The 144,179-nt window shown below is 35.0% G+C and overlaps 1 pseudogene; it reads left to right on the plus strand.

Moving 5' to 3' along the window:
* The first annotated feature begins 39,293 nt into the window (after positions 1-39,293).
* Positions 39,294-81,488, plus strand: LOC149264647 (L-ascorbate oxidase homolog; annotated as a pseudogene).
* Positions 81,489-144,179: the final 62,691 nt, after the last annotated feature.

Genomic DNA, 144,179 nt, shown 5'->3' on the forward strand with positions numbered 1-144,179 from the left:
CCATAATGGATTTCACCAAATTATCAGATGCAATTTGAGTCCAATTCATTATTGTTGTGTTCACAACTACTTCTATTAATGACAACCACTCCGGTAAAATTTGATACTATCATCCTTACTGAACAATCTACATAGCGTGGTTGCTGCAAAACTATAATGGAGTGAAATAGATGTCGTAGAAAAAATACCTGTCTTATCCCATTTGGTCTTGCTTTCATTTTCTGTCTAGGCCTGTGTAAAATCTACTGGGTCTTCATTCTTCTTAGAAAATTTCTCGAGGAACTGTTTATTGTAGAGATTTTGTTGCTCTGGTAGATTGTACATAAGCGGTAGGTTGTCTGCTAAAAAATATCCCATAACCTCCTGCTTGCTATAATTGAATTCTCTGTATGAGACGTCCTACATATCAATTATCCACTTGACCATATCTGTGTATGGGATTATCTTTGGCCTTGCAGATATGCGGTGTAGAAACGAACATGTTGTCTCGAAGTAAGAGATGTCCAAGGAAACATGAGAATTGGCTGTGGCCTTTGCTACCAGTGGCCTTGGTTTCTGTTCTTCTAAAAATTCATACATGGCTACCCATGTTGAAGTTCCTCCATCTCTACTGCACGTAGTATCAGAGAATAGAGGGATCATTTTTTACTTTTCAGACGTGGCTGCCTTTCCCTTATTTGCCTTTTCTCCTAACAATTCTTGCTGCAGATTTTTCCTAAAATGGAGAAAAGTGGAAGCTATTGGATAGACACAAGCGAGAATGAAAATAAGAATGAATGATACAGATAACCTTGAAAAGGTGATAATAAATGAGTTTTAGTTAAATGCAGATGAAAAGATATAGTATCACGTCAACCCGCTTTTCAAACACAAATGCTATTAACCCATAGTAAATTCCCACTAATGGTTTGTTATGACTACCTTTATTGCTCATTAATGTTATACATCATAAAACAGGAAGAAATTTTTTTGAGGTTATGAGCTTTGATTTGCGAAAATTTCGATTTTGTGATTGCGATGCAATATCGCAAATCGCATTATCATGTATTGATTGTGCACTTTCTTTAAAGTTCCTTAGTTATTTGCGGGATGCAAGATGCAGGACGTTCTTTATTTTTTCTTAAAGCATAGCTTCTTTAATGGGATTTTATCCTATAAGGCCTTTTTCATTTGCATAGCGAACTTAAGTGTTACTTTATAACATAGGCTCCACTCGGGTCTCGACTTTTATCACATTTCGCAACATCACGTGGTTTGTAAGATTTCAAACCTTTCTAAAGTATTTTTGACATGATGCGATAATGTTCACCGTCACATCACAATGTCGCATTTTGCTTGATTCAACATACTTCGTAAGGGTGTGCCCTTTCTAAAATGTGATATGAGATACGAGATTTATTCAAAAGGAAATGCCTTAGGAGCTAGTTTTTAATGAAAAATCCTAATGATATCTAAGTTAAGTGCAATGACTCCTTTAGATCACATTTCACATGTACTTCTTGTTAATAAGGCTTTTGACACACTAGGTTCAGCGATATGCGAAAAGGCGAGTATTTCTAGCTTTCACAAAGGGTTTTGACTTGATATCTTGTTTTGTTCCAAAAATTTAAAATAAAGTGTCTAAATGGTAAAGTTTTTTTTTGGAAGGATTTTTTAAGGGTCCACATTTATTGATAGAATATTATCTATTATATTAATAAATGGGGGGGGGGTTGTTGAATAGCACAACATAAACCAAGTGGTGTTATGCGTTATTTGGGGATCCACCACCCTACCTAACTTTCCTCCTCCATTGAGTGCTTGCACCACCAAGACACCAATAGATGGGAATGGCTCACATGCAAATAATTCCCTCTCTCCTGAACATTCTCCACCCCTAATAGACCTCTCCTTCATGACCCTTCGGGTGCACATAGATTCTAACAACAATATGACACTAACTATAATCAAGAATTTTTCCAAAACCTTTTCCCTCTCGACGCCATGTGATTCTTTTCTAATATGTTTATGCACCATAATTATGCAAGGAGTGAACATTAATGCCCATGTTCTGGGCATTCATCTGGGATGATGACACCCCCATTAGGGAATTCTGTAACCATATTTATATTTAATTAATAAGCACATAAAAACTAATACTTACAATAAACATACAAAATAACTATATTCTTAACCATCTATATTCACCCCCACTTTACCATGGATGTTATTAATTTGTAAATAAACTTTGTTACAATACCAAGGGCCAATACCATGCTTTATCAATATCACATGTCCAAAAACCACAACTCATTTCACAATCAAAATATTTAATTTTAATCTTATTTTATAACATTTTTTTAATTAAATCTTAAAGAAAATAGCTATATTTACTTTTGATATATATCTAAACCCTATATCCTCACTGCTAATGCAAGTATTCTATGGATATTATGTAGAGATTAAGTCAAGATTCTATTAAAATTAAAAATGAGAATGATTTATATAGAGAGATGTGAAATTTAGAAAATATAAATAATATCATTAAGAATTATCATTAATTAATCTTAGCTAAGGATCTTTCATCCAATTAGAGGAATCAAATCTCTCTAGGTGCAAATCTATCCTTAAGTTTTGCAGTCAAAAAGAAATTTTCATCTTGAGACATTTGATCCCTCTTGTCTCTTGGTAGATATGGAGTTAAGATGGATCTATATGTTGGTTTATATATTTTCTTGTTATATTGTTGTATTATAATTGATAATAGTGTATGGTTTCATGTATGGAATTAAGTATGTTATTGAAAATGAAATAACTTTACTAAAGGTAGCATTAAAAATGACCACAATGGAGACTAGCCATTTTTAGGATACAAAACCATAACCTTATATGAGTTCCATTATCCAACATTTATGCCATAAACCAATAGTAAAAGTAATAAAATACCATGAGATATGAATAGAATGTATGTTCGAACGGATACTAGAACTAGAGATAAATTAGGTTATGATGCATGCTTGAGATAAAAGTATAGTGTTAATTCATGTGGGTAATTTGGGTTATAAATCCCATCAGGGATATTTTGGTAAGAGTATATTTATATACATATCAAGAAAGAATACATTAAATAAGGACAAAGTATTGTTAGAAAGGGAAAAACAAATTTACATCAAAGAAATGTTTTTACAACAGGAAGTGGCAAAAGATTTAAGTATGTTACAAATTGTTAGGTATGTTCTAGATGGTATCATAGTTGTAGGTTTCAAATTTAGGCCTAAGGACCACAAATAGAGAATACAATACTTATGTCATGATATATTATTGAATGTATAAAAAAAACTAATGGGTTTTGTATGATGATAATAACATATAGAAGTACGACAACATACAAGATGGCAGAAGCCTCAAGTTAGTCTCTTGCAGAAGGAGGAGAAGTGTATGTGGAGTTGCGAGGAGAAGAGACCTCTAGCCACTCAGTTCTTGGAAATAGTAAGATATTTACACCAAGAATTGGGAAACATCAAAGTTGTTCAAGAACGGTTGTTGAAGGAAAGAGAAGAATAAGAAAATTTGATAAAGGATTTGGCTAAAAAGTCAAGTCCCAAACCTATGGATACAGAGTAAGATGGGGATAAGGAAAATTCCTTGAAGAGAAAAACTATTGATTTAGAGAAAAAAAAATCTAAGAGAGGAAAGGAATCTGAAAAAATTTCTCCAAAATCACAAATATCAAATAAGAAAAGGAAAATTGACCTACAGGGAGAATTTAAAAAGATAATACCTTCTATCATTGACGGTGAAAAAGAGGTGGATGCAAAATCTTGGTTGTTAAACATTACCAAGTATTTTTAGGTTTATGAGTATGATAGTAATTAAAAATCTAGACTAGAAATCTATCAGTTGCAAGGGAATGCTTCCTTGTGGTGGGAGGAGTTCAAAGCAGTGCATAACTTATAAAAAAATTAAATCAAAGTGCTTAACTAAAAGGTACTATGATGATAGTGAAAAGGAGTTTCATGACCTAAGGTTGGGATAGCCCATAATTTATGAATTTGTTGCAAAATTCACAAATTGATTATGATATGTTCCTTACATCAAAGAAGAGAAAGGAAATGTATCTTTTTCTTGAACTGCTTACCACTTCCTTATAAATAAAGGATTGAATTTGACAATCCTATGACGATAGATGGAGCAACAAAGAAGGTAAGACGATGTTGTCAACAATTTAAAAAGAAAAATGAAGGTTCAAAATCATGGTAGACTAAGGATAAAAACAAGTTTCAGGCTACAATAAAGAAACAAAAATCCTCTCTTTTGAAAAATTCTGGGAGAGATCATCACTGAAAGAGGTTTAACCAAAACAATTAGCCATAATTTGCTCAATCACAAACTGGTTAAAAGCCAATGGAAATAAATAATAAAATAAAAGTGACTACAAAAGAGTGAGAACCTTTAAAGTGTTGGGGATGTGCAGAACCCCATTTGTTAAGAAATTTCCCACAGAATAAGAGATTTGGACAAAATGTACAAGTTATTCATCAAGCCACCACATTTAATGATATTGCAAGGAACATCCCGTGAATTAATGTTGCTCTAGAGGATAGGAAAGTGGAGCACCATTCTACGATGATAGAAATCAAAGGTAAAATATAGAACTAAAATGTCTTTTTTTAATTGATCCAAGAGTTAGTCTCAGCTATATTAATCCACAAGTGGTGGAAAAATGTAATCTGAAAACAGAAAATTTTTAAAAGGCCTAGTTAGTATAGTTGGCAAAGGGAACAAAGAGGAGGGTAACCAGTTATGTAAAACATTGTCTTGTAAACTTAAAAATCTACAAAATTGATTTGAGTCTAAATGTAATTCCTCTAGGCTCGTATGACTTGTTGATACGCATGGTCTAGTTAGAGAAGGACAAAGTTGTAATAAATTGTATAAAGAAAATTGTGACTTGTATTAACGAGGAGGGAGTTGAACAAATAATAGAAGGAATATCAAGACACATTTCTATTAGAAAATTTTTAGCATTATAATTGAAAACAAGTGCATGAAAAGGATGTAAATTATTTGTTCTCCAAGTTGAAGAAAATAACTAGAAAATAAAAAATAAAAGATTAGATGAATTACTTGTAATCAGGGAATTTAGAGATGTATTCCAAGAAGAAATTTCAGGACTACCTCCCATGAGAGATATATATTTTTCCATTGACTTAGTAGCAAGAGCTACCGTAGTGTCTAAGACACCTTATCAAATGAGTATTCCATAATTGCTAGAACTAAAAATGCAATTGTTGGAATTACTTGATAGATCTTATGTCAGACCCAATGTTTCATCATGTGGAGCCCCAGTGTTGTTTGTGAAAATGAAAGATGGTACGTTCATAATGTGCAAAGATTACAAACAATTGAATAAATTGGCTCTCAAAAACAAAAATTGTTGCCCCACATTGATGATTTGTTTGATCAAGTGAGAAGAGCAATGGTATTCTCAAAAATTTATTTGAGAAAATGATATCATCAATCGAGAATAAAGGATGAAGACCTCCATAAAACAACTTTTAGAACCAGATATGAAAACTACGAATTTGTAGTTTTACCTAGGGAAACTTTTAGGGGCTAATATTCGAAACATGGCTAATTTTCCATGATTTTTCCAAAAAAATGATATACTAATTTCCATGTTTTCCTAAAAATGATTTGGAAAATTTTACAATAAAAAATTATTTTACCTTAACACTTGTCAAAATTTTATATAGAATGATATAAAAGCATTGGAAACATATATATTTCTACAAAATATCACCAAACATTTTACTCTTTGCATATTAGGGACTAGTAAGATTCGTCAAGGTTTCAAAACTTTATGATAAACTTTTGTCCTTAAGTTTTTCCCTATCCAAGCCTCAATGGCCTTCCTTAACCCTTTAGACTTGTGTCCTACACCCTCCTTTGAGCATCCTCTCTCCCGAATGAGCGCAAAATGCATCCTTAAGCCTTAGGCACTTATTCTTTCCTCCTTGGCAGTACGCCCTTCATCCCGAAACCTCCTTGTTCTTCGCGATCATACTAATAAGTCATGAACATAATGTTTACATGAAACATGTTATAATATGATACTTTTTAGATTGATGTTCACTTTCCATGAGTGATCTCAGTTGCAAGAATTCTAGAATAGCATGAGAGAGATGCATGAAGAGATTTGACAAAGAGGAAAGTCAGAGGAAGCATTCAAGAATGAAGAACATGTGATGTGAAAAATATAAGAACATTGAAATCATAATGAATGAAGCACCCCAAAATAATCCCTATGATTAAAAACACTTTTTACGGTGAAGACATCAACAACATGGAACCTGTATGCAAGTTCAAAGATAAAATTGGTAGCATAATCACCTATCAAGAAATTCAATGTCATCAGTCACTATGAGTCCAAGTAATTAATATTCTTGACTTGTCATGTTTGCACCACATGACGATGTGGAAATGATGATGTAATTGTGTAATTATTGTAAAGACAAAGAAGTTGAAGTCCAAGAGTCATGTATGGACAAAAGAGCCATATGAAGAACTCCAAAATACATGTAATTCCAAAAGTCATTTAGAAGTCCAAGAGTTATATAGAAGTCCAAAGGCCATTAGAAGTTGAAAAGTCATAAGATAAACTAAAGATTTATGGGGATATGAAAGATCACACCTCATGTTATAAAAGGAGCCTCATTACTAAAGCAAAATACTTTTCACCTTGCTTCTCCCACAAGGCATTAGAGAGATATATATAGTACTTTTGGGGAGTAAGTAGTGGCTCTAATGCTCCACTATTGGAACTAGTGATGTTCGTCGTACTCATGTACCTTGGAACTTTTGCTTAATACTTGAAGCCATTCGACTAGCACATTTTCATGCATGGGTCATGGATTATTTTAGACTATTCTTCTAATGTTTGTGATTTATGTTGGCTTTCACATGTACTAAAGTAATCAAGCTATTTCGATGACTTTTGTGCTAAACTTGTTGGAAATGTATTGGGATTATTTTATTAATCGTTGCATCTATGTGAACTATTTTACTTTATGTCTAACGATTCTTCATTGTTTATTTGCATGCTTATTTACTAGATTAGTACTATTAATTCTTTTTTAAACACTCACTTTTCTTCCTCGCAGTGAAATAACCTTGATATATTTACAGACAAACATTCCACAAAGCACACTTTTTTTCTCATTCAAAAGCACATGCACACTACTATTTCATGGTAATTGCTTAAGCCAAGACAAATAGCTAAGTTATTTGTAGTCAGGCCATGTTTCCATATGGGATACCTACACCAAGAATTGTGAGGTCTAATTGGGACCTCATACTTGGGAGATCCTTTGTATGTTGGTGGGATCTAGCACCATCATCATGGTGAAAACGTCATCTTTTCTTGCATTAATTAATATTTTCCTAAAGAGTTACCTCTCCAGCGTTCTTGCAGTGATAGATCAAGGATAACTAAATAAATGTAAAGAGCAAATGCAGGAGCAAAGATGACAACTAAATAAAAAAGAATAAGGGTCATAGAGATGTATGGAAAGGTTCTCTTCCTTAAAATGACATCCATTTTCACAGTAATTTATGAGGGGATCTGCACCCTCCCACTAAATGTTTTCTATTGGTAACGTGCTTAAAAAAAAAATCATGTGGGATCCAGTGGGATAAAATTAGTTGAAGGATAGAGGGAAAAGATGAGGAAAAGGGGAATTGAAAAATATACCCACCACCCTAAACTGCTCAATCGCTCAATCCTAGCAATCTCTCAATGCATACCAAATCTTTACATGGGATTGTATATATTACGTTAATCCATTGTAAGCATAAAAAAACAACTAGTTTTCCTCACCTTGTTCCGTTGTTAGGGCCTTGAATGAAGAATGCACTGCCAGATCCACATATGTTTTCCATATCTAACACCCTCCACTCATAAACCATGGCCTATTCATTTCAAAGACATTGAGTGTTGCCAGGACGAAGAAAAAACCCAATGCACTCCCTTTAACTAATTTATCAGATGCCATGATTAAATAAAAGTCAGTCGTTGAGGTTTAAGTAGAGGGGATACTATGTATTCCTAGCCCTGCACTCTGTACCAAAAGGAAACCCAAAACAACACAAATTTCCTAATTGATGAATGAGTCTCATGCCATTGGTATTGGGCTAGGTTGTCTAGCAGATATATTAGGAAGAATGCACCAAAACATATGTTATCATCTCATGAAACCCACTAGTTGTCACCTCAGCCTTTGACTATGGGAGCAGAGCATGATCACATAAAAGGAGCCATCTAGGGCGTTAAAGGGCACCACCAATATTTGGCTCATAGAAAAAACTACTTAATGATAAAACTTGACCCCACCCATGCTTCATGGGGACACAGAAACTGTGGATGGGAAATACCTTGATTGCACACCCATTGATGGCACTGGAGAAAATTGTGTAATGGTAAATTCCCTAGTTATGCATCCATTGATGAAAATCGAGGAAATTATGGAAATGTGTCGGGTGTGCACCCATTGAGGGCATCTGAAGAACAAGTGGAATGGGAAATGGAAATGCACCGGTGGTAAAATATAAAAAATAAAAGTGTTATCCCGCTATAGAGACTGAATAAAATAAATAAAGCAATATGTCACTATAGAGACTAAAGAAAATAAATATTCATTAATTAAAATAAATAAGAATAGAAAAGAAGGAAAATTGAGATGAAATTTGTATTTCATCTCAAATTAGTGTCTTAAAACCCCCTTTTGTGTAGGAGTGTAAGTTGGGAAAGTGCACGAAAGTTGAGACATCTCATTAAAGAAAAGGGGGTCCCAACTTTTTTTTACATTATATTTTATTTAAATTTAATTTGGATGTAAAATTTAAAATATTCTCAAAATATAAATTGAAGTGTACTTTTAATATTTTATAAATATAATATGGATGAATGAAGTTAAATAATTAGTGAATTATTTGTTGGCCAATTAAATTTAAACAACATTAAAACTAGATGCAAAAATATTATAACATTGTATAAATTTGACTATGCTTTTACTTTCTATTTGCATGAAAATCCATTTTTATTTTTACCCATCATTTAAATATGATAGATGTGTATTTTTATAATTTTATTTTTACCCATCATTCAAATATAATATATGTATATCTTTTATGTTTTTATTTTTACCCATCATTTAAATATCATAGATGTATATGTTTTATATTACTTTAAAAATCTAAAACACATTGCTCCATGTCCATTCCTAATGCCAAAATAGCTAATGTTTTGGTTCAATTATGTAAAATAACTATTTACATACTTTCAAATATTTTACAAATTATGCTAAAACCATTCTTGAAAAGTTTTCACATAGATTGGTCAAACCCATTTACTATAATGTATTTTTTAAGAGGAAAAATTGATCTTAACTTTCAATTTGATGAGTTGGATTTTAAGAGGACCTTATTAATAATAAAACAAGTTTTAAGCCACATTTATATAAGTATTTGGGAGGATTTCACATTGCAAACAATAATAATATGCAAGCATGGATTTTGGATAAATTCATAAGGTTGGAACAAGAAAGAAGAATAGAAAACATAGATTTGTGATTTCTATATCCAACAACAAAATATATTTGTTTTCTAATCAAACCAATAAATAGACCCATTTTATAAAAACTAATACTATAGAATGTATATAAACTCTCAAAATCAAACAAAAAACAAGTATTTCAGCTACACAAACAAAAAATTCCAATGACTGTTTTATATAGAATACCAATGGCCCATGGTGTGTACATGTAGTATGAGTCTCAACCTGTTGGAATATTAATTCCTACTTGCCTCAGTTGTGACTTTCTATGTAAAGAGTCTATTCCTATTCTATAGGAGTGGTTTCCCTAGTTTCCCTAGAAGAAGTTGATTGTGGAAGTGGACATTAGTTGGTTGAAGCAGGAATATATGGACAAACAAGGTAAAATATTGTGTGTTTAAATAAAGAAGACTCATAGTATATGTTACATACATTACAAAGACCATTAGAACACATCCTAGAATTTCTTACTAATGTATGTGACATATACTATGAGTCTACTTTATTTCAACACACAATATTTTACCTTCTTTGTCCATCTATTACTACTTCAACCAACTAATGTCCGCTACCACAATCAACTTCTTCTAAAATCATATCCAAGCTTGCTCTCTTCATCTTGAATATTTCCAAATTCAATTCGTTGTTGTTAGAGTGATGAATTCTAACAAATAGCATTTACATGTTAAGCTGATCAGGCTCAACATGTTTTAGTTATAAAAGCCAAAAAAAATTCAAGAAAACAATTCATTTTACCAAGCATATACTAATTCATGACATAGTGGCATTGGAAACGGTGAAGCAAGGCTCACACAAAGACACTCCCCACACTCACACTTCACCCTTCAGTCGATCGAAACAAAGTGTGTATCATTCCTTGTGTCCATAGATCATGCTCTTGTTACCATAAACATTACAGCTAAATCAAATTCTACTTAGTAATCATGGTGGTGGACAGAAGCGAGAAAGACATATAGTTGGCATATACTATGCACTATTCAAGGTGTTGATTTCCATGGATGATGAAGTAGGAGAAGATGCAAAGAGTTTCAAAGACTCTAAGGATAAATGGAGGAATATTTCAGAAAATTCATCCATGCCATGGAGGTCATTACAATTAGTAATGGGATACCATAGTTCCCACAAAACTATATAATTTTGAAAACCTTTGGCATCAAAAGTAAGGCCCTGTATATGAGCATTCACTGTAATTTTGTTGGAATTCAATTCAGCTATAATGTTTATCGCAACGGGAGCACGATCTATGAATTCAAGGAATGATACACACCCTGTTTTTATCCACTGAAGAGTGAAGAGTAAGTATGGGCAACGTCTTTGTGTGATCCTTTCTTCACCATTTCCACTTTCACTATGTCGCGAATTAGTATATGCTTGGTAAAATGAATTGTTTTCTTGAATTATTTTTTGGTTTTATAACTGAAACATGTTGAGCCTGATCAAATTAACATGTAAATGCTATTTGTTAGAATTGATCACTCTAACAACGACGAATTGAATTTGGAAAGATTCAAGATGAAGAGACCAAGTTTGGATATGATTTTAGAAGAAGTTGATTGTGGCAGTGGATATTAGTTGGTTGAAGCAGCAATAGATGGACAAACAAGGTAAAATATTGTGTGTTGAAATAAAGCAGACTCATAGTATATGTCACATACATTAGTAAGCAAGTCTAGGATGTTTTGTAGTGGTCTTTGTAATGTATGTACCTGGTAACTCCAAAAAGATGGAGTTGTGTTGTAAGCCTTGTAAGGCATGTGTATCCCCATACGGTTCATGGTAATCTAAAAACCACTTTGTATTTGCAATGTCAATTTGTGGTAAGCTAGAAACCACATGTAATATTGAAGGGGGACAAAGATTCCCGTTGGCATGGTTTAGGGTTAGCCGAGAAAACCCTTGGCCTTGTTGAGTCGGGTCTTTGGTGAGCCTTAGTGGCTGGAGTGTCCTAGTGGCAGGTTTGTAGCCCAGAGTGGCTAGAGTGCCCTACTATGAAGGTTGTGGCCTAGTTTAAGGTCCTTATAATACTAGTGATTACCCCATTACTATTGTAGTTATATCCCTTATAAATATTGTTGTGCCCCTATTGTCCCCATATTATTATTACTGTGCCCCATAGAATCCCTCTATTGTTATTTTTGTGTCTTTATATTATTATTGTTAGGTCGGCTGGGTTATATTGTGACTCCTTAGACTCCTATATATAGAAAGGAGGTTTTGTCATTTGAATCATCCAAGAATTGTTCATTTATGTAATGTAAAGGAGGTTGCCCCCTCGAAGAGGCTGAATTCTAAGGTATTGATCTATCTTTTCTATCTTTTTGTGAGCTAGTTTCATAACATTTGGTATGAGAGCCTTTGGATTCTAGGGTTTTGCTACTCCCAATAGGTCATCGTGGCATTTTCACTATAACTTTTTTTATGTGAAATTTCAAAAGCAAAAAAAAAAACCCATTTGAGATGAAATCACACTGAACCTCGGGTCCGAATTTCAGAACTTTTCGCACTATATCTGTGGAGATATGATCTGAGGAAGTTGGTATTTCTGCAGACCCCTTAATTACATTCCAAACAGGTGACCTGGGGAAAATCGTCATTATTAACTTTCTCTCTGAGCATCGGATCGAAATTTTGTAAGAAGACTGTAGTTTCTTATGTATAATTTTCAAAGCCAAAGGTCGAAATAGGGACACGTGGCATGTCATACAAGTTCACCCTACTGAACTAGTCTATAATCAGTTCACTGTGGGAGATTTGGCATAACTCTTCCTTGGAGAATCCAATTTGGATGAGACCGGTGGTATTGGAAAGATGACAGAGGGATACTGCAATCCGCAATTTCAAAACTGGATGACCCAAAATTATAGAGATACATCAGAGGCAATATCAAGCTCCTACAGAGTAAAAAAAGGTGTGTAGATTTTTTTTAATTCTTGCTTAAGCTTGGTTTGAAAAATAATTTTGAAGGAATTCAAAGGGCATAGTAGAGCATTATTATCGGTAATTGATGCTCCGAGGAAAGAAAATGAAAACACCTAGTAAGAAACCTGAAAGCTCTAGCATGACTCATGAAGAAGAGGAAGAAAGGCTACATGATATATCAAAATTACAAGACCAAGTGCAACAAATGTCACTCTCACAAAATCTAACAGAAGCTAAGATAAATGGTGTGGAAGCTAAGATGAATGGCATGCAAGTTAAGATGGACAATTTGAAGATAGATTTGAACACAAATTTGAAGACAGGCATGTCATATTTGAAGACAGATTTGACAAATTTTCTACAAGAAATACTTACTAATGGTGAAAGGGTAGTAAAGAAAAGTCATGATGTGAACAAACGAAATTTTAATCATGATTTCATAGACTCTAATATTGGATTGAAGACCCACCACATTCCAAAAATCGATATGAGGAAGTTTGATGGCAAGGATCCCACAACATGGATGTTACAAATGGAGCAATTTTTCGATCTCAATAATGTGAAAAACACACAAAAGGTACATATTGCAGCTTTATATTTAGAACCAAATCAGTTTGCATGGTATCAATGGCTTTGCTCTTGTAAACAAAATATCACTTGGGCAATTTTTACAGAAGAATTGACAATACATTATGAGGATACAAAAAGTAACACTTTTTTTAGCCAATTGATAAGTCTCAAACAAAAGGGTTCAATAATGGAGCACATTGAGGAGTTCCAAAAATTGAACATAAGGGTAAAAAATATCCCAGAGCAGCATAGGATTGATGTGTTCATAGGGACTTTAAAGGATAATATCCAACATGATGTTCGCCTTTGGGAACCTGATTCATTAGAGAAGGCATTCAAGTTAGCAGAAAAAATGGAAAGCAAAATTATGGCAACCAGGAAGCATACCACTCACAATTATAAAGATGGAACTGTTGTTTCCCCTAGTCTTCCACAACCTATAAGGTTGACACCACACCAATTGGAAGAAAAAAGAGCAAAATGGCTTTGTTACAGTTGTGATAGCAAATACACTAAAGGTCATAAGTGTGCTGAAAAAAATTATTCTATATAGATTGTGAAGAGGAAGAAGAAAAGGAGCAAGAAAGGTCAAAAGAAGAGGATATACTCCAGGAACAAAGCCTAGAGAAAGAAGAAATGAATCTGACCATATCTTGTAATGCATTGGCTGGAATTACCACTCCCCAAACCATCAAGATAGAAGGACAAACCAAGAAGAAAAAGGTAATAGTGTTGATTGATTCAGGAGGTACCGACAATTTTATTCATTGTAAGGTAGCAAAAGAATTTAATTGCTTCCTATATCAAGCACCAGAGTGTCAAGTGATGGTTGCAAATGGAGGAACAATATATTGCTATGGAAAGTGCCATAATATCAAGCTATCCGTGGGAGAATATGTATTGACTAGCCCAATGCTTTTCATTCCAATGGGAGGTGCTGATGTTGTACTAGGAGTCCAACTTTTCATGAAACTTTCTATGGAAGGAAAGGAAGTTGAATTAAGGGGTATTGTAGGGAAACCAAGAAAGATAATCAACTCTAACGGTATGACAAAACTTCTAAAAAAGGAACAAAGAGGTGTAATTTCACAATTATGTTCACTAGATGTTTCCACATCGAAATCATCTATTTCTCCAAGTCTCCAAAAAGTCTTGGACAATCATTCCAAGGTATTTGAGACTCCCAATGGTCTCCCACCTATTCGTGATCATGATCATGCTATTCATCTGATTTCAGGAAGTGTTCCTCTAAACATCAGGCTGTACAGATATCCCTATGCCCAAAAGAGTGAAATTGAATGTATGATTGCAAAAATGTTAGAGGCTGGTATAATTCAACCTAGTCAAAGTTCTTTCTCTACTCTAGTAGTATTGGTGCACAAGAAGGATGGATCATGGTGCATGTGTCTGGATTATAGGGAGCTCGACAAGCTCACTATTAAAGATAAGTTTCCCATTCCTGTCATTGATGAATTATTGCATGAACTGCATGGATCAATTTACTTCACCAAGTTGGATCTTCGTTCAAGATATCATCAAATTAGAATGAAGACTGAAGACATTCCAAAAACAACATTTAGAACTCATGAGGGTCATTATGAATTTTTGGTCATGCCTTTTGGCCTTACCAATGCACCTTCTACATTTCAAGGTTTGATGAATTCCATTTTCAAACCCTTCCATAGAAAATTTGTGTTATTATTTTTTGATGATATACTAATCTACAACAAGTCTTGGAAGGATCATGTCGAACATGTTGACAGGGTGCTACAACTATTGGAGGAGAAACAATTATATGCAAAAAGATCCAAATGTTTTTTTGGAGTACAAGATGTGGAATATCTGGGTCATATTGTATCTCATGAAGGAGTTAAGGTAGACCCTAGCAAAATTAAAGCCATTAAGGAATGGAAAATCTCCACATCCATAAAGCATCTGCGAGGATTTCTTAGGTTGACAAGGTATTATCGCAAGTTTGTTAAGAATTATGGGAGAATAGCAGCACCTCTAACAAGATTATTGAATAAAGATGCATTTTCATGGACTCCAGAAGCAACAAAGGCCTTCGAACCTCTTAAAGAAGCAATGTGCCAAGCACCGGTCTTAGCTACACCAGACTTCACAAAAACCTTTATTGTGGAATGTGATGCTTCAGGAAATGGAATTGGTGCTGTTTTAATGCAAGATGAAAGACCCATTGCTTTTGAAAGTTGTCCAATCAAAGGAATGTTTTTACACAAAGCTATTTATGAGAAGCAAGTGTTGGCAATACTACATGCACTTAAGAAATGGCGACCCTACCTAATGGGAGGACACTTCAAGGTAAAATAAAATCATGATAGCCTTAAATACTTTTTAGAACAAAGATTATCCTCTGAAGAGCAAAAAAAGTGGGTCACAAAGATGTTGGGTTATGACTTTGAAATCATCTACAAGAAAGGGAAGCAAAATTTGGTGGCAGATGCACTCTCAAGAAAGGATGAGGATGTGGAAGCATTGTTGTGTGCCATTTCTATTATCCAACCAGATTCGATAAACGAAGCAAGGGAGGAATGGAGGAATGATGAAGAAGTGTGGGCACTTATTCGAAAGTTACAACAAGATTCTAATACATCTGATACATTTAGCTAACAAAATGATTCGTTATGGTACAAATATCACTTATACCTCTGTAAGAATTCCCAACTCAAGCAAAAGATTCTTATGGAATTGCACACTTCTCCTTTAGGATGGCACTCAGGATTTTTAAAAACTTACCACAGGGTTAAGAAGAACTTTCTTGGGCTGGCCTTAAATCAGATATTCAAAAGTTTGTGGTGGAATGTTTGGTTTGCCAAAAAAATAAAGTTGAAACAATTAAGACCCTGGGTCTATTACAACCTTTATCCATTCCAAGCCAACATTGGGAGGAGGTTTCAATGGATTTTATCACAGGTTTACCCAAGTCTGAGGGAAAGAGTGTCATCATGGTGGTAGTTGACAGACTTACCAAGTATTCACACTTTTGTGCATTATCACATCCATTTAAAGCCAGTACAGTTTCTACTGCATTTATGGAAACAATTCGAAAGCTACATGGAAACCCAAGGATTATTGTAAGTGATAGAGATCCCATTTTCACTGGAAATTTTTCGAAAAAATTATTTTCTTGTCTTGGTACTCAGTTAGCTCATAGCTCGTCTTATCATCATCAATCTGATGGGGAAACTGAGATAGTAAACAAATGTTTAGAATGATATCTTCGTTGCTTTGTATCTGATAAACAGACACAATCGGTCAAATGCTTGCCTCTGGCTAAATGGTGGTATAACACGTCCTTCCATACAACAACAAAAATGACCCCATTTATGGCACTTTATGGATATCGGCCACCATCCATCACATAAAATTTAAAAGAAAATTATAAGGTTCAAGCAGTGGAACATCACATCGAGCATCAACAACAAGTCTTGTAACTCTTAAAGGATAACCTCATGTTGGTGTAGAATAGAATGAAACAACAGGCATATCAACATCGTAGCGAAAGAAGTTTTGATGTAGGTGATTGGGTATTCATATGGCTACAACTATATAAACAAATGTCCCTGAAGCAAGCTAAGAAGGATAATAAATTATCACCAAAGTATTATGGTCCGTACAAGGTGTTGCAAAAGATTGGTACTATGGCATATAAATTAGAGCTTCCCGCAGCTTCTCGAGTGCACCTAGTTTTCCATGTTTCATGTTTAAATAATGTTATAGGTGACAAGCTCCTAGTTCGAATAATATTGCTAGAACTTGACAAGGAAGGAAAAATTATATTGGAACCGGAAGCAGTCACAGAAGCAAGAACTTGACAGCTACAAAATTGATCAATTTGGGAGTATCTCATCAAGTGGAAGAACTTATCCATTAAAGATTCCACATGGGAGGATGAGAATTTTATACAGAAGCATCTAGAACTACTCAAGCGTTGAGGACAACACTTTTTTGAAGGAGAGGGGCATGTTAGGGGCATGTCTGGTATGGACTTGTAAGAAACTCTGTCTTTCAAATTTGAGGGTACATGGATGTGATGCATATGTACATGTTCCAAAGGAGAAAAGAACCAAGTTGGATAGTAAATCTGAAAAGTGCATCTTTATTGGGTATAAAGATTGTTTAAAGGGTTATAAACTTTGGAACCCAATAACAAGGAAGGTTGTGTAAAACTAAGATGTGGTGTTAAAATAGGTGAAATATGTTATTAAACATGAATTCCAACCAAAAGAACCTGAAAAGATAGAGTTTGAGCTAAAGGAGGAAGAATCAGATTCTACAGCAGAAGAGGAATCAAAAGATGAAGAGCCACAAACTCTGGTTGGGAGAAGATCAGTTTGACAGAGAAGATGGCCAGAAAGGTATATTCCATCTATTTTCTGTTCAAATTTTTCTTTATCTATTAGTGATAATAATCCCAGAAATGTGAAGGAAGCAGTAGATTCAGAGGATGGAAAAATTTGGAAGGAGGCCATGGTTGATGAAATAACATCTTTGCACAATAATGAAGCTTGGGATCTGGTGGAGTTGTCGGTTGGAAGGAAACCCATTGGCAACAAATGGGTGTTAAAGAAGAAGACAAATGCATAAGGAAAGGTGGAGAAATACAAAGCTCGGTTGGTAGAAAAAGGTTATTCCTAAGTGTCAGGAATTGATTTTGGTGATATTTTTTCTCATGTTGTCAAGGTAGCTTCTATTAGATTACTTTTATTTGTTATTGCTGATTTTGATTTTGATGTAGAACAGATGGATGTGAAGATAAAATTTCTTCACGAGGGCCTGGAAGAGGAGATATACATGAAGCAACCTGAAGGCTTTGCGGTGAAGGGTAAGAAATAACTAATATGCAAGTTAAAAAAGTCTTTGTATGGGTTAAAATAGTGACCAAGGATGTGGTATCAAAATTTTGATACATTTATATGGGGACTTGGCTTCAGAAGAAGAAAAGAAAATCATTTTGTGTATTTTAAATTAATTGGTCATCATATTATTTATATGTTGTTGGTTGGAAATGATAAATAAATTATCAAGGACTTGAAGACCCAATTGTCCTCCAAATTCAACATGAAAGATCTTGGTGTTGTAAACTATATTTTGGGCATGGAAATTAAAAGAGATCACACAAAGAGGAAGCTCTAGTTAAACCAGAGAAACTATGTCAAGACAATACTACAGAGGTTTAATATGAAGTATAGTAAACCGATGAAGGTTCCTATTCCTCTAGGTGTGAAGTTATCTACTGAACAGTGTCCCAAGATACAAGAACAGGAAGAGGACATGTCCCATGTTCCATATGCAAGTGCAGTCGGTAACCTAATGCATGTGATGGTCTGTACTAGACCAGACATTGCAAATGCAGCAGGAGTATTGAGCATGTTTATGTCAAAACCAGGGAAGGAGCATTGGACAGTAGTTAAGCGGGTTTTCAGGTATTTATGTGGCACTAATGATTATGGTTTGTGCTACCAAGGAAGACTAGGATTGGACAGAGTTTTGGATATTTTTGGCTTTGTTGATGCAGACTAGGTTGGATATCTAAATAAGAGAATATCTATAAGTTGGTATGTGTTTAACCTATTTGGAGGTGCAGTTAGTTGGATGAGTGAGAAACAATTTGTAGTGGCACTATCAACTACAGAGGTAGAATACATGGCAGCCACTCATGCAAGAAAGGAAGCAGTTTAGTTGGAGAGATTGTGTTCAAGTATGGGGTTAGTATAGGGAGCTATAAGGATAGATTGTGATAGCCAAAGTGCAATTTTCTTAGCAAAGAACCCTGCTTTCCATTCAAATACAAAGCACATTAATGTTCAGTATCACTTTGTGAGCGATATGATAGAAGAAAAAAAGGTGTTGCTAATAAAGGTAGACACTTTAAAGAATACTACAGATGCATTGACAAAATCTGTGAGCTCTGAGAAGTTCTCTTGGTGTAGAGAAACAATGGTTTTTATAGGGCTAGATAAATGACTAAGCTCCCCTATGGCCCCCTGTGGAAAGAAAACAACAAGTGGGAGAATGTTGGGTTGTGTTATATGCTTTCCACGACTAGCTTCCCTAGTTAGCCAAGGGGTTAGAGGGGGGGGGAGAAGCCACCCCTTCGTTGCACCGATTGTGCAATAGGGGGCTCATAGGGGCTTCGAGGGGGGGCAATTAGCCCCCCTCTATAGGGTGCGGGGCAGCACCGCAGAGAAATTTTTTTTTGGACCCTATATTAGGTGGGTGGACCTACCTACGGATTTATGCATGGTTTTTAGACATGGTTTTGGGTGCGATGGTTTTCTGTCCATGGTATTGGATGATTCAACATGTATATATATGTATTGTAACATTGAAAGGAACATAATGAAAAAATCAAGCTGATAGTCCTGGTTTTAGGATCCAGGGGAAAATCTCTGTGTATATGTGTTTTATGTGTTATGCTCTTGCTATTGTTTATTTTCAGTGTTTTATAATTCTTATGGAGGTAATTTCTGTATGGCGTTAAAACCTAAAAATATTGAGAGGAGATATATGTTGTGAAGTTTATAGAATCTATAAATTTGGCATAATGTACGTAATTTCTCTTTATCTTCTATATTTGAATGACATTTTGTTTATTCATTTTTATATTCAGTGATCTTCTATATCTCAAGATTCTTCTTGAATTTATGCCTTACGATGTTTCCTTTGCAACATCTGGCGCTATTGCTACTTTAAATTTTCTTTTAGATTTGGAAGTGCACAATAAACAATAATAAATCATTTGTGCATTTGTTACTTTATCAAGTAGCATGTAAATATAAAATACCATGTAAATAAAAAAATATAAATGAAATGTTTTCAAATTTGTAGTAGTATCATAACAATATAGTAATGGCTATATATATGTGCAGAATACATTTGGATGTAGTATTTTATTATGTACACCACTATCTTAGTTTGTTAAAAAAAAAATCATAATGTCTACATTCATGATTTTTGGTTTTTTGAAGGAAAATAGTTTATTTTATTATAGTAAGTGCAATGGTAGCTCATTCCAACAAGAATATGAAGCACTTGGAAGCATAATATTCTTATATTATGCTTGAGAGGAAGGTGAAAATCCTCAAATGAATTCCAATAGATATGCCAAGCCCAAGAGACCTCTTGAAAGATGCAAACCAAGGATCAATAAAATTATATTGATATGTATATCTTGTGAATATAAAACATGATATAATTTAGAAAATATATCTTTTACTTTTCTGTGTATTCAACATGGTATAAGAGTACATGTATTCCTTCCCTACTCAAATTTGAGCCACTGTTATATGGCCTTATTAGAAATCAAATTGATTTGTGAGCCATAGGTGTGTGGAATTTTCTCAACCAAAAGTGTGTGGTATAATCAACCTAGACGATCTTAATGGGCAATTTGGAAGCCTAAGAAGTTCTAAGAATTTATTCTCTATTTAGTGTACATTCTGAATAATAATGTTAAAAAAAAGGTAATGCCTTTGCACCTAGGGGTTGTGCCACTTTCAGCCTGCCTCATTCTCAATTATTAATACATCCTTTATATCGTCTCAGGGTCCATTCCCTACACATGTGAGCTTCAATTCCTCATCGTAGAGGCTTGACCTTGGAATCTACTATTAGTAAAATATTAGTTCTTGAGAAAGAAAAGAATGAATTTATCAATGGAACTACCATGAATATATCTCTGATTGAGATTTTTTTGGTGTGTTGAATTTGGAATTGGTAGCATTGCACTGTTTGCATTCAAGCAGAATGAGTATTTCTATTGTGAATTTGGTGTTACAAATATTCTAGGCACTTTTTTGCATCATGCCTTACAGTCTACAAACATTCTCAATCATTCCTCTAGATTTGCATGCCCAATATGCCCCAGCACCCATTCTTCTGCTCAAGTGCTTTTTCCCATCAATACCCAATGAAAATTTCTAAATTCTTATGTTTGTGTCCCATCTATGGTCAAAAGGTTAGGAGATCACATATATCCCATGCACAATAATGATCCTAGGTTTTTTCTTGCACAAGGGTATCCATTTCTCTGGCCCTGTAAAAATGTAGTAGTGACACTCCATGCCCATGGAGAAACTATACACATGAAAAATTCTTGCTATATTCATGTGTTTAAAATTACACCAACCATCATGTCAAAGAGAACATGAATCTATAGATTTCTGAATAACCAATCATTGGTTTGGCCATGTGATTTGAGGGAAAGATTTTGAATTACATTGAGCATCCATCATGTAGTAATGTGTACGCAAATACAATAGTTACTTTATCTTAGTCGATGCATATATAGCGAGAGGTTTGATCCATTTCTACCATGTCTCCATTGGGAAGGAAACATAATATACTAGTGACTAAGGGACCAGATATGTTACGTTGATTCTCATTCTATAGCCATGGTATTTCCCTTTCATGTCTTGGAAATGCCTACTTGTTCAATTTGATTCAAATTTAGGTTGATCTATACAACCGGTATGGTATAATGGATTTGTAATTCTTCTTTTCCACGGGGAATCTTTGGGGGCATACTTAGTCTTACCAAAGGTATTGGCCTATCATGTAGTGATAGTGGGCAACCATCCCAATCTCTTCAATTTTTTTAAATCTCATGATCACAAGCGTATAATTATTGGCATTATTGTTTATGTCTTGAAATTGACCCATCAAGTGGAATGAATATATCATAGTGAAATAGAATTAAAACATAGGAGGTTCAGGAGTATTTTAATTATAGCTAGTGATGGGAAACTTTGAATTTATAGTCCCAGCTAAGAAATTCTCCATAGCAGAACAATGATTTAATTGAATATTATATTTTTCTTATTTTCCTTCACTACATAAATTTTCTCACCAAATATTGATTGTAAGTGCTAGATGTTGCACACACATTGATATTCAGTAGAGTCAATTTGTTAGACAACATTTACTAGCATATGTTGTTTGTAAAACCATTTCGTTTCCTCCTTGCATCAAGTGATCACCAAAATACCATTTGCATTCTTTGATTATTTCCATCTAGAAAATGGTTGGCATTCCTTTCTATCGGGTATCAAAAGTATCATTGGATAATAACGAGTTTTATGCAAAAAATAATATTAGTTTCATTCAAAGATCCTTTTTATTGTTGGTACATGTTTTGTATTTGTTATTGTCACATTATATGATCACATACTTTTGATCAATACATTTTCGGCTGAGGTTGACAACCTCCATTTGCTCATCCACGCTATTAACAAAAGTGCTACTACCCTTGTATATTTTACTATTAGGGAATGTAGATTTGATGTTTCTTTTCTTAATATTGGCACAACATACTGCATTATTGTTACTTTTTGTCATTAGTTTTTCACCTTCAACACTATGAATATTGTACTTTCAATATTTGGAAAGCAAAGGAATCAAATAATTGACTACATCCATTCTTTTGTTTGTATTGAGTTGTTGATAAAATAACAAGATTTAATAAGGTAGTAAAGTTGCTAAATACATTGATACACTATATTTTTCATGATAAGATAAAAAACAACAAAACCATTCTCACAGATATTCAATTTTGTTTACAAGATGCACATGACAAGATTGAGTTTCAGCATCTCAAATATTAGCTTCAACTAGATGAACTAGAACATAAGAGTCATCATTTTGAACTTGTTCTTGTTCACAACAATTCTCTTTCTGAGTTAGAGAAAGACTCTCATAAACATCCAACACCTCATCAGATGAGTGAGGCCATTTCAAGAGAAGCTTTACATGAAGATGCACGGGCTCATCTTATAATTACTAAGGCCATTATAAAACCTTGGGAAGATCTTATTAGAAACAAGAATAGAAGTAGTCTTGGATATGAAAATGATGAGACCTTTCACACTCTAGGTTATTCTAAACCAATATAGTTTTAGAGTGTTGGATTCCATCAAGACAACTCATTTTCACATGCTTCACATTTAATCCACTTCCACATCAGATTTTCATATGCCAGTATTGTGACCAAGTTGGTGACATGTAATATTAGGCTTTTGACCTTCACCATTGTGATAATTATCGAAAATATATTAATCATTAAAAAATATGTTACAGACATAATATTCCTGCAAGAGAAAAAATTCACCCTGGATGGATTACTCCTTAGCAGTGGTATTTAACTACTAAGAATATATATTGGTCACACGTCATTACTCATTCTCGAGTATTGACACATCTTGCAATGCATAACTTCTCATATGCTCAGCTTGTATCTAATAAAGGGGGGATTAATTGCCATCTACTAGCTTCTATTATGTATTAATCAATCCTAAGCCACAATGAGAACAAGAGCTTGGAGCCAGAGTCATATTTATATAAAAATACAAAGTGATGTTTCATGAGTATGATTTGGTTGGTGGTTAACCTTAAACAACCATTGGGAAAAGATGTTGGTTCCTGCTACCCAGTTTATTAGTTTGTTGTCATATTCAAACCATCATTAGGAAGCACTTCCACTTCACATAATACTTTAGCTTCTGGCCATATTAAGAATTATTCCAATAACTTCTTCAAGCCAAGTTATGAAGTTGAACATCAACCTTAAACCACCACTAATAGAAGACTTTGGCTTTTTCTATGGTGGTCTCCCTTAAACCACCATTTTGAGAGCACATAATGCCATTGAATGTTATCAACAATTTTATTCCAACTCTCTTCCTTGACTTATATGCATGCCTTGGGATTATGGGGCAAACGTTGGAAGCATAATCATCTTGAGTTATGTAAACTTTCCTTATTCACTTGAGAGGAAGGAGAAAAGCCACTTGAGAATGGAAACAATATGAGAAGTTCAAGAGACCTCTTGGAGGATGAAAATCAAGGGCCAATACCTTTTTATTAATATGTATATCTTGTGAATAGAATGCATAACACAATTTATCAAATATGTTTATCACTTTTGTGTCTGCTCACCAGATGTGAGTTTTTTAGTTTTTTAGGATTTATAAAAAAATTTATATATTTGAATTATCCATAGGTTTAAATTAATGATGTGTAATAGTCAAAGCATGTCAGGCAGAATAAAAACTTGAAGAAAATTGATAAGACTGTTCATAACTTGAGTGCAAAATAATATAAAATCTTTATGGAAATATCGCAAAGAGAGGAATTAGGTGGATAAAAATTGTAATTAAAATAATTTATTTTTGACATTTTAGTAAAAATTAATTTCTTAGCATTAGTTTCTAACATGTCTTGAATACTCACTTTCACATATTTTTTATATTCTATCAGCACTAATAGCCACATAACAAAAAATTATCCTAAGAAAATAAAATTGTCATGATGTAAATGACGTACATGATGTAAATTTTGTAAATGATGGAATGGCATTGGAAGTTAATGACAGGGGGGATATTTTACAAAAATATGAGGAATATAGTGGAAATAATGTACAGACATACTTTCGATCTATATTATAAAAATGGGTCCAATGACTCCAAAAATTAGGTTATACATAAAATTTGTGAAGCATTTTAAAGTAATGGTCAATTATACTTGCGAGACTTGCAACAGTTAAAAAATCACATTGAAAAACATGAACCATCTAAAAAAGTGTTATTTCGAAATATATTTTTCTATAATATGTTGCAAACACAAACAAATTAAAATTTTCGCTACATTTATTTTGTTATTAATTAAATATCTTTTTATTATGCATTTTATTTTTCATGAAAAATGTAAAATGTCCAAAGGAAAAATAAGGGAAGATACAAATATATGATGGTAAGGATATCTAAATATATGTAGAAGGAGATGGTAAAATAAATGAGCATAATTGCATGGCAATAGGACACAATCCAATAACAATATGCATCAATGATATGCCATCATTGATTTATTCTTTTATGTACATAAAAATTAATTATTGTATGAAGTATCAATTTTCATTTATTTTGTTTCAAACAAGATAACAAAATGGAATCCACTGGGGACATAAAATGATGACAACAAGTAAAAGGCTTGTTGCAAAGTTTGTGAGTGCTTATCCTTTTCACTTTTCTTGAGATTTCAGATTTGTTGTGACATTTAGATTTAAATTATTAATTTATTGTCATCCATGTACGTTTTCTAGTAGGTGCTAACATAAAAAGAAGACCCAACGAAGAATTGATGAGCATTGGGTTATTTATGGATTGTGAATATATATTGAAGTATCGAAGGTTAACTAAACAATTTATCGGTAGCTATATTGTGTAACTTGACTCATTTTATAATTAATGAAACAATAAGAAACATTTTATATTAATCATATTGACTATGGTTAATCATGGAGTATTAAGCATGAAGTAAACAAAGTATCGAGTAGGTACAATGAAATGTACTTTGAGAGACAGTATGTGGCATGGCTTCCAAAGAATTAATATTGTTTATGACATAGTAGTTGTTATGATATGATTATATTGTAACACAAATATTACATTTTCCAAAGTGTAGAGCTCCAAACTTGGCATGCATTAATTCATTACACATGACATTAAAATATTAACCACAATACGCCATAAATTATCCATGCTCTGGAAAAAAAATTGTTTCTTAGATTGATTGAGTCGTTTCAAATCGGTATCTAACTTTTGTTTCAACCTCAGAGAAAAATCTCCTGAAAAAAGGAGAGCTCCTTTAGATGATTCTCTGCGTTTTTGTTAACTTCATGTGTAAATATGAAAAATAAAATAATTGAGAAATTATATTCGAGAGGAAAAACTAGTAGCAAAAATTTCTATTAAGTTCTTTTCATTGCCACGAGCATTTTTGGAATTTGCATTAAAATTTTTTTTACCATATTCATAAAAAAATTTCTCCCCATATTAATTGGAATAAACGATAGTTTGATTAGTATAGAATAGATTTCTCTGGCCAATTCCAATTTTTTTTTTATAATGATTTTAAATAAGATGCCAAAATCTTTTCGACAATGATTTTAACTAATTTTTCAATTTTTTTTACAAAACAGGCTTTGTTTTAAAAAGAGTTATCTTATACGTAAACTTCTAAACCCTTTCTTTCTTTTTTTCAACTTTTTCCTTTACATTGATCTTTTGTATTTTAATTTCAATGTATATATAGAAATGCTTATTACAACATCTTCTTCATCCTTCACTTTTATTACACTATGTTTTTATTTCTCTGTGAGATTAAAGTATTCTTCAACAAATTCATCAGTATCATTCTTTCCATATTGAATCATTTGTCACAAACTAGTCCAAATGACCAAAAGAAGTCAAGCAATGAAAAACAAAGGCAAATCCAATCACCTTATGAACAAGTGGTAAAATATTATAAGCTTTTGATCAAGTGCGACAATTCAATATTGAAAATGAGAACCTTTTTAATCAAATATTTTCTATTGGAACTTGATAGAGCATCTTTGAATATTGTTGGGTTGTGTTATATTCTTTCCACGACTAGCTTCCCTAGTTAACCGAGGGGTCAGAGGGGGGTTAAGGCCCCCTTTGTTGGGCCGATTGTACAATGGGGGGATCACAGAGGGTTCCGCCCCCCCTCTATGGGGTTCGGGGTAGTGCCCCTGGGAATATTGTTTTTGGACCCTATGTTAGGTGGGCGGACCTAACCATGGTTTTGTGCATGGTTTTTGCACATGGTTTTGAGCGCGATGGTTTTCGGTCCATGGTATTCGATGCTTGGAGATGTATATATATGTACTGTAAAATTGAAAGGAACATAATGAAAAAATCAAGCTGGTAGTCCCGGTTTTGGGATCTAGGGGAAAATCTCTGTGTATATGTGCTTTATGTGTTATGATCTCGGTATTGTTTATTTTTTGTGTTTTATAATTCTTATCTAGGTAATTCCGGTACGGGGTTAAAACCTACATTTGGTATCAAAGCTATTTTGGCTTCAAGGGGACGCCTTTGTTGCTAAAGGGTTTCGCTTGGGCCTGTGGTAAACCTTGTTCAGTGGGAGATTTATGGGATCGATTCTGGTGGTGAAAGAAGATGACGAGCAGTGGAAAGATAGAGATCGATAAACCTAATGGTCAGAGTTTTGAGTTGTGGAAACTCCAGATGGACGATCTGTTGGTGGATAAAGATCAGTGGATCACAATAGATCTGGGTACTAAACCAACGGGAGTGTCCGATGAAGAATGGAAGAAGTTGGATCTGAAGGCAAAGAGCAAAATACAAGTGTGTGTCTCAGATTCAGTATTGTTGAATATATCAGGTGAAGCTATGACAAACGGTTTGTGGGACAAGTTAGGGACTTTGTACCAATCTAAGTCTCTGGTGAATAAACTGTTCCTACAGAAAAAGTTGTATAGCTTGAGGATGAAAGATGGAGACTCGGTGACAGAGCATCTTAACACATTTAATAGCGTTAAGTCAATTATTGTCTGTTGATATTAAAATCTCATATGAATATAAGTGCATTAGTTTGTTGTGTTCTCTACTAGATTCGTGGGATAGTCTGGTTATTGCAATAGGTAACAATGCAACTGCCTTGTAGTTTGATGAAATAGTCTCATCCTTGCTGAAGGAGGAGACGAAATGGAAAAATATGGAGAGCCAGAATGGTGATGCCTTGTCTATACGAGGAAGTTCCCATAACAAAAATAAAATTAAGTCATCGAGTGGGAGATCTAAATCTAGAGGGAGATCTAAATCTCCAGGAAAACATGTAAAGGTGTGCTGGAAATGCGGAAACGGATGTCACTACAAAAGGGACTATAAATCTAAAAATCCTGACAAAGGAAATGGATCTGATGATGCTCCTCCTATAGAGGCAAAAAGCACCTCGGATGTACTTGGCTTCTTCATGTACACATGTAGATTATGAGGCACATTTGATTGATCAAGTACATCCTTTCACTTCACTCCTCCTAGAGAGTGGTTCTGTGAGTATGAGAAATATGATGGTGGTGATGTCTTCTTGGGGGATGACAGGAAGGCTAAAATTGTTGGTCACAGAAAATATAAGTTGAATTTGCAAGGTGGAAGGATTATAACACTTCAAGGTATTTTGTGTATTCTTGAATTGGCCAGAAATATGATTTCTATAAGCAAGCTCAATGATGCAGATGTAAAAACAATGTTCAAGTAGGATACCTACAAGATGGTTTAGGGAGCATTGGTATTGATGTGGGGAGTTTAGATTGGAACTTTGTACAAGCTACAAGGTATAACTGTTGTTGATGGGTGCAATAGTTCTATGGTTCCTGAAAGTGGAGCAAAAAATCTAGTGGCCTCTGGAGAAAAAACCATGCTATGCCATCAAAGGCTTGGAAATATTGGAAAGAAGGGCCTTCAAATACTTCATGGTAAAGGTATGGTAGAAGGTATGACTAATAGTTATCTGGATTTTGATTTCTCTGAAAATTGTCTATATGAGAAGCAAAATCAGGTGAGTTTCCCCTCTGGTGGTAAGAGGGCGAAACAAATATTAGAGCTTGTGCACAATGATGTGTTTGGACCTGTGAAGGTTCCATCACTGGGTAAGTATGTGTACTATGTATCATTTATAGATGAATTCTCAAGGAATAGATGGATATATTTCCTCAAGAAGAAATCAAAAGTCTTTGATAAGTTTAAAGAATTTAAGGCTCTGGTGGAAAACCAGACAGAGAAGAAGATAAAGGCACTAAGGACAGATAATGATGGAGAGTTTCGCAAGAGAAATTTGAAGAATTCTGTAAGAAGTGTGGTATATCATGATATAAATATACTCCATACACACTTGAGAAAAATGGAGTTGCAGAAAGAATGAACAAGACTTTGAATGAAAGGGCAAGAAGCATGCTCAGTGGTGCTGGGTTAGGACAGGAATTCGGGGCAGAGGTGATGAAGACATCATGTTACTTGGTCAACTGATCACCTTCATCAGCGTTGGACGATGTGATTCCATAAGAGGTATGGACTCGTAAGAAACTCTGTCTTTCAAATTTGAGGGTACATGGATGTGATGCATATGTACATGTTCCAAAGGAGAAAAGAACCAAGTTGGATAGTAAATCTGAAAAGTGCATCTTTATTGGGTATAAGGATTGTTTAAAGGGCTATAAACTTTGGAACCCAATAACAAGGAAGGTTGTTTACAACTAAGATGTGGTGTTCAAAGAGGTGAAAGATGTTATTAAACATGAAGTCCAACCAAAGGAACCTGAAAAGATAGAGTTTGAGCTAAAGGAGGAAGAATCATATTCTACAGCAGAAGAGGAATCAGAAGATGAAGAGCCACAAACTCCGGTTGTGAGAAGATCGGTTTGACAGAGAAGATGGCCAGTAAGGTATATTCCATCATTTTCTGTTCAAATTTTTCTTTATCTATTACTGATAATGATCCCAGAAATGTGAAGGAAGCAGTAGATTCAGAGGATGGAAAAATTTGGAAGGAGGCCATGGTTGATGAAATAACATCTTTGCACAATAATGAAGCTTGGGATCTGGTGGAGTTGTCAGTTGGAAGGAAACCCATTGGCAACAAATGGATGTTAAAGAAGAAGACAAATGCATAAGGAAAGGTGGAGAAATACAAAGCTCAGTTGGTAGAAAAAGGTTATTCCTAAGTGTCAGGAATTGATTTTGGTGATATTTTTTCTCATGTTGTCAAGGTAGCTTCTATTAGATTACTTTTATTTGTTATTGCTGATTTTGATTTTGATGTAGAGCAGATGGATGTGAAGACAACATTTCTTCACGAGGACCTGGAAGAGGAGATATACATGAAGCAACCTGAAGGCTTTGTGGTGAAGGGTTATAAATAACTAATATGCAAGTTAAAAAAGTCTTTGTATGGGTTAAAATAGTGACCAAGGATGTGGTATCAGAATTTTGATACATTTATATGGGGACTTGGCCTCACAAGAAGAAAAGAAAATCATTTTGTGTATTTTAAATTAATTTGTGACCATATTATTTATATGTTTTTGGTTGGAAATGACAAAGAAATTATCAAGGACTTGAAGACCCAATTGTCCTCCAAATTCAATATAAAAGATCTTGGTGTTGTAAATTATATTTTGGGCATGGAAATTAAAAGAGATTGCACAAAGAGGAAGCTCTGGTTAAACCAGAGAAACTATGTCAAGACAATACTACAGAGATTTAATATGAAGTATAGTAAACTGATGAAGGTTCCTCTTCCTCTAGGTGTGAAGTTATCTACTGAACAATGTACCAAGACAAGAAGAGGAAGAGGACATGTCCCATGTTCCATATGCAAGTGCAGTCGGTAGCCTAATGCATGTGATGCTCTGTACTAGACCAGACATTGCACATGCAGCAGGAGTATTGAGCATGTTTATGTAAAAACCAGGGAAGGAGCATTGGACAGTAGTTAAGCGGGTTTTCAGGTATTTATGTGGCACTAATGATTATGGTTTGTGCTACCAAGGAAGACTAGGATTGGACATAGTTTTGGATATTTTTGGCTTTGTTGATGCAGACTGGGTTGGATATCTGGATAAGATAATATCTATAAGTCGGTATGTGTTTAACCTATCTGGAGGTGCAGTTAGTTGGATGAGTGAGAAACAATTTGTAGTGGCACTATCAACTACAGAGGTAGAATACATGGCAGCCACTCATGCAAGAAAGGAAGCAGTTTAGTTGGAGAGATTGTGTTCAAGTATGGGGTTAGTATAGGGAGCTATAAGGATAGATTGTGATAGCCAAAGTGAAATTTTCTTAGCAAAGAACCCTGCTTTCCATTCCAATATAAAGCACATTAATGTTCAGTATCACTTGGTGAGTGATATGATAGAAGACAAAAAGGTGTTGCTAATAAAGGTAGACACTTTGAAAAATACTACAGATGCATTGACAAAATATGTGAGCTCTGAGAAGTTCCCTTGGTGTAGAGAAACAATGGTTTTTGTAGGGCTAGATAAATGACTAAGCTCCCCTATGGCCCCCTGTGGAAAGAAAACAACAAGTGGGAGAATGTTGGGTTGTGTTATATTCTTTCCACGACTAGCTTCCCTAGTTAACCAGGGGGTTAGAGGGGGGGGAAGAAGCCACCCCTTCGTTGCACCAATTGAGCAACAGGGGGCTCATAGGGGCTTCGAGGGGGGCCAGTTAGCCCCCCTCTATAGGGTGCGGGGTAGCGCTGCAGGGAAATTATTTTTGGATCCTATATTAAGTGGGTGGACCTACCTACGGTTTTATGCATGGTTTTCAGACATGGTTTTGGGCGCGATGGTTTTCTATACATGGTATTGGATGATTCAACATGTATATATATGTATTGTAACATTGGAAGTAACATAATGAAAAAATAAAGCTGATAGTCCTGGTTTTGGGATCCGGGGGAAAATCTCTGTGTATATGTGTTTTATGTGTTATGCTCTTGCTATTGTTTATTTTCAGTGTTTTATAATTCGTATGGAGGTAATTTCTGTATGGCGTTAAAAACTACAAATATTGAGAGGAAATATATGTTGTGAAGTTTATAGAATCTATAAATTTGGCATAATGTACGTAATTTCTCTTTATCTTCTATATTTGAATGACATTTTGTTTATTCATTTTTATATTCAGTGATCTTCTATATCTCAAGATTCTTCTTGAATTTATGCCTTACGATGATTCCTTTGCAACATCTGGCGCTATTGTTACTTTAAATTTGATTTTAGATTTGGAAGTGCATAATAAACAATAATAAATCATTTGTGCATTTGTTACTTTATCAAGTAGCATGTAAATATAAAATACCATGTAAATAAAAAAATATAAATGAAATGTTTTCAAATTTGTAGTAGTATCATAACAATATAGTAATGGCTATATATATGTGCAGAATGCATTGGGATGTAGTATTTTATTATGTACACCACTATCTTAGTTTGTTAAAAAAAAATCATAATGTCTACATTCATGATTTTTGGTTTTTTGAAGGAAAATAGTTTATTTTATTATAGTAAGTGCAATGGTAGCTCATTCCAACAAGAATATGAAGCACTTGGAAGCATAATATTCTTAGATTATGCTTGAGAGGAAGGTGAAAATCCTCAGATGAATTCCAATAGATATGCCAAGCCCAAGAGACCTCTTGAAAGATGCAAACCAAGGATCAATAAAATTATATTGATATGTATATCTTGTGAATATAAAACATGATATAATTTAGAAAATATATCTTTTACTTTTCTGTGTATTCAACATGGTATAAGAGTACATGTATTCCTTCCCTACTCAAATTTGAGCCACTATTATATGGCCTTATTAGAAATCAAATTGATTTGTGAGCCATAGGTGTGTGGAATTTTCTCAACCAAAAGTGTGTGGTATAATCAACCTAGACGATCTTAATGGGAAATTTGGAAGCCTAAGAAGTTCTAAGAATTTATTCTATATTTAGTGTACGTTCTGAATAATAATGTTAAAAAAAAGGTAATGCCTTTGCACCTAGGGGTTGTGCCACTTTCAGCCTGCCTCATTTTCAATTATTAATACATCCTTTATATCATCTTAGGGTCCATTCCCTACAAATGTGAGCTTCAACTCCTCATCGTAGAGGCTTGACCTTGAAATCTATTATTAGTAAAATATTAGTTCTTGAGAAAGAAAAGAATGAATTTATCAATGGAACTACCATGAATATATCTCTGATTGAGATTTTTTTGGTGTGTTGAATTTGGAATTGGTAGCATTGCAATGTTTGCATTCAAGCAGAATGAGTATTTCTATTGTGAATTTGGTGTTACAAATATTCTAGGTATTTTTTCGCATCATGCCTTACGGTCTACAAACATTCTCAATCATTCCTCTAGATTTGCATGCCCAATATGCCCCAACACCCATTCTTCTACTCAGGTGCTTTTTCCCATCAATGCCCAATGACAATTTCTAAATTCTTATGTTTGTGTCCCATCTATGGTCAAAAGGTTAGGGGATCACATATATCCCATGCACAATAATGATCCTAGGTTTTTTCTTGCACAAGGGTATCCATTTCTCTGGCCTTATAAAAATGTAGTAGTGACACTCCATGCCCATGGAGAAACTATACACATGAAAAATTATTGCTATATTCATGTATTTAAAATTACACCAACCATCATGTCAAAGAGAACACGAATCTATAGATTTCTGAATAACCAATCATTGGTTTTGCCATGTGATTTGAGGGAAAGATTTTCAATTACATTGAGCATCCATCATGTAGTAATGTGTACGCAAATACAATAGTTATTTTATCTTAGTTGATGCATATATAGCGAGAGGTTAGATCCATTTCTACCATGTCTCCATTGGGAAGGAAACATAATATACTAGTAACTGAGGGACCAAACATGTTATGTTGATTCTCATTCTATAGCCATGGTATTTCCCTTTCATGTCTTGGAAATGCCTACTTGTTCAATTTGACTCAAATTTAGGTTGATCTATACAACCAATATGGTATAATGGATTTGTAATTCTTCTTTTCCACGGAGAATATTTGGGGGCATACTTAGTCTTACCAAAGGTATTGGCCTATCATGTAGTGATAGTGGGCAACCATCCCAATCTCTTCAATTTTTTTAAATCTCATGATCACAAGCATATAGTTATTGGCATTATTGTTTATGTCTTGAAATTGACCCATCAAGTGGAATGAATATATCATAGTGAAGTAGAATTAAAACATAGGAGGTTCAACATTATTTTAATTATAGCTGGTGATGGGAAACTTTGAATTTATAGTCCCAGCTAAGAAATTCTCCATAGCAGAACAATGATTTAATTGAATATTATATTTTTCTTATTTTCCTTCACTACATAAATTTTCTCACCAAATATTGATTGTAAGTGCTAGATGTTGCACACACACATTGATATTCAGTAGAGTCAATTTGTTAGACAACATTTACTAGCATATGTTGTTTGTAAAACCATTTCATTTCCTCCTTGCATCAAGTGATCACCAAAATACCATTTGCATTCTTTGATGCTTTCCATCTAGAAAATGGTTGCAATTCCTTTCTATCGGGTATCAAAAGTATCGTTGGATAATAATGAGTTTTATGCAAAAAAATAATATTAGTTTCATTCAAAGATCCTTTTTATTGTTGGTACATGTTTTTTATTTGTTATTGTCACATTATATGATCACATACTTTTGATCAATACATTTTCGGTTGAGGTTGACAACCTCCATTTTTTCATCCACGCTATTAACAAAAGTACTACTACCCTTGTATATTTTACTATTAAGGAATGTAGATTTGATGTTTATTTTCTTAATATTGGCACATCATACTGCATTATTGTTACTTTTTGTCATTAGTTTTTCACCTTCAACATTATGAATATTGTACTTTCAATATTTGGAAAGCAAAGGAATCAAATAATTGACTACATCCATTCTTTTGTTTGTATTGAGTTGTTGATAAAATAACAAGATTTAATAAGGTAGTAAAGTTGCTAAATTCATTGATACACTATATTTTTCATGATAATATAAAAAACAACAAAACCATTCTCACAGATATTCAATTTTGTTTACAAGATGCACATGACAATATTGAGTTTCAACACCTCAAATATTAGCTTCAACTAGATGAACTACAACATAAGAGTCATCATTTTGAACTTGTTCTTGTTCACAACAATTCTCTTTCTGAGTTAGAGAAAGACTCTCATCAACATCCAACACCTCATCAGATGAGTGACGCCATTTCAAGAGAAGCTTTACATGAAGATGCACGGGCTCATCTTATAATTACTAAGGCCATTATAAAACCTTGGGAAGATCTTATCAGAAACAAGAATAGAAGTAGTCTTGGATATGAAAATGATGAGACCTTTCACACTCTAGATTATTCTAAACCAATATAGTTTTAGAGTGTTGGATTCCATCAAGACAACTCATTTTCACCTGCTTCACATTTAATCCACTTCCACATCAGATTTTCATATGCTAGTATTGTGACCAAGTTGGTGACATGTAATATTAGGCTTTTGACCTTCACCATTGTGATAATTATCGAAAATATACTAATCATTGAAAAATATGTTACAGACATGATATTCTTGCAAGAGAAAAAATTCACCCTGGATGGATTACTCCTTAGCAATGGTATTTAACTACTAAGAATATATATTGGTCATACGTCATTACTCATTCTCGAGTATTGACACATCTTTCAATGCATAACTTCTCATATGCTCAGCTTGTATCTAATAAAGGGGGAATTAATGGCCATCTACTAGCTTCTATTATGTATTAATCAAGCCTAAGCCACAATGAGAACCATAGCTTGGAGCCAGAATCATATTTATATAAAAATACAAAGTGATGTTTCATGAGTATGATTTGGTTGGTGGCTAACCTTAAACAACCATTGGGAAAAGACTTTGGTTCCTGCTACCCACTTTATTAGTTTGTTCTCATATTTAAACCATCATTAGCAAGCACTTCCACTTCACATAATACTTTAGCTTCTAGCCATATTAAGAATTATGCCAATAACTACTTCAAGCCAAGTTATGAAGTTGAAGATCAACCTTAAACCACCACTAATAGAAGACTTTGGCTTTTTCTACATAATTTGGTTGTGGTCTCCCTTAAACCACCATTTCGAGAGCACATAATGCCATTGAATGTTATCAACAATTTTATTCCAACTCTCTTCCTTAACTTATATACATGCCTTTGGATTATGGGGCAAACGTTGGAAGCATAATCATCTTGAGTTATGTAAACTTGCCTTATTCATTTGAGAGGAAGGAGAAAAGCCACTTGACAATGGAAACAGTATGAGAAGTTCAAGAGACCTCTTGGAGGATGAAAATCAAGGGCCAATACCTTTGTATTAATATGTATATCTTGTGAATAGAATGCATAACACAATTTATCAAATATGTTTATCACTTTTGTGTCTGTTCACCAGATGCAAGTTTTTTAGTTTTTTAGGATTTATAAAAAAATTTATATATTTGAATTATCCATAGGTTTAAATTAATGATGTGTAATAGTTAAAGCATGTCACGTAGAATAAAAACTTGAAGAAAATTGATAAGACTGTTCATAACTTGAGTGCAAAATAACATAAAATCTTTATGGAAATATCGCAAAGAGAGGAATTAGGTGGATAAAAATTATAATTAAAATAATTTATTTTTGACATTTTAGTAAAAATTAATTTCTTAGAATTAGTTTCTAACATGTCTTGAATACTCATTTTCACATATTTTTTATATTCTATCAGCACTAATAGCCACATAACAAAAAATTATCCTAAGAAAATAAAATTGTCTTGATGTAAATGACGTACATGATGTAAATTTTGTAAATGATGGAATGGCATTAGAAGTTAATGACAGGGGGGATATTTTACAAAAATATGAGGAATATAGTGGAAATAATGTACAAACATACTTTCGATCTATAGTATAAAAATGGGTCCATTGACTCCAAAAATTAGGTTATACATAAAATTTGTGAGTCATTTTAAAGTAATGGTCAATTATACTTGCGAGACTTGCAACAGTTAAAAAATCACAATAAAAAACATGAACCATCTATAAAAGTGTTATTTCGAAATATATTTTTCTATAATATGTTGCAAACACAAACAAATTAAGATTTTCGCTACATTTATTTTGTTATTAATTAAATATTTTTTTATTATGCATTTTATTTTTCATGAAAAATGTAAAATTTCCAAAGGAAAAATGAGGGAAGATAAAAATATATGATGGTAAGGATATCTAAAGATATGTAGAAGGAGATGGTAAAATAAATGAGCATAATTGCATGGCAATACGACACAATCCAATAACAATGTGCATCAATGATATGCCATCATTGATTTATTATTTTATGTACATAAAAATTAATTATTGTATGAAGTATCAATTTTCATTTATTTTGTTTCAAACAAGATAAAAAAATGGAATCCACTGGGGACATAAAATGATGACAACAAGTAAAAGGGTTTTTGCAAAGTTTGTGAGTGCTTATCCTTTTCACTTTTCTTGAGATTTCAGATTTGTTGTGACATTTAGATTTAAATTATTAATTTATTGTCATCCATGTACGTTTTCTAGTAGGTGCTAACATAAAAAGAAGAACCAACGAAGAATTGATGAGAATTGGGTTATTTATGGATTGTGAATATATATTGAAGTACCGAAGGTTAACTAAACAATTTATAGGTAGCTATATTGTGTAACTTGACTCATTTTATAATTAATGAAACAATAAGAAACCTTTTATATTAATAATATTGACTATGCTTAGTCATGGAGTATTAAGCATGAAGTAAACAAAGTATCTTGTCGGTACAATGAAATGTACTTTGAGAGACAGTATGTGGCATGGATTCCAAAGAATTAATATTGTTTATGACATAGTAGTTGTTATGATATTATTATATATATATATATATATATATATATATATATATATATATATATATATATATACTTTTTAAACTTTACTTTTATGCTCGTATATGGAAGATAAAGAGGCAAAACATCAAAACAAATCCTGCAACGAGAACATTAGGTTAAATAACCCAATTACCATATAACCTATTAGTGATGAAGAAATGAAGTGTGCACATAGTTCAAGTTCAAGTGATGAAAGACAATCAATATAATTTGATCTTAATGGAATTTGTATGTCTTGGAATATGTGCCTCTAAACAATAAGGACTTTGTTTAATGCACATAGCATATTGTGACAATTTCAAGAGTACATGTTACAATAACCTTAACGTTTACATCTTTTCTACATTTTGATTAATGTTTACCTTTACATTGTCCCATTTTGTATGACCATGGTATTTTCTTCATATATAATAAAATGAGTTCTTACTGTATTGCATTATCCCACTGTTGTAAAAGTTTTCACTATTGATTAATTAATATATAGAAGATTTAAATTATTATGAATAAAGCATTAGTGAAATTATTATATGAAAACACAAAAAATTACATATAGATGTCACTATTATTATATATAATAGTTGATTAGGAGATGATTAATTGAAATTTTGTTTTAAAAAGAAATCATAAATATATACATATAAGTGCATTGTATTTTTTTGAATTCATTAAATAAGAAGTGCCATAAAGATAAAAGATGGTGGGCTTTATGATTCATACTTCCTAATGCATATTTATTGACATTCCACAACAGTGTTACAATTGTTAGCTTCAACAACATAAATACACGTTTATCATTTCAATTTATCATGGTGTCTATGATTAATATACGCAATGGTGGTTTAAGTATTTCATATGCACGAGTGCTTTACATATAATATATTCACTGATGCTTAGTCACATTGAATGGTATCACCACCTCATTACATTTTTTGAAATTTCATGTCTCTGTAATGCCCCTAGTAATATAGGAACCAATGTGTTCAAATTATCTTAGCATAATTGTGTCATAAAAATGAATGACCGAGTGAGTAATAATTATATGAGCGTTAGTTCTTTGTTAGTGCCTCTAGTTCTATGTACAGCTCAAGGCATGATTATTAACCAACTACTAGCATGTGTTACTAGAACATGTATTGAAAAATAAAACCTCTACAAAAAATTTAACCCACTCCAAGAAAAACAGTTATAGCAAAAGGGCATATATATATATGAAAATTGAGAATGTGTGTAATCGAACATAGTAACTTGGATGCTTTTCTCACATTGGGAGTAAGAATATTCTATATTAACGAACACTCGGACATGGAAAGAATTTACGTTATAAAGGGAATTGATATTAAGGATTCTAGTGAGTTATGCATGCATGAACATCTGCAGAATAATCTTTGAGAAATATAGCCGTGAAATGATCGTAGAGGGATACCAACTATTAAAATTTCTGATTCTCCGCAGCCTGAAATACGGAATTTGTTGGCGCGCCACGGCGTGATCGAAGGGAGTAAATGGAGAGATACACGTTGTTATATATTGAAAGAAGAGTGCATTGTGCTTCTAAAACTTTAAGCACCGGCATTCTTAGAGTACAGTACTAAAATGGAAGAACTCTTTGAGAAATATAGCCGTGAAATGATCGTAGAGGGATACCAACTATTAAAATTTCTGATTCTCCGCAGCCTGAAATACGGAATTTGTTGGCGCGCCACGGCGTGATCGAAGGGAGTAAATGGAGAGATACACGTTGTTATATATTGAAAGAAGAGTGCATTGTGCTTCTAAAACTTTAAGCACCGGCATTCTTAGAGTACAGTAGTAAAATGGCAGAAAGATGGGAAGTAGTGATGGCAAACAGTTGGGCCGAAGATGGCATGGATATCGACAGTGTGGAGATGGAATACAATGACTACCAGACATCTGCCATTACTACATCTACGTCTTCAGTCCACGACATAGTGATGGCAGATGCGTGGACTGAAGATGTAGATGTAGTAATGGCAGATGCGTGGACTGAAGATGTAGATGTAGTAATCGCAGATATAGGAATCTGCGATTGTTTTTATACGTGAAGTATCAAATTATGTAAATGCTTTTCAAATATGTAGTAAAAATGGATATGTTCTTATTTTTTCTCCTTTTAAAGTGATAAGAGGTCAGAGTCTATTATACATGTTACTGTAGCTCATGAAAGATAGTATACACTTTAAAGTGCAATTATGTGAATATAAGAAGTATACTAAAAAATATTAAAATGAAAATATTATGTATATATAATTTTTAAAAACAATGATTTACATTATTTTTTACAAGAGTTTTGTAAGAAAAAAAATACAATAATTATTTTTATTTATTTATTTTATATAGTTATTGAAAATAAAATTATCTATATCTAATAAAATGGTATAATTATTTGAGATATTTTTGGCTAAAGTTTAATTGGTGAAAGATTAGGAAACTGAAATTGGTAGTGAGGGAAAAAAAGTTATGAGGAAATTGGATCTAGCCTAAGTTATGTCCTATATTGGTAAAGCCACATAGTTGGAGGTTACATACTTCCACCCCATTCAATTTACCTCTATCTTGAGGCTTCATTAATTTAAATTTTGACATGACCACTAAAAGAAATTTAGGAATTATAAGATTTGGAGGTGTTTTCAGTATTGGAATTAAAATACCTTAAGAATCTTCTCTAAGAGTTGTGGGACTATAGATAACAATGTGGTGGAGTTCCAAGATTTGGAGAAGGTCTCATAAGGTTATCGAACACTTCAAGTTGATGGAGATTCAAACTTGGATATTAGCATTGTACAAAAGGTAATCTATGGGTACTCATCATGAAATTGGTGAAGAGTTGGAGACTCAATAGGTTAGTTGATAGTATAAGGCAGTTGATTTTGGAGTTGGGTTATGTCGTAATACGACATTAGAGAAGATCCCGAAACAAGGCAACAAATTTCATGGCTAACCTTGGATGCCAGAACAAAGAACTAAGTTTCAACATGAAATGGCCAATTTTGAATTAGGTAAGCTCAACAAACTCTCTCCAACCTATCTTGGATAGGGACAAAGATTTCCCTGATGGGGGTGTTAATGGTGGTTATGAGGTATCCTTGGGGGTTGATCCTGCCACCCTAGGACATGATGGGTATTTATGAAAAAGGAGCATGACCTTTCCCCATAATGCATCTACATGCAATGCACTAGATGGCAAATCTCCAACTATTTATTTGGAGCATCAGTTTAGTTTTTTCCATTCTGTGAGAGAGTATGTAGTAGAGATGAGGTCAAGTCATTAACCTCCCTACTATTGGTGGAAATTATTCACCCTTACACTGAAAGGAATCCATCTACAGGAGTGCCTGGGAATGAGACAGTGTGGTATTTACATGTTTTAGTGTTGAGGAAGAGGTGGTGGGTGCGAATTAGAGTTAGGTGACTAGAAGTCTTAGAGTGACCTAAAACGTATGTAGTTGGAAGTCTATCGATATTCACCTTTTTTACTCACGACAAGCTGGTATAGGTCATTTCCTCTCTCTGAGATTGTTCCTTTTAGTATTTATTTTCTTGGGTCAATTTTAGTTTCTTTCTATAAGCTTGTTTGAGGATTTGGTGGGATGCGGGAAGTGCACGCGTTTGTTCTCTCTTTGTCTTAAGTGGTATATATTATTGCTTCAGTTGAGAGGATTTTATTTTGGTATGTTTGCGATTGTTTTCTATTCTGGTAAGTGGGTTCTAATGAAGGAAATTGATAGCTTGTCGAGAGTCTCTTTTCCCTCCTCCTTTTATTCAGTTTTGAATGTATTGTGAAAAACTTGTTTGTAGAGAATCTTGCGGTTCTATATTTGGTTAATTATTCAGGGGTTTGTGCCTCTGCCATGAGGGAAACTATTTCAGTGGGACTTGAGTCAGGGTATCTTCCAATTACTCTGGTTTGGTATATGAGATTTAGTGACAATTATGTTTGGTGGTTCCAAAGCCCTGGCATGTCGTGGTTGGGTCATTCTCCTATTTCTTTGCAGGTCATGATTGCTATAGCAATTTTTACAAGTGTGGCCCCCATTTTGCACCATGTTGCCCAGGAAACGCATGTGTTGTAGACGGGATGGGGGAAGCAACCCGTAAGGTTAACTAACAATGAGGCTTTTCACTCATAATTCTGCTACTACTTATTTTAATGTTGTCCCTCTAGAGGAAAGGAGATAAATTCGTAATTTGGAAAATGAAATTGGAGTGGAAAGGAGATTCTACTTTGACTCTGAAAAAATGTATGAGGTATCTTCTTGGGTACCATACCATGGTCAAACTAGGGGACAGAAAAAGCAGTATTTGACCTTTGTAGCTTTGCATTGGTAGATCAAGGCACTGTTGGGATTGTTCGTCAAAGATAAATAGGTTGAATGGTATAATGTGTTTGATTCTTTAGAGGACATCTAGAGGATGCTAAGGAACCAAAGCTTGACCTTGGATAGGCTAGATGCAAGGTTGGCCCATGTAGAGGGAGACATACAATGTGACTCTTACACTACTGCACCTCCCAAATCGAGTGTTGGGGACCTATGGTGAAGTAAAATTATAAGTGCAGACACGAAAGAATTCCTCTAGCCTAATAATGGGCCTAGCCACAACAGATACATTCTATGGAAGATTTCCTTAGGTTACAATCAATCAAGAGGGCCTACCTCTTGGTCACTTATCCTACTTGATGATGTCATCGCTTGCTCGCTCCAGCAATCTCTCGCTTCCTTCTTCAAGCTCCTGAAACAAGTAAACAACAACAACACACAAACATAATAATAGACAAATTGCAATTCAGTCGACTTAACAAGTCAAGAAACATTAAGTCGTGAATATGAAATATTACAAAACATGTAGGAAATGAATCGATAGTTGCATATATTAATATCAAAGAGAGATTACAACCATTCGTCTAGATGTTGTAGTCTTCCTCTGACAAGACCAGGTTCCCACACACTCCTACTAGAATTCCATGATGGCCTCAATCAACAATAGTTTTAAGGCTCTTCCCTTGAGACTTCACTCCAAACCAAAACACGCTTCTCCCTAACACAACTAGATAACTACAACTAGTAATAGCTTTCTTGTCTACTCCAAACCAAAATATCATCAACACTCAACCAGCAACTCAGCAATTATCAACTGTGACTATAACATTCAAACACTCTAGTTTGTGCTTCAGAAGAAGGGAGGTTTTTATAGGAAATATGAATGGGAGATGGATCATCTTCTTATGGGATAAGGACTTATCGCTTGAGGTAATTCCATCGTTATAGGGGAAAGAAGCCCAAACTGTCATCCTCGACCCCATCTGGCCAAACCATTTACCTGACTTTCGTTATGGAGCTTCTAGAGCTAGAAGCTTCAGCTCTACTTTAAAAAACATTCCATAATAGGACCGACGCGACTAGAACATAGCTCGGTCTCTCCGGTTAGCACAAGGAGTATTTCTAATCTCTACACATAAGGGCGGGGCAGACAAAGGCCGTTAGCTCCGATCTTGTAAACTAGGCAAAACAGGAGTTTCACGAGAAATGGTACAAAATGGAATTTATCTGCTCATGAAGAGGGACACAATGGGAGATTCTTCATGAAGGCAAAGCATGTGGGGTTCAATATAGAGGTCCTCCAAGATCAAGGAATAGGGAGTACGGGGACAGTGACAAAATGTTGTGTAACAGGACCTTGCTCCCATACTTCTTTTGAATATGAATGATGCATATGCATGTTAACATTTTAGTTTTCTGCTATTTTCTGGTGAAGATATCCCAACAAGCAGGGACTTTGTAATCTCGATTTAGTAGTATGGCTTCTTTTTGGAATGGGGATTAATTAGTAAAGTTTTAGTCTATGGTACCTTTGTATTCCTGTCTTTGTATCCCAAGAAAATCATAGAGAACTCCTCTACTAGATAAATGTAACAAACATGTTCTTTTGAGTTTATTTTGATAATATAAAGTATTAATTTACAGAAAAAATAGCACAATTATTTAATTCGTAATATTTTTATTATTAAAAAATTAATAATAAGAATAATAATAATAACTTTATGGTCAAGTCAAACCCCCAATTGGTGAATGAGACTCCCTTATTTGTGGGAAAAGGGACTTATCTCCACCGAGAAGTTTGACTACTAAAGTCTATTGCATGTGTACATAATCTACCCCCCTTTGAATTTGAACTGGTGACCTCTTAGGAGGAAACATGTCCTCTTAGTCATTAGGCTCACTCAAGTTGTAAAATGAATATAATTATTATACCTACAAGGCATGATATTATGCATTAGATTTTTCCCTTAGACCAAGTATTACTTTGTTTTTTACTAAAATATTTTGCAACCTCTCCATAGTTTAACATTATGGATTGATTTTTTTATTTTTTATTAATATTGAAAATTATTTATCTCCGATATGATTGGTCCATGTCTTATTCTGTAATGATTATTATCATAGCCTTTGCATAACACATTTCCCTGTGGATAATTTCCTCATATTTTTTTGTCGTAATTTTTGGATGCAAATTAAATATTTATGCCATGAGTTTTAGATACTTTTATATTTTTTGTTGTTAAGCTTCATAGGAAACGACAAAAAAATAGAATTCTTAAATACAAAAACTCAATTTTTAATATTTATATTTTTTTTAAGGAATATATTCAACCTATCTTTCACAAATATATCTAACAAGAAGATCTACCATTTAAAATATATCTATCTATACTTTACATAGAAAATGTAAAAAAAATAAAATGGAAAACCTTCTCAACAAAAACATTGTCACTACAATAATACATTATTATTAACGTTGGGTAGGATTGGATTCTCCACCACCACAATGCCGAGTTACAATTAACAAAATACCTCAATATACCAATTATTAATACCTAAATTGACTTGATACTAAACATTAACACTAAACTTTAATTCAATATTTTTACTTTAATTTAGCTTAACTAAGTGGCAAGTACTAGCAACCATGTAGTGCTTGTTTACTATATAACAATTATATGTGTAATAAAAATTGCATTGAGATGCACTCTATAGTAATTATATGTGTAATAATAATTGTGTTGAGAGGCATTTTATAACCTAGTATGGGGGCGATGTTGTAGTGGTGCAAATGTAAATAATAAAAGGTTAAAGTATGCGGGAGATGTCTTAGCACCCATGTAATCATTCAAATGTTGGCTAAAATAATAATAAAAAAAAAGAAATTAAAAAAATTCAATTGAAGTGACAAAACCCACTCTTGCTAACCATAATTATCTTCATTTCTTGACTAGTGATAAGAAGAAAATGAACATTGTGAAGATAAGAACTAATTCTCATGAGCTTCAAAGTGAAACTGGGCATTGTTCTATTCCTAAAACACACTAGGATGAAAGAATCTATCACCTTTGGAATACGAGGGTTGAAGATGAAAATCAGTTTCCCTTGGATTGCCTGACTCGTAATCACATCCATTCTCCTTTCCAAAAAGGTTGCCACACTAGAAACCATTTTGACTTGTTAAGTTAGAAAAACTATAATGATCTAGGAATGCTTCTTGCCTTCTCTTTGACAATAGAAATAAAACATTAGAGAGTCTCAATTAATCTATTACTTTATTAATTTCTAATAGACCACATTAAGTCTTAGTGGACATTAATCATCACCATCATAAATAAAAGTACAAATAATTTTGTAGATCCATATTATCATATAAAATAAAATAATTATTTTGTAACCATATATTTTTTGTGAATCAACTGTTTCCATTAAATTATGCCATTTTTACATCATGGACAACACATCTTCCAAATATTAAAGGCCTCACTCCTACTAGATTTATTGGCCAGTAGATATAAGAAAAACTACATAGATGGTAACAACAAAAAATAATTAGACCCAAGACCAATAATCCACAAGGACCAAAATTGCCCAAAAGATAAAATGAATATCACCATCCTCAATATGAAACTAGATTTCCTAGAGCTTGAATGTCCCACTAAACCTCTAATGGGTGTCAGAATTCCTCATGAACATGGGACTCCATATTTTCCGTTATCCCTTCGAAGTGATCCAATTGCTCATGAATCCACCTGAGAGTGATATTATGAATTCCTTTTAAGCCCTGCTTGCTCTTCCTTCCAACAATCGGGAAGACCATGTCAGAGGGAAGCCCTTTGTCCCAATAGTAAACAACAACTATACCTTCCATGTCATGCTCCCCCAATATAAAACTCCACCGATCAACACTTTATTTAAGAATGACTCGTCTAGGTGCACTAACCAACTGGAACCAACACCTTGTAGAAAAAACCTCCTCCCACAACTAAATCCACCACTTTCTCACATGGCTTCCATCTCCCAGACAAAACGAAACCCTCCCCTTTGGAGTAGTCGAAGGGCCTCACTCTTCTAACAGCACCACACCACCACACCACTTCTCTTCCCTCTCGCTACAATAATATACAATGATAGTAGTCCCAACCTTACATCCAACTTCCTTATTCTACCTCCCATTCCTTACAAGGTCGTACGTGACAAAATCAATAGGAAAAAACTAGGCCCAGAAGATTGAAAGAACAACAAACCACCATGACAAAAGTAATAACACAAAAAAGCTCCCACACTCAAATGATAGAGGAAACTACTATTGTTGGGATAATAAGACCACCCACATCGCATCGTGATTCCTCCATTCAACCCAACACATTCACCATAACTTATTTCAAACATAAACTTCCTATAGAAAAAATCTACAATCAGTAGAGAAAACGAAATTACCTTCTTAAAGGCTTGAATTGTTATGTCTTGGGCTTGATTGGTAACTAGACAACCTTTTTACACCTTGACCTACCAAACTATTAAACCCTCAAAATAATTGCTACGACATGGGGGAAAACCACCCAATCCAGACCTTGGTTAGTAGCTCTTTTTCTGTTTGGTGCAGTGGCTCCGACTGCGGATAATCAGACTAATTCCCCAATGAGATTTTTATAGTGTTGATGGGGTGATATATGATGTAACGGGGGAATGATTTAAGCTAAGTGTAATCTAATATAAACTACTAAACACATGCATATATCCTAGTTTCAACACTATTTGAATATAAATATACCTGGGAATAAAACAAAGTATGTGATCTACAATAATGTCCTATAGAAATTGGTAATAAAGATCGTTCAACTGCAATACGAAGCGAAATCGTTTAACAATAATCATTTTGGATATATAATTAGCTAAAACGATTGTCAAAGATATATCGCATATAAATCGTTCATGTATTCATAATAAAGTCAAAGCCAACATCATACAAAAGTGCAATAATGCTAACTATATTTTAGAATTTCATACATAAAACAATTGAAAGAAGAATTATTGACTGATACATAAATAAAATAAGATCAAAAGATAAAAGTGCCATATATGACGATTCCTGCTCATGCGCTTCAACAATATTGATTTAATTCCAATCAATCCAACATATTATAAGAGTAAAAAAGTGCATTTCAGTAGAGCATGCTAAACATTTAAGAGAAAATAGATCTTGTTCCATTTATTCCATAAGAACCTCGTCAAAGGCACAAAAGTGCATGTTTTGAAGAATGTTTCTGATAAAATTTCTGGACCCCTCTCTAAATTCATGAGAGGGGTTTAAATACTAAAATATAGGTCTTAAAATAGATTATACATAAATAATTGAGGAGATTTAAATGACCTGCCTCAGATTATGCAAAAATAAAACTAAAAAAAAATAAACTAAGAGACTAAATCCTTTGCATTCGATCTTTGAGATCGCAAATATATGTCATAGGCTTGAGCTATGTCAGTTGGTTGATCGCAGATTTGAACTGCCCAGTAATATAGCATCTATTAGTGCTGGAACGATTTTTTTGTGTGGAGGTAGTTAAGCATCACAAGGTCATCCACTGGCTGTATGGTTTCACTAAGAACTACCAGTATGCTTCCTAGTTTAGTTTTCCCATATGTCTGATCACCTCCTCCTTTTCTTTTGCTGCCTACCTCCACTGTTGCTCTAATTTTTTGGCATTTGGAAGAAATCCTGGTATAGACTCTGCAACCAGGTTGGCACCATGTAGATTGTTCTTGATGGCTTCTACGATGCTCTTTGTTGTTGCTTCTATGACTGTTGTTTTCTTTTCTACTTGCTTGAGTCGTGAATCCCAATCTGGGAACAAGATGTCTTAGTGTGATTCCTCAACCTTTGGTAAATTAGCCTTTATCCCTTCTTCTGATTCTTGCTAGGTAATAAAGTCAGAAACCCTTTTATGGATTTCGTCATACTCAAGTCTCATGTTGACAACTTGGCTTGTTAGCTTATCCCTGATCTCACAATAAGGACTTATTTGCGAGATTTTCTGGCATAGAACTTCCTTTTGCTACATTAGTTGGGAGCTAATATTGAGTGCTTCCTTTATGAACTCATCGATTTGCAGATTTTATTTATACTTATCTATCATGGCTTGTATTCATGCATCTCTTTCCTCTAGGATGACCTGATGTTGTATTTGTATCTTTTCAAATTCATGTTGGAGCTAGGCTACTTGTAATTCTGCTTGTTGATTGGATTTCTCCTGAGCTAATTGTTATTCCAACAGCAGAATATTTTGTTCATTTTCTCTAAGCAGCATTTGGACCTCTGTCACTTTGTCAATAGTTGTCGTAGCATATGCCCTTGCAAATTGCGACAATCTTGTGAGGTTTTCAGATGGGTCCATGGGCGAGTCTTTCTATACAATGTCCATTGGTTCATTGTTGGGAGTTGTAATAGCTGCAACATCTAGCTTTCTCTTCTTCCTTTGTCTCTTAGCAACAGCTTTGTGAGGAAGACTATAAATAATTTCTGAAGTGGGGGTGACAGGAATGACTTCAACATCCTGAGTGGCTACATTCTTCTCCACTGTTATTTCTTCATTTGACTTGTGTTGTGGAGTTTGTATCTCAGATGTTTGTTCATCTGTATGAAGCTTCTCGTTGAAATTCTCCCATTCCTTTTCCAAATCAATAATAGGGGGTTTTGCTGACTGAGTGGAAGTAGAGTGAATTTCTACCTGTTTCTTTGTCAAGGTTCTCTCGGTTGTCTCTTCTATATTTTCGACTATGTCCCTTTCAGACTCTTTATTTTTATTGCCTCCCCAATTTAGAGACTTCTTATATGAGTGCTCTGAATCATGAGTAGACCTCTCATGGGTCTATGATTCAAAATTTTCTTCGAAATTTTCTTTGGAGCTGTCCTCCAAGCTTACACTCGGAGTTTTCTCCCTTATTGGTTCAATCTGTAATAGGTCCAATGGGACCTTCTTTAATCTTCTATTTTTGTACAGATGAAAAGCTTCAACATCATCTAGGGAAAAAAGTAGTTATTCCATATGCGTCACATCTGAAAATGGTTCTTTTTGTAAGAATAGGTCATCGAAGGTGTCTTCCTCATGGGTGAATGGTTTCACTTTCACCATAGTAGTGAAGTTCTTAACAGTGCCATTTGGGTCATACTGCATTACTGGTTCTATCAGTTTGGCTACATTTCTGAAATCATGTAGTGAAACCGCACTACATTACAATGGAAATGTAGGCCAAATAACCTTCTTCTGTTCTTTCAACCCATTTCTCATCCCACCTTCCCTTGTCATTTGGTAGGCTATCTCCCTGGCCATTAACTTGTCGGGGACATAGTATGGAAGGACATGCAGTGAAGAAATTTCCCAAATACTCTGATATAAGTAAATGTCTACTCCCCAAACAATCTTGCTATAGGAAAAATATCCACTTCAGCTTCTTTGGAAAACCTAGGGGCAATTGCATTATAGAGTTGTTTATGGATGGGTAGCATAAATCCTTGACAAAAGTTGTAAAAATAGGGGTAAAACTGAGACTCTCACAAAATCTTATGGTACACATGGATAGAAAGCGGGTCTTGCACAATCCACTTCCATCACATAATAGGAAATTTAGAGCTAAAACAGATTGCATCCATTACAAAGGCACTCATGAAAAATGGGGGATAAACCCTTAAAGGGGGACTCCTCTTTCTCCTATACTCAATAATTTCTTTCGCCAAATTACCAGATAAAATTTGAGCCCAATTCATTATTGTTGCATTCACAACTGCTTCTATTAATGGCAGCCACTCCAGGGAAAATTTGGTGCTATCAGGCTTACCGAACAATCTACATAGCATGACTACTGCAAGAATATAAGTGTGCAAAATAGATGTCGTAGAATACATAACCGTCTTATCCTATTTTGTCTTTCTTTTGTTTTCTATCCAGGCCCGCATAATGTATGTTGGGTCTTCATTGTCCTTAGTAAATTTCTTGAGGAACTATTTATTGTAGAGATTTTGTGGCTCTGGCAGATTATACATAAGTCGTAGGTTGTCTGCTGAAAAAGATCCCATAACCCCCTGCCTACAATTCTTGAATTCTCTGTCCAAGACGTCCACCACGTCAATTATCCACTTGACCATATCTATGTATGGGATTATCTTCGGCCTTGCCACTATGCAGTGTAGAAACGAGCATGTTACCGTGAAAAGAAGCGTCGAAGGAAACATGAGCATCGAAAGTGGCTTTTACTACCAAAGGCCTTGGTTTCTCTTCTTCTAACAAATCATACATGGTTTCCCATGTTGAAGTTCCTCTGTCTCTACTACACGTAGTATCAAATAATAGAGGGATCATTTCTGACTTTTCAAACATGGCTCCCTTTCCCTTCTTCGCCCTTTCTCCTAACATTTCTTGCTGCGGATTTTTCCTGAAATGGTGAAAAGCAGAAGAAATTGGATAGACACAAGTGAGAATGAAAATAATAATAAATGGTACAGATAACCTTGAAATGGTGACAACAAAGGAGTTTTAGTTAAATGCAAATGAAAATATATCGTATCATGTCGAGCTACTTTTCAAACATAAATGCCAGTAACCCATTGTAAATTCCCACTAATGATTTGTTATCACTACCTTTATTGCTCATTAATGTTCCACATCATAAAACATGAATACAACTTTTTGAGGTTATGAGATTTGATTTGCGAAAATTTCAATTTTGCGATTGTGATGCAATATTGCAAATCACATTATCGCGTAATTGATTATGTGCTTTCTTTAAAGTTCCTTAGTTATCTGTGGGATGTGAGATGCACGAGGTTCTTTATTGTTTTTTAAAGCATAGCTTGTTTAATGGGATTTTACCCTTTAAATCATTTTTCATTTGCGTAGCCGAATTAAGTGTTACTTTATAACATAGGCTCCACTTGGGTCGGGGCTTTTATCGCATTTCACAACATTGTGTGGTTTGTAAGATTTCAAATCTTCCTTAAGTATTTCTGACGTGATGCAATAAGTTTGACCATCACATTGCAATATCGCATTTCACATGATTCAACATACTTCGTGAGGGCGTGCCCTTTATGCAATACGAGCTTTATTTCAAGAGGAAATGCCTTAGGACCTAGTTTTTAATGAAAAAACCTAATGATATCTAGGTTAAGCATGGTGATTCCTTTAGATTGCATTTCACGTGTTTTTCTTGTTAATAAGGCTTTTGACACACTCGGTTCATTGATATGCGAAAAGGCGAGTATTGCTAGCTTTCACAAAGGGTTTTGACTTGATATCTTGTTTTATTCCAAGAATTTAAAAGGATGTGTCTAAATGCTAAATTTGTTTTTTGGAATGATTTTTTAAGGGTCCCCATTTATTGATAGCATATTAGCTGTTATATTAATAAATGGAGGGGTTATTGAATAGCACAACAATTTGCGATTCGCTGGAAGAACCAATTATCTTTGATAGTTTTTTGAAATTTCTAAAGACATCCAAAATAAAGGTAGTTCAAAAAATAAAATACATGAAATATAACATAAGTAACATTTCTCTAAATAATAAAAAAAAAATCTACTTAATTATCATCCATTTAATTATCCTCTTCAATATGAAAATTGCTTTGTCTACATTAGCCATTACTTGGTTTTAAAGATAAAAAAAGGGGACTCTCACAAAGCAACTTTTAGGTGTACTCAATTGTCATAGGTAGAACCTCTGCTGCCAGCAGGCATCCATATCCTTGATAGGGTTACCTTTTAACGAACAATGATTCAGTATGCAAATTTCTAAAGATAAGTTCAGATTCATATACTTACTTTCTTTTTCTGTTTTCTAAACAATTCTCTTTTCTTTAAAATTTTCATTTCTCTCCTTAAAGGCCATTGTCTAGGTTTGGTGACCAAAATTGACAATGCCACTCACTGGTTGTAACTTAACTGGACAAGTTGGCTCTTGATGAGACCCTTTGGCTTTTGATTGATACAATCTCAAGCCATTACCATGTTTTGATATGCATTATTGGTAATGTCAGCTAGTTATTTCCCTATGAGCATGGTAAGTCAGCTCTTGATGAGACCTCTTATCCTTTAAGTTTAAGCATATTTTAGAATTACATTCTAAAAAATGAAAGCTAACTAGATGGGGAGAGTCATTGACTTCTTAAGATGTTCTGGATGACAATTATAGAGTTAAAGATGCTTTTCTGTAGAGATTCGTTGATTTGTTATAGATACTTTTCTTAATTGATTGTAGAACAAATGTTCTTGTACAAATTTGAGTTTCATCAAAGGATAACTACTTTTGGTAGAGGACAAGCAATTTCAGAGAGATAGAACTTAGCTTATGTTTCGAATGTAAAAAATGTTTTCTTAATAATCTCTACTTATACAAGAGAAAAGTCAAAATATAAAAAAGACTATTATTATAAAGGCCAAGAGTAAATGCTACTGAACATTTTTTTTCCTAAAAGGTAAAAACAATAATATACAATGAATAGAAGAGGTTATCTCCTATGAAAAATATTTTTTCAGGATTTTCCCATTAACAGGCAGAGAATCTCTCTTGCATGATAGGTATTGCAATAAAAAGGTTGATGGCCCTAATTATTCCACAATATGAAATGATCCAAGACACATTCATTGGAATTTGGTATGTTTACCTTTTTCCTCGTGTGCTTTATCCCATTTTAATAACAAGTCTTTGAGTTGGAAGGATTTTGAACTTACAAAATTTGCATCAAAAGAAGATTTGACTAACTGTTGATGATGTGCATGTGTGATTTTGGCCTTTTCTCTTTCTTCTTCGAGCTTAAGGATTTGTGATTATCTCCCTTTCATAGAAGACAAAGGAGTTTCTTCAATAAATTGAACTAGGGCTAGAGAGGGAAGAGCTACATTTGTACGAAGGACAACCTATTTCCCATAAACCAAATTGAAAGGAGAAGTGCCTATTGAGGTTTTTTTTTATTCGATCTACACATAGAGAAAATATTAAATATTTGTGCCAGTTTTTCTAACTTTAATCAATGGTTCATTTAATAATTCTTATGAGATTTTTGTTTGTAGATTCGGCTAAGCCATTTCCCTGAGGATAATAGTTAGTAGAGTATTTAAGTTTAAAACCTCTTTAAAGAGCAAATTCTATCATAGTATTTCCTGAAAAATAAGATGCATTATCAAACATGAGGGAGATGGCAGACCAAATCTGGTGATCATAAACTGGTCAATAAAGTCAATGATGTTTTTAGAATTGGCTACCTTAAGTGGAATTGCTTCCACCTATTTTGTGAAGTAATCAGTTGCTATAAGGATATATTTATGCTACTTTGAAGAGAGATGAATGATCTCAGCTATTATATCCAATCCCCATTGTTCAAATGGTTATTCAATGTTGACTGGCTGTAATGGTAATGCGGGTTTCCTCTGTCTCACACACTACTACATAAAGGAGGACTTTAAGACAATATTTGAGACAATTTTTGGGTAAATTGTCTTAACTTGAGACAAAAAAAAACTTGTGTATTGTCTTAAATATTGTCTTTAAGTAGTTGTCTAAAAAATTATTGTCTTAAAGATTATTGTCTTCAAAATTATTGCCTTAAAGATATTGTCTTAAAAGAAGTTGTCTTAAAAATTTGTCTCTATAAAGACAATATATAACACAAGAATTATTGTCTCTTAAGAGACAATTTCATTTTTGTCTCTCTAGAGACAACACTCAGATTAGAGACAATCTGTCTTTAATAGTAGCTATTGCCTCTCTAAAGACAATACAATTTCTATTTAAAGAGCACTTTCATCTCTCTAGAGAATATATAAAACAATGAATCCAGAAATATCTCACCATCAAAATAAATCGATATAAAAAACATTTAATTAAAATTAAACTACAAAATCGTTGATTAATTCATGTTAGCACACAATGGAATCGAACCACCAACCTCTTGCTTGTAAGGCAAGCACTCTTCCATTGAGCTAGCACACTTTAAAGAATTACGTGAAGAGTTATGGCAATCCTAAAAACTACATTTATAGCCATTGATTAAAAAAAATTAGACACATGATCTATAATCTTTATAAAAAACTATAATCATGCAAACCATATTTTTAACTTACTAAAGCTAGCGATTACCCCAAAAGGTATAGAGAGAGACATATTATATCTCTAGCAAAAAATTTCAAAATCTTCTATTAGTATACAGTTAAATGTTCATGTATACAGGCTATCTTTCTATAGTCGCATATCCCTATGTTGGGATTTCACCCCATGTTAAGACTTCTTTTTGTTCATCTTCTTCTCCACACATATAACCAAGCCGACCTAACAATAATAATATAAAGGAACAAAAATAAAAATAGAGGGATTTTGTGGGGCACAATAATAACAATATGGGGACAATAGGGGCACAACAATATTAATAAGGGATACAACGACAATAGTAATGGGGGAATCACTAGTATTATAGGGACCTAACATTCCCCTCTCCTTCAAAAAAGTGTTGTCCTCCACGCTTAAGTAGTTCTAGATGCTTCTGTATAAAATTCTCATCCTCCCATATGGAATCTTTAGCAGATAAGTTCTTCCACTTGATGAGATACTCTGAAATTGATTGATTTCGTGGTTCTCAAGTTCTTGTTTCTGTGACTTCTTCCGGTTCCAATATAATTTTTCCTTCCACGTCAAGTTGTGGCAATATTGTTTGAACTGGGAGCTTGTCACCTATAACCTTATTTAAACATAAAACATGGAAAACTGGGTGCACTCGAGAAGCTGCAGGAAGCTCCAATTTGTATGCCATAGTACAAATCTTTTGCAACACCTTGTACGGACCATAATACTTTGGTGATAATTTATTATCCTTCTTAGCTTACTTGAGGGACATTTTTTTATATGGTTGCAACCATAGAAATACCCAGTCACCTACATCAAAGCATCTTTCACTGTGATGTTGATCTTCCTGTTGTTTCATTCTATTTTGTGCCAACGTGAGGTTATCCTTTAAGAGTTGGAGAACTTGTTCTTGATGCTCAATGTGATGTTCCACTACTTGAACCTTAGAATTTTCTCTTAAATATGATGTGATGGATGGTGGATGATATCCATAAAGTGCCATAAATGGGGTCATTTTTGTTGTAGTATGGAAGGAAGTGTTATACCACCATTCAGCCAGAGGAAACCATTTGACCAATTTTGTTTGTTTATCAAATACAAAGCAACGAAGATATCCTTCCAAACATTTGTTTACTATCTCAGTTTGCCCATCAAATTGAGGATGATAATATGAGTTATGAGCTAACTGAGTACCAAGACAAGAAAATAATTCTGTCCAAAAATTTCCAGTGAAAATGGGATCTCTATCACTTACAATAATCTTTCGGTTTCCATGTAGCTTTTGCATTGTTTCCATAAATGCACTAGAAATTGTATTGGCCTTAAATGGATGTGATAATTCACAAAAGTGTGCATACTTGGTAAGTCTATCAACTACCACCATGATGAAACTCTTTCCTTTAGACTTGGGTAAACCTGTGATAAAATCCATCGAAGCCTCCTCCCAATGTTGGCTTGGAATGGATAAAGGTTGTAATAGACCTGGGGTCTTAATTGTTTCAACTTTATTTTGTTGGCAAACCAAACATTCTGCCACAAACTTTTGAATATCCGATTTAAGGCTATCCGAAAAGAATTCCTTCCTAATCCTGTGATAATTTTTTAAAAATCTTGAGTGCCCTCCTAAGGGAGAAGTGTGCAATTCCATAAGAATATTTTGTTTGAGTTGGGAATTCTTACATAGATATAAGCGATCTTTGTACCATGACGAATAATTTTTCGAGCTAAATGTATTAGATGTACTGGAATATTTTTGTAACTTTTGAATAAGTGCCCACACTTCTTCGTCATTCTTCCATTCCTCCCTTGCTTCATTTATCCAATCTGGTTGGATAATAGAAATGGCATACAATAATGCTTCCACGTCCTTATCCTTTCTTGATAGTTCATCTGCCACAACATTTCGCTTCCCTTTTTCGTAGATGATTTTAAAGTCATAACCCAACATCTTTGTGACCCATTTTTGTTGCTCTTCAGAGGATAATCTGTGTTCTAAAAAGTGTTTAAGACTATCATGATCTTCTTTTACCTTGAAGTGTCTTCCCATTAGGTAGGGTTGCCATTTCTTTAGTGCATGTAGTATTTCCAACATTTCCTTCTCATAAATAGCTTTTTGTAAATACTTTCCCTTGACTGGATGACTTTCGAAAGCAATGGGTCTTTCAACTTGCAATAAAACAGCACCAATTCCATTTCCTGAGGCATCACATTCCACAATAAAGGTTTTTGTGAAGTTTTGTGTAGCTAAGACCGGTTCTTGGCACATTTCCTCTTTAAGATGTTCGAAAGTCTTTGTTGCTTTTGGAGTCCATGAAAATGCATCTTTCTTCAATAACGTTGTTAGAGGTGCTTCTATCCTCCCATAATTCTTAACAAACTTGTGATAATACCCTATCAACCTGAGAAATCCTCGTAGATGCTTTATGGATGTTGGGATTTTCCATTCGTTAATGGCTTTAATTTTGCTACGATCTACCTTAACACCTTCATGAGATACAATATGACCGAGATATTCCACCTCTTGTATTCCAAAGAAACATTTGGAGCGTTTTGCATATAATTATTTCTCCTTCAATAGTTTGAGCACCCTGTCAACATGTTCAACAGATCCTTCCAAGACTTGCTGTAGATTAGTATATGATCAAAAAATACTAACACAAATCTTCTAAGGAAGGGTTTGAAAATGGAATTCGTCAAACCTTGAAATGTAGAAGGTGCATTGGTAGGGCCAAAAGGCATGACCAAAAATTCATAATGACCCTCATGAGTTCTAAATGTTGTTTTCAGAATGTTTTCAGTCTTCATTCTGATTTAATGATATCCTGAATGAAGATCCAACTTGGTGAAGTAAAATGATCCATGCAATTCATCCAATAATTCATCAATGACAGGAATGGGAAATTTATCTTTAATAGTGAGCTTGTTGAGCTCCTTATAATCTGGACACATGCGCCAAGATCCATCCTTCTTATGCACCAATACTATTGGAGAAGAGAAAGAAATTTGACTAGGTCTTTATGCACCAATACTATTGAAGAAGAGAAAGAACTTTGACTAGGTTGAATTATACCAGCCTCTAGCATTTTTGCAACCATACGTTCAATTTCACTCTTTTGGGCATAAGGATATCTATACGACTTGATGTTTGGAGGAACACTTCCTGGAATCAAATGAATAGCATGATCATGATCACGAATAGGTGGGAGACCTTTGGAGTCTGAAATACCTTGGAATGATTGTCCAAGAGTTTTTGGAGATCTAGAGATATAGATGATTTCACTGTGGAAACATCTAGTTAACATAATTATGCAATTACACCTCGTTGTTCCTTCTTTAGAAGCTTTGTTATACTGTTAGAGTTGATTATCTTTCCTGGTTTCCCTTTAATACCCCTTAATTCAACTTCCTTTCCTTCCGCAGAAAATTTCATGAAAAGTTCTTGAAAATTAAAAGCTATTGTACCCAAGCATTGTAGCCATTAGACTCCTAGTACAACATCAGCACCACACGTTGGAATGGAAAGCATTGGACTATTCAATACATATTATCCCATGGATAGCTTGATATTATGGCACTTTCCAGAGAAATTTATGGCTCCTCCACTTGCAACCATCACTTGACACTCTGGTGCTATATATAAGAAGCAATTCAATTGTTTGGCTAGCTTACAATGAATAAAATTGTGGGTACTTCCTGAATCAATCAACACTATTACCTTTTTCTTCTTGATATGTCATTCTATCTTGATAGTTTGAGGAGTGGTAATTCCAGCCAATTCATTACAAAATATGGTCGGATTCATTTCTTCTTTATCTAGCGTCTGTTCCTGGAGTATATCCTCTTCTTTTGAAATTTCTTGTTCCTTTTCTTCCTCCTCTTCACAATCTATGTAGAATAATTTCTTCTCAGCACACTTATGACCTTTAGTGTATTTGTTGTCACAACTGTAACAAAGCCCTTTTACTCTTTTTTCTTCCAATTGTTGTGGTGTGAACCTTGTATGTTGTGGAAGGCTAGAGGCAATAGCACTTCCATCTTTATAGTTGTGAGTGGTAGGCTTCCTAGTTGCCATAATTTTTCTTTCCATTTTTCTTGCTAACCTGAATGCCTTCTCCAATGAATCAGGTTCCCAAAGGTGAACCTCATGTTGGATATTATCTTTTAAAGTCCCTATGAATACATCAATCCTATGCCCCTCTGGAATATCTTTTACCCTTATGTTCAATTTTTGGAAGTCCTCAATGTGCTCCATCATTGAGCCCTTTTGTTTGAGATTTATCAATTGGCTAAAAAAATTGTTGCTTTTTATATCCTCATAATGTGCTCTCATTTCTTCCATAAAAATTGCCCAATTCACAAATTGTTTACAAGAGCGAAGCCATCGATACCATATAAACTGATTTGGCTCCAAATAGAAAGTTGCAATACGTACCTTTTGTGTGTTTTGCACATTATGGAGATAGAAAAATTGCTCCATTTGTAGTATCCATGTTTCGGGATCCTTTCCATCACACTTCCTCATATTGATGTTTGGAACATGGTGGGTCTTCAATCCAACATTAGAGTCAATGAAATCATGATTAACATTTCTTTTTTTCTCATCATGAGTTTCCTTTAATACCTTTTCACCATTAGTGACCATTTCTTGTAGCAACTTATTCAAATTTATCTTCAGTTCTTCCATCTTATCATCCATGCCATTCATCCTAGCTTCCATGCCATCCATCTTAGCTTCCATCTTAACTTGCATTCCATTCATATTAGATTCCACACCATTCATCTTGGCTTCATTTACCTTTAGTGAGAATGAAATTTGTTGTACTTCGTCTTGTAATTTTGATATATCATGTTGCATTTCTTCCTCTTCCTCACGAGTCATGCTAGAGCTTTCAGGTTTCTTACTAGGTGTTTCCATTTTCTTTCCTCAGGGCATCAATTACCTATAATAATGCTTCACTATGCCCTTCGAATTCCTTCAAACTAATTTTTCAAACCAAGCTTATGCAAAAATTTTAAAAAATCTACACACCTCTTTTCACTTTGTAGGAGCTTGAAATTTCATCTGATGTATCTCTGTAATTTCGAATCTTCTAGTTCTGAAATTGCTACCTGCAGTAGCCCTCTGCATCCTCTTTCTAGTGCCACCAGTCTGATCAAATTTAGATTCTCCAAGAAGGAGTTATGCATAATCTCCCGAGATGACTTGATTATATACCTTTTCAGAAGAGTGAACTTGTATGAAGTGTCATGTGTCACTATTTTAACCTTAGGATCTAAAAAATATACAAAAGAAACCAGATTTCGTCCTATTTCTATAAGTTCTTATGAAATTTCAATCTGACGCTCAAAACAAAAGTTATGAATATTTTCCCTAGGTCATCAGTTTGTAATGTAATTCAGGAGTCTACAAAATGGCCAACTTCCTTAGATCATATCTCCGAAAATATAGCACAAAAAGCTATGAAATTCTTACCCGAGGTTTAGAATAATTTCAACCCAAATGGGTTTTTTTTATAGCATCTGAAATGTTGCAAAAAAAAAAATTATGGCGAAAATACCACGATGAACTGTTTGAAGCAGCGAAACCCTAGAATCCAAAGCTCTGATACCAAATGTTATGAAACCAACTCACAAAAATATATAAAAGATAGATCAATGCCTTATAATTCAACCTCTTCGAGGGGGCAACCTCCTTTAAATTACACAAATGAACAATTCTTGGATTATTCAAATGACAAAACCTCCTTTCTATATATAGGAGTCTAAGGGGTCACAATATAACCAAGCCGACCTAACAATAATAATATAAAGGCACAAAAATAACAATAGAGGGATTCTATCGGGCATAATAATAAAAATGTGGGGATAATAGGGGCACAACAATATTAATAAAGGATACAACGAAAATAGTAATGGGGGAATCACTAGTATTATAGGGACCTAACAGAAAACAATATAGATATATTTCCAGCTGCAATGGTTGTATTGCATAGAATTTTGGGGAATCAATATCTATAAAAGGCAAGGTTGAAATCACCACAAAGGAGCAGGAACAAGTACAGTAATTATTTCAACAATCTTACCTTGTAGTACTTCAGTAATTGAGGTCACTTCAATTTAAATGTTGGAGTGATCAGGTCCCTTTCCACATCAAATGACTTGGGTTCAAGGTGAATACCTTTCAACATCTTGAAACCTTTGAGCTAGATTCAACATCAAAACTTCCAAAAACCATGAAATTAACAGATAACTAAGAAAAATGAATCAGAATTGAAAGAAATTTCCCAAAGATGTATTGGAAAGGGAAATTCAAAACATGAAGCGATATCATGACGGATGATTCAGAATGCGTTACCTTATGGTTTTTCCCAGATGCATTGAGCTCATGTAAGATGTATTGATTTTCCTTTTTATTTTAGCACAAATATTCAAAATTCCTTATTACCTCATTGGTGGCAGTCCAACTTTCAAGTGCCTTCTGATCAGATATAACAATTGCCACAATAAAAGATTCGAAACTATTGCCATAAACCCATATCTAAAACATGACCAAACAAGAATGAAGAGTGAACAAACATAGCTGTTAGTGCTGACAATAAAGTTTAGTTGGACCAAATTAGAAATAAAGTGCAATGTTCCCCCTCACAATGCATGTCTGTCTTGGAGATGATATTTTCAGCATAATAATGTTCAGGAGTTTGTAAACAAGGGAGTGCCTCAGAAATTAGTTGCTATAGAGAAAAGAAAAATAAACAATACCAAAGCATGATATAAACATGGTACAAAATCTTAAGCCAATCACCTTGCCATGTGGATGGTCTTGCTCTTTAGACCATGTATATTGTATTTGATATGAACCCATAGCAATCTCAGTATCTCTTGAACCATCCATTGAACGTTGGTTAATATTTGTAGGTTAGTGTTTTTCTGCGAAGAATAACTACCCTGTTGTATATTGGTTGTAGTGAGCTTGTATTTTTTGTTTTGGTTGTGACATTCATTTGATTTTTAAGTATATGCTCTTGGTTTATATACATCGTTGTAAGATCTGCTAATGCTTTGGAGTGTTTTTTTTTTAAGTATATGCTCTTGGTTTATATACATCATTGTAAGATCTACTGATGCTTTGGAGTACTGCACTGCTTCAGCACGTATCTTCAAAATAGTTTGCAGAGCATCCTGTAGAAAAACTCCACCCTATAGACCACACCTACTGCTTAATAATATCTATAATATAATATCAAATTTTATCCATTTAATTATTAAAAAATCAAAATTCCTCACCGCCCTATAAACCACACCTACGGATTAATAATAATATCTATAATATCCAATGTCCATACAACATGGGATTGCCATTGCATCTCCTAAAACATGTCCATATAGCTTATGAAAAAAGCTGAATGGACTCCTTTCCCTTCATAAGAGGATCATTATGTGCTTGCAAAGATGCAAATAGATGTAATCAATTTTGAACAAAATTAATATGACCACATTCTCTGATGGTTGTATTAGGCGAAAAATATAGATTGCAAGTGTAGTCTGTTCGCAGTAGACCGTAGTATACTTTATCTTCAGAATATGGATTTTAATGCCATCTATTTGGGTGAAATGAAAGGTTATGATCATATTAAGATGTAGGTCATTCCCACTACCTGACAGAGAAATGTTGGAGTTGCCTATGTTACTAGAGATAAAGGGAACAAAAAAAACAAACAAACAAACAAACAAACAAGAAAACAAAAAGCTGAACAACAAATGGGAACCGAAATGAACTGGAAATATGGCTCAAGAGTCTTGGGGATTGGAGAGGTGAATTCCCATTCCTAGCAAATAAAACTAATTAGTAATGTACTAGTGCAGTGCCAGTGGCAAGAGGGGAATGTAGAGGGAACTTTGTGCAACTATCCTCTGCCAACAATTTTGAACATACTTTTCAAGGTCTGGCATAAATATGAAAAAGACATGAATAGGTACACTAAACCCGCTAACTTTTGGTAATGTCATGGAAGAAATCAGAGGAAAGTTCACGCTTTTCAATGAGGTTGTCCTTCAAAGAAATTAAAATTGAAAAGTTGATAATGGAACATAAAGGCGTTGGAATGCTAGCCTATAATAGACAAAAATCTCCTAATAAAATTCACATATTGATGAGAAACCGTGGGGAAAAACAATACACTAGATAGAAATACAAAACTGTAAGAAAAACTTGTGATAACATCCTTTAAAAATTAGTGAACTAAAAAGAAAACACAAATGTGCATAAATGAAAAATGCAGAAAAATATGCAACAAAATGCTAAACTCTTAAAACTACTATTTAGACTTCAACCAATTGCTCCAAGGGGCAAAGATAGAACCAATTATGGAATTGTAGACATATAGCTTCATTTTTCCCTATCATTCCTACTTTTGTACATATGAAGAGTCTGTGTAATAATCTTTTGAAGTTGAGGAAATGTGTGGCACCACAACAACATTCTTCTGCTCTGCAAGACCAGGCTTCATGTATGGCTCATTCTGTACCATGTCAAACAAGGAATGAAGCGACTTATTCCTAAAACCAAAAATATTGAAACTTGCTAGTATGTGTCTTCCAAAACTAGTAAATACAATAAGAGAGTGCTTTGCCTTCCATGTTTAACATAAATTCTAGCTTCATTCGAATATCAACTTGGTCGTTAAACCAACATATTTTGCATGCACCAGACTTCAAAACTGCAATAAATATACATCCACATGAAAGTGTGCCAAGGAAACGTATAAAGTAAATTACCTCAAGCACATCCAATCCTACATGAAACATGGGATTTTCTTTCGAATGGTCCACTAAGGTTTCTTCATCAATCACTCAGCCTTGAATTGCATTTACAAGAACTACTTCCTGCATCCCAGAAGAAACTTTTAACGATAAGTTTTCCATTTTGTTAAATGAATTCAAATTGAGAATCATCAAAAATTAGATGCCTAGTCCAAACACAATCAAGCGGGATACACAATATGTTGTTAATGATGAATGCTCTGATTTCATAAAGCAAACATTGAAATAAAGACATTACCTTCTTCATGATTGATAGCCTATCTTTGTTAATCAAGTGGTAAGTAGTCTTGTCTAGTACAGGATGAAGGCTTATCTGCCAAAAATTACTATATGTTAAAAGTATAGAAATCAGAGAACTAAATAGTATGGAATACTCACCATTTTCCTATTACATAGTGTTTTCGAATTTTCAGTACACATTTCCAAACATTGATTTTTGGCAAAGCTGTGATATGGTACAAATTTTATCTCTTAGATTCTGATTAGTCAAGATATTTTATACAAATGGAATCAATCCAAAATAAACAACAAATAGATGTACATTGTATACAATTCAAAATTGCAGATTTGAATTTAATCCTAATGAAAGCACAAGATCCTAAGAACAATTCAGTCAAATATATCCAATATATCTACTAAATTAATTATTATAGACATTGTGTAGAGAACAACAATGAGCCAACGACGACACTAGAGTGCATAACACTGAAACCATAGAAAAGGTTGGTACTGGATTATGGGAGATTGCTATTACATCAACACAGGGACTTGCATCGTAGAGCCAGCTTTCAGATTTGCAAAACCATTTGGAGGTGTAATGTCTTATAACTTTATAAACCACCTCTCACTAACCTATGAATCACTTACATAAACTACTTATAAAGGACAACACGTCGAGAATAGATTAATATACATGATTTCAAGATCTGATTTTTATCTTTGCATATCAAACGAATGCAATGCTAAAGCATTCAATCCTTTTCCTGTTACCATGTAGATTATGCTTCATCATAAATATCTTAAAAGTACTCTAAAAAATCAACTCATCTTCCAAAACTTGGACCTACAAATTAACAATTTCACTAGAAAAAAAGCCCATATAGAGTTTGCAACAACATTGATATTGGGAAAACGTTTTGCCCCTACACACGAGATTTCATGAAAGTGGTGTAGAAATATAAATAAGTAGAACTAATATCAAATGCTTAACTAAACTAACACATAGACCTGCAAGCTCGTCATTCTGGGCAATAATCAAACACTTAGTTCTAGTGCAAATGGGACTCTCTAATAGAGGCTAAAACTTTCAATCCTTATCCCGCTACCATATAGATTATTCTTCATCATAAATATCTAAAACGTACTCTAAAAAATCAACTCATCTTCCAAAAGCTAGACCTACAAATTATCAATTTCACTAGAAACAAAGTCCGTATAGAGTTTGGAACAACATTGCTATTGGGAAAAAGTTTTTCCCCTACACATGAGATTTCATGTTAGAAGTGTAGAAACATAAATAAGTAGAACTGATATCGAATGCTTAACTAAAGTGACACTCAGACCTACAGGCCCATCATTCTGGGCAATTATCAAACACTCAGTTCTAGTGCGAATGGGCCTCTCTAATAGGGGCTAAAACGTTCGATCCTTTTCTTGTTACCATGTAGATTATACTTCATCATAAATACCTTAAAGGTGCTCTAAAAAATCAACTCATCTTCCAAAAGATGGACCTACAAATTAACAATTTCACTAGAAAGAAAAGTCCATATAGAGTTTGGAACAAAATTACTATTGGGAAAAAAAAATTTCCCCTACATACGAGATTTCATGTTAGAGGTGTAGAAATATAAATAAGAAAAACTGATATAAAATGTTTAACTAAACTGACACTCAGACCTGCGGGCCCATCATTTTGGGCAATAATCAAACACTCAATTCTAGTGCAAACAAAAGTGAAATATTTGCAGTGACGGGGTAAATACTTACAATTCACATCATCCAGGTGCTTCACTAGCCTTTATGGATTTTTAAAAACCTTCCCACAACATGGATTTGGGAAAGAATACTTCATCACCTCTCTGGGTTGTAGATTTAGAATCTTCCATGACTCACCTCTCTCTCTATGCCACTTCATATGGTGTTTCAAATTAGTCATAGTGGATAACTGCAGTTTTCAATCCTCTTGGGGGCATAAATAACTTTTCTTCATGCTTTATCATGTGATGATTTAAATGGTCCTGCCTCTTGTAACTGCAAAAGCAACCATCTACTGGACAAACAAATGTTCTCTGCAAAATTAAAAGCAATTACAAACTTCATAAATATTAGCATGGCAATTTGTTGAGGATTCCACCAATTAATTAAATGATCACTCACACACACATACATCATCAGCTTCAATAAATTGGCGGGAAATGTTTGTTAATCCCCTTTTGATTAATGTCTTTCTAGAGCCTTTTTACTTCTAATATGAATAAATACCAAAGTGGAATATTAATTGTTGGGGATTTCATCTTACAACAATATGTTCACACACATGATGCACTACATTTGGGAAATGTTTAAAAAATATTGTTTTGATCAATAGTGTAGATGAACAGAAAAAAATGACAAAATAGAATAAACCAACCTATGATTGCAGGAAAAAATGTGTCATAATGATGAAGCGTGAGAAAGTATAAGGAAAAAGGAACTTCTCAGGGGTTTCACCCCACATGGTACTAATCCATGGACACTTTGCCCTTCCTCACAACTGTGGAGTTTGGATGGGATCCTGTGCTATCACGCATTCAAATACCCAGGCCTTCCAAGGCAGTCTCCTCCCTTGTACTAACCTAGGTTGCAAACCTCCTACAGAAAAGAACTTAAATACCACCATTCTAGGTAGACATTGAAATTAACCACCATTGTAGTCATATATTGAAATTAAAACCACCATTGGTGGGGTACATTGAAATTTAAACCACAATTTCCAACTCACATTGAAATTAAAACAAACGTTGAAAATACATTAAAATTAAAACCACCATTGCAGGCTCACATTGAAATTATAACAAACATTGCAAACACACTAAAATTAAAACCACCATGCCAGCCATCCATTAAAATTAATATCACTATCTCAGATGCCAATCTGTATTAGAGCCATTATTAGAGAGTCCCATTTAAATTAAATCCAATGTTCCCATTTAAATTAAAACTTCCATTGGAGGCACCTATTAATATTATGAACACTTTTACAGACATTAAACATAAAACAACTATTGCAAACACTCATTACAATTGAAAACACTATTGTTACAGACACCCACTAAAAATAAAACCACTACTATTGAACGCATACAAAAAAATGAAAACTATTTATAACTTCTTACACGCGTTAAAATTAAAACCACTATGATTAGTAATTACAGACCCATTAAAAATAAATCCACCATTGTTACTGGCACTCATCCAAATGAAAGCCAATATTTCAGGCACCCATCCAAATCAATGCCACTATTTCAGGCACCCATCCAAATCAATGCCACTATTTCAGGCACCCATCCAAATCAAATCCGCTATTTCAGGTACCCAACAAAATTAAAGCCACTACTACAAGGCACACAATATAAGTAAAGCCACTACCACAGACACCCATTAAAATCAAAACACCTATCCATGGTATGCAAGTGTGGGGTTATCATTCCAGGTCCCAAAGGGAATCACCTGTAGTAGGGGTCTGAACTATGCTTCAAATAATGAAGCAGCACTTTCAGTTTATCCAAGCCTTGTGTTGATAAAGCTGTGGAGAAGAAAAAGTGCAAATGTGCTAAGATAATCCTCTATCATAGTACATCATTCTGCAAAATATCTGTCTTAGCTAGAGCCAAAGTACTAGCAGAGAAGTTTGAAAAAATAGAATTTTTCTAGGTCTTGCACATCTATAATTCAAGTGCAAACATCCATGTCAATTGAGGAGTGTTAAATTAGGAGTGATCACCTAATGCATGACAACACTACATAAACCAAAATGTCAACCTACACATGCAAACGGCAAGCAAGAGTGCCCCTGCAGAGGTGCATGCTCTTTTATTTCACACTGGATGCATCAAGTGTTATTAAGGGCAACAAAATGAGGATGGTCCTTGAATGTGGTTTTATTGTTCTATTGTGGAATGTTGGGTTGGCATGCTCTTTTATTTCACACTGCATGCATCAGGTATCACCATGGGCAACAAAATAAGGATGGTCCTTGAGTGTGGTTTTATTGTTCCACTGTGGAATGTTAGGTTGGCACGTCTGATAGTTTCCCTGACACTTCATTGGGCTGGCTTGACCATCAGCACATTTTTATGGGGTGAATGGGTTAAAGATTCTGGTCTTTGTGAGCTCTCTATGTGTTGGACTCTGTAGAACACCTAGCCATCGCTATTAATCATAGCCAACCTGGTTTTTGTTATGTGTGAATTATCAGATGTCAGGAAAGGAATAAAGAATGTGAGCACCATATTTCAAAGGCACAAAGTGATTTATATAATTCTTCTAGGAGGTGGTTGAGATGATAGAATGATTGGGAATATAAGTTCACAGTGCAGACCTAACTCCAGGACCAACAAGCAATTGATATTGCTCTTCAATTGTTAGTGCTTCAATTAAATAACAAGGAATTTGTAGAATTCATGAATAGGCATCTGGGGAGATATGAGCTATTGGGTGAAAGAATGAACTCCCTGTACTCCTTCGTTTCCAAAATTACAGCTCATATTCAACTTCTAGCACTACTAATGTAGTCATGTTCACCTCAGGTTAAGGAAGAAACCTCTGAACACCATTATCCATTCAAGGTATCACAGAACTATGCTACAGGATCAAAAATAACATCATCATCAGCAGATATCTGGATATGTAAGCAATTGAATATATCATGGAGATCCAAGTTGGCCTTGAAGAAGCAACCCCTTAAGGTCTAGATTTAATGTAGCTCTTTTTTTCTATCATGTTCCAATAGGTAGTTTATTTTCTCAAACAGCCTTTGACTCTGTACAGCATTATACTTAGCAGTCATATAGGATTGGAACTTGGGAAGTGTGGCTAGAACAACTTTTGGATGAGAATTTTTGTTATTTTGGACCTTTTGACTGGCAGTTCGTAGTCGATCTTCTTATATTCTGTATTACTACATTGACTATTTGGCCATGTTAGTGTGCATACTCATTTTAAGTTCATTGAGGTATATTATTAAATGCTCAGTTGGTAAACCCACCAATCACCTTTAATGCTACATTCCTCCCACTCTTCTATAAAGAGGGCTTCACTCTCTATTTTAAGACAAAATAGATTTAACAGATGCAGTTATTCTCTTGTTCCTTATATTAGTTTTGAGTCTCTGTTCATTTTCTATGTTATGTTGTCTAGTGTAAGGTTAGCCTGGTATTATCTTGTTGTCTTTAGTTTTATTTTACATAGTACCATAGTTACAGGGCATCAGTTTCCTCCATATTCCTCGGCCACCTTCATTTTAAGATCTAAAAATTGTTGCGTCATTGCAGCACCATCTACTAGTTTCCCCTCTTTGTGGCTTGATAGATTGCTTGTAGTTGTTGTTCATGGTCATCATTGGCTTCTGCTTGATTTTTTTTGCAGATGGTTTCCCTGTACCTATGACAGACCTCACACATTGCAGCCTTCCTCTAAACTGTTGCACCTTCTCTTGCATATAGAGATGCCGAGTTCCCAGAAAATCACTAAGTAGTAGCCTTTGAGAGTTTGACCTTTTGCCATAAACGTTAAATTAATATTTTAAGAAACAATCTTTCATGTGCTAGGAAATTTCCTTTGTAAAACTTGGTTGCCTCCCTGATTAAGTTCATTTGAGATGTTGGGGAGGCGGGTGGGGATTGATTTTCAACCTATATCCTTTGTTGATGGTGTTTGCATTGGATGTGTTCTTGGCAGACATCCTCAAAATACTTTTGATAAAGAAAAAATTTGGAGAGCTTCAGAAGCTCTTCAACCTGTTCACAGTGATATTGCATGCCCTTTTCTTATCTTGTTTTTTCAAAGAGCCCACTATTTGCTTACAATCATTGATGACTACTCTAGACACCCTTGGGTCTACAGGTAATTAACAAAAGTGAGGTTGTTGACATTTTTATTATGGTTGAAGCCTTAATTGAAAAGTAATATGGAAAATCTACCAAATGTTCACATACAGATAATGGCTGTGAATACATCAACCAAAGGTTTGAGAACTGTTGTTCCATTGAAGGTATTCAGCGGGTACATAGTGTTCCCTTCTATCCATAGAAAAATGGTGTTGCTGAAAAAGAATTGTACTTTGAAGGAGAAGGAAAAATGTATGATCCATTCTACAGATCTTACCCCACAATTTTTGGCTGGCGCCATCAATTGTACCAATCATTTTCACAGTTGCACACCTCAAAAATATGTGCAAGTGGTGCCCCAAAGGAAGCTTGAGGAGTACAAACCTCTATTGGCCATATCAAAGTCTTTGGGTTTAATGATTGGGCCCACATATCCAAAGAAAAATGAAAGGCAATTGATATATAAAATAAATCTTTCATATTTGTTGGCTACCCAAAAGACGTTAAAGGGTAAATATTACTTGATCCTAACACAAGTTAATCGTCAAAGGGAGTGTTGGATTTGATGAGAATTCTCGTCAGCTTCTTGGATATTCATATAATTTTCTTATTTCAAGTTAACTTCTCCAGCTCATGATCATTCTCTTGAAGCACAATGTGTGAAGTTATTCTACCACTTCCTAATTGGGGTCAACAGAAAACTAGCTCCTTTCTTCAAAGACTCCTGAAGTATTTATGGCCAGTGCTTCAAATCCAAAGGAATTTAGCGAGGTCCAAATTGTTGTAGAGTGTGATACAACCATGGAAGATGAGCATCTTTCCTTGATGAGAAGTAGCAGATGGTATTGTAGACAAGTATAAAATTAATTTTCCCATGTTGGTAGATCATAGATTCAAACTAGGTATGCAGCAGATATTATTGTAGACGACTATAAGGCTTGATTGGTTTATAGAGGTTTTTCTTAGGTTGAAGGCATTTCCATTTTGAAACCTTCACCCTCGTGGCTAAAATGAATTCTATTTTCCTTGCTCATTCTCTAGTTGCATCTCAAAGTGGGTAGTACACCAAATGGATGTCAAAGATACCTTTCTTTACGAGGATTTACAGGAAGAGATATGCATGGAGCAAACAAAGTTTTATCCAAGAATTTTCATTTGTCTGCAAAATTAAAATTCCTAGTACTCAAAGAAGCACTGGGGCTTGGTATGAGAAGATGGATTACTTTCCTGTCTAAGATTTTCTCACTACCACTCTAAGCCAAATGTTTCTATTCTGTGGCAAGGCGATGAAATCCTCCTACTTTCTTTCTATGTGGATGATCCCATTCTGGATTGGAGTTCACCTACCTTGATTGATCATGTGAAAGTCCACCCTTCATCAACATTTCAACTCGACAAGCTTACAGCACCTTCGCTACTTTCTTTCATTACAGATCGCTCAGTCTGCATCTAGAATAGATATCTCTCAACCCAAGTATACCTTAGGATATCTTAAGCAGATTTCACGTGTAGGATACAAATTTTCACCCATGCCATTTTTGTAAGGGGGAAAGTTGCTAGCCAAGTTATATTAGCCTCTTGTTGGCATCATTCTGTACTAAGCTTATAGTCGTCCCAATATCTCCTATGCAGTTGGGTTAGTTTCCCAGTTCATGATAGAACCACATGAGCTTAATTGAAAGTTGAAATGAGAATTCTTTGCTACATTAGAGGGACAGACATGTGAAATTCAATATTCTTCCGATGGTAATGCAGATCTAGTTGGTTATATTGACTCCAATTAGACTGGTGATCTCGATGACTGCAAGTCCACATCTGCTTCTTTCATCTTGGCTCTGACCCGTTCTTCTACAAATACAGAGTACCAAGGTGTTGTTAATGCTGCCAAAAAATCTATTTGGATTCGACCGATTTAGAGGGAAAAAAACTATAATTTGGTGTGTTAATCAGAGTGCTATCCATATTTCCAAGCAGTTAGTAGCATCAATGCACCAATAATATGGAAATCCACATGCATTGCATCTGAGAGTTGATTCACGGTAGGATTATTGATTTGTATTATTTTTGATAACATATTTACTAAACCCTTGACAAAGATTTTGTATGTACAACTTCATATCTTGCTTAGGGTGAAGAAAGTTATCCTGGTAGGGGGTGGAGGGTAGTCTGAGTCCTCCTTGTTTTTTTGCCTACTGTTCTAAGAATTATGTACATGGATACCTATCATGGCATTGTAACCGGGACCCATTTCTAATATTTAACCTCTTTTTTATGCTTTCCTGAGTTTCACTTAAGGTGGTGTATGTACATACCCAATTTAATTTCACTTAGGTAAATTATGAGATGCTTTGTTGGTATACTAGAAAACCACCTTGTGAAATCCTAGACTTCTCCCAGCTTGCTGTAAATAGGCAACTTCACTCTACATTTTAAAACAAAGTAGATTTAATAGATGTAGTGATTCTCTTTTTCCTTCTATTGGTTTGAGTCTGTTCATTTTATGAGTTCTGTTTGTTTGTATGGCAGTTAAGCCTGATATTATCCTGTTGTCTGTAGTTTTCTTTTAAAAGTTGGAGCCCCTTCTTAAAAATGCCTATTACAGACATCCACCAGAATTATAACCTCTAGAGCCCATTAACTTGACCATGTATTATAGACATCCATTAAAAGTAGCACAACCATCACAGAGAGTCACTAAAAAGTAAAATCACGTTCATGGGTTTGGCTTTCGAGATCAATTTTGTGAATATCTCCTTAGGGACAAACAATGGGAGGGAACTCATCGATTAAGTAAAATTTCCTCTTCCTTTAGTCGAGAACTTCGTTCCTTATCCTTTTTTGGCCAAGTCACTAACTGTACCTTGATCTCACATATATTCTCTTTGTTTATATACATCATTGTAAGATCTATTGATGCTTTGGAGTAGTGCAGTGGTTTAGCACATATCTTCAAAACAGTTTGAAGAGCATCCTGCAGAAACACTCAACTTTAACTTTGCGGAAGTTAGTCCTCTTCTATGTTTCTATTTTTAGTAACGGCTTCTAAAAGTATCAATAAAGAAAGCCCACTCTTGCTCACTCATATTTAATACATTGATTTAAAATTGTGATTTTCCTTGAAGGAAAAACTTCTGATAACAAATTACGAAAGTATCAATAAACAAAGGCCACTCTTTCTCACTCATATCTGAGACTTTGATATAGTATTCAGTCATGGCACTTTGTTCATACCCGCTTTGGATTGCTCCAGTAGCGAGGTTCCTTGTCTACTACAACCCTGGTTTCTCTTTAAGTAACTAATACATCTTAGTGATATCACTTTGAGCACCTAATAAATCTCACTGATGTAGAGAGCCCTGCAAACAAAGGACCTTGTTGGTTGAAAGAGCCCTTTCACCCCTGGAACTGGTGCCTGCATTTCATTTTCCTCTAGATGTGAAATCTATTCCACCTTTAAAAGTGGACTCTGACATCATTGTTGCAAAAGGTTAGTTTGATGCAAATGAAGATCTGATACCTCCTTGAGAATGTCTAAGTGTTTCATATGACACAGGAGAAATTTGCAGATCATGTCTTTTAGAATTTGTTAAGGAAAAACAAGGAAATAATTGTGGGATTCCAATGTAATCAAGCACATTTAGAAACATGTTAAAATGATTTTCTCCCATGGAAGCCAACGTGTTGTTAAAGCTGCTACATGACTCCTTTACCCAACCATTGATAACAGAGTTCATGTAACTGAAATCCAACCACTGATAATAAAGTTCATGTAACTAAAATCCTCATCATTCGCAATTCCACTCTAGCTTTAGGGAATGCCCAGGAGAAAAATTATGCTAATTATTCATGTTTAGAAACAAAAATCATTTAGGGAGGTTAAAAAACTCCTTAGAGCGAAATCCTTCATTAAGAATCAAAGGCTTACCTGGGTGTTTTTACATGACTTCATAGTCATACTAGACTCATTTTTACAATAATACTGTAGAATTTGGGATTTCAATGATGACAATGACTCAAAAAAAAAATTTCCACTATTGTGTACTCTGTTTCTTGGAACTGTTGACATGTACATGGTCAATGGGTCCTCTATCCAACCATCCTCATGTAAGACTCTCTTCTTCTAGCTGTGTGCCATGTGCCCTCACATTGACCCAATGCTACTCTCATGTGTACCAATGTGGTCACACAGCTCCAATGCTCATCTTGAACATATATGTGTTTGGGTCCATCACCAACCTCTATGAAATATGCTCCTCAACCCAAGTATCCTCAAGTCAAGGTCCAACCTCCAAGGTATATCAATGGCCCCAAGCTCCAAGGGTCAATGCCCAATGCTTCTCCTCATAGGTAGACACCTCCATTGATTGAGAAATAGATTCCCCATTGTAGTATGTTGATTAGGGTAACAACCTCCTTGAGAGGGGCACCATGCCAGTACCCTAACCAAGGTCATCCACCCAAACTGAGCCATCCAAATGTCCATGAACCATTGCCAAGGGGCTAGGAGACAATGCTCTGTTGTCAAGGTGAAAACACTTGGTGTAACCCCAAAAGCTAACATGCCATATCTAAATTAAAAACATATGACTCTGACTTCTTCCTTTTATCCATAAGGAAAGTTTTTGGAGCTAAATTATATATATCTGAAAAATGTGTGTTCTTATCAACTAAGAAACCCCTGTTTCTCATTAGCAATTAAACTAGTATAAAAGGCTGCAATCTAGGAGCTATCAATTTAGAGATGATCTTATGAATGGTGTTGCTAGTGAAATTGGTGTAAATCTACTACAATATGAAAGTTTTTCCCTTTGGAATTAAAGCAATGAAAGTTGAGTTTACGAGACCTATAATTTTTCCTTTTGTACTTGATTCTTCCATTTGTTCCAGAAAATCCAGCTTTACTATCTAGGCTGGTAGAAATTTATTCAGGAAACATATGGTCTTAGTGCTTTCTTCTTTTGTTAATAGAAGATAGGTTCTTCCGTCTCCTCCTGAGAAACGGGCTTCAACAGAAAATCCTTTAGTTCTTGGTTTACGAATCTGGGAATGTTAGCAAGTAAGGAAGAAGCATCTTTGCTTCCCAAATCCCGACACATTATTTCCCATCAAATTAAAGAAGAAATGAATTGCTGAAGCTTTAATCTCATTTTCTCCTACCTTATCTAGCTTCCAAATTTACCGTGTGAATACCACTAATGCACCTCTAACTTGCAGCTGTTTTTGGAAGAATTTGATATTTTTGTCCCCATCATTCTGGATTTAATTCTCCATTCTAATTCCTATCTACCACATATATCTTCCTATTCCCTTAATACTCACTCTTCTTCTATCTAGAATGATTCTGTCAGTCTTCCCGACATTGTATCCTTGATGTATTCTAATATTTTGTAGATGCTTTGTCTTAATTGAATTAGCCTCTTTCTACTTTTCTTTTGGCCAAATTTCTAATTTGTTTATAATATTGGTTAATTTTATTCCCTTCCTAAACAATGCTGACCCTTCTAGTTCTTTCTTCCACCATAGCTTTAGCATTTCTAAGCAAACCTGATATTTTTTAATAGTGGGACACATTTTGAATTGAGCTAGTCCCTATTTTTGGGAGGGTTATAATCCAAATGAATTGGCCATTGATTTGATTTAGTATCTTGATAGGATAAATGATTCTAAATTTAAGCTGCTTGAAACAAGATCCTCTTAACTAAATACTTATTTGTCTTTTCACTACATAGTAATATTTTTTATTCTTTTTTGTAATGTATATATATACTTTCTATTAGTTTTATGTCTTTAATTTCCTATGTTCATAAATGATTCTTTTCTTTCTCTAAATGGTTTGTTAATCCTTGTTCCTCCTTTTTCTCCATTCTCATCAATAGTATTTTAGGATCTGTATATGCCATCCAAGTCCTAGGGTTATTGAGATCCCTATCTTTGAAAAGAGTGTCCCACAATTGACCTTTTCCTAGGAAAGAGTTCAGACATTAAGGGGTTTTTTAATTCTTAAGGTTATCGAAATCCCTGTCTTGGAAGAGAGTGTCCCACAGTTGACCTTTTCCAAGGAAAGAGTTTGGACATTAAGGAGTTTTTATGCGTGATGCTTTTTGAAATTGTGTTTTGAGAGTTTATAATTCCTCAATCTTCACATTCCAACAACACCTTGGAATTAGTTGTGGTAAATTTTCTAATCACCATGAATTTGTAGGCATCACAATATTGCTCTATATCAAATTGGCCATACAATTCCTAAGTTTCATTTGTTAGGGTTTCATGATGAGCCCAAGGTAACTGAATGAGATGTAGTGTTTAGAACACCTTTAAAAAATGAAGTACATCTAGGTAAGATCATCCCAATGAGCACAATACATTATGTGTAATGTGCATGTCAAATGAAACTAGAGCCTTACCAATTAAGGTTACCCATAAAACCCCAAAGGGTGGTATTGCAATAAACCATAAATGAAATGATCAAGAAATCCTAAAGGTCTAATAAACCCCTCAAGTTGGGTTTACATTAAATATTCTCATATCCTCCCTTAAACACAACTTGTAGGAGCTATGAAGTTGGCATTATCTTAAGAATGTTCTGTAATAATAATTTCCTGTAGGTAACATCACTATTGCAACCTTTCTTATAATTTTTTTAGAGAAATCACATCTCCCATCATTTCCACCCTTAACATAGTGAGGCTGAGATTATTGAAAGTGAAAATCCCACACCATAACGAGGTGTAACATAATAGTTACCTTCACAACAGCTCTACCTAGTCCTCTTTGGAACATAGTGAAGCAATCTCATGCAACAGGGCTTACAATTAAGAGTTCTTTGTAAATTGAACCTCCAATCTCCCTAACCTAAGGTGCAATAAGAGCCTATGCACAAATGGTTAGAACATGTTTCCCAAAAAGCTCTATTAATAATAGTCTCCAAAATCATAGTTCTATCAAGTTATCAACTAAGAAATCTCAATCATGTAACCTGCAATCATAGATTCTCCCAAATCATGCAAGAAGAGTATCAACCAAAGCAAATTATAGAGCCATCTAAGATAGTAGAAACATAACATTCTTTGCTCAATATCTCTTTTTGGTTTTTGGTGTATATAAAAAAGTAGTTTCTTGGTTTGTTTCTAATCTGAGCAGTACACAGGCCTTCAGTGGCTTCTTTTTTGACTTCTCCTTATTTTCTTATCATCAAACAAATATATGCTTTTTTATTGACTAGGCATACAATAATTCGGTTCTTGACGACATCAAGTTGGGTTTTTACATGCAAACAAGCCCAATAACATTCCTCTTTAAACATAGATAAAAGGGTCACTACAATTAATAAGCTTCACATAGAACGAATTGAATCAATTCTTTCTTGCATGGCATAACATGCCAACATAGTAACAAGAGACATAAATAGGAGTAGAGAGATATTTATGAGTGTACAATTGATTATACACATATTTATGAAGTTCTTTGGCACTTTTACAAATGTTTCCATGACCACTCATCAACCCAACCCACAACCAATCCTGGTAATTGGCACTAGTCCACAATTATTCCTCCTATGCCTCTTTTACAAAGATATATAAGCATCACTGCTACTATACTAAGAATTTAGACTCTCGGATCCTCTTCTTTATGATGAGAATTTTTGCAAGGAAAAGAGTAGTGTTCTTGGTAAATAGATGGTGCAAAATGTAATCACCCCAAAAACAAAGGTGCATGTTGTCACTTCAAATCAACAGAACTATCATTTATCTCCAACTTAGGCATATACTATCATCAACCAGATCGTCAGTAGGGGGAATTTTCACTCTGGAACTCAGAATAATTATATTTAGGAGAAAACAAAAAAATGATTACAAAATAACCTTCTTGCAAATCAATTTAAAACTACCTCCGTATGGCAATGGAGTCTGACTATATCCAGGTCATGCTCTAAGCAGTCTCATCTCAAGCTCAATAGGGATAACCATACCCTATCCACTCTTCCCAAGTCCAACACCTGTATATCCCATCTTGCACAACCACTGGGATTCAATAGCCCTAGTATTTTTCTCAAATTCAAGCTAAACCAGGTCATTAGTAGCTAACAAAGCATGGGAAGAAGGCACTTTATCAATACCATCCTTATCACAAGCATCATCCCTATTTCTCTATATTAAAAAAATAAAAATCAAACAAGTCACTAAACACCTTTATAAAAGGATATATACTTTTCACTATAAATCTTTTAACAATAAATTCATTGAACCCTTCCACCCTTTCATTCTAGGTTGGACAATTACCATTGTATAATTCCTACCAACTCACTCTTCACACATATCGGTCTAGTATGATTCTGAGTGAAAATGTATAGGACCTTTCCTTTAAATTGAAGAAACAATATATATAGAAAATTGACTTATAAGAATAAGTTTACCTCAAGAATTTGAAGGGAGTTAGGGCATGTTGTTGAGATTGGCTTCTTTTGTGGATACGCAGACATATCACTTATGAATGGAACATAATATATGCTCGAATCATGATTTACTACTTAACACAGGTAGTGCTTCCACATGGTCAATAGACACCTACCAGGCTTTAGATCAGATTATCATTAGACTTAATTAACTTTAGCATGTAGATGCACTAGAAGTATGCTGCTATTGATGCAACAAGCGAGCCAATACTCCATTGCTTATGCTTCAGTTGACTCTTCCATTGTCGTCAACACTAAACTTCCTTCACTTTTCACCAACAACTCTTAACAACACTTTTGTATTGGCTAGAAAATCACCGTTCAATTGACCACTTCAAGGATTTAGTCTTTTTTCGAAGAAAAAAATTGTATATTTGCTATTTCAAGTAGAAATCAAAATATTGTGCATGTTCATAATTCTCCTTTAAGACTACTTCTATATTATCATCAGATTTTGAATAACGACATTCTAATAAACAATGACATCAAAAGGACATTTCCAACTATAGTACTAACATTGTAGACAACTCAAAGTAATATCTTAAAACTGCTCGTAAAATGCCTTTAAAGATTAAAACAATACTTCTTGGAAAGCTAACACTGAAATAATCTCTTTGAATTCCTTGCTGTGAAAATCCCTTCATTGACTGCACTATCCTACTTTGTTCATGACGCATTTGAATCTTATGGAAAGCCCCCTCATTTAGACACTTGTCAAATCATGTAAACCAGACATGATAGTAAGTTAATACATCAATTTATCCCCTTTCATTCTTTCCCCACACTAGTGTGGGTGGTTCAGAAGTGTGTGATGGAGGAGTTTGGTACTACATGTGGGTTTATTTGACCAGGCATTAGCATGAGGACTCATTATTTCCCTTTTATGAACTTTGGTTTCCTCTCCAAGCGTGAGTGTTGTTTGGTTTGGAATTGGAATTCTATTTGAGTTATTTGTCTTCATTCCAGGATTTGGCCTCTAATGTGATAGAGAGTGGTGGTTTGTTGTTTGTTTACAGTGCTAGGGTGGTGGCAGCAACTCACTGCCACTATAGCAATTGTTGTTGTGTTTTATTTGGGCTTGATGAGGTGAAAAGAGGAGTGAAGTGGTGTGGAAAGAAGATAGTGCTAAGTGGAGGCATAGTGTAGTGTAATGAATTATACCATTTGTTGGGATAAATGGAATGAAGATTTTGAGAACCAAGCTTAGAAGAAATTTTGTGAGGGATTCTTGTGTAGTGAACACAAAGGCATATGTTGGAAATCGGGGAATGGTAAAAAGAAGTTGAAGCATTCACAGGGATTGAACACAGGAAACATTTGGAGTTCAATGTTCAGCTAATATCTCTATAGTTGCTAGTTGGAAGAATTGTGGTCCCTCTTGATTTTCCTCTAGAAGTTGTTTCATCTTCCCCCTGAAGAGTCCAGCCCAATTGTGGAACTTTCCCTCTTTCATGGGCACTTTTATGCTAAAATTTGCAGGATATCCATAGAGAAAGTGCCTATGATAATTTTCTACTTTACATCACTGATAGAGGTTGAGAGGAGGACAATAACGAGTCCTTAATATTTATCCTCTCTGTCATCTAAACTTTGTCAGGCTTGTAGATCAATACAACCACAAACATAATCACAGGTACATTTTTTATAATAAAAAAATTATAGGCCAAAGGTAGAATGGAGTAAAGAGTTGCCCAAGAATTTGTGCATTTGGTGCATAATTTTAAGGTCTAAATTGTGTTGGGTTGTTTATAACAAAGTTGGATTAAGGTATTGATTGCTTCTACTATCTCAGTCCACATTTATGGAATGTGGATTGTCAGTCCATTCAATTTAGTTAGAATTTCTTTTGTTATAACTATTGTGCATTGCAAGATATGTGTTGTTTGGCTGCTCTTTTCTCTAATATATATGAGAATGCAACATATTTTCTGAAGAAGCTAATTTATTAACATGTAGAGTAAAAGAAACCATTGTTGAAGAAGCCCATCTTGTTGGAAACTAATAAACATATAAAACAAGACCTAGAAAAAGGGCCAAAGATCTTTAGGAAGAATTCAATCGATTCCTTGAGGCTGTTTTTCATCATGGCATTTTTTTGTTGTTCTCTAGCTGAATATCCCTATAGATATTTTACATGGAACATTCCATGGGGCACAATACGAGCTCTTGGTATTCCTCAGCAGGTACAGTTTTGAAAAATCCTAGGCCTGTTTCAATGCCAATAGTTGTAGCTCACAAATGATTTTCCAGGATTTTTCTGAGACACATTCTGTTAATGTTGCAGGGGATTTTAATAAATGGACAATTTCCTAGACCCCAAAGTGACAGTGTCACCAATGAATACATCTTTGTGAATGTATTTAATAACCTGGATCAAGCTTTCTTATTAACTTGGTAAATTCTTTGGTTTCTATCTTTGTGGATTGGCTGACTAAGATTCATGGATTTATTTGGTGATCTACAATATTGCGTTGAGGTCTTTAAACAAGTTTTGGTACAGGAGTGGCATCCAACAATGGAGAAATTCATGGAAAGATGGAATACCTAGCAAAAACTGCCCCATACCAAAGGAAAACTCTATGTCCAAGTTCGAGGTGATGGGCCAGATAGGTAGCTACTATTACTTCCCATCATTGTATTTTCATAAAGCTACAGGGGGATTTGGAGGACTAAATGTGGTTAGAAGGACCCTGATCCCTATTCCATTCCCTCCACCTGATGGTGATATCACTCTGCTCATAGGTAACTGGTAGAAAACCAACGCTTTTGTAAATTATTAATCCATCCCTGAAACATGTATATCTCTTAAAATTAAAAAGACTGGGTATGTTCAACTTCAGCGTGTCAGTGGAATGTTCTCTTGCAATGCATCAATCTAACCATATTCTATCTTTGGGCAGATCCTTAGAAGAACACTTGATGTGGGAAGATCTATTGGTAATCCTGATGTTGTTCACATTCATGGTCGTGGGCTACCAAATGAAATAGCAATTATAGTGGAACAAGGTACTTATCACTAATCTCTATCATAAGGCAGTTTGGTAGATTTAGTATAGGTGTTTCTAGCCTTTCAACAATTCACAAGACCTAGTTTATTTTGATTTTATCTGATGGATTTTGAATCCATTGCTTCTTCTCTTGACATGTATCTAAAATGACACATTTGTTAATCTGCAGGGAAAACATACCACCTCTGAATTTCAAATGTGGGATTGTCATCATCTTTGAAATTCAGGATTTAAGATCACAAATTGAAGCTTGTGGAGGTAGAAGGATCTCACACCGTTCGAAATTTATATGATTCTCTTCACATTCATGTTAGCCAGTCCTACTTTGCTATGGTCACTGCGGATTAGCCACCTCAGGACTATCACATTATTGCATCTACCTGTTTCAAAGGTCCTGTTATTTTTAATACTGGCATTTTCTGCTACAACAATTCCCAGAAGCAGGTTTCTGGACCAATTCCAGGGGTCCAAAAACCGAGATTAATTGGTTTGTGAACCAGGCCAGAACCATCAGGTTTGGTTGCTGCCCTGATTACTTTGGTTTTAGAATAATTCATGTGTGAGATAATCTTGTAGATTTTACAGATAAATAGATAGATGAATGTATATCTGTATGATTGATAATGTTTTATGATTACCAAAAAATACAGATAAAAGATCATCATATAAATTTGGGATAGCTATTAAAAATAAATTTCAAAGAATGGCTAATTGTTTTTTGGTTTGATTTTTTGGGATTGTGGCTTGCCATCTCATCTATCTAGGTTCAAGTCTCCTAAAGCATGTTCTAGATTATATTGTTTAGGTTAGGTTCAAGAAGGAAAAATGCCCCAAAGAATCTCAGCTAAACAAAGTTGAATTTTAAAATATCTAGGAGTTTGTACATATCCTATATAATCAAGTTCTCAAAATTTAAATGGCTAATGTTGTAGAGATGGAACTGGACAGCCAATGCGGCTCGTCCAAATCCAGAAGGATCTTTCCACTATGGGAAAATCAACATTACTCGAACAATAATCCTCTCAAACTAAGCCCCCATCATTGATGGAAAACAATGTTATGTAGTGAATGGTGTTTCCTACGTGTGTTCCAAAACACCATTGCAGCTTGTAGATTACTACAACACAAGTAGAGTGTTTGTCGCTGGTACATTCCTGAAAGTCCCAAAATTACATTATCTGCTCACAAGGTGAAGGTTGTGCTAAATGTGGAATTATGTTCTTTCATTTAGAATCTGAGAAGAAAATACAAAGGGCCATGACCAAATTCCAGTGGAAATCGCTACCGTTAGAGGGTAATTCAAAAGTATTGAGAAGGTTATGTGTTGAGGAGCTGCGTACAAGACTACAAAGTGTAGTCAAGGTCTGAGAAGGAGAACAAGTAGGAAAATTTGAGGATTTTCCTGCTATAAAGAGGGCTAAGCTTTTAAAAATCCTAGTCAAGCCCTTAATACCTAAATCCTGCAAATTTGGTATGGAAGTGGCAACATCCTTCAACAGAGTACATTTATTCACAAACCATACAAACCCTCGATTTCAAATACATTCCTGTGTTTGGTCAGGGTTCCCTAACTAGGTTTTTAAGGGTTTTGGAGGCCAACTGGATATCTTGGTCCTACAATTGATTCACACATTTAAAAAAAATTAAGTGTTTGATGTGTTTGAAGAGCAAAAATGTGAGAAAGAAGGAGTGCAGGGGACTTGAGCTTTTGGTATTTTTGTGTGAACACTTCGTTCCAGACTCTGTGCTCCATGGATTCTGAGAGTAAATATCGCTACCCCACTAGTAGTGTCGTGGTGAGGAGGGGAAAGAGTTACTATGGCTCCTGGCAATATCCACAGTGCTCTCCATTTTTTCCCTTTGGTTAAGTGCTCCTCTCTATCGAATCAATAGTTACTGTGGCTCCTAGCAATCTCCACACTGCTCTCTATTTTTTTCCATTGGTTATGGGCTCCTTCCAGACTCTACACCGCATGGATGCTGAGAGTAAATCCCACAGCCCTGCTAGAATTTTCATGGTGAGGAGGGGAAATAGTTACTATTCCAGACCCTACGCCCCATGGATGCTGAGAGTAAATCCCGCGGCCCCGCTAGCAGTGTTGTGGTGAGGAGGGGAAACAATTACTTTGGCTCCTAGAAATATCCACACTGTTTTCCATTTTTTCCCTTTGGTTATAGGCTCGTCTCTGCTGAATCAATAGTTACTGTGGCTCCTGGAAATCTCCACACTGCTCTCCATTTTTTCCTTTTGGTTATGGGCTCCTTCTAGACATTTTGCCCCATGGATGCTAAGAGTAAATCACGCGGCCCTGCTAGCAGTGTCATGGTGAGGAGGGGCAACAGTTACTGTGGCTCCTAGACATCTCCATAGTCCCCTCCATTTTTTCCCTTTGGTTATGGGCTCCTCTCTACTGAATCAATTGAGCTAGTAGCAGGAATAGGAAATCCAATGGGGTATGGGAAACCTATGTGTAGTGCAAAAATTATTGAATAGGAAAACACATTTAGATGATTAAAAAAGAGTTGGAAACAACAACTTTTGTTCATGCAAAATATATAAAGAGTGTTAGAGGGTGAAATATATATCAAGGGTATTAGAGTTATAATTGGTTCTCATTCAAAAGAATTTGATTTTTTATATTGTATTTTTTATATCCATTGTTATTATGGCAAAGGTTAATGGATATCTAATATTAAGATAATATGCACAAATTATTGATCAATTATAGGAAAATACATTTAGGCAATTTGAAAAAGAGTTTGAAACAAAATAATTTTTTATTGTACAAAATATATAAAGGGTGTTAAAGTTACAATTGCTTCTCATTTAAAAGAATTAGATTTTTTTCTTGTTGCATTTTTTATATCCATTACTATTATTATGGCAAAGGTTAATGAATATTTAATATTAATATTTATATGTAAGGAGTGAAAATATTGTTAGGAGGATGTATTATGTTTATGGTGACATAAGATCTTTAAGAACCAATAAAATAAATATATGAAATATCACATAGTAGTGTGAGAGATCATGTTGGGATGAAGATACTTTTGACAAAGGGTGTTGTGCTTATTTTTTGGGATCATCTTCATTAATAGTTCCTCTAGGGGATATTATTAATATCTTCACCTATGGAATTAGTATTTTTAGCACAAGACAAACTAGATAAAGTGATGAGTGACATTGATTTTCATCATCTATAATTCATTAATATATCACAAAAAGGGCCCATTGCATTTTCACCCACTTCTCTATTGATTTTGCATAGAAAAACATAAAATATTGACGATTAGTTGTCATAATCTATCTAAAGGATATAATATGAAATTAATTTTAAAATACCTAACTATATGGAAGAGCCCATTTACCTTCAAGACTAAGATATTTATTGAAGAAAATGTTGATATGGAGGGTCATGACAACGAACTACTTCCATTTGGTACAAGATATAATATCTATACTAGTATAAATTTGGGCGTGTTAGGTCCCTATAATACTAGTGATTCCCCCATTACTATTATAGTTGTATCCCTCATTAATATTATTGTGCCCCTATTGTCCCCATATTTTTATTACTGTGCCCCATAGAATCCCTCTATTATTATTCTTGTGCCTTTATATTATTATTGTTAGGTCGGCTTGGTTATATTGTGACCCCTTATACTCCTATATATAGAAAGGAGGTCTTGTCATTTGAATCATCCAATAATTGTTCATTTGTGTAATGTAAAGAGGTTGCCCACTCGATCAGGCTTATTTCTAAGGCATTGATCTATCTTTTCTATCTTTTTGTGAGCTGGTTTCATAACATCTGGTATCAAAGCTTTGGATTCTAGGGTTTTGCTACTCCAAACAGATCATCATGGAATTTGTGTTATAACTTGTTTTATACAACGTTTTAGACACTAAAAACAAAATCCATTTGGGACGAAATCGTTATGAACCTCGAGTCTGAATTTCAGATCTTTTCACGATATATTTTTGAAGATATGATATGAGGAAGTTGGCCCTTTTGCAGACTCCCAAATTTCATTCCAACCAGGTGACCAGGGGAAAATCGTCATAACTTTTTTTTTTGAGCATCGAATTGAAATTTCGTTAGCAGTTACAGAAATAGGACGGACTGTAGTTTCTCATGTATATCTTTTAGATCTGAAGGTCAAAAAAGTGACACATGGCACATCATACAAGTTCCCTCTTCTAAAAAGGTCTATAATCAGGTCATCTTGAGAGATTGTATAACTCTTTCTTGGAGAATCTAAATTTGATCAGACTAGTGGAATTGGAAAGCGGGCATAAAGGACTACTGCAGATCGCAATTTTAGAACTGGATGATCCGAAATTACAAAGATACATCAGATTCAATATCGAGCTCCTACAAAGTGAAAAAGGGTGTGTAGTTTTTTTTAATTTTGCATAAGCTTCGTTTGAAAAATTAGTTTGAAGGAATTCAAAGGGCATAGTAAAGCATTATTATCAATAATTGAAGCTCCGAGGAAAGAAAATGCAAACACCTAGTAAGTAATCTGAATGCTCTAGTGTGACTCATGAAGAAGAGGAAGAAATGCAACATGATATATCAAAATTACAAGACTAAGTGCAACAAATGTCACTCGCGCAAAAAGTAACAGAATCTAAGATGGATGGTTTAGAGAAAGGTGTAGAAGCTAATATGAATGAAATGGAAGCTAAGATGTATGGCATGGAAGCTAAGATGAATGGCATGGACAATAAAATGGATGGCATGGACGATAAGATGGAAGAATTGAAGATAAATTTGAATAAGTTGCTACAAGAAATGGTCACTAACGGTGAAGGGTTAGTAAAGGAAACTCATGATGAGAACAAAAGAAATGTTAATCATGATTTCATAGACTCTAATGTTGGATTGAAGACCCACCATATTCTAAAAATCGATATGAGGAAGTTTGATGGCAAGGATTCCGCAACATGGATACTACAGATGGAGAAATTTTTCGATCTCCATAATGTGCAAAACACAAAAAAGGTATGTATTGCAACTTTGTATTTGGAACCAAATCAGTTTGTATGATATCGATGGATTTACTCTCGTAAACAAATTTTCACATGGCAATTTTTACGAAATAAATGACAACACATTATGAGGATGCAAAATGCAACACCTTTTTTAGCCAATTCATAAGTCTCAAAAAAAGGGTTCAATGATGGAGCACATTGAGGACTTCCAAAAATTGAACATAAGGGTAAAAGATATTCTAGCAGAGTATAGGATTGATGTGTTCATAGGGAATTTAAAGGATAATATCCAACATGAGGTTCACCTTTGGGAACTTGATTCATTGGAGAAGGAATTCAAGTTAGCAAGAAAAATGGAAAGCAAAATTATGGCAACCAAGAAGCCTACCACTCACAACTATAAAGAAGGAAGTGTTGTTGCCCCTAGCCTTCCACAACCTATAAGGTTGACACCACAACAATTGGAAGAAAAAATAGGAAAAGGGCTTTGTCACTATTGTGATAGCAAATACACTAAAGGTCATAAGTGTGCTAAGAAGAAATTATTCTACATAGATTATGAAGAGGAGGAAGGAAAAGAACAAGAAAGGTTAAAAGAAGAGGATATACTCCAAGAACAAACCCTAGATAAAGAATAAATGAATACGACCATATCTTGTAATGCATTTGTTGTAATGACCACTCCTCAAACCATCAAGATAGAAGGACATACCAAGAATAAAAAGGTAATAGTGTTGATTGATTCAGGAAGTACCAACAATTTTATTCATTGTAAGATAGAAAAATAATTGAATTGCTTCCTATATCCAGCACCAGAGTGTCAAGTGATGGTTGCAAGTGGAGGAACCATAAATTTCTCTGGAAAGTGCCATAATATCAAGCTATCCATGGGAGAATATGTATTGAATAGCCCAATGCTTTCCATTCCAATGGGAGGTGCTCATGTTGTACTAGGAGTCCAATGGCCACAATCCTTGGGTACAATAGCTTTTAACTTTCAAGAAATTTTCATGAACTTTTCTTCAGAAGGAAAGGAAGTTGAATTAAGGGGTATTGTAGGGAAACCAGGAAAGATAATCAGCTCTAACGGTATGACAAAGCTTCTAAAAAAGGAACAACGAGGTGTAATTGCACAAATATGTTTACTAGATGTTTCCACATCAAAATCATCTATTTCTCCAGATCTCCAAAAAGTCTTGGACAATCATTCCAAGGTATTTGAGACTCGCAAAGGTCTCCCACCTCTTTGTGATCATGATCATGCTATTCATTTAACGCCATGAAGTGTTCCTCCAAACATCAGGCCGTACAGATATCCCTATGCCCAAAAGAGTGAAATTGAGTGTATGGTTGTAGAAATGCTAAAGGATGATATAATTCAACCTAGTCAAAGATATTTCTTTGCTCCAGTAGTATTGGTGCACAAGAAGGATGGATCATGGCGCATGTGTCCAGATTATAGGGAGCTCAACAAGATCAATATCAAAGATAAGTTTCCCATTCCTGCCATTGATGTATTATTGGATGAATTGCATGGATCAATTTACTTCACCAAGTTGGATCTTTGTTAAGGATATCATCAAATCAGAATGAAGACTGAAGACATTTCAAAAATACCATAAAGAACACATCAAGGTCACTATGAATTTTTGGTCATGCCTTTTGGCCTTACCAATGCAGCTTCTACATTTCAAGGTTTGATGAATTCCATTTTCAAACGCTTCCTTAGAAAATTTATGTTAGTATTTTTTGATGATATACTAATCTACAGAAAGTCTTGGAAGGATCATGTCGAACACGTTGACAGGGTGATACAACTATTGGAGGAGAAACAATTATATGCAAAAATATCCAAATCTTTCTTTGGAGTACAAGAGGTGGAATATCTGGGTCATATTGTATCTCATGAAGGAGTTAAGGTAGACGCTAGAAAAATTAAAGCCATTAAGGAATGGAAAATCCCCACATCCATAAAGCATCTGCGAGGATTTCTCGGGTTGATAGGGTATTATCACAAGTTTGTTAAGAATTATGGGAGAATAGCAGCACCTATAACAACATTATTAAAGAAAGATGCATTTTCATGGAGTCCAGAAGCAACAAAGGCCTTCAAACATCTTAAAGAGGCAATGTGCCAAGCACCGGTCTTAGCTACACTGGACTTCACAAAATCCTTTATTGTGGAATGTGATGCTTTAGGAGATGGAATTGGTGTTGTTTTAATGTGAGATGAAAGACCCATTGCTTTTGAAAGTAGTCCAATCAAGGGAAAGTTTTTACAGAAAGCTATTTATGAGAAGGAAATGTTGGCAATACTACATGCACTTAAGAAATGGCGACCCTGCCTAATGGGAAGACACTTCAAGGTAAAAATAGATCATGATAGCCTTAAATACTTTTTAGAACAAATATTATCCTCTAAAGAGCAACAAAAGTGGGTCACAAAGATGTTGGGTTATGACTTTGAAATCATCTACAAAAAAGGGAAGCAAAATGTTGTGGTAGATGCACTCTCAAGAAAGGATGAGGATGTGGAAGCATTTTTGTGCGCCATTTCTATTATCCAACAAGATTGCATAAACGAAGCAAGGGAGGAATGTAAGAATGACGAAGAAGTGTGGGCACTTATTCGAAAGTTACAACAAGATTCCAGTACATCTGATACATATAGCTGGAAAAATGATTCGTTATGGTACAAAGATCACTTATACCTCTGTAAGAATTTCCAACTCAAACAAAAAATTCTTCTGGAATTGCACACTTCTCCCTTAGGAGGGCACTCAAGATTTTTAAAAACTTACCACATGGTTAAGAAGGAATTTTTTTGGGATGGCCTTAAATCGGATATTCAAAAGTTTGTGGTGGAATGTTTGGTTTGCCAACAAAATGAAGTTGAAACAATTAAGACACTAGGTCTATTACAACCTTTATCCATTCCACGCCAATGTTGGGAGGAGGTTTCAATGGATTTTATCATAGGTTTACCCAAGTCTGAGGGAAAGAGTGTCATCATAGTGGTAGTTGACAAACTTACCATGTATGCACACTTTTCTGCATTATCACATCCATTTAAAGCCAGTACAGTTTCTACTGCATTTATGGAAACAATTCAAAACCTACATGGAAACCCAAAGATTATTGTAAGTGACAGACATTACATTTTTACTGGAAATTTTTAGACAAAATTATTTTCTTGTCTCGGTACACAGTTAGCTCATAGCTCATCTTATCATCCTCAATCTGACGAGAAAACTGAGATAGTAAACAAATGTTTGGAAGGATATCTTTGTTGCTTTGTATATGATAAACAGACACAATGGGTCAAATGGTTGCCTCTGGCTGAATGGTGGTATAACACTTCCTTCCATACTGCAACAAAAATGACCCCATTTATGGCACTTTATGGATATCAACCGCCATCCATCACATCATATTTAAGAGAAAATTCTAAGGTTCAAGCAGTGGAAATCACATTGAGAATCAACAACAAGGTCTCCAACTCTTAAAGGATAACCTCGTGTTGGCACATAATAGAATGAAGCAATAGTCAGATCAACATCGCAGTGAAAGAATTTTTGATGTAGGTGACTGGTATTTCTATGGCTACAACCATATAAGCAAATGTCCCTCAAGCAAGCTAAGAAGGATAATAAATTATCACCAAAGTATTATGGTCCGTACAAGGTGTTGCAAAAGATTGATACTATGGCATACAAATTGGAGCTTCCTGTAGCTTCTCGAGTGCACCCAGTTTTCCATGTTTCATGTTTAAAGAAGGTTATAGGTGACAAGCTTCCAGTTGAAACAATATTGCTAGAACGTGATGAGGAAGGAAAAATTATATTGAAACCAGAACCAGTCACAGAAACAAGAACTCAACAACTACGAAGTCGATCCATTTCAGAGTATCTCATCAAGTGGAAGAACTTCTCCGCTGAAGATTCCACATGGGAGGATGAGAATTTTATACAGAAGCATCCAGAACTACTCAAGCATTGAGGACAACACTTTTTTGAAGGAGAGGGCCATGTTAGGTCCCTATAATACTACTGATTTCCCCATTACTATTGTAGTTGTATCTTTTATTAATATTGTTGTGCCCCTATTGTCCCCATATTATTATTACTTTGCCCCATAGAATCCCTATATTGTTTTTTTTATGCCTTTATATTATTATTGTTAGGTCGGCTTGGTTATATTATGACCCCTTATACTCCTATATATAGAAAGGATGTTTTGTCATTTGAATCGTCCAAGAATTGTTCATTTGTGTAATGTAAAGGAGGTTGCCCCCTCGAAGAGGCTTATTTCTAAGGCGTTGATCTATCTTTTCTATCTTTTTGTGAGCTAGTTTCATAACAACACGTTAATTTAATTTAGTCTATGTTGGGATACATGCTTCACCATATCATAGGAGAAACTCCTAAGAAAATTAGGGTATAAGGTTTAGATCTCACACAAAGTCCAAGGTTTGTTAATTTCATGGTCTCTCATTTGGATGCCATTTCCATTCCTCAATTGCATACTTGTATTAATAAATGACAACCACTAAACTAATGTAATAATGTATTTTGAATTTCCTTGCAAAAAAAATAACTTATTGTTTGCCCCTTTTCCATAGTGAAAGTACATTTCTTTCTCCTAACTTAACCAAAAAACAAAGGTATAGTTTCAATGAAAATATGATAATAACCAACCTTAATCTAATTTTTTCTCTTTATATGGTGTTACTTGTGTAATTTGAATTGATATATTAAATTTACTGAAGTGCCTTTACAAATCCTAATAGGTAAAACCGGTGGACTACAATTCCAATATAAACAAATATCATTCCACTTTGGAGATTTTTATATTTATAAGTGATTAATAAATGTTAGTGCTTGATAAGTTTCTCTAAAAATGGAACCTATTGGACTAAATGGAAAAAAAAAATGCTTTGAGGTATAAATACAAGGTATGTGTATGATATCTACATACCCATAACTCACATGCATATGCTAGTATTCTATGGTCTATTATGCTAGATGATTGACTAATGATTAAGCTTATGATTAGCGTTAACATTTATTAAGCTTGAATATGATTTTAAGTATAACCTTATGAATAATTTAATATTAAATTAATTTTATCCCTCTCATTACTCTTTGACTTTGATTAAATAACTAAAATTGTTTAATTAATTATCATATATTAATTCTTATTATTGGGGGGAAGGGGGGGGGTGTGGGGTGCGCGAGAGGAATGTTAATGATGGGACTTAAAGAATGGGTAGGTGAACCATTAATGGGGAATAAATATTTTGGGGAAGGAGAGGGAATGAGTCTTCGAAGGAGAGGATGGCGAGAAGGAACTCTGGTTATTTTGTCATATTTGGGTTTGTTGAAGTTTTGGGGAGAGAGAAGAGGAATAAAGTTGAAAGATTTTGGATACTAAGTGTTCTCTAAGGAGGCTAAGAGAGGTGAAAGGAAATTGATGATTTGAGCACATAGTTTGAAAACATTACGGGTGGAAATTAGGGCTTAGGCACGGATGGTTAGGGAATTTGTGGAGGTTCCATAGGGCTAGGATGTCGAAAAGGTTTTGTCCCAGTTGGTTGGGTCACAAAATAAGCATTCATAACAATAAAATAAGAAACAAAAGACATATGAGTTATCCTTTATACTTTGTAGGAAATTGTCAATATTAAAGAGGTAAAGAATAAACTATGAGAACCAATGGATAGGCTAGATACTCTTAACGTTCTCCTCAATTACTAGCTAATGAATTTGACAACTGAACATTTGATCCTTGGGAAGTATCATCCATTGTACTTGGTTTCAATTTTGTTGCCCTCTACATTAGGTACTTATTGGTTTGGTCAGTGACTATTCTATGTCTTGTTTTGATAAGCTAAGTGTGAAATGTCTTCCAAGTTTATAATAAACAATCCTTGAATGTGGATATATGTAATTTTCTACTGATCACCTCAAATTTTATCATCAATTTCCCCCTTTAAATAGGTTAAATTATTGCATTTAGTATACCTACTAGCCCCATAGGTGCACCCATCATTGTAATGATCACACACATATCGTAGTACTTACACACAACGAAGCATGGGAGTTGAGAAAAACTTTGAATGGTCCTCTCATACCAAATTTTGTGAGGTCCAGTTGGGACCTCACACCATAAAGAGTTACAAACTATTGTTGGGAAATCTTTTGCTATCATTAGGTATGTGAATTATGGAATCGAGGTCCATAATAAGGTTGAGACAAAAAAATGTGGTCATTTAAGGCCTCAGGATGGATCCTAAATCTTTTCTCTGGAAATTTTTAAGGAGGCAGAAGTAGTAAAAATGACACATAAAGTTAATTACTCCAAATATTCCGCTCTAAAATATGGTTGCAAAATAATATATTGATCCAACCACAATTGTTTATACTTTACAGACCTTCCTCTTTGATCATATCTAACAACATACGAACAAATTCTTTTACCTAGAACATCTAAATAAAAGGCCTACTGACATTGCTTAGAAGAACATAATATGCCATCGTCAGAATTCTCCACCTCCTCAAGTTAAAAAATAATATTAGGGGAAGGAAAAGTTACTGTGAATCCTAACATACCAATATGATTGGCATTGAGGGGAAAGCTTAGAAATATATGATTACAGAAAGGGGAAACCATTCCACATTACTGATCGAGTCCACTCAGTGTCGAGATGAGATTAGAGGAGTTGGAGAAAATATTCCCTCTCCAAAACCAATGATCCTAGCCCTCTTAGGCATTCTAAAATCCTAGCGCAACTATTGGGACTCTGTAAATGGAAGGGACAAATTAACAAATTGGGAGAGACTTCAATCTAATTTAGTGGAGGAATAAATTCAACGAAACAATAGAGATGGAGTAACATCCAAGTCTGAGGAGGAAGATAACTTTCCCTTGGTTGGAAAGCAAAAGAAGGCCCAAAGAAAACCATAGACTAGCCAGAACAATGGCAAGAAGAAGTAATTGAGCAAGATAAATTGTTTTCATTGCCATGAATTCGAGCACTATGCAACAAAGTGTTTTCATAAGAAGTATAGCAAGAAGCCTCAAGAGGAGAGGAGGTGAAGCACTTGCCTCAAAATTCAAGAAGACATCACCCTGATTGCATGTATGGAAAACAATATAATGGGGAGTGTGTGGTATATATATTTAGGTTCTTAGTTCCATTTGACATGATGTAAAACATTCTTTAGTATCCTAGAGGAGAAGAATCTCCATATGCATATAAAAATTGGGGATGATGGATGGTAAAATACCAAAGGAATTGGTAGTATAACATTTAAGACGAACTCACACTCCCATCTTCATTTGAAAGATGTCATGTATGTACTTGGATGAAGAAGAACTTGATTTCTATAGTTGTATTAGAGGATTGTCAGGCCAGGCAGTAACTCCACAAAGCAAAAAAAGATTCGTCTATTTTATTCTATCAGGTAGGTCTATTATATACATGAGGGAGAGGTTGTCTAGTTCATCTCTCGAAACTCTGTTCATATTTCTCAATTATTTATTTACATATATTTACCCAATCACAAGGATTAGGTGTCAACATTCCCCCCCCTTAATCTGAAGGGATGTTGGTGAGTTCAAGCATCATTCTGAATTGTTCAAGCTTTTCTCTTCCAAGAGCTTTGGTGAAGATGTCTGCAATTTGCTCATTTGTGGAACAATGACGGAGATGGATTGTTTTGGCTTCAACATGATGTCGAATCAGATGATATTTAGTATTGATGTGATTCATTCGATCATGGAACTTTGGGTTCTTGGCCAACTTTATTGCAGAGGTATTTTCAATCATGAGTGGAGTTGATTGTACTTGTTTTACCTGCAAATCTTCAGGAATTTTCCTGAGCCACACAATTTCTTTTGTTGCTTCAACTGCTGCCACATATTCTGCTTTAGTTGTGGAATCTGCTGGAACTGATTGTTTGTGTGATCTCCAGGAGACAGCTCCTGATCCAAGACTCATAGCATATCCTGAAGTAGATACCCCAGTTTCTTTGTCTCCATCGAAGTCTGAATCAGAGTATCCAATCAAGCTGAAGTCGTCCACTTGTGTATACTTGATTCCAAAGTCTTGAGTTCCCTTCAAGTACTTTAGAACTCTTTTTTCAACAGACCAATGTCCCTCACAAGGCTTTTGCATAAACCTAAAGAGGATTCCAACAACAAATGAAATGTCTGGTCTGGTAGTTGTTAGGTAGTTGAGACTTCCTACAAGCTGTCTACACTTTGTTGCATCCTCAAATTCTTTTCCTTCAATAGATGTGAGCTTTGAGTTTTGTTCCATTGGAGTAGTAAGAGGATTGCACTCTGTCATGCCAAACCTGTTCAACAGATCTCCAATGTATTTCTTTTTAGAAAGAAATATGGACTTTGGATGTTGGGTTACTTCAATGCCAAGATAGTAATGAACATAGCCTAAATCAGTCATTTCAAAACTTTTCCCCAATTCCTTCTTTATGGATGCAATGTAGCTTTCATTGTTCCCTGTCATCAAAATATCATCTACATATACCAAAAGATATACAACTATTTTTCCAACTTTCTTGACAAATAAAGTTGCATCATCAAGATCAAAATGTTTGAAATTGAGTTTCAGAAGATGCTCAGTCAGTTTTTCATACGAGGCTCGGGGTGCTTGTTTAAGGCCATACAAGGACTTCACAAGTTTGCATAATTTATGTTCATGTCCTTTCATAGCAAATCCTTCAGGGTGGGATATAAAAAAATTCTCTTTGAGATATCCATTCAAGAAAGCAGTGTTTACATCCATTTGATGGACTTTCCAACCATTCTGAGCTGCTAGTGTAAAGAGTGTCCAGATGGTAGCCCATTTTGCTGTGGGGGCAAAAGTCTCCTCATAATCGACCCCTTCCTTCTGTGCAAAACCTTTTGCCACAAGCCTAGCTTTGTGCTTGTCAAGTGAGCCATCAGCTTTATACTTGTTCTTGTAGACCCACTTGCAGCCAATTGGTTTGGTTCCTAATGTAGGATCAACCAGCTTCTAGGTGTCGTCCTTTATGAGGGAATCATACTCCTTTTGCATCACTTCTTTCCATTCATCATGAGAAGCAACTTCTTTGAAGGAAGTTGGTTCAAAATCTGTAGACAAGTTCAATTCACAATCATAAGAAACATCCATATCAACAGGTGAATTAGAGTCATCTACATCACCTCCATTTTGCTGGTTTGAATTTCTGGTTCCTTTCTTTCCAACTTCATCAGGATGAACACTTTCAAGTGTATTTGTCAGCCACTTTGGGGGACCTTTTTGAGATGGTCCAGGCTACTCCGTTGATTGAGTTGAGACTAAATCAAGATTGAGTCTCCCATTCTATCAATCACATCACTTAAAGCATCATCCGTTGTTGGAGTTTCATGCGAGGGAGAGTGTTCTTCAGAAGAAGATTCCGCATGTTGATCTAGTATAGGAATCCCCCCTTCAAGATGTGGAATCTAATTATCAAATTCTTGAAATGATTTTGCTTTTGCAAATCTTTACAAGCGATCAAGTTTCCGCTCAACAACATTGTCAGTTTTGGATGATACAAGGAAAATTACATCTCTAGATACAAAAAATTTCTTATTTACTTCATCATAGAGGCGGTATGCTTTGGAGGTGTTTGAATAACCTAGGCAGATACAATTACGACTTCTAGCACCAAGTTTGTTTCTATGTACCTTTGGTATTAAGGCATAACAGGTGGAACCAAAGACCCTGAGATGCTTTACCGAAGGAACATGTCCATACCACATTTCATATGGAGTCTTGTTTCTTATAGCATTAGATGGACATCTATTTTTTATATGTGCAGCACATAGAGTAGCATCAACCCAAAACATTATCTTTACATTCTTGAGAAAGAGCATGGATCGTACCATATTTAAGATTGTCCTATTCATTCTTTCAGCTACACCATTCTGTTGGGGATTATAAGGCACAGTTGTTTGATGTTTGATCCCATGTTGGCAAAGATAGTTTTCAAATTCATTTGATGTGTATTCTTTTCCATTATCAGTGCGAATAGACCCAATATGAGATTGTGCATCATTTTCAATCCATTTATGAAAATTCTTGAATGTTTGAAAAAGCATCAGATTTGTTCTTCAATAAATAAATCCAACACATTCTGGTGTAGTCATCAATAAATGTCATGATATCTTTATTTCCATTTGCAGAAGGAACAGGCATTGGACCACATAAATCTGAATGAATGAGTTCAAGCTTCCTATTTGCTCTTGAATGTGAATCATGAAAAGACTGTTTGCTATGCTTTCCTAGAATGCAAGCATCACATTGCTTAAGTTTCCTAGGTATTGTAGGCAAACCAACAACACCATTTTTCTTCAACAAGCGGAGACTGTCATAGTTCAAATGTCCAAAGATAGCATGCCATAATAAACTTGATGGAATTGTACCTTCTTAATGATGAGAATTGTATGAGAAATTTTGTGCATGAGCAGAGGTTCCTTGCAACTTGATAAGCCTTTCTTCTTTTATTCCCCTCATGACAAGTGAGTGGTCAGATGCTTTTCTTACCTCAAGCTTGCCATCAAACATATGAATGGAGTGACCTTGCTGGTGGATGTGGACCAGGGACAACAAGTTTCTCTTTAGTTGTGGGAGATATAGAACATGATGCAGAAGAAAGTTTGGAAGACCAGACAGTTTAAGCTTGATTGTGCCAAGTCCTGATGGGTTGATTTTTGATTGATCTGGAAAGTATATTGCTCCATCAACATTATCAATGAAATCTTCAAAAATATATTTTCTATGAGTCATGTGGCAGGTTGCTCATGAATCAAGCAACCAATCATTTTTCCAAGAATCAAATGAAACATTAAATAGATCTTTATTTACTCCAATGTTACATTGTACCACAACATAGTGAGCGGACTTAGGTGCTTTACCTTTGTCTGTATCATCAGCTTTACCTTTCTGTTGGTTTCTTTTCTACTCAATTATTTCCCATGGTAGCTTGCATGTAGAGGCATCATGTGATCCATTTCTTTTGCAGCGAATACAGTGCAAATCTGCCTTTTCTCCTTGAGAATGTCTGCCCCCCTGCCTCTAAAATATCTTCCTCTTCCTCTCCATCTACCTCTTCCTCTTGTAGAATCTTGACCAGGATGCTTTTCTTTATGAGCAAGGCACATAGTCTCTTCAGAAGATTCAAGGGTTGTCTTCTTTCCAAAAGCTTTCTCTCTTTCAGCAAACTTTTTCACAAGAGATTTATATCTTTGAGATTTCCATTTGCTTGCAATGACTCAAGATAATTGGAGTAAGTAGGATAAAGTTCCTTGAGAAAAGCAATAAGAGGAATATCCAGCTCAACCTTAGTGGATTTGATATCATGCATTATAGAATTTACTTTAGATGCAAGAGCAAGAGGATCATTATTTTGCAGTTCAAGAGTGAAGAGTTTAATCATGAGTTGAACAACTTCAAGTGCAAAATGTGAGTCATAGAGTTCTTTCAGCTTTTGTAAGGCTTCAAAGGCAGTTGAATATGACGAAATATCGTGACTCACCTCTTCATTTATAGATGCTGTAATTAATGCATAAGCTTTGATGTTCTTGTTTTCCCAAATGATGAGCTCTTTGTCTGAGGTAGGTTGTACTGAGTCATTGTCTCCTTCTCTGACACACACTCCTTTCCACAACTCATTGAAGATGAGGGTGTTTTTATCATCCGGGACCATTCATGATAGTTCTCCTTGCCAATGAGAACTATTCCCACCATGGATATGATTCAATGCATTCTGTAAAAAAATTATTTCTGCTGATAGAAAAATATTTATGCCAATATACAATAAAATTGTACTCAAAAGGGCATTCTCAAAAGATTTCAAATCCACCATGTGACCCACATAAATCCATCATTATATAAATCCACCTCATATAAATCCCATAAATGTCAGTGGTTTTATATACCAAAAAATAGTGGCTTGGAATCCTTTATATATATATCAGTGTTATATATATATATATATATATATATATATATATATATATATATATATATACCAAAGAAAACACTGCGACGCTATCTGTGGGAACAATTTTGGTTGTTTAATTCATATCATAGTCAATAATAAATCATTCATCGTGAGCTCTACAAAGTTGGAGTAGCAACGACATCAACCGCGAGCTCTACAAACTTGGAGTAGCAACGACATCACAATTTCGACTTCTTCAAAACTCAATTAACATATTAGCACCCAAAACTCAATTATAACATTATATATGCTCAAAAATTCACTAAGTTAAAGGTCCTTGTAGCAAAATGACTGCAGAAAAAAATCTACGTTACTGGTCCTTGTAGTCTCAAGATTATTGCACACAAAATGCTTCTACAAATCTGAGTCAAAAATAAAATAAGGTAATTTTATTTTCCAAGTTTGAGTGCTAGACTTCATAAATTTCAAATCAGACTGCCTTTTATTTCTTCGCTCAACAGACTTCAAATCAGACTTCCTCTTAACTCTTCGCTCAACAGAATTTAAATCAAACTGCTTCTTATTTCTTAGCTCCACAAGGTAAACGATTTAAAACTATTACAAAGTGTCAAACCAAGCCCCCACACAGGTTTGAACCCTGTTGTCGACGCAAATTAGGATCTAATGAGTAATCAGAATAGGTTCTGGTGGAGATGTGGTGAAGAAATTCATGCAATGGAGGAAGAAGGTGCAATAACGCCCTCTTTATTGAAGACAAGGAAAAAAATATGCCATTTCAAAAACTTCAACGCAAGGACAATGCTTATTTTATGTCAGTACAGCGCCCCCTTTTTTGAAATGTTTATGAACAGTCAGACAGGATGGACAACACTCGATAGTGGAGCATTATGGGCAGTATGGACAGTATGGGTAGTATGGACAGTGGGGCAGCTACCATGTCAGAAGCAGCTAATTTTATGGAGGAGCTGCTCAGCTATATGGAGAGCAAACAAGGAGTTAAAAGGGACACAAAGGCTAAAAAGAGCTGGCTCTGATACCATGTCAGGCCAAGTAGTAACTCCACAAAGCAAAAACTGATTCGTCTATTTTATTCTATCAGGTAGGTCTATTATATACATGAGGGAGAGACTGTTCAGTTCATCTCCCGATGATTGTTCATATTTCTCATTTATTTATTTACATATATTTACCCAATCACAAGGATTAGGTGTCAACAAGGATCATGGCTATGATGTTGTTTTCATTAAGGGGAAATCCTTTCTGAGACATGTAGCTATCGGGCAAGTGAAACAAATTGGAGTTTTTGTGAAGAACCTATACAAACTTGAGGTGGAAGCTTATGTTGCACTAAGTAGCAAGGTAGGAGAAGTGCAGATTTGGGATGTTGGAGAAATATGGCACATACACATGGGATACTTACACCATGGGGCCTTAAAAATCATGCAGCAAATTACCACCGGTCTCCCAAAATGCACCCTTCACCAACATGATGTCTGCAAGGGATGCACATTGGGGAAATGTGTCAAATCCACCTTCCAGGTCCAAGATAACATAGCTAGAGTAATATTGGAGTGAGTCCACTCTAATATATGTGGACCATTTTCTACAACCTCTACAACAAAACACAAGCATTATGTTATTTTTGTTGATGACTTTTCAAGAAAATATTGCATCTTCTTCATGTGAAAGAAAGATGAAGTTTTCTCAAAATTTGTTGAATTCAAAGCATTGGTTTAAAAGGATATTGGTCAGAAATTGAAAGCCTTGAGAAGTGACAATGGAGGAAAATATGTATCTAGCACCTTTAAGTACTTTTGTGCCGAAGATGGTCTTAGAAGAGAACTGATAACACCGTATAAACTAAAACAAAATGGGGTAGTTGAAAGAAATAACAAAATAATAGTGGGAGTAGCAAGAGCCATGTTGCATGATCAGGGGATACCATTACACCTATGGGCATAAGCATGCAACAACTCAGTCTATTTGTAGAACGAGAGTCCTCGTAGAATACTTGGCATGATCACACCTGAAGCTTTCTATGGGAGGAAGCCAACTATATCTCATTTTGTAATTTCTGGAGCTACTATGTATTACATGTCTCCAAGGATAACAGGAAGAAAATTGAGCTTGCAACTGAGACGGGAGTCATTGTAGGATACATAGAGACACCACATAACTATAGGGTGTATTTGTTGTCACCGAGGGTGATAGTAATGAGGAGAGATGTCAAATTTTATGAGGAGAAGGCTATGAGATGCTCTCTAGAGTGAGAGTTGAGTATTCATCATAGGAGAGGCATAAATGCTACTTAGAGGAGATGAGTAGTGATCCAGAGATGAAGGACATGGGATTGACACATTAATTCCTTGGGCTGGAAGTATGGCAAGGTGATGGTGAGATGTTTGTGAGTCAGGGAATGCACACCTCTGAATAATTTAGAAATTTTACATGGCGAAATACAAGCCTATGGACACATCTCTAGCTACAAACTGGAGGAAGGAGAGTGCTTCTTTAGGAGAGGCATAGATGCTACCATCTACAAATATCTTGTGGGATCTTTGATGTATCTGGGAGCACAAGGCCTGACATTAGTTATGCAACTAATTAGTTGATTCAAACCATGATTAATCCCACTAAGATTTATCGGAAGGTGAAAAATCATGTGTTGAGGTACCTCAGAGGCACAACTAAGAAGTGAAACTCCAAGGCTTAACTGATGTAGATTGGGCAGCAAGTCCATGAGACAAGAAAAGTACTTCGGGTGTTATCCTTAGTGTTGGGTGTGCAACTATTTCTTAGTATAGTAGGAAATAAAGGTATGTGGCACTCAACTCAACAAAGGCTAAATACGTGGCTACAAGTCAAGAAGCATTTGAGGCCATATCGATCAGGAAAATACTTGTGGGTCTTTTCAATCAACAGATGGATTTGACAATGATTTATTGTGATAATGAGAGTTGTATCAAACTCTTTGCAAATCCAGTATTTCATAACAGGTCTAAGCACATTGATATCAAGTAGCATCACTTGCAGAATTGTGTGCAGAGGAGAATTATGATGTTACATTACATTCCAACTAAGACATGGGATGCAGATATATTGAAAAAGGCATTGTCAAGAGGAAAATTCAAATTCCACAGGTGCAGGATATGGGTGGTTCAAAATACCTTTCTTACGAAGAGGGAGGGTTAGAAAATGTAGCAAGAAAGGCTAAATTTGACTTTTTCCTTACGCAAATTTAGTAACTCGATTTTCTAAATCAACAATACGACTTGGATGGAAGTTAACTTGTGTGACATGGCCTTCTCTACCTTTTTACTTAGTAAATACTAGTTATATCCTAGAAGTAGAGTTGTGCATGTAGTGTTGCTAAAATTTAGTAATATAACTCAATTATTTTCAGTTTGACTTAGCTAACTGAGCTCAAGAAACTGGTTGAGTCAGTTGATTAGTAGAATTGTTGTTAACTCAATGATCTCTCGGTTAAACTAGTCAATCAACTAAAAATAACCCAGACATGCATGGAATTTGAATTTCCAAACTAAAGTGGAGGGAAAGGCACATTGTAATTATTAATTGTATACTAGTTGAGTGTACATGTTGCGCACTGAGGAAAATGATCAATTACTTGGGATTTGTGCAAGGGAATAGTGAAGTCCCCTATTATTTAGGAGTTAATTTCCTTGGGAATCATGCAAGGAAATAGGAGAAAGATGGGGCCTTGAATTGACTAAGTGTTGGCCATAGCAGGACAATCAATAGGAGAACATGTTTACATTGAAGGGTGTGCTTTAGGATTGAAGCAAGCCATTGTAATAGTTTCTCATTCTCATATGATTAATAAAAAGTAGTGAAACAATTTTTCCCTATTGGGTTTCCCTATAAATAATCATGTTCTTGTGTTTTTTTTTTTATGGTTGCATGTCATTGCATGTGTTTCTAAATTGTGATTTCCATTTCACAAAATAGTAGAGGAAATTTGTAATCTCTTTTTTTAGTTCAAATACTTCAGTAGTAGAAAATTTGTATTAATTTTTACACTCTTAGGGTTTTGTAGGGTACAAATATCTCAGCTATGGGAAGCTAAAAATGTTCCCAACACTCTGAATTCTTCCTGGACCACACTCTTGACCTTTAGGATTCCCACCCAAAATAAAATAACAATTTGGCCAAGTGTATAAACCCTAGTACCCTTACCTCAGATTTGATCATTGGGGTCAATGGATTATGCTTGTTGTCTATACACACAACATGGTTCCACTAGGGTGTGGTTTCACCAGTGCCCGCTAGGTGTTGGACCTGCTAACATGTCAAAAAATTCATGTTCCTCCACTTCCTCTCGACCTTGAAAACATAGTGTATATGGACTAAAAAGTAACATAGGCTAGGTTCATAAAGCAGAACGACGACTGTTGTGTGCCCACCCTCCTATAGTCTTAAGGGGACTCATGGCCCAATTCTTGATACCTAAATTCTTAGTTTTGATAGAATAACTAGTGTAGGGATTGGTTAAACTAATTATACCCATAAATTTGGAAATCAACGGATTGAATATGAACACATAACATTCACCATACACATAATAATGAACAACATATTCTAGGCACACTTTAAAATTCGTGTGCTCACATGACACCATTATAATCACAAAGATAGAATGAGCGTCAAAACATAGGCATTAATTTACATTTACAAACACGCAAGATATTGCACCATTCACAATGTAACAAGATTCATCATACTCCATAAGAAAATACACATAAGCAATGTACACTTATCGATCTGTGTGTTTAATGATGGCTGAAAAATGAAGCACAGACTTGAAATATCCACCTAATTGTAAGCTAGCCGCATTGCAATCTTTCTTGCAACTAATTACCTTGAGATAAATCCAAAGTCTAAGGGGATGCATATTAAGGGAAATTTAAACTTGAGGTTTAATAACATAACCAAGAGAAGCCGGAGTCCACTGTTTAGTTAGTTTATCAACTGCTTTGCAATAGTAAGGACCAAAGTGACTCACCAGCTGAATGCAACAAAAAACAAATTATCTCTAATCGTACCAACAAATATCAAAGGGACAAAAGTGGAATTGATGTCCAGGAAATCTTGCGAGGAAAAGTTGTCGCATTCTTCAAAGTCAAATACCCCCACAAAACGAAGAGCCCAACAAATTTTTGTCTTTATATAAGATAACATGAATGGTAAGTGAAAAATTAACCTCTGTATAGGTGCAAGAGAGTAGTAGCCCGCAAGATGGCAGACTTAGGGTGCACTGTGAGAGTTAATTTTGTAGTTGTTAGATAATATTGTCTTAAATTGATATGTTTTTGTCTTAATCGTAAATTGTCTTAAATGAGTTTCATCTTAAGTGGTCATTTTCTTAAATATAAAGTTGTCTTACAATAGTTTTTTCTTAGACTGTTTTTGTCTTAAATATAAAGTTTTGTCTCAAATTTCTTTTGTCTTAAATATAAAGTTTTGTCTCAAATTGCTTTTGTCTTAAATATAAAGTTTTGTCTTAAAATATTTTTGTCTTAAACTGTTTTTGTCTTAAATTTAAAGTTTTGTCTTAAAATATTTTTGTCTTAAAATATTTTTGTCTTAAATATAAAGTTTTGTCTTAAAATATTTTTGTCTCAAACTGTTTTTGTCTTAAATTTTATATTTAATACAATTCAATTGATATTAAATTTTAATGTAAAATAACTAAAATAAAAAGTGACTTTTTAAGAAAAAAGATTTCTTTTGTCTTAAAAAAGTGTCTTAAAAGTACCCTTGGTGTAGTAGTGCCAACAACTGTTTGACAAACTTTACATTTCCTTACATAATCGTGTGCATCTTTAAATAAGGTTGGCCAATAATATCCAGCGTGCAACATTTTATGTGCGGTTGTGTCCCTTCCAAAATGTCCACTAGCTGGTCCATCATGGAGTTCCTGTAAAACATTTTATGCCTCAGATTTTTCAAGACACCTAAGCAAAATAGAATCATAATTAATTCTAAACAACATATCATTTATTATTTGGTACTATCTAGATTTTAGCCTCAAAGCCCTTTTTCTTTCGTAACTTAGTTGTGTAGGGGCATACCCATTTCTTAAATAAAAAATGATATCAACATATCTAGATTTAGTGTCATTGAGGCTAACCTCATATACTTGTATATCATCACCTGAATCTTGTAGTGTTGGTAAGTTGGATGCTCCTGCTAACATTTTGTAAAAACCTTGACCTTTTACAATTTTGGCTGGTCTAATCTCTATGTCATATTCTTGCAGTGTTGTTACCCAATTTTCCCTTTTCTCTCCTACATTCCTTTGTATTAACAGATTTCTCAATGCTAAGAATGAGACTATTACCTTGGTGTGGGTTTTGAGGAGAAAGGGTATGAAATGATTTATTGATTTGAAAACAACGAAAGCTTGTTTTTCAACATGTGAATAGTTTAATTCAACCCCCTGCAAATTGGAGCTAAAGAAAGAAATCAGTGCTTCGGCTTTATCATCATTAATCAGTGTTAATATGGCTGCATATGATTTATGGGAAGCAAAGGTATACAAAATTAAATGATTAGAGAAATTTGGGGTCGTTAGTGAGGGAGCATTTAAGATTGCTTGTTTTATTAGATCAAAGGTTTCATGCTCTGTATGTCCCCATTAAAAAAGAGATTTTTTCTTAATCATAGATTGAAGAGGTAAAACAGTTCGTGAAAAGTCAGGGTCGAAAATTTGACAAAATTTACCTAACCTAGGAAAGATTGCATTCATTTTTTATATATGAGGTAAAGGACTTTTAGAAATTTCTCTTATCTTATCAGGGTCAATGTGAATCCCTTGTTTGGATACAATAAATCCAAGGAGATTTCGTTCACTTAGAGAAAAGAAAGATTTCTTGGTATTGAGATAAATTCCATACCTCTAACAACGCTCAAAGATTTGTTCTAAATCCTTTAAATGATTACCGTGCCTTTTTTTAGTACACAGTTATATCATCTAAATAGATTACCACTGATTTATTAACCAAGCCTTTGAAGCTATGTCCATGGCTCTCTAAAATGTGGCACCAACATTGATTAACCCAAATGGCATCTTTTGATAGTCATAGGTGTCGCATTTGGTTTGAAAGGTAGTCTTCAGTTGGTCATCTAGATGTACTAGAATCTGATTGTAACCTGAGAATCCATCTAGAAAAGGCATTAGTTCTGAACCTGCAACTAATTGCAATATATGTTCCATAGGAGGTAATGGAAAGTTTTCCTTCTTACAAGATTTATTGAGATTGTGAAAGTCTATACATATTTGAATATCACCATTATTTTTTCTGACAGGAACAAGGTTAGAAATCCACCTTGAGTGCCTAACATGAAAGAAAATTTTGGCCTTGCACAATTTATTCAATTCGGATTTGATGTAATTTTCTATATTTGGGTGAATCTTTCTTAGCTTCTGCTGCATGGGTTTTTCATCAAATATCATGGGGATGTTATGTTGAATTGTAGAACTGTCATATGTCTTCAGATCTTCACATTTCCAAGAAAACATATTCTTATATTTCTTCAACAAATGAATGAAGGCTGATTTTTCATCTGGTGTAAGACCTAGACCTAGATTGATATTTTTAGGTTTAAGGTCAGTTCCAAGATTAACTAATTCAAACCTCAAAGTTAAACTTTGAACTTTTGAGTTGGTGAGCTTATTGAATATGTACTTTGGTATGGAATTTATAGTTACTTCTTGCTTAAGTTGGTTGTCATACTGATCTTCATCAATTATCTGGTCATCATACAAACCTTCAAATGTCAGAAAGCTTATGATATCTGGATCGTTATTAAAGACTTCCCAATTGGTGATCTTTTCGGGAATGAAAGGCCTAGAAATAAATTGAATAGAAAAGCGATTGGGACTATAATCTCCTGGTGGAATAAGCTTGGATGCAACATTAGCCAGCAAATCAGAAATCACAATTTGGAGTCTTGGGATAGGGGAAATATTAAACATTGTAAAGTGAGAAGTAAGGTCCTAGACTAATGATTGATAATGTTTCAAATGTCCAGACAAAAAATGTATAGTATTTCTCACCTGATTTATCACAATTTTCGAATCTCCAAACACTTGCAAATGTTTGATATTAAGGCCGATAGCCTTATACAGCCCTTGAACCAATTATTCATATTCAATAGTGTTGTTTGTGCATTCGAATTCAAGTCTGCATGCTAATATTGTTTTCCCCTTCTGAGCTAACTAATATGCATCCTGCTTCGGCTCTATCATTAGATTTGGATCAATCAAAAAATAATTTCCAAAATAAAGAGATAACTATAGGCTTATCTACAAAATTTACACACTTAGAAGTATCTGTTTGAGAAAAAAATTCAACTTGGGATACAACAAAATTTTCAAAGAAAGCTAAAGTATTTGTGTTCAAATTTCCTATAAATGATTCAATTGAGTAGTTTCTGGTGATAGTGTTTCTATACAAAACTAGCTCATTCTCTCCTTCTAGTTCTGTAACAATTTTCTTTTGATGTTTTTCATGGTCAACCCTTATTTGATTTGGCTTGCCATTATAGAGAAGCCACATGTGGGACTAGTTAGTTGCAAAATAGCCATGAAGTTTGTCCGACCAGTCTCTGCTAAGGATTAAACCGTAGAACTTTGGGATATCAGCCACAAGAATGTCAATGGCTTGACAGACTTTAGGATTTGATGAGAGTCTAATAGTGACTTGATTGAGCTCTCCTATAAATTCAACTTGGGATCGGTCTAACTGCAGAATGAACACATCAGACTTTTGGGGTTCAGCATTCAATTTGGCACAAATTGTTCATGGTAGAATGTTAGATGAGGCTCCAAATTCAACTAAACAGTTATGTATATTTTTTCTTAAAACTTCAAAAGTCAAAATAAATGGAGTATGGGATTTAGATCTTCTTCTAATTAGAGAAATATATGTAGGATCAACTCTACCTAATGAGGTATTAGGAGGCCTTCACATCTCTTGGGAAGCTTGCAATATTACAGCAGCAGGAACAAGAGATGTAGGGACTTATTTTAGTTATTTGAGTAATAGCTTTTGCTAATGTTTCATCTTGCTAAGCTCGTGAAAGGTAATGTTCGCCCTAGTCTTTTTCATATCTTCAACTATGTTATATTCCATTTCGTTGGAGAATATAAGGGTTTTAGTTGGAGATGAAGCATTTGATTGAGGAGGAGCGCTCTGAGTGGATTTAGATGAAAATTTCTTAGCTATTGCTTTGTCTTTGGGATTTGGATTTGGTACATTCTGGTTTGAATTTGTTTGTGGCAAATCAACAGGGCTTCTACTCTTGGTTTCAACAGGTAATGCTTCTTGTTTTTCTTCATTAGGGAGGATAAAATCCCACATTCTATGTAACTTGACTACCTCTTCGTCATCTTTTTTCTCTTCAGTTGTTGATACTTCATCTTCCTTTGCGTCTAATTCGACATTTGATATGGTGCCTGGAGGTTTAGTATGAGAGGGTGGATTTCGTTTGTATGGTATGAAAGGTTTCCTTGAGGAACTCTCTAGTACTTGTTTCTTAATATCAACCATTTCATTGGACATGGTTTTAAGGACTTTTTGTAAGCCTCCAAGATCAAAAGGATCTTTAGGTCGGTTTTTCTTGGATTTGTCCTTAAAAGTCACTTTCTTGGATTTGCATTCTTCTAATGCATTTTTATTGTCTAGGACTAGAATACGTTTTTATACAGATATGTATTCTTTCATATTTTCTTCCAAAGTTGTTTTGGCAACTCTATCGATGAAAAGAGTTGTGTTTGAAGGGAGAGAAGAAATGTACCATTCATTTTGGACTTCATTGCTAGGCTTGGATGTCGTTGGAATTTTATTCAATAACTTATTGAAACAAGAATTGAAGTCTTTAATCAGTTCCCTAGGTTCGGCTTTCAATTTGGAGAGATCATTGATAAGAATAGTCATTGATATATAATCTCCGAACTTGGTTAGGAACTTCTATTGAAAGGCATCCCAACTATTAATAGAACCTGATGGTAATGAAAAGTACCATGATCATGCTAATCCATGTAAGGTATAAGGGAATAATCTTACAACTACATCTTCTTCTACCACTTCGTTTAGGTTTATGGACAACATAAAATTGTTTATGTCTTCCACAACTGGTAGGCCATCATCGGGATTGAACTTTATTAACCATTTTTCCAGATGGGCTAGCAACTGACGTGAGGGTCCTTCCATCCGTACAGCTCCTAGATTTTTCCATGGCCTTGGAGGGTTTTGAGCCATCGTAGGTATCTTTGTAGAGGAATATATTCCAGTGGTTGAAGGTGATTGGGTAGAGGAGGTTTGTGCTCTAGTACCTTTGTAAAACACGTTCTGGAGTTGTGAGGCAGATGGATGATTTTGTGATGAAATGGATGGAATGAATGAAGATGTTTGAGGTGATGATGAGAGAACCTCACTATGGGATTCAGATTGTGTCTTCTTAGCTCTCTTATGGTTTGGTAGAGGAAATTCAAATGGGGGGATCCAAAGCTTTTCACTCTATGCCTTAGTTAACCTTTGAGATGAGGGAAACAGAGAAGAAACACTAGTTTGGGATAACTCAGCTTCTTCTTGAGATATTGAAATCCCTTGTAAGTTACGGATCAAATACTGGACTTCAGGACTCTCTATAGAAGAACATTGACCTGAATTTTTTGAAATCACAGTAGCAGATTCTAGAGGGTTCTTTACAACTTCTCGCTTAGGATTCAAATATTTGGAATGCGATTGAGAAGTTAGAGATGATGGCGAGGGAGTTTTACTCTTAGAATGGCATATTGATTTGAATTTACTTACGATTCATAGCTAGGTCCTCCTTCTAGCGCCCAAATGTTGAAGCCTCAAAAATCGTTGCTACAACATGGGGGAAAACCACCCAGTCTGGACCTTGGTTAGGAACTCCTTTTCTGTTTGGTGTAGTGGCTCTAACTAGGGATAATGGGACCAGTTTCCCAAAAGATATTTTGATAGTGTTGATGGGGTGATATATGATGTAATGGGGGAATGATTTCAGCTAATCGTAATCTAATCTAAACTAATAAACACATGCATATATCCTAGTTTAAACACTATTTGAATATAAATATACCCTGAAATTAAATAAAGTATGTGATCTACAATAATGTCCTATAGAAATTGGTAATAAAGATCATTCAACTACAATAAGAAGTTAAATCATTTAATAATAATAGTTTTGGATAAATAGATAGCCAAAACAATTGTGAAAGATATATCCCATATAAATCGTTCATGTATTCAAAATAAAGTCAAAGCTAACATCATAAAAAAAGTGCAATAATGCTAACTGTAATTCAGAATTTCATACATAAAACAATTAAAAGAAGAATTATTGTCTGATTCATAAATAAAACAATATCATAAGATAAAAGTACCATATGTGATGAGTCCTACCTATGTGCTTCAGCAATATTGACCTAATTCCAATCAATCCAACATATTCTAAGAGTACAAAAGTGAATTTTAGTAGAGCATGCTAGACATTTAAGAGAAAATAGATCTTGTTACATTCATTCCATCATAATGTCGTCAAAGGTACAGAAGTGCATGTTTTGAAGAATGTTTTTGATAAAATTTTATGACCCCTCTCTAAATTCATATGAGAGGTTTAAATACTAAATGACATGTCCTAAAATAGATTATTACAATAATAAATGAGGAGGTTTAAACAACATGCCTCAGATTATGCAAAAATAAAACTAAAATAAAAATAAACTGAGTGACTAACTCCTTTGCATTCGATCTTTGAGATCACAAATATCTGTCATAGGCTTGAGCTGTTGTTATGAAACCAACTCACAAAAATATAGAAAAGGTAGATTAACACCTTAGAAATAAGCCTCTTCGAGGGGGCAACCTCCTTTACATTACACAAATGAACAATTCTTAGATGATTTAATTGACAAAGCCTCCTTTATATATAGGAGTCTAAGGGGTAAATATAACCAAAGACAACCTAAAAATAATAATATAAAGTCACAAAAATAACGATAGTGGATTCTATGGGGCACAATAATAATAATATGGGGACAATAGGGACACACCAATGACAATAAGGGATACATCAACAATACTAATGGGGGAATAATTATTATTATAGGGACCTAACATGCCCCTCTCCTTCAAAAAATTGTTGTCCTCAATGCTTGAGTAGCTTTGGATGCTTCTGTATAAAATTCTCATCCTCCCATGTGGAATCTTCAACGGGTAAGTTCTTCCACTTAATGAGATACTCTAAAATTGATCAATTTCATAGCTGCCAAGTTCTTGTTTCTTTGACTTCTTCAGGTTCCAATATGATTTTTCCTTCCTCATCAAGTTCTAGCAATATTGTTTGAGCTAGAAGCTTGTCACCTATAACCTTCTTTAAGAATGAAACATGGAAAACTGGGTGCACTCGGGAAGCTGTAGGAAGGCCAATTTGTATGCCAAAGTACCTATCTTTTGCAACACCTTGTACAGACCATAATACTTTGGTGATAATTTATTATCCTTATTAGCTTTCTTGAGGGACATTTGGTTATATGGTTGTAGCCATAGGAATACCCAATCACATCCATCAAAACGTTTTTCGCTATGATGTTAATCTGCCTGCTGTTTCATTCTATTCTACGCCAAGGTGAGGTTATCCTTTAAGAGTTGGAGAACTTGTTGCTGATGCTCAATGTGATTTTCCACTGCTTGAACCTTAGAATTTTCTTTCAAATATGATGTGATGGATGTTGGATGATATCCATAAAGTGCAATAAATGGGGTCATTTTTGTTGCAGTATGGAAGGAAGTTTTATACCACCATTCAGTGAGAGGAAACCATTTGACCCATTGTGTCTATTTATTAGATACAAAGAAATGAATATATCCTTCCAAAAATTTGTTTACTATAACAATTTTCCCATTAGATTTAGGATGATAAGATGAGCTATGAGCTAACTGAGTAGCAAGACAAGAAAATAATTTTGTCCAAAAAATTCTAATGAAAATTTGATCTCTATCGCTTACAATAATCTTTGGGTTTCCATGTAGCTTTTGAATTGTTTACATAAATGCAGTAGAAACTATATTCACTTTAAATGGATGAGATAATGCACAAAAGTGTGCATACTTGGTACGTCTGTCAACTAGCACCATCATAAAACTCTTTCCTTCTAACTTGGGTAAACCTATGATAAAATCCATTGACACATCCTCCCAATGTTGGCTTGGAATGGATAAAGGTTGTATTAGTCCAGGGGTCTTAATTTTTTCAACTATATTTTGTTGGCAAACTAAATATTCCACCAAAAACTTTTGAATATCCAATTTAAGGCCATCCCAAAAAAAATCCTTCTTAACCCTGTGGTAGGTTTTTAGAAATCATGAGTGCCCTCCTAAGGGAGAGGTGTGCAATTCCCTAAGAATCTTTTATTTCAATTGTGAATTCTTACATAGGTATAACCAATCCTTGTACCACAACAAATAATTTTTCTAGCTAAATGTATTAGATGTATTGGGATTTTGTTGTATCTCTTGAATGAGTGCCCACACTTCCTCGTCATCCTTCCATTCATCCCTTGATTCATTTATCCAATCTGGTTGGATAATAGAAATGGCACAAATAAATTCTTCCACATCCTCATCCTTTCTTGAGAGTGCATCTGCCACAACATTTTGCTTCCCTTTTTTGTAGATGATTTCAAAGACATAACCCAATATATTTGTAGCCATTTTTGCTGCTCTTCTAAACTTATGAAATGTATTTAAGACTATCATGATCTGTTTTTACCTTGAAGTGCCTTCCTATTAGGTAGGGTAACCATTTCTTAAGTGCATATAGTATTGCCAACATTTCCTTCTCATAAATAGCTTTGTGTAAATACTTTCCTTTGATTGTATGACTTTCAAAAGCAATGGGTCTTTCTTCTTGCATTAGAACAACACCAATTCCATTTCCTAAAGCATCACATTCCACAATAAAGGTTTTTGTGAAGTCCGGTGTAGCTAAAACTGGTGCTTGGCACATTGCCTCTTTAATATGTTCAAAGGTCTTCATTTCTTCTGGAGTCCGGGAAAATGAATCTTTCTTCAATAATGTTGTTAGAGGTGCTACTATTCTCCCATAATTCTTAACAAACTTGCAATAATACCCTATCAACCTAAGAAATCCTCGTAGATGCTTTATGGATATGGGGATTTTCCATTCCTTAATGGTTTTAATTTTGCTAGGGTCTACCTTAACACCTTCATGAGATACAATATGACCCATATATTCCACCTCTTGTACTCCAAAGAAACATTTTGATATTTTTTCATATAAGTGTTTCTCCTCCAATAGTTTGAGCGCCATGTCAACATGTCGGAAATGATCCTTCCAAAACTTGCTGTAGATTAGTATATCATCAAAAAATACTGACATAAATTTTCTAAGGAAGTGTATGAAAATGGAATTCATCAAACCTTGAAATGTAGAAGGTGCATTATTAAGGCCAAAAGTCATGACCAAAAATTGATAATGACCCTCATGAGTTCTAAATGTTGCTTTTGGAATGTCTTGAGTCTTCATTCTGATTTGATGATATCCTGAACGAAGATCCAACTTGGTGAAGTAAATTGATCCATGCAATTCATCCAATAATTCATCAATGACGGGAATGGGAAATTTATCTTTAATAGTGAGCTTGTTGAGATCTCTATAATCTGAACACATGCACCATGATCCATCCTTCTTGTGAACCAATACTACTGGAGCAGAGGAAGAACTTTGACAAGGTTGAATTATACCAGCCTCTAGCATTTCTGTAACCATACATTCAATTCACTCTTTTGGACATAGAGATATCTGTAAGGCTTGATGTTTGGAGGAACACTTCCTGGAATAAAATTAATGTCATGATCATGATCATGAATAGATGGGAGGCCTTTGGGAGTCCCAAATACCTTGGAATGATTATCCTAGAAGTTTTGGAGATTTGGAGAAATGGATGATTTGGATGTGGGAACCTCTAGTGAACATAATTGTGCAATTATTCCTCACTTTTCTTTCTTTAGAAGCTTTTTCATTCTGTTAGAGATGGTTATCTTTCCTGGTTTCCCTACAATACCCCTTAATTCAACTTCCTTTCCTTCTGAAGAGAATTTCATGAAAAGTTCTTGAAAATTAAAATCTATTAGACCCAAGGATTGTAACCATTGGACTCCTAGTACAACATCAGTGCCACCCATTGCAATGTAAAGCATTAGGATATTCAATATATATTCTCCCATGGATAGCTTGATATTATGGCACTTTCCTGAACAATTTATGGTTCCTCCACTTGCAAGCATCACTTGACACTTTGGTGTTGGATATAGGAAGAAATTCAATTCCTTGGCTATCTTACAATGAATAAAATTATGGGCACTTCCTGAATCAATCAACACTATTACCTTTTTCTTCTTAATATGCCCTTCTATCTTGATAGTTTGAGGAGTGGTAATTCTAGCCAATTCATTACAAGATATGGTCGGATTACTTTATTCTTTTTCTAGGGTTTTTTTCATGGTGTATATCCTCTTATTTTGACATTTTTTGTTCCTTTTCTTCCTCATCTTCACAATCTATGTAAAATAATTTCTTCTCAGCACACTTATGAGCTTCAGTGTATTTTCTATCACAATTGTTTCAAAGCCCTTTTGCTATTTTTTCTTCAAATTATTATGGTGTAAACCTTGTAGGTTGTGGATGGCTAGAGGTAGAAACACTTCCATATTTATGATTATGAGTGGTAGGCTTCCTTGTTGCCATAATTTTTCTTTCCATTTTTCTTGCCAACCTAAATGCCTTCTCCAATGAATTTGGTTACCAAAGGTGAACCTCATGTTGGATGTTATCTTTTAAAGTCCCTATGAACACATCAATCCTATGCTCTTCTGGAATATCTTTTACCCTTATATTTAATTTTTGGAAGTCCTCAATGTGCTCCATCATTGAACCCTTTTGTTTGATATTTATCAATTGGCTAAAAACAGTGTTTCTTTTTTCATCCTCATAATGTGCTATCATTTCATCTGTAAAAAGATCCCAAGTGACAATTTGTTTACGAGAGCAAAGCCATCGATACGATACAAACTGATTCGGCTCCAAATATTAAGTTGCAATGCATACTTTTTGTGTGTTTTGCACATTATGGAGATTGAAAAATTGCTCCATCTATAGTATCCATGTTCTGGGATCCTTGTCATCAAACTTCCTCATATCCATCTTTAGAACATGGTGGTTCTTCGATCCAATGTTAGAGTCTATGACATCATGATTAACATTTATTTTGTTCTCATCATGAGTTTCATTTACTACACTTTCTCCATTAGTAAGTATATATTGTAGAAACTTTGTCAAATCTATCTTCAAATCTTCCATGCCTTTCCTCAAATCATCCATCTCAGCTTCCACACCATCCATCTTAGCTTCCACGCTATCCATCTTAGCTTCCATGTCATTCATCTTAGCTTCTACGCCTTTCTTTAAACCATCCATCTTAGCTTCCATGCCATACATCTTAGCTTCTACATCTTTCTTTAAACCATCCATCTCAACTTCTGTTACCTTTTGAGCGAGTGAAATTTGTTGCACTTGGTTTCGTAATTCTGATATATTATGTTGCATTTCTTCCTCTTCTTCATGAGTCATGCTAGAGTTTTCAGGTTGCTTACTAGGTGTTCCCATTTTCTTTCTTCGGGGCATCAATTACCGATAGTGATGCTTCACTATGCCCTTTGAATTCCTTCAAACTATTTTTTGAAACCAAGATTATGCAAAAATTTAAAAACAACTACACACCTTTTTTCACTTTGTAGGAGCTCGATATTGAATTTGATGTATCTCTGTAATTTTGGATCTCCAAGGTTTGAAATTTCTTCCTTTGGTAACCCTCTGAGTAGTATTTCTAACCATGCAAGTTTTATCAAGATTTTTTTCTCCAATGAAGAGTTATGCCAAATCTCCCGCTATGACCTAAGTATAGATTAGTTCAATAGAGAGAACTTGTACGACACTCTGTGGGTCACTTTTTCAACCTTAGGATTTGAAAATCCTACCCACAAAACTACACTTTGTCCTCTTTTTGTAATTTCTTACGACAATTCAATCTGATGCTCAGAGCGAAAGCAATGACTATTTTCCCAAGGTCACCTGTTTGGAATGTAATTCAGGGGTCTGCAAAACCCCTAACTTCCTTAGATTATATCTCCAAAAATGTAGCAAGACAAGATCTGACATTCAAGCCCAAGGTTTGGTGAGATTTCATCTCAGATGGGCTTTTTTTTAGCTTCTGAAACATCACAGAAAAAAGATATAGCGAAAATTCCACGATGACCTATTTGGAGTAGTGAAACTCTAGAATCCAAAGCTTTGATACGAAATGTTATGAAACTAGCTCACAAAAAGATAGAAAAGATAGATCAACGCCTTAGAAATAAGCCTTTTCGAGGGGGAAACCTCCTTTACATTACACAAATGAACAATTCTTAGATGATTAAAATGAAAAAACCTCCTTTCTATATATAGGAGTCTAAGGGGTCACAATATAACCAAAGTCAACTTAACAATAAAAATATAAAGGCACAAAAGTAACAATAGTGGGATTTTATGGGGCAAAATAATAACAATATGGGGACAATAGGGGAACAACAATAACAATAAGGGATACAATGACAATAGTAACAGGGAAATCACTAGTATTATAGGGACTTAATAGCTGTGTTGGTTGGTTGATCACAGATTTCAACTGCACAAAAAATATATCGTTTGTCAGCCTTGGCACCATTTTTTGTGTGGAGGTAGTTAAGCATCGCAAGGTCATCCGATGGTTATATGGTTTCACTAAGAACTTCGAGTATTCTTCCCAGTTTGGCTTGCCCATTTGTCTAATCACCTCCTTTTCTTTTGGTTCCTGCCTCCATTACTGCTCTAATTGTTTTCCATTTGGAAGAAATCCTAGTACAGACTCTGCAAATAGGTTTGCAAAATGAAGATTTTCGTTGATGGCTTCTATGATGTTGTTTGTTACTACTACTATGACCATCGTTGCCTTTTTTGCTTGCTTGAGCTATGAATCCCAATCTGTGAACAAGATGTCTTTATGCTATTCCTCCAGCTTTGGCAAATCGGCCTTTCTCCCCTCTTCTGATTCTTTCCAAGTGATAAATTCAGAAACCCTTTTATGGATTTCGTCATACTCAAGTCTCATGTCGACAAATTTGCTTGTTAGCTTATCACTGATCTTGCAATAAGGAGTTATTTGCGATATTTTTTGGCATAGAACTTCCATTTGTTGCATTAGTTTTGAGTTAAGACTGAGTTCTTCCTTTATGAACTCATCGATTTACAGATTGTCTTTATATTTATCTGTCAGGGCTTGTATCCAAGCATCTCTTTCCACTACGATGGCCTGATGTTGTATTTTCATCTGTTCAAATTCCTGTTGGAGTTGGGCTACTTGTAATTCTACTTGTTGATTGGATTTCTCCTGAGCTAATTGTTGTTCCAACAGTATAATATTTTTTTCCTTTTCTCTAAGTAGCATTTGGATCATTGTCACTTTGTCAATAGTTGCCATAGCATAGGCTCCTGCAAATTGCGACATTCTTGTGAGGTTTTTAGATGGTACATGGGTGAGTCTTTCCATACAATGTCCATTGGTTCATTGTTGGGGGTTGTAATAGCTGCAACATCTAGCTTCCTCTTCTTCCTCTATCTCCTAATGAAATCATTGTGAACAGGACTATAAAACACATCTAATGGAGGAATTTTCTCAATTCTCAAAATAATTTCTGAAGTATGGATGGCAAGAATGAGTTCAACATCCTGAGTGCCTACAGTTTTCTCCATTGTTATTTCCTTATTTGAATTGTGTTGTGGAGTCTGTATCTCAAATGTTTGTTCATCTCTATGAAGCTTCTTATTTAAATGGTCCCATTCCTTTTCCAAGTCAATAACAAGGGGTTTTCCTGATTGAGTGGAAGTAGAGTGAATTTCTGTCTATTTATTTGCCGAGGTTTTCTCGATTGTTTCTTCTGTAGTTCCAGCTATGTCCCTTTCAGGCTCTTCAATTTTATTGCCTCCCCCATTTTGAGACTGTTTCTCTGAGTGTTGTAACTCATGAATAGATCTCTCATGGGTCTATATTTCAGAATTTTGTTTAGAGCTATCCTCCAATATTACACTGGGAGTCGGCTCCCTTATTGATTCAATCTATAATAGGTCTAATGGAACCTTATTTAATCTCCTCTTTCTATACACATGAAAATATTCAACATCATCTCGGGAAAAATATAGTGATGCCATATGCGTCACACCTTAAAATGTTTCATTTTGTAGGAAGAGGTCATCGAAGGCATCTTCCTCATGGGTGAATGGTTTCACTTTCACCATAGTAGTGAAGTTATTAATAGTGCCATTTGGGTAATATTGTCTTCCTGGGAATGTAGATAATTTCAAAGATCTCATAATCTCCGCCTCTTTGCATGCATGTACAAAATCATGTAGGCCAAATGGCCTTCTTCTGTTCTTTCAACCCTTTGCTCATCCCACCTTCCCCTATCCTTTGGTAGGCTATCTCCCTAGCCATTAACCTGTTGGGGACATAGTATGGGAGGACATGCGGTGAAGGAATGCTCCCAAATACTCTGATATAGGTAATCTCTCCAACCCAAACCATCTGGCTACATGAAAAATATCAACTTCAGCTTCTTTGGAAAACCTAGGGGCAGTTGCATTGTAGACTTGTTTATGGGTGGGCAACATAACTCCTTGAAAAATCTTTTAAAAATGGGGGTGAAACTGAGGCTTCCACAAACTCTTATGGTGTACATGGATAGGAATTGGGTCTTGCACAATCAACTTCCATCCCATAAGAGGAAATTTAGAACTAAAACAGATTACGTCCATTACAAAGGCACTCATGAAAAATGGGGGATAAAACCTTAAAGATGGACTCCTCTTTCTCCTATACTCCATAATGGATTTCACCAAATTATCAGATGCAATTTGAGCCCAATTCATTATTGTTGTGTTGACAACTGCTTCTATTAATGACAACCACTCCAGTAAAATTTGGTACTATTAGCCTTACTGAACAATCTACATAGCATGGTTGCTGCAAAACTATAAGGGGGTGAAATAGATGTCGTAGAAAACATACCTATCTTATCCCATTTGATCTTGCTTTCATTTTCTATCTAGGCTTGCATAAAGTATATTGGGTCTTCATTCTTCTTAGAAAATTTCTCGAGGAACTGTTTATTGTAGAGATTTTGTGGCTCTGATAGATTGTACATAAGCGGTAGGTTGTCTGCTGAAAAAGATCCCATAACCTCCTACTTTCTATTCTTGAATTCTCTGTCTTAGATGTTCTACACATCAATTATCCACTTGAGCATATCTATGTATGGGATTATCTTCAGCCTTGCGGATATGAGGTGTAGAAATGAGCATGTTGTCTCGAAGTAAGAGACGTCCAAGGAAACATGAGAATCGGCTGTGGCCTTTGCTACCAGTGGCCTTGGTTTCTCTTCTTCTAAAAATTCATACATGGCTACCCATGTTGGAGTTCCTCCATCTATACTGCACGTAGTATCAAAGAATAGAGGGATCATTTCTAACTTTTGAGACGTGGTTGCCTTTCCCTTATTTGCCTTTTCTCCTAACAATTCTTGCTGCGGATTTTTCCTGAAATGGAGAAAAGTGGAAGCTATTGGATAGACACAAGCGAGAATGAAAATAAGAATGAATGATACAGATAACCTTGAAAAGGTGATAATAAAGGAGTTTTAGTTAAACGCAGATGAAAAGATATAGTATCATGTCAACCCTCTTTTCAAACACAAATGCCATTAACCCATAGTAAATTCCCACTAATGGTTTTTTATCACTACCTTTATTGCTCATTAATGTTATACATCATAAAACAGGAAGAAAGAATTTTGAGGTTACGAGCTTTGATTTGCGAAAATGTCGATTTTGCGATTGCGATGCAATATCGCAAATTGCATTATCATGTATTGATTGTGCACTTTCTTCAAAGTTCCTTAGTTATCTGCAGGATGCAAGATGCGGGACGTTCTTTATTGTTTTTTAAAGCGTAGCTTGTTTAATGGGATTTTATCCTACAAAGCCTTTTTAATTTGCGTAGCGAACTTAAGTGTTACTTTATAACATAAGCTCCACTCGGGTCTCGACTTTTATTGCATTTTGCAACATCACGTGGTTTGTAAGATTTCAAACCTTTCTGAAGTATTTTTGACACGATGTGATGATGTTCACCGTCACATCACAATGTCGCATTTTGCTTGATTCAACATACTTCGTAAGGGTGCGCCCTTTCTGAAATGTGATATGCGATACGAGATTTATTTAAAAGGAAATGCCTTAGGACCTAGTTTTTAATGAAAAATCCTGATGATATCTAAGTTAAGTGCAATGATTCCTTTAGATCACATTTCACATGTTTTTCTTGTTAATAAGGCTTTTGACACACTAGGTTCAGCGATATGCGAAAAGGCGAGTATTTCTAGCTTTCACAAAGGGTTTTGACTTGATATCTTGTTTTATTCGAAAAATTTAAAATAAAGTGTCTAAATGGTAAAAAAAAAAATTGGAAGTATTTCTTAAGGGTCCACATTTATTGATAGAATATTATCTATTATATTAATAAATGGGGGGGTTGTTGAATAGCACAACATAAACCAAGTGGTGTTATGCATTATTTGGGGATCCACCACCCTACCTAACTTTCCTCCTCCATTGAGTGCTTGCACCACCAAGACAACAATAGATGGGAATGGCTCACATGCAAATACTTTCCTCTCTCTTGAACATTATCCACCCCTAATAGACCTCTCCTTCATGACCCTTCAGGTGCACATAGATTCTAACAACAATATGACACTAACTATAATCAAGAATTTTTCCAAAACCTTTTCCCTCTCGACACCATGTGATTCTTCTAATATGGAGTGAACATTAATGCCCATGTTCTGGGCATTCATCTGGGATGATGACACCCCCATTAGGGAATTCTATAACCATATTTATATTTAATTAATAAGCACATAAAAACCTAATACTTACAATAAACATACAAAATAACTAGATTCTTAACCATCTATTTTCACCCCCACTTTACCATGGATGTTATTAATTTGTAAATAAACTTTGTTACAATACCAAGGGCCAATACCATGCTTTATCAATATCACATGCCCAAAAACTATAACTCATTTCACAATCAAAATATTTAATTTTAATCTTATTTTATAACATTTTTTTAATTAAATCTTAAAGAAAATAGTTATATTTACTTTTGATATATATCTAAACCCTATATCCTCACTGCTAATACAAGTATTCTATGGATATTATGTAGAGATTAAGTCAAGATTCTATTAAAATTAAAAATGAGAATTCTTTATATATAGAGATGTGAAATTTAGAAAATATAAATAATATCATTAAGAATTATCATTAATTAATCTTAGCTAAGGATCTTTCACGCAATTAGAGGAATAAAATCTCTCTAGGTGCAAATCTCTCCTTAAGTTTTGCAGTCAAAAAGAAATTTTCATCTTGAGACATTTGATCCCTCTTGTCACTTGGTAGATATGGAGTTAAGATGGATCTATATGTTGGTTTATATATTTTCTTGTTATATTGTTGTATTATAATTGATAATAGTGTATGGTTTCATGTATGGAATTAAGTATGTTATTGAAAATGAAATAACTTTACTAAAGGTAGCATTAAAAATGACCACAATGGAGACTAGCTATTTTTAGGATACAAAACCATAACCTTATATGAGTTCCATTATCCAACATTTATGCCATCAACCAATAGTAAAAGTAATAAAATACCATGAGAGATGAATAGAATGCATGTTCGAACGAATACTAGAACTAGAGATAAATTAGGTTATGATGCATGCTTGAGACAAAAGTATAGTGTTAATTCATGTGGGTGATTTTGGTTATAAATCCCATCAGGGATATTTTGGTAAGAGTATATTTATATACATATCAAGAAAGAATACATTAAATAAGGACAAAGTATTGTTAGAAAGGGAAAAACAAATTTACATCAAAGAAATGTTTTTACAAGAGGAAGTGGCAAAAAATTTAAGTATGTTACAAACTGTTAGGTATGTTCTAGATGGTATCGGAGTTGTAGGTTTCAAATTTAGGCCTAAGGACCACAACGAGAGAATACAATACTTATGTCATGATATACTATTGAATGTACAAAAAAAACTAATGTGTTTTGTATGATGATAATAACGTATAGAAGTACGACAACATACAAGATGGCAGAAGCCTCAAGTTAGTCTCTTGTAGAAGGAGGAGAAGTGTATGTGGAGCTGCGAGGAGAAGACACCTCTAGCCACTCAGTTCTTGGAAATAGTAAGATATTTACACCAAGAATTGGGAAACATCAAAGTTGTTTATGAACGGTTGTTGAAGGAAAGAGAAGAATAAGAAAATTTGATAAAGGATTTGGCTAAAAAGTCAAGTCCCAAACCTATGGATACAGAGTAAGATGGGGATAAGGAAAACTCCTTGAAGAGAAAAACTATTGATTCAGAGAAAAAAAAAATCTAAGAGAGGAAAGGAATCTGAAAAAATTTCTCCAAAATCACAAAGATCAAATAAGAAAAAGAAAATTGACCTACAGGGAGAATTTAAAAATATAATACCTTCTATCTTTGACGGTGAAAAAGAGGTGGATGCAAAATCTTGGTTGTTAAACATTACCAAGTATTTTTAGGTTTATGAGTATGATAGTAATTAAAAATATAGACTAGAAATCTATCAGTTGCAAGGGAAAGGTTCCTTGTGGTGGGAGGAGGTCAAAGTAGTGCATAAATCATAAGAGAAAAAAACTTCATGGGGAGAATTCTAGAAAAAATTTAAATCAAAGTGCTTAACTAAAAGGTACTATGATGATAGTGAAAAGGAGTTTCATGACCTAAGGTTGGGATAGCTCATAATTTATGAATTTGTTGCAAAATTCACAATTGATTATGATATATGTTCCTTACATCAAAGAAGAGAAAGGAAATGTATATTTTTTTTGAATTGCTTACCACTTCCTTATAAAGAAAGGATTGAATTTGACAATCCTATGACGATAGATGTAGCAACAAAGAAGGTAAGACGATGTTGTCAACAATTTAAAAAGAAAAATGAAGGTTCAAAATCATGGTGGACTAAGGATAAAAACAAGTTTCGGGCTACAATAAAGAAACAAAAATCCTCTCTTTTGAAAAATTATGGGAGAGATCATCACTGAAAGAGGTTTAACCAAAACAATCAGCCATAATTTGCTCAATCACAAACTGGTTCAAAGCCAATGGAACTAAATAATAAAATAAAAGTGACTAGAAAAGAGTGAGAACCTTTAAAGTGTTGGGGATGTGTAGAACCCCATTTGTTAAGAAATTTTCCACATAATAAGAGATTTGTACAAAATGTACAAGTTATTCGTCAAGCCACCACATTTAATGATATTGCAAGGAACATCCCATAAATTAATGTTGCTCTAGAGGATAGGAAAGTGGAGCACCATTCTACGATGATAGAAATCAAAGGTAAAATATTGAACTAAAATGTCCTTTTTTTAATTGATCCAAGAGTTAGTCTCAGCTATATTAATCCACAAGTGGTGGAAAAATGTAATTTGAAAACGGAAAAATTTTAAAAGGCCTAGTTAGTATAGTTGGCGAAGGGAACAAAGAGGAGGGTAACCAATTATGTAAAACATTGCCTTCTAAACTTAAAAATCTACGAAATTGATTTGATATTCCTCTAGGCTCGTATGACTTGCTGATACGCATGGTCTAGTTAGAGAAGGACAAAGTTGTAATAAATTGTATAAAGAAAATTGTGACTTGTATTAACGAGGAGGGAGTTGAACAAATAATAGAAGGAATATCAAGACACATTTCTATTAGAAAAATTTTAGCATTATAATTGAAAACAAGTGCATGAAAAGGATGTAAATTCTTTGTTCTCCAAGTTGAAGAAAATAACTAGAAAATAAAAAATAAAAGATTAGATGAATTACTTATCAATCAGGGAATTTAATGATGTATTCCAAGAAGAAATTTCAGGACTACCTCCCATAAGAGATATATATTTTTCCATTGACTTAGCAGCAAGAGCTACCGTAGTGTCTAAGACACCTTATCAAATGAGTGTTCCATAATTGCTAGAACTAAAAATGTAATTGTTGGAATTACTCGATAGATCTTATGTCAGACCCAATGTTTCATCATGTGGAGGCCCAATGTTGTTTGTGAAAATGAAGGATGGTACGTTCAGAATGTGCAAAGATTACAAACAATTGAATAAATTGGCTCTCAAAAACAAAAAATTTTGCCCCACATTGATGATTTGTTTGATCAAGTGAGAAGAGCAATGGTATTATCAAAAATTTATTTGAGAACGTGATATCATCATTTGAGAATAAAGGATGAAGACCTCCATAAAACAACTTTTAGAACCAGATATGAAAACGACAAATTTGTAGTCTTACCTAGGGAAACTTTTAGGGGCTAATATTCGAAACATGGCTAATTTTCCATGATTTTTCCAAAAAAATGATATGCTGATTTCCATTTTTTCCTAAAAATGATTTGCCAAAATTTTACAATAAAAAATTATTTTACCTTAACACTTGTCAAAATTTTATATAGAATAATATAAAAGCATTGGAAATATATATATTTCTACAAAAATATCACCAAACATTTTACTATTTGCATATTAGGGACTAGTAAGATTTGTCAAGGTTTCAAAACTTTATGATAAACTTTTGTCCTTAAATTTTTCCCTATCCAAGCCTCAATGGCCTTCCTTAACCCTTTAGACTTGTGTCCTACACCCTCCCTTGAGCATTCTCTCTCCCGAATGAGCACAAAATGCATCCTTAAGCCTTAGGCACTTATTCTTTCCTCCTTGGAAGTACGCCCTTCATCCTGAAACCTCCTTGTTCTGAGCGATCATATTGATAAGTCATGAACAGAATGTTTACATGAAACATGTTATAATATGATATGTTTTAGATTGATGTTCACTTTCCATGAGTGATCTCAGTTGCAAGAATTCTAGAATAGCATGAGAGAGATGCATGAAGAGATTTAAAAAAGAGGAAAGTCAGAGGAAGCATTTAAGAATGAAGAACATGTGATGTGAAAAACAGAAGAAAATTGAAATCATAATGAATGAAGCACCCCAAAATACTCCCTATGATTAAAAACAATTTTTACGGTGAAGACATCAACAACATGGAAGCTGTATGCAAGTTCAAAGATAAAACTGGTAGCATTATCACCTATCAAGAAATTCAATGTCATGAGTCACTATGAGTCCAAGTCAGTAATATTCTTGACTTGTCATGTTTGCACCACATGACAATGTGGAAATGATGATGTAATTGTGTAATTATTGTAAAGACAAAGAAGTTGAAGTCCAAGAGTCATGTATGGACAAAAGAGCCATATGAAGAACTCCAAAATACATTTAATTCCAAAAGTCATTTAGAAGTCCAAGAGTTATATAGAAGTCCAAAGGCCATTAGAAGTTGAAAAGTCATAAGATAAACTGAAGAGTTATGGGGATATGAAAGATCACGCCTCATGTTATAAAAGGAGCCTCATTACTAAAGCAAAATACTTTTCACCTTGCTTCTCCCACAAGGCATTAGAGAGATATATATAGTACTTTTGGGGAGTAAGTAGTGGCTCTAATGCTCCACTATTGGAACTAGTGATGTTCGTCGTACTCATGTACCTTGGAACTTTTGCTTAATACTTGAAGCCATTTGGCTAGCACATTTTCATGCATGGGTCATGGATTTTTTTAGACTATTCTTCTAATGTTTGTCATTTATGTTGGATTTAACATGTACTAAAGTAATCAAGCTATTTCAGTGACTTTTGTGCTAAACTTGTTGGAAATGTATTGGGATTATTTTATTAGTTGTTGCATCTATGTGAACTATTTTACTTTATGTCTAATGATTCTTCGTTGTTTATTTGCATGCTTATTTACTAGATTAGTAATATTACTTCTTTTTTAAACACTCACTTTTCTTCCTCGCAGTGAAATAACCTTCGTATATTTACAGACAAACATTCCACAAAGCACACTTTTTTGCTCATTCAAAAGCACATGCACACTACTATTTCATGGTAATTGCTTAAGCCAAGACAAATAGCTAAGTTATTTGTATCGGGCAATGTTTCCATATGGGATACCCACACCAAGCGTTGTGAGGTCTAATTGGGACCTCATACTTGGGAGATCCTTTGTATGTTGGTGGGATCTAGCACCATCATCATGGTGAAAACATCATCTTTTCTTGCATTAATTAATATTTTCCTAAAGAGTTACCTCTCCAGCGTTCTTGTAGTGGTAGATCAAGGATAAATAAATAAACGTAAAGAGCAAATTCAGGAGCAAAGATGACAACTAAATAAAAAAGAATAAGGGTCATAGAGATGTATGGAAAGGTTCTCTTCCTTAAAATGACATCCATTGTCACAGTAATTTATGAGGGGATCTGCACCCTCTCACTAAATTTTTGCTATTGGTAACGTGCTTAAAAAAAAAAAAAAAAAATCATGTGGGATCCAGTGGGATAAAATTAGTTGAAGGATAGAGGGAAAATATGAGGAAAAGGGGAATTGAAAAATATACCCACCACCCTAAACTGCTCAATCGCTCAATCCTAGCGATCTCTCAGTGCATACCAAATCTTTAAATGGGATTGTATATATTACGTTAATCCATTGTAAGCACAAAAAAACAACTAGTTTTCCTCACCTTGTTCCATTGTTCGGGCCTTGAATGAAGAATGCACTTCCAGATCCACATATGTTTTCCATATCTCACACCCTCCACTCATAAACCATGGCATATTCATTTCAAAGACATTGAGTGTTGCCAGGACAAAGCAAAAACCCAATGCACTCCCTTTAACTAATTTATCAGATGCCATGATTAAAGAAAAATCAGCCGTTGAGGTCTGAGTAGAGGGGATACTATGTATTCCTAACCCTGCACTCTGTAGCAAAAGGAAACCCAAAACAACACAAATTTCTTAATTGATGAATGAGTCTCACGCCATTGGTATTGGGCTAGGTTGTCTAGTAGATATATTAGGAAGAATGCACGAAAACATGTGTTATCATCTCATGAAACCCACTAGTTGTCACCTCAGTCTTTGACTATGGGAGCAGAGCATGATCACATAAACTGAGCCATCTAGGGTGTTAAAGGGCACCATCAATATTTGGCTCATAGAAAAAACTACTTAATAATAAAACTTGACCCCACCCATGCTTCATGGGGACACAGAAACTGTGGATGGGAAATACCTTGATTGCACACCCATTGATGGCACTGGAGAAAATTGTGTAATGGTAAATTCCCTAGTTATGCAGCCATTGATGACAATCGAGGAAACTATGGAAATGTGTCGGGTGTGCACCCATTGAGGGCATCTGAAGAACAAATGGAATGGGAAATGGAAATGCACTGGCGGTAAACTATAAAAAATAAAAGTGCTATGCTGCTATAGAGATTGAATAAAATAAATAAAGCGTTATGTCACTATAGAGACTAAAGAAAATAAATATTCATTAATTAAAATAAATAAGAATAGAAAAGAAGGAAAATTGAGATGAAATTTTTATTTCATCTCAAATTAGTGTCTTAAAACCCCCTTTTGTGTATGAGTGTAAGTTGGGAAAGTGCATGAAAGTTGAGACATCTCATTAAAGAAAAGGGGGTCCCAATTTTTTTTTTTACATTATATTTTATTTAAATTATAATTTGGATGTAAAATTTAAAATATTCTCAAAATATAAATCGAAGTGTAATTTGAATATTTTATAAATATAATATGGATGAATGAAGTTAAATAATTAGTGAATTATTTGTTGGCCAATTAAATTTAAACAACATTAAAACTAGATGAAAAAATATTATAACACTGTATAAATTTGACTGTGATTTTACTTGCTATTTGCATGAAAATCCATTTTATTTTTACACATCATTTAATATGATAGATGTGTATTTTTATAATTTTATTTTTACCTATCATTCAAATATAATAGATGTATATCTTTTATGTTTTTATTTTTACCCATCATTTAAATATCATAGATGTATATGTTTTATATTACTTTAAAAATCTAAAACGCATTGCTCCATGTCCATTCCTAATGCCAAAATAGCTAATGTTTTGGTTCAATTATGTAAAATAACTATTTACATACTTTCAAGTATTTTACAAATTATGCTAAAACCATTCTTCAAAAGTTTTCACATATATTGGTCAAACCCATTTACTATAATGTATTTTAAGAGGGAAAATTGATCTTAACTTTCAATTTGATGAGTTGGATTTTAAGAGGACCTTATTAATAATAAAACAAGTTTTAAGCCACATTTATATAAGTATTTGGGAGGATTTCACATTGCAAATAATAATAATATGCAAGCATGGATTTTGAATAAATTCATAAGGTTCGAACAAGAAAGAAGAATAGAAAACACAGATTTGTGATTTCTATATCCAACAACAAAATATATTTGTTTTCTAATCAAACCAATAAATAGACCCATTTTATAAAAACTAATACTATAGAATGTATATAAACTCTCAAAATCAAACAAAAAACAATTATTTCAGCTACACAAACAAAAAATGCCAATGACTCTTTTATATAGAATACCAATGTCCCATGGTGTGTACATGTAGTATGAGTCTCAACCTGTTGGAATATTAATTCCTACTTGTCTCAATTGTGACTTTCTATGTAAAGAGTCTATTCCTATTATATAGGAGTGATTTCCCTAGTTTCCCTAAAATAAGTTGATTGTGGAAGTGGACATTAGTTGGTTGAAGCAGGAATATATGGACAAACAAGGTAAAATATTGTGTGTTGAAATAAAGAAGACTCATAGTATATGTTACATACATTACAAAGACCATTACAAAACGTCCTAGAATTTATTACTAATGTATGTGACATATACTATGAGTCTACTTTATTTCAATGCACAATATTTTACCTTCTTTGTCCATCTATTCATACTTCAACCAACTAGTGTCCACTACCACAATCAACTTCTTCTAAAACCATATCCAAGCTTGCTCTCTTCATCTTGAATCTTTCCAAATTCAATTCGTTGTTGTTAGAGTGATGAATTCTAAAAAATAGCATTTACATGTTAAGTTGATCAGGCTCAACATGTTTTAGTTATAAAAACCAAAAAAATTCAAGAAAACAATTCATTTTACCAAGTGTATACTAATTCACGACATAGTGGCAGTGGAAACGGTGAAGCAAGACTCACACAAGGACACTCCCCACACTCACACTTCACCCTTTAGTCGATCGAAACAAAGTGTGTATCATTCCTTGCATCCATAGATCATACTCTCGTTACCATAAACATTACAGCTAAATCAAATTCTACTTAGTAATCATGGTAGTGGACAGAAGCGGGAAAGACATATAGTTGGCATATACTTTGCACTATTCAAGGTGTTGATTTCCATGGATGATGAAGTAGGAGAAGATGCAAAGAGTTTCAAAGACTTTAAGGATAAATGGAAGAATATTTCGGAAAATTCATCCATTCCATGGAGGGCATTACAATTAGTAATGGGATACCATAGTTCCCACAAAACTCTATAATTTTGCAAACCTTTGGCATCAAAAGTAAGGCCATGTATATGAGCGTTCAATGTAATTTTGCTGGAATTCAATTCAGTTGTAATTTTTATCGTAACAGGAGCACGATCTATGGATGCAAGGAATGATACACACCGTGCTTCTATCCACTGAAGAGTGAAGAGTGAGTGTGGGCAGCATCTTTGTGTGATCCTTGCTTCACCATTTACACTTTCACTATGTCGTGAATTAGTATATGCTTGGTAAAATGAATTGTTTTCTTGAATTATCTTTTGGTTTTATAACTGAAACATGTTGAGCCTAATCAACTTAACATGTAAATGCTATTTGTTAGAATTGATCACTCTAACAATGACGAATTGAATTTGGAAAGATTCAAGATGAAGAGACCAAGCCTGGATATGATTTTAGAAGTGGTTGAATGTGGCAGTGGACATTAGTTGGTTGAAGTAGGAATAGATGGACAAACAAGGTAAAATATTGTGTGTTGAAATAAAGCAGACTCATATTATATGTCACATACATTAATAAGCAAGTCTTGGATGTTTTGTAGTGGTCTTTGTAATATATGTACGTGGTAACTCCAAAAGATGGAGTTGTGTTGTAAGCCTTGTAAGGCATGTGTATCCCCATACAGTTCGTGGTAATCTAAAAACCACTTTGTATTTGCAATGTCAATTTGTGGTAAGCTAGAAACCACATGTAAGATTGAAGGGGGACAAAGATACCCCTTGGCATGGTTTAGGGTTAGTCGAGAAAACCCTCGGCCTAGTTGAGTCGGGTCTTTGGTGAGCCTTAGTGGCTAGAGTGTCCTAGTGGCAGGTTTGTAGCCCAGAGTGGCTAGAGTGCCCTACTGTCAAGGTTGTGGCCCAGTTTAAGGTCCCTATAATACTAGTGATTACCCCATTACTATTTTAGGTATATCCCTTATTAATATTGTTGTGCCCCTACTGTCCTCATATTGTTATTACTGTGCCCCATAGAATCCCTCTATTGTTATTTTTGTGTCTTTATATTATTATTGTTAGGTCGGCTGGGTTATATTGTGACTCCATAGACTCCTATATATAGAAAGAAGGTTTTGTCATTTGAATCATCCAAGAATTGTTCATCTATGTAATGTAAAGGAGGTTGCCCCCTCGAAGAGGCTGAATTCTAAGGTGTTGATCTATCTTTTATATCTTTTTGTGAGCTGGTTTCATAACATTTGGTATCAGAGCCTTTGGATTCTAGGGTTTTGCTACTCCAAATAGGTCATCGTGGCTTTTTGACTATAACTTTTTTTTTGTGACGTTTCAGAAGCGAAAAAAAAACCCCTTTGAGACAAAATCGCACTAAACCTTGGGTCTAAATTTCAGAGCTTTTCGCGCTATATTTGTGGAGATATGATCAGAGGAAGTTGGTATTTTGTAGACTCCTTAATTACATTCCCAACAGGTGACTTGGGGAAAATCGTCATAACTTTCTCTCTGAGCATCAGATCGAAATTTCGTAAGACTGTAGTTTATTATGTATATTTTTCAAAGCCAAAGGTCGAAATAGGGACACGTGGCATGTCATACAAGTTCACTCTACTGAACTAGTCTATAATCAGGTCACTGTGGGAGATTTGGCATAACTCTTCCTTGGAGAATCCAATTTGGATGAGACTGGTGGTATTGGAAAGAGGACACATAGGGCTACTGCAAGTCACAATTCCAAAACTGGATGATGCAAAATTATAGAGATACATCACAGGAAATATCGAGCTCCTATAAAGTGAAAAAAGGTGTGTAGATTTTTTTTAATTCTTACTTAAGCTTAGTTTGAAAAATCATTTTGAAGGAATTCAAAGGGCATAGTAGAGAATTATTATCGGTAACTGATGCTCCGAGGAAAGAAAATGCAAACACCTAGTAAGCAACTTGAAATCTATATCATGACTCACGAAGAAGAGGAAGAAATGCTACATGATATATCAAAATTACAAGACCAAGTGCATCAAATGTCATAATCACAAAAGCTAACAGAAGGTAAGATAAATGGTGTGGAAGCTAAGATGAATGGCATGTAAGCTAAGATGGACAATTTGAAGATAGATTTGAACACAAATTTGAAGACAGGCATGGCATATTTGAAGACAGATTTGACAAATTTTCTACAAGAAATACTTACTAATGGTGAAAGGGTAGTAAAGGAAACTAATGATGCGGACCAAATAAATTTTAATCATGATTTCATAGACTCTAATATTGGATTGGAGACCCACCACATTCCAAAAATCGATATGAGGAAGTTTGATGGCAAGGATCCCACAACATGGATATTACAAATGGAGCAATTTTTCCATCTCAATAATGTGCAAAACACACAAAAGGTATGTATTGCAGCTTTATATTTGGAACCAAATCAGTTTGTATGGTATCAATGGCTTTGCTATTGTAAACAAAATATCACTTGGGCAGTTTTTATAGAAGAATTGACAGTACATTATGAGGATACAAAAAGCAACACTTTTTTTAGCCAAATGATAAGTCTCAAACAAAAGGGTTCAATAATGGAGCACATTGAGGAGTTCCAAAAATTGAACATAAGGGTAGAAAATATCCCAGAGGAGCATAGGATTGACGTGTTCATAGGGACTTTAAAGGATAATATCCAACATAATGTTCGCCTTTGGGAACCTGATTCATTAGGGAAGGCATTCAGGTTAGCAAGAAAAATGGAAAGCAAAATTATGGCAACCAGGAAGCATACCACTCACAATTATAAAGATGGAACTATTGTTGCCCCTAGTCTTCCATAACCTATAAGGTTGACACCACAAAAATTGGAAGAAAAAGGAGCAAAATGGCTTTGTTACAATTGTGATAGCAAATACACTAAAGGTCACAAGTGTGCTGAAAAAAATTATTCTATATAGATTGTGAAGAGGAAGAAGAAAAGGAGCAAGAAAGGTCAAAAGAAGAGGATATACTCTAGGAACAATGCCTAGATAAAGAAGAAATGAATCCGACCACATCTTGTAATTCATTGGTTGGAATTACCACTCCCAAAACCATCAAGATAGAAGGACAAACCAAGAAGAAAAAGGTAATAGTGTTGATTGATTCAGGAGGTACCCACAATTTTTTTCATTGTAAGGTAGCAAAAGAATTTAATTGCTTCCTATATCAAGCACCAGAGTGTCAAGTGATGGTTGCAAATGGAGGAACAATAGATCGCTCTAGAAAGTGCCATAATATCAAGCTATCCATGGGAGAATATGTATTGACTAGCCCAATGCTTTCCATTCCAATGGGAGGTGCTGATGTTGTACTAGGATTCCAATGGCTACAATCCTCGGGTACAATAGCTTTTAATTTCCAAGAACTTTTCATAAAAATTTTTGTGGAAGGAAAGGAAGTTGAATTAAGGGGTATTGTAGTGAAATCGAGAAATATAATCAGCTCTAACAATATGACAAAACTTCTATAAAAGGAACAAAGAGGTGTAATTGCACAATTATGTTCGCTAGACGTTTCCACATCGAAATCATCTATTTCTCCAGGTCTCCAAAAAGTTTTGGACAATCATTCCAAGGTATTTGAGACTCCCAAAGGTCTCCCACCTATTCGTGATCATGATCATGTTATTCAGCTGATTTCAGGAAGTGTTCCTCTAAACATCAGGCTGTACAAATATCCCTATGCCCAAAAGAATGAAATTGAACTTATGGTTGCAAAAATGCTAGAGGCTGGTATAATTCAACCTAGTCAAAGTTCTTTCTCTACTCCAGTAGTACTGGTGCACAAGAAGGATGGATCATGGTGCATGTGTCTGGATTATAGGGAGCTCAACAAGCTCACTATTAAACATAAGTTTCCCATTCCTGTCATTGGTGAATTATTGGATGAACTGCATGGATCAATTTACTTCACCAAGTTGGATCTTCATTCAAGATATCATCAAATCATAATGAAGACTGAAGACATTCCAAAAACAACATTTAGAACTCATGAGGGTCATTATGAATTTTTGGTCATGCCTTTTGGCCTTACCAACGCACCTTCTACATTTCAAGGTTTGATGAATTCCATTTTCAAACCCTTCCCTAGAAAATTTGTGTTATTATTTTTTGATGATATACTAATCTACAACAAGTCTTGGAAGGATCATGTCAAACATGTTGACAGGGTGCTACAACTATTGGAGGGGAAACAATTATATGCAAAAAGATCCAAATGTTTCTTTGGAGTACAAGAGGTGGAATATCTGGGTCATATTGTATCTCATGAAGGAGTTAAGGTAGACCCTAGCAAAATTAAAGTCATTAAGGAATGGAAAATCTCCACATCCATAAAGCATCTGCGAGGATTTCTTAGGTTGACAAGGTATTATCACAAGTTTTTTAAGAATTATGGGAGAATAGCAGCACCTTTAACAAGATTATTGAATAAAGATGCATTTTCATGGACCCCACAAGCAACAAAGGCCTTCGAACCTCTTAAAGAAGCAATGTGCCAAGCACCCGTCTTAGGTACACTGGACTTCACAAAAACCTTTATTGTGGAATGTGATGCTTCAGGAAATGGAATTGGTGTTGTTTTAATGCAACATGAGAGACCCATTGCTTTTGAAAGTTTTCCAATCAAAGGAAATTTTTTACACAAAGCTATTTATGAGAAGGAAGTGTTGGCAATACTACATGCACTTAAGAAATGGCGACCCTACCTAATGGGAAGACACCTCAAGGTAAAATCAAATCATGATAGCCTTAAATACATTTTAGAACAAATATTATCCTCTGAAGAGCAACAAAAGTGGGTCACAAAGATGTTGGGTTATGACTTTGAAATCATCTACAAAAAAGGGAAGCAAAATTTGGTGGCAGATGCACTATCAAGAAAGGATGAGGATGTGGAAGCATTGTTGTGTGCCATTTCTATTATCCAACCAGATTCGATAAACGAATCAAGGGAGGAATGGAAGAATGATGAATAAGTGTGGGCACTTATTCGAAAGTTACAACAAGATTCCAATACATCTGATACATTTAGCTCACAAAATGATTCATTATGGTACAAAGATCACTTATACCTCTGTAAGAATTCCCAACTCAAGCAAAATATTCTTATGGAATCGCACACTTCTCCTTTAGGAGGGCACTCAGGATTTTTAAAAACTTACCACAAGGTTAAGAAGGAATTTTTTGGGATGGCCTTAAATCGGATATTCAAAAGTTTGTGGCGGGATGTTTGGTTTGCCAACAAAATAAAGTTGAAACAATTAAGACCCCAGGTCTATTACAACCTTTATCCATTCCAAGCCAACGTTGGGAGGAGGTTTCAATGGATTTTATCACAAGTTTACCCAATTCTGAGGGAAAGAGTTTCATCATGGTGGTAGTTGATAGACTTATAAAGTATTCACACTTTTGTGCATTATCACATCCATTTAAAGCCAATACAGTTTCTACTGCATTTATGGAAACAATTCAAAAGCTACATGGAAACCCAAAGATTATTGTAAGTGATAGAGATCCCATTTTCACTGGAAATTTTTTTACAGAATTATTTTCTTGTCTCGATACTCAGTTAGCTCATATCTCATCTTATCATCATCAATCTGATGGGAAAACTGAGATAGTAAACAAATGTTTGGAATGATATCTTCGTTGCTTTGTATCTGATAAATAGACACAATGGGTCAAATGGTTACCTCTGGCTGAATGGTGGTATAACACGTCCTTCCATACAACAACAAAAGTGACCCCATTTATGGCAATTTATGGATATCGGCCACCATCCATCACATCATATTTAAAAGAAAATTATAAGGTTCAATCAGTGGAACATCACATCGAGAATCAAAAACAAGTCCTCCAACTCTTAAAGGATAACCTCATGTTGGTGCAGAATAGAATGAAACAATAGGCATATCAACATCGTAGTGAAAGAAGCTTTGATGTAGGTGATTGGGTATTCATATGACTACAACTATATAAACAAATGTCCCTCAAGCACGCTAAGAAGGATAATAAATTATCACCAAAGTATTATGGTCCGTACAAGGTGTTACAAAATATTGGTACTATGGCATATAAATTGGAGCTTCCTGTAGCTTCTCGAGTGTACCAGTTTTCCATGTTTCATGTTTAAAGAAGGTTATAGGCGAAAAGCTCCTAGTTCAAACAATATTTCCAGAACTTGACAAGGAAGGAAAAATTATATTGGAACCGGAAACAGTCACAGAAACAAGAACTGGACAGCTACGAAATCGATCAATTTCGGAGTATCTCATCAAGTGGAAGAACTTATCTGTTAAAGATTCTACATGGGAGGATGAGAATTTTATACAGAAGCATCCAGAACTACTCAAGCGTTGAGGACAACATTTTTTTTAAGGAGAGGGGCATGTTAGGTCCCTATAATACTAGATATTACCCCATTACTATTGTAGTTGTATCCCTTATTAATATTGTTGTGCCCCTATTGTCCCCATATTGTTCTTACTGTGCCCCATAGAACCCCTCTATTGTTATTTTTGTGCCTTTATATTGGTATTGATAGGTCGGCTGGGTTATATTGTGACTCCATAGACTCCTATATATAGAAATGAGGTTTTGTCATTTGAATCATCCAAGAATTGTTCATTTATGTAATGTAAAGGAGGTTGCCCCCTCAAAGAGGCTAAATTCTAGGGCATTGATATATCTTTTCTATATTTTTGTGAGCTGGTTTCATAACACCTAGAGTTCCTGAAGTGCCCTAATGGCAAGGTTGTGGCCTAGAGTGGCTGGAGTGCCTTCATGACTAAGTTGAGCCTTGGTGGCTGTGCTGAGCCTTGGTGACTGAGTTGAGTCGTGGTGGCTGAGAGCCCTTGGTGGCATGGTTGCGGGTGATTCGATAAAACCCAGAGCATGGTTACAGGTAATCCGATAAAACCCATGGTGATGGAGGGGGATTTACAGGTACAGTACATGTATGCAGTTATATTGGTTGACAGAACCATGATTGCGAAGGACATCCTACAAGACTGGCAGTTGCAACAGTTGGCACCCATGCATTCCAGTGGATGGTTTCTCCTTTATATGGACATCAACATATTCTTTTACGTTTGACCAAAAATAAACTTTGCATATCGAGACAAGTACTTATTATGGGGGTGTGTTGGAATATTAATTCCTACTTTTCTCAGTTTTGACTTTCTATGTAAATAGTCTCTTCCTATTCTATAAGAGTGGTTTCCCTAATTTGGTGTGTGGTTGAGATATTGTCTCAATAAATAGATTGTGTGTCCAAGATAGTTTTCCTATATTGAGAAAATATTCTTGTATATATGTAGTATCATATTTCATTAATGTGAGATAGAGATTTACCTCCTCAAATTTTAACACAAACTTCAAACTTGAGGTTCATTGTTCATGTTTTATGTCACTGAAGACATATACTAGTTTTTTCTAATTAGTCCAAAAATCTATTATTCGATGACTCTGTTACACAAAATATTGTCACCATGACATTCTACAGTCAGTGTGAGTCTATCACCACTCATACGTTCCTCCTATGCAAGTCTTAAACGTCAGCTCATCATATCATGCCTTGAAAAATGAGAGAAAGTCCTTGAAAATATCTAAAACTTTGGTTCCTCACCTTCTCTTGGCATTACTTGTGGTCCCGTACCTACTGGTCATGTCCATTGCGGACCTGCCCGCTCTGTTTCTGTGTAATGGGTGCAGACCCTTGTAAAAGTAAAAAAGGCGCAAGTACATTCTTAAAAACTCACTTTGGGTTATTTCTGTAAGCTTCTAGAGGGAATCTTGAGGTGGCAAGTTCGCTCCTTTGAGGTTCATGCATCCCGTAACTAAAAGAGCTAACCCCTTGATGTGAGGAGCTTATCCCTCTCAAGGAGGACTCTATCCCTTCATAGGTGGACCTGTAACTTCCTTCCTCTACACTATAAAATGAGTCAATGGGTTGGTTACTAGGGGGGTTGAAAGCTGAATATTTTTGAGGTGAAATGCTGTTGGAATTTAGTCTTCCTAATTGAGCTTGAGAGGAGAGATTACATACCTTTTTGATCTCATTGGGAAGAGTGTGAGGCTCGTGAAAGTAGAGGAGATTCCAGTTTGGACCCTGGGAAGAGCTTGTACAGCATCAAGGCACCAAAGGGTGTAAAGTTCTTCTATTTCAAAGTTAATACAATCAAGTTTATTTTTCTCAATAAGCTATGTTTTATGGTTTATTTTATGGACTCCTTGATCACCATAATGAACATGTTTTATGATATTAGCTATGCAGGTTTTATTTGATGTGTGCATGTTTGTGTTTGCAGATTCTCAAAAGGAAACTCTTTCAGACGGTTGAAGGTTGGCTACCACAAACTAGCGATGGACTTAAGGTAGGGTCTAAAACACCTCTATAGTTTTTATTAGTGAAATGAAATGTTTAGAGAAAGGTAGATTTACTTATCCTGCTTGTTGCTAGATATCTATTGATACTAGGGAGATTGGCCTTGTCCACAAGAACGATTTATCCGGCCAACAGACTCGATGTAGTCTCATCTTAAAATCTTAGAATTGAGAGTGTTGAAGGAAAAATGACAAAAGGAAGCACAAAAAGGGAAGCACAAGGAGAAAGAATAGGCTAAAAAAAACCTTGCCAAGAAATGAAATTTATGTGAAGGAATGGGTGGAGATGACATGTTCTTGCACTGTTTAGTTATCTAGGGCTAAACAAGTTTAGGAAACTGGCGGTGCCCAAACCACAAGAACATCAATGGTCGATAAATTAAAGCTTACATATAATAAAAAGAAAACCCTTCCTCGTGCTTTGAGAACACGAGTTAAAAATACCCAGAAAAAAGTAACGTCCAAAGAAGTATCTTCATCTAAATATATAACTATTAGGGACTTAATCCCCTATCTAGGATGTGATCCAAATATGTCGAAATCCAATATCTTGTATTGCTTGTAAGAGAGTTCAAAGCCTAGAAATGTAAATACCCAAGTTGGCCGCATCAAGATCTCTAATGAATTTTAACTATTTTTTGCATGTGAACTACACTAATTACGTTTTGCATTTTGGAGATGCACCCAAACGTGCGGGATGAAATTAAGTTTTTTTAGATAATTAATATTCTCATGTGAAAATTTATTATATTTAAATTTAAAATTTCTAATATCCAGGGAGTAGCCAGACCATTGGGAGAACCTGGAGTGGGGAGGGAAAAATCCGGGATAGGGATACAAAAGAGATGGGAATAAGAGTAACTGCAGATAATCTAACCTTTGTTGTTGGTCATGGTAAACAGACGGATATAAAGAGCAATATGGTGCATTTAGGTCGAGGAAGGGGTTGAGGTGGAAGAGGATGGTAAATCCAATCAGAATGTAACGACCCCACGACCTCCTTGCCTGCACTTCAGAGACGCAGCCGGAAAACCATGAGGAAAACAATACAAGAGGTTGCAAGGGCATATAGGGAAGGAACTGATGCTGACATACGCAATCTCATTCAGGAACTGGAATAAAATGTCATGGAAGAAGACTCAGAGCCCGAAATGGAGGAATGGGGAGATATCATTCTTGAACTGCGAAACACCAGGGGAAGAATGACTCTATACAAGCAAGCCTTGCACGTTTACTAGGTGCTGAAATGTTTACATGCCAAGGCGCTGGAACAAGTAGCAGGTGAAATGGAAGAGCTTGCCCAGGGCATTCCAAACATGAAGAAAGAGATGAAAAATCTTCAAATTATAATGATTATGTAGGACAACAAGCTGGAGGAGATCTAGCAACAGCTAAAAAAGTTAACTCCAGCAACAAGGGATGTGGCAATAGCACCCGAGAATGTGGAAGACAAAAAAGTTTAGTTCTTGTAGTTGTTTATTATGTTTGTTTTTGAGGACAATCTTCTCTTTTCTTTCTAGTAGTTTCATGACTATCTGGAACATGTTTAGGATTTGTTGTTGCGAGGTTTATTTAGCGTGGATTAGTAGACTTATTAATTTCTGCTACTGGATGGCATATAATAACTTGAGGTGGCCAACAAATCTGGTTTCCCATCTAGGCAAGTTGAGGCCACCAAAACGACGTATATGGTTCAACTTGTTTTTATATAAATAAGAAAAGAAAGGCACTACCGCAACTTAAAAAAATAAAAAATAAAAAATAAAATTTCTAATATTTGAAATACAACTTCTCAATCTTTATATCTGATTTTAATATGATTTTTTCCTAACAAAAAAATTCACTATCTATGCTGTATGGATAATTTATATTATTTTTTTATATTGGTTAAATATTTTAGATATCAATATAGATATATTTTAGATTTATATTTAATAAGTATTGAAAAAGACCAAATCTTTTGAGGTGAAAATATATTTTCAAGTGTAAAACTTAAAAAAATGTTTATATTTTTAAGAGGTTTAATCTCTTTCAGCTTAATCTTAAGATAGATGTATATTGGTTCTTTAAATATACCATGTATCAACTACTTGTTAAACATAAAAATAATTCACATCTCTTTAATTTTGAATGATAAAAAATTAAGTTTGAATGATGCAAAATTAAAATATTTTAACCATATAATATATGCATAGTTAACATTATCTAATTAACTTTTCATGACTGTATTAACATTTTATATAATCCAATAATTTTCAATAAAATAACAATAAATTATTAGTTAATAATATTAATCCTTTCCACCAAAAAAATCATAAAAGCCACTTATAATCCAATGCAATCATTCCATCAATCCGACCCCTTATAACCCAATGCAATCATTCTATCAATCCATGTCTCTGCCCGACCACCTTACGAGTGTGTCATGTTTGTGATTGTATCAACCTATTTTTCTACAATTACACCAAAATAGTTGCCTACGTATAAATTGCATTGCATTTTCCTCCGCTTCAACTTTAACATATGAATATGAATTATTCTTTTAATGATCAACAACTTGGGCACTCATGACAAGAGAGTCACTTTTATCGTTTTATTAATTATTTATGCACTTAATGTCTTCAATCTCTATTGAATCATTTTGATCTGGACATCAGTTTTATTCATTATTTATGCACTTAAGATCTTCATTCTCTATTAAATCATTTTGATCTCTTTCTTTATATATACATTAAAGTTTATCTAGCATTTTTTTGCAATCTCACAACGTCTCACTTTATTAGAGCGTAGAATTGATAGTCCCCTCAAGATATCCTATCCTTTTTGGGTTTTGTATTTATTTATTCCTCATTCTATTTACTATAAATAAATTTGCATTCTTACTTTTCAATGCGTATAAGTTCATGACTCAATAATGGTGCTCCATATGAGGAAAGCCGATTCTGATTAACCATGGTCCATTATAATCATTTTTTCACTTCCTAAACTCTTGCCGAAGGAATTGGCTCTGATTCTAATGGTTAGAATTATGTTTGTATTAAGAGGGGATGAATCACTCTAAAAGTAGAGTTTATAATTATTAAACTTATGTAACAATTTAAGACAATTCATCAACAGTCAAATAAGCAAATTATTAAAATATCAAATGTATATGGAAATTTATAGAAGGAAAAAGGTATAAAATTTATGTCATAGTATTTTTTTGTAGGCTCCAACATAATGTTACATTAAATTTACTAGTACCAACTAGAAGAAAACTCATATCCGCTAATATGGAGCACCAACCATCCCAACCTAGCAGATCCCTCTTTTATCCATTTTCAAACTCAAACCAATAGGATTTATTTCCTTTTAATCTTCATAATTATGTGCATTGTTCTACATAAATTTGAATCTGACCATTATACACAAAGCTTGTAAGTTTTTTTTTTTGCATTAACCCATTGTTAAAAAGGTTTGTGGTCAGCATGGCTTTAAATCTTTTATGTTTTTTATTTATTTGGTTATTGTTAAAAAAAATGATGTCGATTTACATCATGTTTTACTTTTTCCATGTTAAAAGACTTTGTGGTGGCTTTACATTATGTTTTATTTGGCTAAACTGACCATATTGTTCTCTTGTTTAATTTAGCCATTGTTTGATGCCTTGAATAGTTTGTACGTTTGTGTTTGGATGCTTTGAGTGGTTTGTGTGTCTGTTTATGGATTTGAATGGTAATGTTTGTGGATGTTACACTTGTTGTGTTGTATTTCTATATGTATAAGTAAATGCTTGTTATTAATTTATTGCTGATGAATAAGGTATACGATCTTGTAAATAAATAATTTGTACTTTTCATTTAATTCTAATTCTAGGTATCCCAACTTTTAATATCTAATTAATTCTTAATATTGTTCTTCTAATTATTACTAAATATATATTAAATAGTATTTTTAGTAATTTACAACCTCAAGTTAAAATTTCGGAGACGGAAGCGGCTCTGCAAGGCGACTAGGGTTTCTCTGCAACCCGTGACGGCGCTACCAGACAACGGAGCTCCCTGCAAACCTCGCCTAATCTAAGCTCTGAAAAAACAGAGCATCAGTACTGCGCCAGTCAGGCGCCATGGAAGCACCGCAGGGGGGGGCGACAGGGCCCTCCCCAATGCAGCAGGAGAAGGACAATGACCTCTTGTTCGGATCGATCAGTAGGGAGATCCTGAATAATGACGGCTCATCACAGCCAGAAAACAACAAATCGGAAGATCCGCAAGGCCAGGACAACGGATCACAGAACAAAGGGAAAAAAGACAAGGAGGAGGCGCCAAAAGTCACCTCAGCCACCTGCAAACCTGTAGCGGCAGAAAGACCCAGAATCGAACTACAAGGTCACCTGATAAATGCCAGAATAGAGTTCATGAAGGAGCACGCCATCATAGGGAAATTTATAGGCCTCTGGCCTACAGAAAGAGCCCTCAATGGTTGGATAGCTGCCAAATGGAAACCAAAGGGGGATGTCTTGCTTCAACTAGGACCGAAAGGCTTCTTTACAGTTATCTTCTACTGCGTTGAAGACAAACTCAGAGTGCTGGGAACAGGCCCACACTTCTTCAATGCAGCGGGTCTGTACATGCGAGACTGGAAACCCAGATTCAACCCAGATAAGGAAGACCTAACCTGGGCACCAGTATGGATTCGACTGTATGGACTCCCAGATGAATACTGGGACGAAGACTCACTCAGAAGAATTGGTAATGGAGTGGGAGAATACATCAGGACGGCGGAAGAAACCAAAACACGCAGGTTCATATCATATGCTCGCATATGTGTCTTCATAAGGTTGAACGAAGCATTACCAGAGTCGATAACACTCTCCCACTGGGATGAAGAATGGATCCAGCCTTTGGATTATGAGCATGTGCCCTTCCGGTGCAGAAGATGCCACGCTCTTGGGCATTTATTCAGGGATTGTCCTCTAAATGTCCCAGATCTGTCTCAGAACCCCTCGGCCAAGTCGAATCAAGACGGGTTCACCAAAGTAACAAGCAGAAGGCGCTCGCACAGGAAAAATGCCAACGGGCATAAGTCTCAGCAGAATATCCACAAAGATCAAGCGTCCAAGAACAGTTTTGAGACCCTCAGCGACATACCGGAAGACCAGCCCCTGGAAAACCCCAGCAAAACCGATCTCCCTTCCTCCTCAAGCCGCCCCCCCCCTTCCAGCCCCCCTCTCAACTCGAAATCCCCTATCACAATTCCAACCATTCTAACCAGAACTCAGGAGGACTCGGATAACGCCCCCAAGAACATGGAGATAGATGGGAGATCGAAGCCTGCTCAGACCTCAGAAACCTCTCAGGAGGACACCAATGTTGTTGAAATAATGGAGGAAGAAGTTGACAATGTAGACCTTCATGGACTGGATATCAATGAGCTCGAGCTAGCATGCAGGAAAGAAGCCTATGAATCCATCGCTGAAACAAATCTAGAAAAGTTGGAAATGGTAATCTCCAAAGCCTACCAACAACATCAGCTAGGAATACAAGCGGGAAGCACTTGGGATGGGAGACTGCGTCCAAAGGATTTCAAAAAAAGAGGAAGGAAAACAGTTCTTCAAAGGACAATAGAGGTTGGCAAAGTCCTAGTGGATTCAGGCCACTATCCGAAGCTTACGAAATACTTCAGCCCCTCTCAAATCAGTTATCAATGAAGCTCATCTCCTGGAATCTTAGAGGGCTCAACGGCCCTGCAAAATACAGAATGTTAAAAAACATGATCAAGATGGAAAAACCGCACATATGTTTTTTCCAAGAAACTAAATGCAACAGCGACACTCTGGGACGAATACTCTCAAAGGCCTGGCCAGGCTGCCACTCAGTGGCTGTGGATGCTACTGGAGCTTCGGGAGGGCTAGCCATAGCCTGGAACACTCAAGCTATAGCACTCACTGATTTCCATGCTTCCCATCATCTCATACAAGCTGCCTTTCACATTGTGGGCACAAGGGTACATGGGAACCTAACCAATGTCTATTTCCCACAGGATGGGGGCAGCAAAAAAGTGCTCCTCGACACTATCGAGGCCCTGAGCATCAACAGACAGCACCCTCTCTGGATTGTGGCAGGGGACTTCAATATGATCACCAAGATCGAGGATAAAACATGGGGAAGAACCAGATTGGAACCTGAGGTGGAACACTTCAAGGATTTCATCCAAAATGCCTCACTCATTGACATGCCCTTCTGCAATGGAATCTACACTTGGAGCAATCACAGAAAGGGGAAACATCAGATTGCCTCCAAGCTAGACCGATTCCTGATCTCAGACAATGCAGTGCATATCGGGGGTGACTTCAACGCTGAGATTCTGGCTCACTCGGGGTCGGATCACTGGCCAATAGCCCTGCAATGGCAAAGACCAGGAAACAGCACCAAAAAGCCATTTCGATTTGAAAGTTTTTGGTTAACCCACCCGGCATTCAAGGACTTCGTCAAAACTACTTGGGCCTCCTTTACTCCTCCAGAAGGCACCAAAATGTTCCAACTTCAACAGAAATTAAAGTACCTAAAAGGCCACCTCAAACAATGGAATAAGGAGACCTTTGGGAACATTTTTGAAGCCCAACAGCAACTCAATCAGGAGCTCAAATTACTACACCAGACAGTCATCAATACAGGGCACACAGAGGCAACCCTGGAAAAAGAAAAGCATATCTACAACCAGCTTGAAGAAAGAAGAAAGCAAGAAGAAATCTATTGGAGACAGAAATCGAGGATTAGATGGCTTAAAGAGGGGGAGCGCAACACCAAATTCTTTCATAACACTACAGTTCAACGAAGAATGCACAACAAGATCTCATTCATCCAAAATCAGGAGGGAGGAAAAGAGGAGCATGAGAAAATAGAGGAAACCCTCCTCAATCACTTCAAACAAGTTCACCAAGAACAGACAATGGACCGGACGGCAGCTATCGAAAAAATCACAAGCAACATTCCCAGGATAATAACGGAGGAGCAAAACGATCTGCTTATGAGCCCGATTCTCAGCCAAGAGGTGGATGAAGCAATGGCACAACTTAAAGAAGGTAAGGCTCCTGGCCCTGATGGCTTTACCACTGATTTCTTTCATGCTTTCTGGGATATGATTAAGGTTGAGATTTGGCAAATAGTAGAGGAATCTAGGGCCCTCCGCTGGATGCTACCCTCTCTTAACTCTACCTTCATCACACTCATCCCCAAAGAAGAGAACTCCATCACCCCTGACAAATTTAGACCCATTGCTCTATGCAATGTTCTCTACAAAGTCATCACCAAAGTCATAGCCAACAGACTCAAGCCCCTTCTTCCTCAGATCATCTCTCCCGAGCAATCTGGCTATGTGGAAGGCAGACAGATAATGGACGGTATAATACTTTCCCATGAGATCATTCACTCGCTCAAGATCTCCAAAAAAGCGGGCATGTTACTCAAGCTTGACTTATCCAAGGCATTCGACAAACTCAGCTGGGCCTATATTCAGAGCATGCTGAGAGCCTTTGGCTTCTGTGCCACTTGGGTAAGATGGATAATGAATCTCATCTCCTCCTCCCACTTCTCTATTCTAGTCAATGGGTTGCCCTCCCGCCCCTTCAAACCTTCAAGAGGAATTCGTCAAGGGGATCCCTTATCCCCTTTCTTATTTGTGATAATGGCGGAGGGCCTTGGGCGGCACATCAAGCAAGCACGGCAGACTAACCATCTCCGGGGCATCTCAGTCCACAAC

This window comes from Pinus tabuliformis, chromosome 6, assembly GCF_031772625.1.
Source record: "Pinus tabuliformis cultivar Carrire ecotype Pingquan chromosome 6, CPIR1, whole genome shotgun sequence".
NCBI classification, from domain to species: Eukaryota; Viridiplantae; Streptophyta; class Pinopsida; order Pinales; family Pinaceae; genus Pinus; species Pinus tabuliformis.